The 144,179-nt window shown below is 40.4% G+C and overlaps 1 non-coding gene across 1 annotated transcript; it reads right to left on the minus strand.

The window, feature by feature from the left end:
• Positions 1-5,720: 5,720 nt before the first annotated feature.
• On the minus strand, positions 5,721-5,793 carry Trnak-cuu (transfer RNA lysine (anticodon CUU)). Its single transcript has one exon. It is a non-coding gene; the product is annotated as a tRNA-Lys (tRNA).
• Between the last annotated feature and the right edge of the window lie 138,386 nt (positions 5,794-144,179).

Below are 144,179 nucleotides of genomic sequence, written 5' to 3' on the forward strand. Positions count from 1 at the left end.
CTGATAAGTGATATATGTCTCAAATATATAAAGAACCCTTACAACTGAATTAAAAATAACCTAATTTTAAAATGGGCAAATAGTCATTTTTGCTAAAGTAAGTATCCAAATGGCAATAGGCTCCTGAAAAAATGCTCAACATCATTAGTCCACTGGGGAAATGCTAATGAAGATCAGAAACCTTTGCACCCACTTTAGCGGGTGTAATAAACAAGACAAATAATAACAAGGTGAGACACTCAAATGTTGCTGGCTGGAATTTAAACGGCACAGCTGTTTGGAAAGCAGTCGAGCAAATTCCGAAATGGTTAAATGTGATGTCACGTGATCTAGTGATGACACGGCACGTACCCCAGGAAAATAAAAACAGGTCTATGCACAATCTGCACCTGCATCTTCAGATTGATGGGACTCATCGTATCCAAAGGAAGTAACAGTCCAAATTATCCACCAGCCAGTTGACGGATGAGTACAATGTGGTCTGTCCTAGGTTGGAATATATGATGTATGGACACACACTACAACACACATGACTTTAAGAACATCCTACTGAGTGAGTGACAGGTCTGGAGGTTCATAAATCACACAATTCCATTTTCAGATGTCCAGACTACAGAGACACAAAAATTGTGCACTACAAATAAGAATGTCAAAATTAAGTGACCAAATTTTAAATACAAACTAATTAGAGCCAAAAACTCTAAATCACCTGTCACTGAATAATTCAGCCACTTATAATTCTCATTGATAAAAATCAATACTTCTCTCTCAAACTCACGACTCATGTCTTATGCTTGTATCACCATTCTCTTTGCAAGCATCAGTGGGATTTTATTTTATTATTTATTTATTTATTTAGGTTTTTCGAGACAGGGTTTCTCTGTGTAGCTTTGCGCCTTTCCTGGAACTCACGCTGTAGCCCAGGCTGGCCTGGAACTCACAGAGATCCACCTGGCTCTGCCTCCCGAGTACTGGGATTAAAGGCATGTGCTACCACTGCCCGGCTATCAGTGGGATTTTAATTCAACTTAATATCTTTGAACATTATCTTCTTCAAAAGGATTTTTTAAAAAGAACAGTATTTTATTTTATTTCTCTAGCTGAAATGAGAATAGCTTTAAAACAGGTTTGTTTCATACAGAAAGAATAGAGGCCGCCAGTGTGTTCCAAGTAGGAGTCAAGTCTCACATCTTTGGGGGAAAATATTTATTGAACATTTAGTGTTTTATTCAAAAGGAAATATGCATTCAAAAAACCCATCTACTCTATCATCCATGCATTCTCAAAGTCCCTTCTTACCTCATGGCATGGTTTTTATATGTCACTAGAGATGGTTTGACTTTGTGGATTCCATATATGACATGCCTAAGATATTCACCATGCTGACTGATCTGGGCTTTGGAAATTGAATAGCCAACTGAAACTGACAGGATACATATTTTTACAGAATTTTTTATCACACCAGGATGATAGATAAATAGCAAATAATTGCATAAATAAAGATAAAATCGCTATGTGTCATACTTTGTAGCAAAGGTAGTCAGTTTCTGATATAATTGTGTCTAGAATGTCTGAGCTTTTTCACTTCTCTCTGGAGACCCTCAAAGTTGCTTATGTGAGCTTGATGATCAGTCTTCATAGTTCGCTTGATTGGACTGAGAGGCTCCTAAGAGATTATGATAGCATACTTCCAGGTGTATCTGTTAGGCATTTCTGGAGATTATTGTCACGTGGGACAATTGATGGGGAAAGACCTGTCCTCATTGTAGATGGCACTGTCCAATAGGCTAAGACAGCACAGAGGCAGAATGAGGAAACCAGCCAACCTGGTTCTTTGTGAGCAGGCACATTACTGCCACTGGAATAGTCCATGGCACCAGAGTCCAGCTTCTTCATTCTTCCAACACAGACTCGGGCCAGAAGCTCTAGGAAGATTGGGACCTTCAGGTTCAGGCTGGTATTGTATCATTGGTCCTGGTCCTGAAGCTTCCTGCAACCTAGACTAAGAAACTAGAGAGTTTTCCAGTGCAGGTGTCCACTGTGGGGATGTCTAGCTTCTGATTGTGTAAGCCAGTCTAACACATACACACACACACACACACACACACACACACACACACACACACACACACACAACTTCTGCTTCTCTAGGGAACTGCCTAAGACAATGGGCTTTTGTACATGCAAGTGGACAACATACATTTGGTTTCTATTGCATGTTGTGGCTTTTATTTTGATATGCAAAAAGGGCAACCAGCCATGAAGAGAAATACAATCATAATTCATTTCCTTGATGTTGGCCAGAAAAAAAAAAAAGATATTGGAAGTGAAAAGGAACTGTCACGAAAACCTTTTCCTCTTTCCATGTCACACTGAGTACTGTTTCTTGGGAGACAAGCAGCAGTGATAAGGTTAAAAAGCATGAAGGGACAGAGGAACCTCAGGATTGTCATCAAAGACTAATTAAGCAGCACAGAAAATAAGATAGCCACGATTATCAAATTCGATTTTGTGATTCCACGCCTTTCAGTTCAGGAAGAATGACAGGTCTTAAGGCAGTGCACTGATTAAATGAAATAAACCATAGCTTTCAAATCTGAAAATCTTTGTCCATTTTGCTTGGGCCTCTCTGCTGATACATCCCTTTGCTCAAAGGTTGATAATTTATTGCCGTGTTTAATGGATTTATTGGGAAATCATAATGTTATTTTCCTCTAACCTTGAAAATTCCCGAGAAGAACACATTCTGGAAAGAGGGATCATTTATCAATGTAGATTGTTGTCATCTCTGAACTCCAGGGAAATTCACCAAATTGAGACGAGTTGATGCTTGACCCAGAATGAAATGTATTTGCTCGGGAGAAAAGAAGCTAGAGGGGGAGCGGCAACAGCTTAAAGAGACGGCATGAAGGGGTGACAAGAAGTCTGTGGAAGCTAGAGGTGCTGCTGGTGGTTGAAGCAAGAGGAGCCAGCGTCACATGTGAGAGCAGAGCCCATTCCTCTCTGCAGACCCGCTCCGGTGTGCCCACTGCCGAGGGCAGCTCTTCCCCATCTGTGTTCAGTGTGGCTTCTGTTTAGTTTATACTCTGGGAGACTGACCTTGTTCAGTAACATTGGAACATTCTCCTTCTCTTTCTGAATCCACAGATCCCCGCTACAGCCTACGCCTTGGCTGCAAAGGCACATATCTTCTGATAGAAAGAGCTGGCTGGCAAAAAACAAAAACAAAACAAAACAAAACAAAACCCAAGCAAACAAAAGAACAACAACAACAACAAAAACAAAAAACAACGCCCCCCCCCTCCCCCGCAGTTTTCCAGGCTTTAGTTTAATTTTACGTCTAATCAGACCCCCTTCTGGCTGCTTCTGGTTTCTTACTGATCTGAAAGTGACTGTGCCACAGGTTAAAGGTGGCCTGTAGGTTGGAAAACACTGGAGATATGGCTCACTGACAGAGAGCTTGCTGAGCATGCGCATAAGACACTGAGTTTGAGTTAGGTACTGAGGAAGGGAAGGGGACGAAGGGAGGGGAGGGGAGGCGGGAAGGAGAAGGAAGGAAGGAGGAAGGAGGAAGGAGGAAGGAAGGAAGGAAGGAAGGAAGGAAGGAAGGAAGGAAGGAAGGAAGGAAGGAAGGAAGGAAGGAAGGAAGGAAGGAAGGAAAGAAAATTGTTCCAGTGCTGAAGATTGGACCCAGGGCCTCCTGCATGCTGTACATACTAGGTGAGTGCAGTACCTCGCACTCACACCTCACACCCCCATTTTTCAGACCAGTACACAGAAACCAAACTATGGAGGACCAGCCCCACACACCAGCAGAAGGGATAAGATTGAATACACAGGGTGTGAGGGACTCACTTCGGGCTCTGCAATGTAGAACACAATTTTACTTCAAGCAATTATTTGCCGGGTGGCTCACACGTAGGATTCCAGTCCTTGGAGGCTGAGGTAGGAGTATTGCCCTAGGATTGAGACCAACCTGGGCTTCAGTATGGGACCCTCTCTCAAAAAAAACCAACTTAATTCATTTCCTGAGTTCATTAACTGATTGTGGTGGTAACAGGATATAGGACATGGGCCACACACAAGTAAAGAGTTCAGAACAGAGGTGATAGGAGTGCTTACCCATCAGAAGAAATGGTAATAAAAAACTAAGCTTGAATGAACAGTGAGGTTCCTTTTATTATAATTTTTATCGGACTGCGGAGCATGAGGGCAAACAAAGGTCTGTCTGTAGAAAAAACAGACAATCTCCCCCTTATGGTTATAGATACAAGGCCGAGTATGGATAGAGTTACGTTTGAACTGTTTGATGTCAGATTAGCTCCCACTGAATCAGAAATTCTGACAATGAAGGAAGTTTGCCTTTCTTACATCCTTTGAACAATAATATGTTTGAGCATATGCTTAATTATTCAAAAGTTTCATTTATCTTTTAATGCTATTTGTATTTTAGTATCCTTTAAAAAAGTATGGTTAATCTGGGAACCAGAGGCTGGATAGACCAGAAACCTAGAATAATAATTAAAAAAAACCAATAAAATGATTCCTAATGGCATTCTGCTATACTCATAGATATGTGCCTAACCCAATTGTCATCAGAGAGGCTTCATCCGGCAGCTGATGGGAGCAGATACCGAGGCCCACAGCCAAACATTAGGAGGAGAGAGAACCCAAATTGGAGATCTCCATTAGGGTCCTCCCCTTGGAGCATGTGGAACCCCACAGAAGAAGGGGAGAAATGATTGTAGGGCCAGAGGGGTCAGGGACACCAGGAGAACATGGGCCACAGAATCAACTAAGCAGGGCCTCACAGAGACTGAAGGGGCCATCACGGAGCCTGCATGGCTGTACTAGGTCCTCTGCATCTATGCTATGGTGGTGTAGCTTGGGGTTTTTGTGGGACTCCTAACAGTGGGAGGGGGTCTGCTCTTGGGTCCCTTTTCCTCCTGTTGGTGGCCTCGCCCAGCCCTAATATGAGGGCTTGTGGATATTCTTACTGTATCTTGTGCCTCTTTGTGTTGTATCCCTGGGAGGCCTGCTCTTTTCTGAAGGGAAGTGGAGGAGGAGTGGATCTGGGGCATGGGGACTGAAATGAATGGAGGGAGGGGAAACTGCTGTAGGTATGTATTATATGAGAGAATAATAATTAATAATAATAATAATGATAATATTAATAATAATAATAATAAAGAGTGGTGCTGTCATCAGCTTTCTGTTGTGATGACTAAATGCTAGAGACAATAAATTGAAAAGAGAGAAGGTTTATTTGGGCTCACCATTTTGAAAATTTCAGTCCATGATCAAGTGTTTCTCTTATTTTTGAGTGTGTATTGTATTTGTGAAACACACAGGACAGGGAGAGTGGACAAAGTTCTTCTCTCTGTGGTATCATGAAAATGAAAACAGTGCTAGTACAGGAGGGTTTGGTCCTGGAGCCCTGACCAGGGGTGGAGGACAGGAGGGGTTTGGTCCTGGAGCACTGACCAGGGGTGGAGGACAGGAGGGGTTGGTCCTGGAGCCCTAACCAGGGGTGGAGGACAGGAGGGGTTGGTCCTGGAGCCCTGACCAGGGGTGGAGTGTAGTGGGTAGCCATTCCAGCTTTGATCTGGAAGTTCCAACCCCCATTGAGACTTCGGCAACTGTCACGCCTACAAGGCGCAAGAGCTGGATCGGCAGCGCTCTCTCTGTTGTGGGACCTTAATAATTTCACCAATATCTGGCGCCCAACGTGGGGCACGAACCCACGACCCTGAGATTAAGAGTCTCATGCTCTACCGACTGAGCTAGCCGGGCTCTTATTAAGGCCATTCCACGTAGTTAAAAGGAGATTTATTTAATGGCGTAACTTACAAATTAAGGAATAGGTAGGTCGCGGAGTCTGGGGAAGGTGTATCACAGTCCAGCTGTGTTCTCTGGAGCTCTGTTCGGTTCACCTCCACTATCCAGGGTCCCGTGACAGTTGCCGAAGTCTCAATGGGGGTTGGAACTTCCAGATCAAAGCTGGAATGGCTACCCACTACAGTGGAGGACAGGAGGGGTTGGTCCTGGAGCCCTGACTGGGGGGGGGGGGAGGACAGGAGGGGTTTGGTCCTGGAGCCCTGACTAGGGGGGGAGGACAGGAGGGGTTGGTCCTGGAGCCCTGACCAGGGGTGGAGGACAGGAGGGGTTGGTCCTGGAGCCCTGACCAGGGGTGGAGGACAGGAAGGGTTTGGTCCTGGATCCCTGACCAAGGGTGGAGGACAGGAAGGGTTTGGTCCTGGAGCCCTGACCAGGGGTGGAGGACAGGAAGGGTTTGGTCCTGGATCCCTGACCAAGGGTGGAGAAGGAATGGGAAGAGGACAGACACACAGATGCTGGTACAAAAAAAAACTGGGTTCAGGTGGGCTGTGTGTACTTTGGTGATGGAGCCCTACCAACCACCAGAAGAATCTGAACACATCCCCCCTGCACCCCCACCCTGTGTTCATTATGTACAGCACCAGGGGAGTTCCGTATTTTTTAAAATTTCAAAATTAAAAAAATTTTGAATTTATTTAATTCATTATATTTACATATATAAAATAGTTTTTCCTTAAGTTTTGAAATTTAACTAAATCATAGACCTAAAAGTTTTAAGAATTTCAAGGAGGTACCTTATTAATGCTTGGTTTTGTTTATAAATTTACAGTCATTTAAGTATTTTAAATTACTCTGGTAGAGTTGACAAATTCTTGCTTTTTTTTAGATCAGTCCTAGGAAAAGTGCTTTCTAAGTACTTCAGTAACTATTAGTATATAATAAATTCAAGTAATAAAAGTAAAACTTAGACTTCAACACTTCTACTAAGTTGGACTTCAACAGAAAATGTTGAACATGTGTTGGTTGTTTTTGCTCTTTTGGGGGGCCTGCCACCCAGCTCCCAAATAAATCACACACAGGGAAGCTTATTCTTAATTATAAATGCCCGGCCTTAGCTTGTAGCCAGCTTTTTTAAACTTGTCCCATCTACCTTTTCCCTCTGGGCTTTTATCTTTTTCTATTTCTGTATATCTGTCTTTCTTTCTTACTCCGTTGTTGGTTGTGTAGCTGGATCCTTGCGTCCTCTTCCTTCTCTTGCTCCTTTTTTCTCCCAGATTTCTTCTATTTATCCTCTCTGCCTGCCAGCCCCACCTATCCTTTCTCCTGCCTTGTTATTGACCATTCAGCTCTTTATTAGACCATCAGGTGTTTTAGACAGGCACAGTAACACAGCTTCTCAGAGTTAAACAAATGCAACATAAACAGAAGTAACATACCTTAAAATAATATTCTACAACAAACATACACTAATTAGTCTCATCAATTTAATTTTGAATGAAACAGATGATAGATTTCAGTAATAGATAAAATTCTCTTAAATATAGTGATTAAGATATCTAAAAAAATATTAGCAGTTTGTATTTTATTTGCTTAACTGGAAGTAAACTGCTCATCAAGTTTAAGGTTGCCAATTCTCTTGGGAACAGCATCATCTCCCCAATTAAAAGATACTGCTTTGATAATTTCATTTATGGGTACTGTATTTATATAATTTCCACTCCTCTATCTTCCCATTCCAGTTCCTCTGATGCTCTCCCACACGATGTCCAACTGCCTCTCAAATTCAAGACCTTTTCTTTAATTATTGTTTCCTCTCTCTCGTGTGTGTCTTGTGTGTGTTTGTTGTGTGTGTGTGTTTGTGTGTGTGTGTGTGTGTGTGTTTGGTGTGTGTGTGTGTGTGATGCGCACATGCATATACTTGGTCCATTTAGTGTTGCTCAATGTACAGGGATTGGGTAATTTAGCAGGGTTATTTCATTCCAGAAGAAAACTGATTCTCCCTCTGTCAGCAGCCACTGATTGCCTGGAGTTCTCTCTTCATCTTGTGAAAATATCCCACTCACTCTGGCGTGTCAGCTGCTGTGGTGATAATGCAGATCTTGTTTCGGCAATTGCATTGTTGAGATTTCCTGGCTATAACTTCTCTGTCGTGTCTAGAATGCACTACCTTGCAGCAGGTGTCTTGGTCCTCTGGTTCCTACAACCTGTCTATCCCTCTTTTGTGGTGGTCCCTGAGCCTCAGGTGTAATGATGGTGTTGTAGGCATACTAATTGATATTGAGTAACCCGTGGCCACTTATTCTCTGCATTTTGACCAGTTGTGAGCTCATCCCAATTTTAGGGTTTGCATTCTAAGCATTTTTGAAGGTGAGACTCAGGTATATATTTGAAGGGTCACACTAAGGATGAATATTAATGGGGGGACCTCTGAACTTGAGAACTACAGAAATCTTTAAAAATGTTTTATGTATTTCCCTATCAATGGACCCCAGATTCAGGTTAGACATTTTCTAATGCAATTAGGAATAATTCCTTGTGTAATAATTCTTTATTACACAAAATTCCACATCTAATCCATCCCACTGGCTTCCATTAGCCTACTACTGTGGCATTATTTTAGTTGTTTCCATATTTTTCCTGTCAGAAGTAATATGTTTATAGTCGGTCTTCCATATTTTTGTTTTGTATGTACACACTCAAGCAATCACAGAAAACATTCTAAACAATCATCTGTACTGAACATATGCCGACGTTGTTCCCTAAACAGTTTAACAACTGTTTACAGAGCATTGAATTGTAATACCTACTATAAGTCACCTAGAGATGATTTAAAGTGTACAAGTGTGTGTGTGTGTGTGTGTGTGTGTGTGTGTGTGTGTGTGTGTGTGTGTAATGCAAACACTACACTTGAGCTCCTGCAGGTTTTTGTATTTGTTGGGGATAGGTTGGGTCTTGAACCCTTCTCTCACAGATGCTAAAAGACAACTGCAGTTATTTTAATGCCATTTGATTGACTCTTGTTTATCCCATCTCATGATGCTTTTCCTAACTGGTCTCTTGTAGAGTCAAGAGTCACAGAAGCTGGACTAGGAATCGGCACCATACAGACATTAAAATCAGGAACTTGTGCCTCAGCAGGTCACTCATCCCATCTAGCCCTTCTCCCTATTTTTATCACTTGTCCAGATCATGTTCTCCAGGGCATGCATTACTTTTGACTGCCATGTCTCATTTGTCCCCGATCTGAAGCGGTTCCTCAGATGTCCTTTGGAATTCACTGCAATGACATTTTTGAAGAAGACAGGCTACATCTCACGCAGAATATCGCATCCATGTTTGGGGCTGTCTGCTGTCTCTTTGTGGCTCTGACAGGGATAGTGCAGAAGGAATGATGCATCCTCCCAGGAGACACAGGCTGTGGGTAACCTGCTGATAGTAGGTCAGCTTGGATTACTTGGGTTAAGAGAACCACTGCCAAATTTCTTCACTACAAGGAATGTGGACCATTCCTTTGTAAGTGGCAGCGGCTGGTGGGGAAAGCTGGCTTAGGTCAGTCTTACCTAATATTTCAGTCATTGTTCTGTTGCTGTGAAGAGACACCATGACCACGGCAACTCTTATGAAAGAAACATTTCATGGGGGCTGGCTTACAGTTCATTGTTGTCATGGGTGGGGGAAGCATGGTGGCACGTGGGCAGACACGGTGCTGGAGAGGTAGCTGTGAGTTCTACATCTGGATCTGCAGGCAGCAGGTAGAGTGAGACACTGGGCCTGGCTTGAGCATTTGAAACCTCAAAGTCCACCCCCAGGGACACACCTCTTCCAACAAGGGCATCCCTACTCCACCAAGGACACGCCTTCGAAGAGTGCTGCTCCCTAATGACCACGCATTCAAATATATGCGCCCACGAGGGCCATTCCTCTTCAAACCACCATACCTAGCAATTCTATCCTGCATTTTTGGGAAAGAGCCTGCTGTTGCTTCTCCCCCCTCTTACTGCCTCTGCTGCTCCCACCCTCCATCTGTCCCTCCCTCTTTTTGTTTTCCAAATTCCCTCTTTCCTTGTAAGCCTAGCTGTTATTCTCAGCTCTGCTATTGGTATCTATCTCCACATTTATGTTGCCCCGGTTTCTAAATTTTCTTTTCAAGTTCTTTTAAAATGTGTTTTTATTGAAAATTCATATACTGTATTCTTACCACGATTTCCTATCTCCCATATCCTCCCAGATCCTTCCCACATCCCTACCCATCCAACTCCATGCCTTCTTTCTCTCTCTTTTCAGAAAACAAATAGGCAAATAAAATCAAACCCAATGAACCAGAATAGAAAAAAGTATGAGAAACACACACACACACACACACACACACACACACACACACACACACTCCCCATACAAACACCAAGTCAGAAATCATAATATACAGGCAAATGACCAGTAAGATTTAATAAAAAAAAAAGCCCAAATAAAACAATATGAGAAAAAAATCTACAAAAACAACATTGAGTTTGTTTTATATTGATTATCCACTGCTGGACATGGAGTCTGGCCTTAAGTGTGGTTTATATACCCAGCGAGACTCCACTGAAGAAACCTAACTTTTACTTTGCAAGTCATTGTTAATTGAAGATAGCTCCTTATTTAGGGTTCGGAGCTTGTGTCCACTTCCCCCTCAGTGCTGGGAGTCCCTCTGGCTTGAACCTGTACAGGCCCTGTGCATGCATCCCTCTGGGTTCCTATGTGTGTCAGTCAGTTCTTCTGTGTCTGGAAGACATTGTTTCCTTGGTGTCTTCCATCCTCTGGCTCTTACAATCGTTCTGCCTCCTCTTCCGGCATAGCTCCCTGTACCCTGAGGGGAGGGGTTTGATGAAGACATCCCATTAAGGACTGAGTGTTCCAAAGTCTCTCACTCTTCACACATTGTCCAGTTGTGGGTCTCTGTATCAGTTTCTGTCTAATGCAAGAGGTAGCTTCTCTGATGATGGCAGAGTGAGGCTCTGTACAGCAGTGCGTCTTTAGGAGTTGTTTTATTGTTATATTCCTTTAGTATTACAAGAGTATTTGGTTTTTCTCTAGACCCATATCCTATCTAGTCTCTGGTTCTTAGCCACCTGTGCACTGTCAGTCATGGGTTTCCTTATTGGTGGTTGTTTTGCTTTTTGGGGGGGCCACCACCCAGCTCCCAAATAAATCATCCATAAAGACTTATTCTTAAATATAAATGACTGACCTTAGCTTGGCTTGTTTCTTGACAGTTTTCCTTAAATTATCACATCTATCTTTGGCCTCAGGGCTTTTATCTTTCTCTATTCCTAAATACCTTTTCTTTCCTTACTCCATGTCTGGCTGTGTAGCTGGTTGGCTGGCCCCTGAAGTCCTTCTTCCTCTCTCATTCCTTGATCTTTCTTCTTTCTTCCTCTATTTATTCTCTCTGCCTGCCAGCCCCACCTATCCTTTCTCCTGCCTTGCTATTGGCTCTTCAGCTCTTTATCACACCATCAGGTATTTTAGACAGGCAAAGTAACACAGAGTCAAACAAATGCAACATAAAAGAATGCAACACATCTTTGCATCATTAAACAAATGTTCCACAGCATAAGCTGTGAGGTAACATATCTTAAAGCATAAGATGTAACACATCTTAAAATAATATTCTGCAACATTTCCTCTCATGGAGTAGGACTTAATCCAGTGAGGTAGTTAGTGGTTGGTTTCTTCCACAACGTTCATGCCACTATTACACCAGCATATCCTGCAGCAGGTCACTGTTGTAGACTGCAGGGTTGGTAGCTGGGTTGATCTTTCTCCTCTGGTAGTGTGCAGAGTACCTTTCAGTATCATGCATACTAGTCAGTAGGAGCGAAGGCTCTAATTAGGCATCAGTTCGATTTTTCCATGTTCAATGAGAGATGTAATTGTTGTCATGAGCAATAGAGCCTTGCCACAAGTTTGTGAAGAGCAACCAACAGCTTTGGCAATAGCCTGAGTTGTTTGGGATTTTCCGTGGGGCCTCTTTGGCCATCTGTTGTCCTAGTTTTTGTAACCTTGTATGAAAGGGTTGGGGAGGAGACCCAATTCCTATTACTTCCTATCTCTTCAATTCCCCAAACACAACTGTTAAAACTATAAATAGAGGGGATGCAACTCACTGAGAGTTCAGGAGGTTACTGAAAGGGGAATTGCATAGGATGGAAAAAAGTAGGTGAAGTTTCTCTTACATTTATAGCATTTATGAAAACTTTCTGAAGACATGAATGTGTCTGCTGTAGGCTTTATATGTTCCTTCTTGACTGCACTATGGAAAGCTCATTGACATATAAGGTCAAAACCATTAAATTTAGCAAAATTAATATTATTTTCTTAATATGGTTACATATCTAACTCCAGAAACTTTTGTAGTCCAGATGAATGTAAAACAGAGAAAAAAAATTGTTTTTGAGACAGGGTATCTATCACTTTGTAGTCCCAGGCTGCCCTTGAACTAATGGCACTCATCTTGCCTCTGCATTCCAAGTGCTGGGATTACAGGCAAGAGCTACCTTGCCTGGCTAGAAAAAACTCTTAATAGTGGCATATGTAGGTGAGAGGAAATGTTTCACTGTGACCTACAAGACATTGCTTCTAATTTTTCTCTGTAGAGTAGATGATAGAAAAAAAATCTACAGAGTTAAATACTAGTACTTCCTTTTGAATGTCCATTTCCATAACGTGTTAGATGATATGGTCAGGAAATGGGTGTGAGAAATACGAGACAATTTTCAGTGGTAGCTAAGGAGAGGTACATTTACAGAGATCCCTATTCTGCCAAATTTCTCTTACAATCAATATTTCATCCCAACAATAAGAGGAAAGGACAAGCTTGCATTCTCTCCACTTTGTCTCGGATTGTTTTCTGGCATTAGCAAATAGAGAGGGTAAATATGTATATACCATTAAACCATATATATAGCCGTTATCCCAGTACACCATACTGGCAAGTGGGAGTTGGGATATGAATGAATCATTGCACTGGTCACCTTGAAGAAACCTGGAGCAGTTGGCAGGTGTTCAAAAGCTGAGATTGAGTGAGTTAAGGGTAAAATCGATCCATCTTGCAGCTTTCTGCCTCCTTTTGTTGCAACCTTGAAGCCTGAACTCTCTTATTTTGACATTGAGGAGTTTCGAAAGTCCTGACAGAACGCCCAATAAAATTCATCAGGCAAGGTCAAGGAGCTCTCCTCCTCCCATGCAGACACAGACAGTTTGCTCAGGCACACAGAGTGCTGCTAAAAGCCAGGCAGGCTGCTCACTTCTTGAGCTCAGTTCTTTCATGTCCTCACAGTCCATTCAACTGTCTGAGCATCTGGCTCCGGCAGCAGAGATACTGTGGTCGCCCGAGGGTGAGATTTTGTTCTGTTCTCCTAGAATGGCCTTGCGCGGAGAAAATTACAAGTTGCAGAACTGAATCAGTTTTCCCATTGTGGGTTTTGTCAGACTGGGATTGGCTGAGGTGACACAAAACTCAAAGAAAGAGGGGACCGACCTCACAAAAGGAGATTGCCTCCATTACAGCAACGAGGGGCAGCAGTCTCTCTGGGAGAACGAAGACTATGCCCGGAGCCACAACGGGTGTGAGAGTTTTATAAGGCAGAAATGGGATTTTAGGGGGTGGGGGTGGAAATTTCCATCTTTAAATCTGTTTTCTGTGGTTTCAGGATAGTAAATGCTAGCAGATGTTCTTATCCATATGTTGGCTTCTTTGTCAGGAATGTCTCAACTCAACGGTCGTTCTTTGTTGTAAGTCGTTAAGCCTTCATTCCAAACCTTATGTGTTCCTAGATGCCACATCCCTGTGTCCATTCCTGTTGGCTCCCTCCAATGTCACCAATACAACCCAACCATCCATCACCTGGGCTCCACAAGACTAGGTAGCACCCTTCTGGCACTAGCCTCCTTTCTGACCTTTCTACTTTCAAGCTTTCTGATTCTTCTTCTGGTTCTCAACATACCTGGGGGGAGGGGTAACTGCCCTAAGCTGTGCGAATACTCCATGGCCCCTCTGTGTCTAACCCCGCTGTCATCTCTGGCTCCTAAAAAGTCCTCACTGATCTTCCCTTGACACCAATAACTTTTGTCTAGCTCATGGAACATCGAACTCATCCCTCTTCTTGCCGCTCTGGACATTATCGCAGGAGTTTAGAACTGAAAGAGCTGAACAGAGGGCTACTTTGTGCCAATCAATCCCTCTGCCTCATCAGCTTTCAGAAAACCTTAAAGAAATTTCATAGCACCTTGCCATCCTTCAGGATCAACTTGATTCTTTGTCTCCCATGGTACTCCAAAGCTGAAGAGGACTAGATCCCCCAGCCCCTGCTAGTAGGGGAGTTCGTGGTCTCCTCCAGAAGCAATGCTACTTCTATATCAATAAATCCAAACTAGTTTGAGATGAGGCTTAGAGAGTCAGGAAGGAGGCTAAAAAAAATGTGACAAGCCTCAGAAAATCCCTGGAGCGTCACTGGTGTGAATTCCAAGCTGAAAGACTGAAGAAGCTGGAGTCTGATGCTCATAGGGGATGGCGGCAGCAGCAGACACCACGGCTTAAGTAGAACGGAGCTCACACGTGCTAGGTTGGCTTTCTCTTCTGTTTATTATTCTGCTGGGTCCCTGGCTCGCCGAGGGTGCTGCCCGCAATCAAGAAACGTCTTTGCCTCTCAGTTGATCTTTCTTTCACAGGTCAATCTTCTCCTGCAATGTGCTCACTGATTCACCCAGATAACTGTTTTTTGCTAATTGAGACAGCTCTCTCTCTCTCTCTCTGGTCAAGTGGATAATTGACATTAACCCTAACAAATCGATCCCAATGTAAGTGTATTTTTTTTTCTAGACAGCTGAAAGCTCTGCCTTAAGCCTCAAATTTTGTTTTTGACTGTGAGAAGGGATAGAACATAGTTCTTAGGGACAGAGATACAGGTCTGCCTTTATTTATTATTTATTTATTTTGGTTTTTCGAGACAGGGTTTCTCTGTGTAGCTTTGTGCCTTTCCTGGAACTCACTTGGTAGCCTAGGCTGGCCTCGAACTCACAGAGATCCGCCTGGCTCTGCCTCCCGAGTGCTGGGATTAAAGGCGCGCGCCGCCGCCGCCGCCGCCGCCGCCGCCGCCGCCGCCACCACCACCACCTGGCACAGGTCTGCCTTTAAATACCATCACTTTGCAGCTTTTGTAACTGGGTGCATAACTTAACCTCTCTTATTGCAGTTTTCTCACTTGTGAAGTAGAGATGATAGGCTTATCCTACAGGATTATTGTGAGGACTAAGTAAATGACTTTGCTCATATATACCAGCATATATATAATATATATATATATATAATTATATATATATGTGTGTATGTATAATTTAGAACAATTTAAACCCCGGTGTATAGAAGAGGTATTATTATTGCTATTATTAATTCAACCACTTAATACAAATATTACTAATAATGATGCAAGCCTTTGAAGAACATTTTGAACATTGAATCTTCAGTTATTCAACTCAGTGTTACGGTTTGGATGATGTAAAATGTCTCTCACAAGCTCATATGATGGAATACTTGATGTCCAGTTGATGGGGTATGTGGTGATACTGTATTCCCGAATATATTGTGAACACTAATAAACTTATCTGAGGTCAGAGAACAGAACAGCCACTAGATATAGAGGCCAGAAAATGGTGGCACACACACCTTTAATCCTAGCATTCCAGAGGCAGAGATCCGTCTGGATCTCTGTGAATTCAAAGCCACACTGGAAACAGCCAGGCATGGTGACTCACGCCTTTAATCCCAGGGAGTGGTGGTAGAAAGCAGAAAGGTATATAAGGAATGAGGACCAGGGACTAGAGCTGGTTAAGCTTTCAGGCTTTTGAGCAGCAGTTCAGCTGAGATCCAATTGGATGAGAACACAGAGGCTGCCAGTCTGAGGAAACAGGATCAGCTGAGAAGCTGGCGAGGTGAGGTTAGCTGTGGCTTGTTCTATCTCTCTGATCTTTCAGCATTCACCCCAATACCTGGCTCCGGTTTTGTTTTTATTAATAAGACCTTTAGAGATTCATGCTAAAGGGGTGCTATTTGGGGGCAGTTATAGAACCTTTAAGCGGTGCGGGTCCAGCTGAAGACGTGGCTCTCTGGAGGAAAGGCTTTTAGGTTTACAGCCTGTTATAACCTGTTCCACCTGTGCTTTCTGGTCTGTGGCGATGAGGGCAAGCAGCCTCCAACGGCTGCTGTTGCTGCGTTGAATCTTAGCTTGCTGCCCTGCCATCCCTGCCACATTGGTTGGACTGTACCCTCAAACTGTTCACCAAGATAAGTCCCTTCTTATCAGATGTGTCATCACAGTGACAAGAAGAGCAAGTGACACAGAGACTTGAGGCCAAGAAGTGAGGTTGCTGCTGCTCCTGTGAAAATTCTGACAATGTTGTTAGTAGCCTTTGTGAGCCTGTTTACAGGAGGAATGTGGAGGAGTTGGGGGCTACAGGCTGGAGAAGCCCTGGGATGCTAGAAGTAGTACTTATACTTGGGACATTTTGGTGGGAGTTCATCAGACCAGAAGGCAATACAAATGCTGACAATAAAGGCGGTGCATATGAGGTTTCAGAAGGAAATAAGTACTCTGTCAGGAATCCAGCCAATTTAGTTTGTGTTGTATCCTGATAAAAATCTTTTTTTGTTTGTTTGGTTTTTTTTTTTTTTTTTGGTTTTTCGAGACGGGGTTTCTCTGCGCAGCTTTGTGCCTTTCCTGGATCTCGCTCTGTAGACCAGGCTGGCCTCGAACTCACAGAGATCCGGATGCCTCTGCCTCCCGAGTAAAATCTACTATCTAGAAAACTTGAGGGGGTTTGAATCCAAAAGTTAGGCACGAAGTTGTTTAGCCGAGGAAATTTCAAAGCAGCATAACATGTAGGCTGTGGCATAGTTATTGCTCCCTGCTCTTTGATTTGGAGAGAGAGAGAGAGAGAGAGAGAGAGAGAGAGAGAGAGAGAGAGAGAGAGAGAGAGAGAGAGAGAGAGAGAGAGAGAGAAACAGAGAGGGGGGAAGGGAGGGAGACAGAGGACAATGTGACAAATAGCAGTTTGGCAAGGAGATGAATGTACATGTGGGTAAAATTGTAAACAGAGAGAACTAATTTGGTTCAAAATATAATTATGAAAGAAATTGGAATCATTAAGAAGACACAAGCACTTGGGGTTAGGAAAATAGGGCAAGTTTCTCGAGGACAAGACCCCACCCATCAAAAGATTCAGAAGGTAACAATTCAGACCCATTTGGAAAAAAAAAAAAAAAGAGTTTCTGAACAGAGAGGACATCCTGATGTAGCAGGACCACCTAGGGCAGTTTTTTTCCCCCCCCCCTAAATTCAGCCAGGCATGAGTGCAGAGGATTGATTGTTCAGCTGTGGCTCAAGCGGGGCAGATTACATAAGGAACAGGCAGAACTTGGTATCATTGTCTGTGTACTCTTGGTTTGGATGTGAAAGTGTGGAAGTCTGGACCAAGGTTTCAGAGAGCCATGCATGGCCATGCAAAAAATGTAACAATGACCAAATCCCTGCCCAGACCTCATGAGGTGTGAGCTGTGAGGTTTCGCTAGAGACCCCAGGATATTGGCGATTTCGGAAACACGAAATGTTTGCCAGGGAACTCTGTGAGTACCAAGGGGAGTCAGTCCGATATGGAGACCATGATTACTGCAGACAGCACAGGTGGAGGCGGAGCCACTCAGATCTCTTGGGGTCCGGAGCTCTGGACTCATGAGCTCCAAGTTCTAGACATGGAACCATGGAACGTTGGGTTTGGTGTTTGCTCTGATGGGTTTTGGCTTCCTTTGGTCTACTTGCTATACCCTTTAGAATGGGAATATTTCATCTTTGTGCCGTTATATTGAAGGCATGAAATAGATTTTTGATTTTACAAGTGCTTATAATTAAGAGAGTGCCTTGAATATCAGAAGAGATTTTGGACTTCAGACTTGTGAATAAGAACAAAGATTTCTGGCCCGTGGCTTGGGGGTTTGGGTTCTGCAGTTCTGAGGCAAAGGCTGAGGGTTTACATTGTAAGTTCTCGGTATTGCTGATGTTCCTGGTCCAAGCATCACACTGTGAGAATCTATGTTATTAACCCAAGCGGTTCCAGGCTGTTTAAAATACTATATTCTTTGTCTTTTTATTGTTTGTCTGCCACTCGAAGCCAGTAACATGCACTTTGCTGTAAACATTATAATATACACAGGTCGGTTTAAAAAACACATGAAGTTGTGAGATTATGGATTTTATGGGAGCAAATTAGAAGATACTTTCAGGTGTTGCTTAGTGCTTGGGTGCTTTTAGTCTACTAATGCTATAAGGAGCTTGGACTATTTCCTTTAACATTGCATCTTTTTATTTGAGTGCAGGAAAAATATTAACTAGGCTGAATGAGTTTGAAATCCCCATCCTATGCCATCTTTCTTTCCTTTGTAAGGTTGAGGGCTCTATCCACATAAAAAACTATTCTACAGCACAGCAGAGAAGAGCCTGGCAGACCACACTGACTTGTATTTTAGCCTCCTCAATTCATCAGGGTAATACTCACGACCTGTTGGTCGGTAATGCATCTTCTTATTTATGTCAGTTTCAAGTCTAGTGATTTTATCAGTAGAGTGCTAAATTCATGTACGAGGCATGAAAATTCACAGGACTGAGTCTAGCAAGCTGTGGTTACAGAGTAGATTTTCGTTTACAGTGCTGCCCCTCCTTAGTCAACAGTATCCAGGACAGGTAAATCATACTTCTGGCCTCACCAGATTGGAGAGATTGCTTATTCTACCAAATTTTAGATAGCTGTGTTGGGCGGGTACACTTCTATAGAAAACATGAAGTGGGCTGACCTTAACTCACTCAGGTCTTCATTCTTCATACTTTGTAGTCTGCCTGTTTTGTAAGCCTTAATATTTAGTTTCTATTATGAATCTACATTTTCTTTCTATACTGATTAACACCCGAACACAGGCCCCTTTTAGGTGACTCAATGGCAGTCATATTCCAAGTCTGCTGTGTGTCCATCTTTAGACTGTATTGCAAGGTAGGGAAAATATTTGTTTAAACTCCTGAAGTTGGATTTTCTATTATTTCTAAGTCTATTTCTTATCACATCTCTTCATATAATCAGAATTCCAGAAGGTAGGAATATTCTGTCAGCTCTAGTCATTTGTAAGGATGACTAAAAAGTCTGGTAGGGAGAATGTGGCTCAGGAGAACACAAAGAATGACCTTGGACTTTTGTGATTGGAACAGAACAATGTCAACTACATTTACAGCAGATAAAACTAACTAATAGCACAGATAACTCAAGTAGGCTTGTCTGAGTATGACATATCACCCCACAGAATGCTATAACCTAATACATTCCAGACAGAGGGAGAAAGGACATTTTGTAAACAAGCATTAGCAATGATGATTCAGAATAGTCCATACAGATGATTTGCTTGTACTTAGTTATTGATCATCTCAAGGGTCAATAGGGTTATCAGAAACCCTCCAACTATCTACTCCATGGTTGTGTGGTAGTTTCAGCAGCTTCGGTGTTGCATTCTTTCTCATATGTCAGGACGAAAGGAAAAAGCAAATATTTCTATCGTGGATATTTTTTTCTGAGAGAAAGAAGCATTCCCCTAAGTGTTTCAGCCTGCTTGTATGTCTTATCAGAAAGGACTGACTCACATGATCTTTCAAAATCAGTCATTTGTTGAGAGGGAGAAAAATAATTATGACTTATTTTAGCCAATTAGGAGTCATTTGCTCGGGATCAGAGTGGTCCCCTCCCCCGCCCCCATCCTTCCCGACCATGGAATGGCTACTTTGATGATAGCTAATATAAACCAAGATTTGATGGAGAATGGAGAGTAGAAAAGTAGGAATGGATGATGGCTGCAAGGATAGCAATGGATAATGTCCACATGCCATCCAAATACCACTGGCCTTTTTGGTCTGTGATGTCCAGGGATATCTGGACCACTTAGGACAGTGGTTCTCAACCTTCCTGATGCTGTGACCCTTTAATACAGTTCCTCGTGTTGTGGTGATCCCAACCATAAAATTATCTTCATTGCTATTTCATAACTGTCATTTTGCTACTGTTATGAATCATAATGTAAATATTTTTTTGGATAAAGAGGGTTGCCAAAGGGCTTACAATCCATAGGTTGAGAAACACTGACTTAGGATCTTGTCAGCCTCAGACAGAACTTGGATGTTTTGGTAACATGACACATGGAAGCAAAAAATATATTTTTATTTGGGCAAGTTAATTAAATTGAAAAATTAATGTTCTCATATAGCTCCATAGAGAGTTTCAGAGTTAGAATGGCAGCCTGTGTTTAAAGAGTAGCAATTAAAATAATCCATACAGAAGATTTACTTTAGCTGTTCAATCACGTGAGGGTTTTAGAGCGTAATTCCAAATAACTCAGGCAAGTACATTAGTAAGACTATTTTAAAAAATGAGAGACTTTGAGGAAGGAATGAGAAGAAAACGGGATGATATTGCTTCCTAGCCAATCCAGGAACTGGTGTGGAAGTTAGGATCCCAGAGTAACTACGACAAATAACAAGTGTAGTTGCTTGTTATTTTTTTCCCCTCTTTGAGGGGCCCACCACCCAGCTCCCAAATAAATACATGGAGACTTATTCTTCCTTCTGAATGGCCACCCTTAGGTTGGCTTGTTTCTAGCCAGCTTTTCAACAAATTAAATTAGCCTGTTTTTCTTCTACCTTTTGTCCCCGGGCTTTTTACCTTTCTTTATTCTATATATCTTTCTTCCCTTCTTACTCTGTGGCTGGTTGTGTGGCTGGATGGTTGGCCCCTGGGATCCTCCTCTCCTCCTTTTCTTGCTCCTCTCTCTTCTCCTCCTCTTTTTCTCCTTCTATTTATTCTCTCTGCCTGGCAGTCCCACCTGTTTTTCTCTCTCCTGCCTACTAGCTATTGGCCTTTCAGCTCTTTATTAGACCAATCAGGTGTTTTAGGCAGGCACAATAACACAGCTTTACAGAGTTAAACAAATGCAACATAAAAGAATACAACACATTTTTGCCTCATTAAACAAATATTCCATAGCATTAACAAACGTAACACATTTTAAATTAATATTTCACAACAAACAGGTCTTGAGGAATTGCCTTCCTAGGCAACATTAGTCACTTTAAACTATTGGTCAGAGACAAAGTAAAAGGTTAATGAAGTAGAAAAGAGAGTTTGAAAAGAAAATAACAACTTAAGTAGAGACTTTTATTATGTAGCATTATAAACCAACAGATAAATGGTGTCAACCATTGGTGGACACATCTTGCTGTCCATACTTTAAAACTGAAATTTTTTTATCTACTTGAAATATAAAAGTAAAGATGAGCAGGAGAGCTAAATGTCAATGTATCTTTAAGAAGTATTGAAAACATTCAGCTCAAAGTCAAAGTAGTTAGGGGAAGGGACTGGAGAAAGAAGAGTAATGCAGAGTTTGAGATGAACGGCAGTGAAAGTGGACTGTGGTCATTGCTAGACTCATGCATTTTTTAAAAGACTGAAATAATCATCAATAGTAGAAGTATTACCTTCCGAGCTGCCACATAAATGTACTATTTACATGTATTACTTAGTGTGTGCACATGCGTGTACACAAGCATGCTTACCAATGTGTCCATCTGTGGATCAGAAGACAATGTGTGGGACTCCCATTCTTTCCTTTCACTGTGTGAGCTCTGGGGACTGAAGTCAGATCATCAGGCTTGTAAGTAAGTGCCTTTATCAACTGATCTATCTCACTGGCATCCAGGTAATTTTTTGTTTTAAAAATTCATTGAAAATGGGCCTGGTATGAAGGCACATGCCTTTAATACCAGCATGTAGGAGGCAGAGGGAGAACTCATAAAACTGTGAATTCAAGACCAGACTTGTCTACATAGCACATAATAGGCCAGACAAGACTACATAGTGAAGCTCTGTTTCAAAAATACTCATGAAAATGGAAATGTATAAATAGTAAAAAAATATGACTTATCATTGATAACATTTATATCATTTTTAGGACTAAAGTTTTGAGGATCTTTACATAAAAATATGTATAGTGCTGTGCTCATATCATAGCATTTATATCAGAAACAGCTGGAGCATGATGGATCTGAGTGGGATCTAGACCTGGATGATGAGATAACCAGAGCAGGGGATTTGGATGGGAACCAAGATGGAAGCATTGCTGAATTGATTCTGGCTGAGGCTTTCATCATTTATCTTGCATAATGGATACCCCCTAGTAGGCTGAGCAATAGCCCCCTAAATATTCCACTCCTAATCCCTGTAATCTGTAAATATGGTGCCACTTGCAAATGCAGTCCTTGTAGATATAATTGAGCAAGGCCAAGATTGTACTAGATTGGTGTGGACCCTAAATGTGATATGAATGTCATGTAACTAGTATCTGTCTAAGAAGAGAGAAATTTGGATAGAAAATACCCAAATACCTGGACAGTAAACATCGTACTTTAAACAACACACTTGTGAACAATCAAGGAGTGTATCTTAAGGGCAGTTGAAGAAGATGCTGAAAGAGAACTGAAAGAGAAGGAAAACAGCATGTATCAAGATTTGTGGACTGCAGCTAACACAGGAATGAACCAGTTTCTACCATCGGAGAGAAGGAAAAGTCTCACAATAATTGTCTAAATTATTCCCTGTTTAAAAGCCTAGGGAGGAAAAAGTAAAGAGAAGAATGGGAATAATGATGATAAATGAAGAAATTGGGGAAACCAGCAATGGAAAGGCAATGAAGAAAATCAATGAAACAGAAAGCTCTGTCTCTGAAATGATCAATAAGAGCCACAGCCCTCTAGGAAAGCCATCAGAGATGACCCAAGTTACCCAGCAGAAATGATACTGAAGAATCCACTGGAGACCATTCGGAAATGATGGTAAGGAAGTATTCCAAATGACTCTATGTGCATACATCTGACAGCTTAGATTAAATGCATCATTCCTTTAGAACCACAAACTAACCACAGCTCACCCCATAGGAAATAAATAATTTCAAATCCTCATGACTGCTAAATAAATCGAAATGTATAACTTTAAAACTTCTCCAGAAGAAATCTCCAAACCCAGAAAATTGTTAGTGAATTCTCCTGACCTTTCATAACACCACATCTACACCAGAGGGAGGGGATGTTCCCATCCATTTTTATGATGGGGAGGGTATTGCTATTCTGATACAAAAGAAGACAAAGGCAGCAGAAAAAAATTAAACCATGGATCATAGATGGGGTGGATGCTGGCGTGGGCCAACTCCTAACTCTAGTTCTGGGCCTGGGTAGTTGCAGGGTTGCTCAACTGGCAAGCTCTCCCCTGTCTTCACCACCAGGGTGAGCTCTCCAGCATTGCCCTTGCTAGTTCAACTTTTGCAGCAACAGCAAGGGGGAGGGCCAGTTCTCCTGTTTTCACATCCTCAGGGTTGGCTCTCCCACACCCACACCTTCAGGGCCAGCTCAGGTGTTCCTCAGGCAAGGTGTAGGGACCACTCTCCTGAGTGCTGCATCTGGTGAGGGGCAGGAACAGCTCTCCTGCTCTTATGACCTCAGAGCCAGCTCTCCCACCTGCCACAGGTGGCGAGGGATGGAGGGGGAGGAGGAGATCTCTCCTCCACCCGTGCTGTCCTATGGCAGATGAGGGGTGGGGCCAGGTATGTCTCCCATGCTCACATTCTTGGGGCCAACTCACTTGTGTCCCCCACCCCGTTCCATCCCACCCACCCTGTCAATAGGATCAGTTCTGCTGTGCTACCCAGACAAGGTGCGGGGTCTGCTTTCCCAAATGTTGTAGCTAGGAGAGGGTTAGCTCCCTTGCTAGCTGGAGGTGGTAGGGACAAGGGAGAGGACATCTTTCCTTTGCCCCCCCCCCCCACCACCACACCACAGATGAAGGAGGCGGTACCATCTATGTCTCTCTCAGGCCCTTAGGGCTGGCTCACCTGGGCCCCTGTCTACACGGTCAGTTCTACTGTGCTGCCCAGGTGAGGCGCCGGGCTTGTTCTCCCGAGTGCTGCAGTTGGTGAGGGTTTGGGTTAGGTCTTCCACCTGCTGCAGGTGCCAAGGGCTGAGGGGAGGAGGGTAAGTAGAATTCCTAAGCATATGAATTGCATTCTATGACCAAGTAAGGTTTACTCTAGTTTTCTGTTGTAACCAGAAGTCCAATGAATAATGGTGGTGGTGGTGATGATGATGATGATGATGATGATGATGATGATGTGTGTGTGTGGGTGGGTGGGTGGGTGTGGGTGTGAAGACTTGGGCATAGAATAATCCCAAAGTAAAACATGCAGTTATGGAAATGTTGACATTTATTTGTTTTCTTCCTTTAAGCATGGAATGTGCTCAACAGTGTGTAGACTTCTTCATACTCTCTACTTACTATATGAGCTTCATGAACTCAGAAGAATAATCTACAGCTTTGATTCTATTTTCTCTTCTTGACTATACAGTTTCATTTTCGACAAATTTGTAACAATCTGGGGTATGATTTTTCATGAAAAGAAATATAATTCCATGTTTAAAAGAATAATACCCCAACTCAGTGCATTGCTTTATTTATAATATGGCTACTTTAGCTTTTAATATTCAGTCCTTCACAAATTAACACACTTAGAAATGTAACTTTAGTTGAGTCACTGACTACTGAAATCAAGTGCCGATCATTTTCAAAGGGCCCTTTAATCATTTGTGACTCTTCCTTTGAAACATGAACATGAAAGGATATGAAATATATTTTATCCAATGTGAAATTAATAAGTCTGTAGGAAATTATTTTGCTATCTTACAGAGAGTCATATTGAGATCAAGAGCAGAATCTTGGTTGCCATGGGATATTTTTAATTCTTTTTTTTTTTTATTCAGAGTCTTGCAATGTAGCCCTCTCTGGCCTGGAACTTTCTATGTAAACCAGGTTGGCCTTAAAATTACAGTGGTCCTTCTTCCTCTGCCTCTCAAGTGATTGGACAGGAAATTTAATTTTTTTAATGTAGTTAGTATTCTGGAACTTCTCACATTCTTTATAGCAAAGCTATCTAGACCACCTCAATGATTAGGACCAGAGAGGAATATATAATATACAACTGATTATTACCAACTTCTGGCGGCAGGAAGTACAACCAAAAATAGAATAGCAACAACAACACAAATCATGGGGGAAGCAACAATGAAACACAATAAAAAATTAAACTTTTAAAGTTTAACTGATGAAAATTAACAGTTGATTAGAAATTGGCAAAATTCTGTTACATTAGACTGCACGATCACTTATCACTGTGATTAAAATGTCTATCTCTCTATAAAATAATATTGGCATAGAGGGTAGGGGATAGGGGATGAGAACATAAGGGAATGGGATGGTCGAGCTGGAACAGGGATGGAGTGGGAGAACAATGAAAGAGACATCTTGAGAGAGGGAGACATCATGGGGAGAGGGAGAAACCTGGTGATAGGGAAGTTCCCAGGAATCTCCAAGAATGACCCCAGCTTAGACTACTAGCAGTAGTGGAGAGAGTGCCTGATCTGGCCTACCCTGGTAATCAGATTGGTGAATACCCTGTCATCACAGAGCCTTCATCCAGTAACTGATGGAAGCAGATACAGAGATTCACAACCAAGCACCAGGCCAACCTCCAGGAGTCCAGTCAAAGAGTGGGAAGAGGGATTCTATGGGAAAGGGGCATCAAGATCATGATGGGGAAACCTACAGAGACAACCAAACCAGGCTGGGAACTCATGATCTTTAGACCAACAGTTGTGGAGTCTGCATGGGACTGAACTAGGCCCTCTGCATAAGTGAGACAGTTGTGTAGCTGGACCTGCTTAAGGGGCCCCTGGCAGTGGGATCTATCCCTGGTGCATGAGCTGGCTTTTTGGAGCCCATTACCTATGGTGGGACACCTTTCATAGCCTTAATGCAGTGGGGAGGGGCTTGGACCTGCCTCAGCTGCATGTACCAGGCTTTGCTGACTTGTCATGGGAGGCCTTACCTTTTCTGAGGAGGGGATTGGGGGGTGGGATGGGGGGTAAAACTGGAGGGGAGCAGGAGGAGGAATGAGAGGGGCATCTGTGGTTGGTATGCAAAATGAATAAATTTTTTTCTTAATAAAAAAGAAATAATATTGGCATTCACAGTCTTAGATCTTCTGATTTTTATTTTTTTTTTTGTTTTTTTTTTTAAATTTATTTTAATTTATTTTGCAATACAATTCAGTTCTACATATCGGTCACGGATTCCCTTGTTCTCCCCCCTCCCGTCCCCCTCACCTTCCCCCCAACGCCCCCCCCCCCCCCATTCCCTTCTCCTCCAGGGCAAAGCCTTCCCCACAGACTGAGGTCAACCTGGTAGACTCAGTCCAGGTAGGTCTAGTCCCCTCCTCCCAGGCCGAGCCAAACAATCCTGCATAGGCCCCAGGTTTCAAACAGCCAACTCATGCAATGAGCACAAGATCTGGTCCCACTGCCTGGATGCCTCCCAAACAGATCAAGCCAATCAACTGTCTCACCCATTCGGAGGGCCTGATCCAGTGTGGACCCCTCAGCCATTGGTTCATAGTTCATGTGTTTCCATTCATTTGGCTATTTGTCCCTGTGCTTTATCCAACCTTGGTCTCAACAATTCTCACTCATATAAACCCTCCTCATTCTCGTTAATTGGACTCCCAGAGATCCACCCAGGGCCTAGTCATGGATCTCTGCATCCAGATCCCTCAGTAGTTGGATGAGGTTTCTAGCACAATTAGGGTGTTTGGCCATCCCATCACCAGAGTAGGTCAGTTCGGGCTGTCTCTCGACCATTGCCGGCAGTCTGTTGTGTGGGTGGGTATCTTTGTGGATTTCTGTGGGCCTCTCTAGCACTTTGCTTCTTCCTGTTCTCATGTGGTCTTCATTTACCATGGTCTCCTATTCCTTGTTCTCCCTCTCTGTTGTTGATCCAGCTCAAATGGCCGAAAGACATTTAAGGAATTGCTCATCATCCCTAATCATCAGGGAAATGCAAATCAAAACAACTCTGAGATACCACCTTACGCCTGTCAGAATGGCTAAGATCAAAAACACTGAAGACACCTTATGCTGGAGAGGATGTGGAGCTAGGGGAACTCTCCTCCACTGCTGGTGGGAATGCAAGCTTGTACAACCACTTTGGAAATCAATATGGCGCTTTCTTAGAAAATTGGGAATCAATCTCCCCCAAGATCCAGCTATACCACTCTTGGGCATATACCCAAGAAATGCTCAACCACACCATAAGAGCACTTGTTCAGCTATGTTCATATCAGCATTGTTTGTAATAGCCAGAACATGGAAACAACCCAGATGCCCTTCAACTGAAGAATGGATAAACAAAATGTGGTACATATACACAATGGAATACTACTCAGCAGAAAAAAAACAATGGCATCATGAGGTTTGCAGACAAATGGATGGATCTAGAAAAAATCATCCTGAGTGAGGTAACCCAGACTCAGAAAGACAAACATGGTATGTACTCACTCATAGCAGGATACTAGACATGAAACAAGGATGAATTGTCTGCTACTCACATCACCAGGGAGGCTACCCGGAAAACAGGACCCCAAGAAAGACACAGGGATCGCCCAATGACAGAGAAATGGAATGAGATCTACATGAACAGCCTGGACATGAGTGGGGGTAATGAAAGGCGAGGGTCGAGGGAAAGAGAGCTTGGGGGGAGCGGGAGATCCCAGCTGATTTTTATTTTTATAACACTCTAGTGGTGAGCTCATGTATAACATGAGATATGGATTTGTTTCCCTTCACATTAAAACATCTGCTTATGTGGAGCTCATTAATTTACTCTCAACCAATGTATAAATTATTAAGCTAATCTTATTTGAAATGAGAATATGAACTGTCTCAGGAGCCAATATTTATTGGGTCATGTGAAGCCTTATATATTTCTTTGCTGTCTTGGAGAAAGGTGAACAGATAAATCATTTCAGAAATTTTAGGGTTAATTAGATTGTATTTGTTCCAATTAACCCTAAAATTTAGAGCAATGTTTGAACTTTAAGTCATTTCGTCATGCTTTCCACATGAAATAATGGTTTGACATTTTTTTCATTGTATTTATTTTGGTGTGTGTGTATTTGTGTATTGCATAAGCACAAATGTGCCATGGTGAGTGTGTGGGAAAGAAGATAAGGCAAAGTAGTTGATGGGGTAGCACAGACAAAGGCTAGGGGTAGGTTTGTTGATGGGGTAGCGCAGACAAAGGCTAGGTTAAAAGCTCTGTTTGTGGAGCTTCTGTTGGAGCCCACCTAGGCTTCCTGGTGGCTTTACCCAGAAGGTCTGCAAAAAGGGGATGATTAGACCACAGGCCTGAGTGCAGGTGTTTGGAAGGGTCTACCCTTGGCTGTATCTCACGAGGGGGAGGTCTTTGCTCCGCCCCTTGGCATTGTGACAAAAAGCCCTTCGGAATGAAGTTCTGGGCTGGGGGGTTGAGACCCAGGCCCTCGCAAGGCTATCTTGTGTTTTCTGTCTTTCTTCTCGTCGTCTAGATATCTCTTTCTAGCTCATATTTCTCATTTTTCCCTACTCAAGAGTACCCTGGGTCATAAAAGTGGTGGCTGGTCAGCCACAAGCTTCCCCTGGGCTTTCGTTTCTCCTCCTTGAGGTAGGAACGACATTTTCCTTGTGATACAGGGAGAGAACCTCTTCCAGTGGGATTTCATTTCTACTTTTATCACACGGAACTGCCAGAGTGATCTTCTTACACCTGTTGCTCACCCAAAAGCCTCTGGTTCAAAGACATTAGCTCACACAGCTGTGTTTTACTCCTTCAAGAGGCACTTTCCTCATGGAATCACCCAGAAGCGCTTCCAGTCTATGTTGCTTCCCCTTTTCCTTTTAGTGATGTTTCCTCCCCAGTTTACTGTGAAAAATTTCAGAGCTACAAAAGATGAAAGCCAACCCATGTTCCTTCCTTGAACCGTTCGATGTTAACGTTTTGTCGTGTTGTTCTATTGTTCTCATTCTCGATGTACATTTGTTTGTGTATCAGACACATTTCTTAAACCACCAAGGTGGCAGGAATTAGAAGCGCTCACCTCTCAGGAGGCCAGCAGGCATCTACAAAATGAGATCTTGGTCTTAAATAATCACACTGCGTTAGTGTGCCCAGCGCTCTTACTGTTGGTTCATAACATAAATACATAGTCCATATGGAAATCTCTCACATTGTTCCAGAAAAAGTCTCACAACTATTTAGGAAAATTATCATCATGTGAAACATGTTCCTACTGTGTCTGTTCAATCTCCCCTAATAGAACTTGTTTGTTTTCCTGCCCTTGACACTCGAGAACTGTAGGCTGAGTGTTTTATAGAACATCTCATTGCTCAGTATCTGACTTCCTGCTGCATCATGTTGGGGACCATACACCTATCTGTCTGTGTTATCTGTAGGGATCAGCTTTGTGACAAAGAGAAGTGTTGCTGGATCCCTTTGTAAAAGGGTAGAGGGGGGGTTTCCCTTGCAAAGAAAGAGTAAATTATGGGATGATACTTGGGTAGAATTAGTCTGTGCCTCAACAGCTCTCCATTATATGGACTTAGCATCTGTGTAGAACTCTTATCATTATGAAATACAATTTAAGGAGTTACAAAATGGTAATTTTTCTAGCTCAATTACTACAATATTTCTTCAGTAGTATTTTCTGAACAAAGCCTCCAATATTTTTCCTCTTTTTTCTTTATTTTTGTACAAATGTATGCATGCATGTATATATGTATGACTGTGATAACCATTTATTTTGATTAAATTATCTTTTTACTTAAAGGATATTGTCATTTTACTTAATATCTCAGGCTAGGAAATCTATTGTTTATTTTTTGAGGTAAGAATACATGATGCATTTTGATGAATACATAGCAAACGAGACCTCAGAGCAAAACACAGCTCTATTTGTTTCCTGACCTCTTCTTACAGCCCTGCCCCGCCACTCCCTTGACCACACCAGGTGACTCAGTCAGTGGACGTAGACTCATCTGACTTGTCGCCTAGGAAAATGGTTATTCTACTGTTGTTTAAAGTCTTCAGTGGGATTGCACACTGAGGCAAGTGGGAGAATAACTCACAGTTGTTAGGTTTTCATTGACTAATTGTTTTCTAGAGCTTGAACATAAAGACAGCTTGCCTTTCTTTCTTTCTCTCTTTCTTTCCCTTCCTTCCTTCCTTCCTTCCTTCCTTCCTTCCTTCCTTCCTTCCTTCCTCCCTCCCTCCCTCCCTCCCTCCCTCCCTCCCTCCCTCCCTCTCTCTCTCTCTCTCTCTCTCTCTCTCTCTCTCTCTCTCTCTCTCTCTTTCTTTCTTTCTTTCTTTCTTTCTTTCTTTCTTTCTTTCTGTTTTTTGTTTTTGTTTTTTGAGACAGGGTTTCTCTGTGTAGTTTTGGTGCCTGTCCGGGATCTCACTCTGTAGACCAGGCTGGCCTCAAACTCACAGAGATCACCTGCCTCTGCCTCCTGAGTGCTGGGATTAAAGGCGTGCACCACCACCGCCCAGCTCAGCTTGCTTTTCCTTTTTTTGGTTTTTCGAGACAGGGTTTCTCTGTGTAGCTTTGCGCCTTTCCTGGAACTCACTTGGTAGCCCAGGCTGGCCTCGAACTCACAGAGATCCGCCTGGCTCTGCCTCCCGAGTGCTGGGATTAAAGGCGTGCGCCACCACCGCCCGGCTCAGCTTGCTTTTCTTATCACACTGTTCATTAGGGATTTTTTTTTCTGATTACAAGGAAACATTCAGTTAATTTCAACCTGAATGTTATCAGATTTGGTAAGCCACTCTAAAGGCTTATAAGTGATTTTTGGATATTGCTATATTGGAACTCTGTTCTCTTATAACATGGGAGGCTACAGTAATTCTCTAAAGTGTGCTACGGAGCAACAAAAAGTGATTTCATTGCCTTTTTATTGAATCAGCAGTGCTGTGACAGAGGAGTCATCAAGTCTGAAAGAGGGGAGGGACAACCAACCGCTCCTCTGAAGGTATTGTAAACACTGCTGAGGGTAATACTAATACACATTCTGAAGTCCTTTAATGATAGGTTTATCCTTTAGCAATATTGCTTTCATATTGCCTATTGCCTAAATTGCTTTCTAAGTCTTGTGGGAACATAGAGCAGTGATAGGTTTGGAGTATGAGCAACAGAAAGATCAAAGGCAGCAGGTATCATTTCCCCTGTGAATGAACAAGAAGGAAAGTGTGCTCTCCTTAACTAATAAGGAGACAGCATGAGCGTGAGCCACTCAGGTTCTTTTAATCAGGTCTGAGTGACAGCCTTATCATAGATTCTAATTCAGGGTCTAAAGATGGCTGCTCTGTATACAGGCCTCATATCTGCACTCAGCCACTATGAACACTTCTTGAAGCTTGTATGTATCATTTGTGCTTATACCCACTGGGCATAATTTAGCCATATAGATAAATGTAGCTGAAAGGGGACTGGGATGTAAATTTCAGTGTGAGGAACTATATTCCTAGCTAACTATTAGTGTTTATATTATCGCAGTAGAGAAACATGAACATGAGGTACAATTAGGAAACTGTCATACTTTTGAAATAGTTTGCTCTAGGAGATTTGCTCATCAGTGTCAACAATATTTATCAGTATTGGCAATTACCAATAAGGTGGTTTTTTTTTTTTAACAGTTGACAAAATGATTCTTAAGAACTTAATCTATTTTCTGGATTGGCGCAATGAATTTTGTTAGTGACATTATTTTTAAAACATAAGGAAGTTGGTTTAAGAACAGGACACAGATCTGTATGTTGATGTTTCTTATCCAAGTTCTCCAGTGTTCTGGCACATAGAGGTACCACAGTCTTCACAGGCATCTAATGAAGGAAGTTAGGGGATCAAATTACAGTTTATTAACAAGCAGTATCAGTGCAGTACACTCACAAGACAGAATGAAGAACCTGCCGCAGGTCCAGCTGCTACACCTTGCTGCCTCCTCGTTCCCAAGGGAGATGGGGAGCCTAGATGGAGCTGCCAGCCACGCTTGTTCCCAGTTCGTCCACCTTCCAAAAGAGGGCACATCTCGTGGCCCACTCTTTTATTTGGGTCACATATCCTCTAATAAAACCTCTGCCCTCTGGGCCAACTGCTCCTTTCAATTGGCTGGCAGACCGATGACAGAATTCCCGTAACAGGCATCTTGTCATATTTCAATCAGTGAGAGAGAGCTTGGTAGGTGATTTTGCATATGCCTGTACAATGTCATCCTTTGGAACACTGAGTTGAGGTGGTCCCTAGAGTGAGTGCGAACTATGTGGGATTGTTTCAAAGGCTGGTATGGAAGAGGGTGTCTCTTGGCTCCATTTTGTCTACCTTCTTCCATTAATATGGGGCTTATTATTTTTGAAGGTATGTGTGTGTGTGTGTGTGTGTGTGTGTGTGTGTATGTATGCATGCCCATTCACATGTTTGTAGGCACATGTGTGCATGGGGGTGCACATGCATGTGTATGCACAAGTGGAGTCCAGGAGTTAACTTCAGGTGTCTTTCCTTGATTGCCCTCCACTTTATTTACTGAACAGGCTCTACTACTGAACCCAGAGTTCCCTATATTGTCTAATCTAGCTATCCAGCATGCTCGAAGGATCCCATGTCTCTGACCCCTAAGCACTGGGATTATAAGTAGACTGCTACATCCTCCCAACCCCTATGCTGGCTATGAAGTGGGCTTTGGGGATCTGAATTCCAGTCCTCATGCTTATATGGCAAGTTCTGTACCACTGAGTCATCTCCCCATCCTCCAACATGGAGCTTCTGTCTTCTGCCATCACGGTTCACATTCTAGCCAATAGGAAGAGGAGGAAAAGGGGGATCATCTTCTTGCTATGGGCTGATCTAGGAGTTGCTTAGGGATCATTTTTACATTGAACTGTCTTCTGCTGTCAGGTTTGTTTGCTGCTACTTTTCAAGATTATGAATAGAAGCATAATCTACCTATCATCTATCTATCGATCTATTATCTAGCTGTCTGTCTGTCTGTCTATCTATCTACCTACCTATCATCTCTGTCATTTATCTATGTCTTCAATGTCTTTTTAATTCACGTATTGTTTGTTGAAGACAAGAGATTGAAATACTTCCTTGGCCAAAACTGTTGTGTTGTTTAGTCTTATGTCAACTTGACACAAGCTAGAGTTATCTGAAAGGAGGGAACCTCAACTGAAAAAAAATACCTCCATAAGATCCGGCTGTAGGACATTTTCTTAATTAGTGATGATGTGGGAAGGCCAGCCCACTGTGTGTGGGGCCATCCCCGGGCTGGTGGTCCTGGGTTCCATAAGAAAGCAGATTGAGCAAGCCATTATGAGCAAGCCAGTAAGCAGCACCCCTCCACGACCTCTGTATCAGCTCCTGCCTCCAGGTTCCTGCCCTGTTTGAGTTCCTGTCTTGACGTCCTTCGATGATGGACTATAATGTGGAAGTGTAACCTGAATGAACCCTTTCCTTCTCAACTTGTGTTTTGTCATGGTGTTTCATCACAGCAGTAAAGCCTTCACGAAGAAAACTATTAACCACAAATAGTTTTCATACTGTTATAAGTATGTAATGTATTTCTCTAGCTGAGATTCAGGGGAGGATAAATAGTTATGCCACCATCTTTTCCTTTTTGTTTAACCCAATTTTGTGCATGGCATGAGGCAATGCTCTCAATACATACATTTTGCCCCAAGTGGCCAACTGTGAATCCCTGTTTATGAAATAAGCCTTCTCTTCTGCATTAATTTGCAGGGTCTTCTTCATTACGTAAGTACAGAAACCCAAACACAATGAATATTTCCAATCTATTCTTTTTATTTCTGATGCACAAAGTGCTTTGGTAGAAGTCCTTTGCCGTACTGTTGTTACAGTCTTGAGCCTCCAGATAGATGAGAACAATTTTCTTTTCTTTTTAAAAATGCGTTCAGATAGTGCTTCTCTGTGTGGATGGCCCGCAGGCGCTCCAAACTCAATGCATCCAAGAAAAACCATTTACTGTTATCCTATCACAGCTCGGCTCCTCCAGCGCACCCCATCACACTAATGGCCTGGCTTCCATCAGGCCCCTAGCTACAGACCTCAGCATCACTTCTGACTTGCCCCTGTGCACAACTGTTTCAGGATGCTTGCTAACCCAGGCTGCTGGATTTGCTTTTCTTCTCTGGTTCTTGTTGCCTCTTCTCTCAGGGTTGTGCTGTGGCGGGTGACAGCAGTGTGGAGTTCTTGCCTCCAGTGCCCCCTCTCGCCTGTCTCTATTCTGCACAGGTAGCAGTTATCTCTAAACCATGGGTCCACACTCACTGCCCCTGCTGCTTTTACTAATTCTGTGGCTGCCCGTGTTCTTCCGAAGAGTCCAGTCTCATTCATCACGTTCACAGCTGAATCCAAGATGGGTCTCCTAGCTTTCTCTCTTCTCTCCAGTCCCTTCTTTTCTCCCCTAACTGTAGAAACAGTTTCTGTCACCCATGTTCATGACACACCCATCCAAATTCTTTCATTTTTGCTAATTTTCCCATAAATCCCTTTTTCTTCCTGTTACCATGATGGACATTTCAGAGGCAGACCAAATATTCTTTACTCCGGAAGGCCTTCCTTACTCATTCAGTCAAACTTAATTGCCCTGTCCACTGTGCTGTTACTGGGTATATTTACATAGCCCAATCTGCTTCAAAATTACGTAACAGACAGGATGTCTGGTGACACAATACATTCTAAAGGAAGCCAAGCGACTATTTGTCTTTGTACACAGACTCACTTCATAGCAGATTTTTAAAAATTCTAGATGGTAACTTAAGCAATCATCTTGTCACGACAAAACTGTAAGGTGGGCTTACATGTACAGCATGGACACTACCTACCCTTCCCATCTGTTGCCAGTCACCATGGAGTGCCATCCTTGCAGAGAGGCCAGGAAGAACCTCATGAGAGAGCTTGAGATGCTACTTTCTTTCTTCCTGAGGTTTCATGGTGTGATTTTTTTTTTCTTCTGATGGATTGAGATGGCCATGATGTGGTTGGCGCCCTGCCACAAAACATATAAAGGACCCAAAGGGGTGGGGTTCATCACGAAGGGAGGTGAATATGATGTGTGACATAGACTCCTAACTATTGTCCCTATTTGTGAGAGTCACTTGTTTATGACAGAGCTCAAGTGTGGGATGGACACTTCTTAGGCATGGCATCTTGGCATCGTGGGCTTGTGTATGTCAATTAAAAGAGATGATGCCATCACACCTAGCCTGAAGTTATTAGCCAGGTGGTAGTGGTGCATGCCTTTAGCACCAGCACTTGGGAGCAGAGGTAGGTGGATCTCTGTGAGTTTGAGGCCCGCCTGGGCTACAGAGTGAGTTTCAGGAAAGGCACAAAGCTACACAGAGAAACCCTGTCTCGAAACACCCCCCCCCCAAAAAAAAAAGAAAGGAAGAAAAAAAGAAAAAAAGGAGATGATGCCTTTGGGAAGTTGAGTCTGTTGTGTTTCTGTGGCCTGTGTGACTCAGCATGGATGACTCAGCAGTTAAAAGCAAGGTCCGCTTTCAACAGTGACACCTGACAGCAGTAGCAAAAGAAGCAGGAGAAATTATAAAAGCTAGTTCACAGTGCCCTGAGGGTGTGTGTACTCATCTGCCCTGGATGTTGCTAGGATCACTTTCACAAATGGTCCTTCTGGAACAGACTCAACTCAGTTCCTCCTTCCTGAGACTCTTTCTGGGGACTGAGCTTAGATAGCCCCAGGACGGTGACACTGGGCTATTAAAAATGTGATGATGTTTGCCCTCCAGCCTGTTTGCAGGTTTCCCAGGTTAGCTGAAATTGTGCCTTCCTAGTGACATTTCCTAGTGACACTATAAACATGAACATCTGCATTGTGAGGGCCTTGGAGAATAATCTGTGTATTTCCTCAGTGCTGAGAACACTGAATTGAATGGAATTGCTTGTACTTCATGTTTATTTTAGTGTTTATAACTACAATCATGATGTGACATTTTAAAATGTTGTATTAATGTATTTTACATCTGCAAAGTAGCTCACGGAGGATATGGGGGGGGGATAGGGGCTGCAATAAAGCAATGCATCCTAGCTCTTTGAGATCTTATACCACAGTTGCCGCTATGTATTGCCATTAGTTTGAAAGCAAAACCATCAAACCATCTCATGACATTTATTTAAAACATTAGTTGTCTATTCAGGATATTCCTGGAAGAAATTTCCCCACAAAATCCACCCCCAAAACTCTCTGATTCTCAGGTTTTCCAAATGTTTGTAGCCTTACCCTCTGATACAGAACTTGGTTGCCCATCACTGCAATTTAAGAAGCCATTTTTCTTGTTTAGAGAAGAGGTTTCTAAGTGTACTCCACCGTTGGAACATGTTTGCGCTGACCTCTGGGATTAGAGCCCAGAAATGTGCTCTTCGGGATGCGTGCTGGCTCAGCGGTTTTCTCCCACCCGGTCAAAGAGGCCTTTGTTGTCTGTTCTACACGGTTCCTATTGTTAGTTCTCTTTCTCTATTATCTGTTCCCATGAAAGGAGGCCCAGTGGGTTGTTTGTGTCTTGCTTTTCATGCCCCATATAGACCACCTTCTGTAATTCCAGTGGGAATTGTATGCAACATACAGGAACTTTACTAAAATTTATGAGAATATTTATAAGGGCAAAACCTTCAAACACATTTGATTATGTTGAGATGTCAACACTTGTGTGTGTGTGTGTGTCTGATATATGAAGTATACGTGTGTTTGTCTGTTCGTGTGTATGCATGTGGGTATACCCAGTATCTACTTATTATGTACTGGTGTACTACTAAATGTTTTAACAGTAGTCTCTTTGTGAAGAAAAGAACCCTCTGGTGTTTAAACTTTTCTAATTTCTGTGGGATTAAATTCTTCCACCATGGACCATTTCAAGCTACTGTGTAATATTATTGAACACACAGATACAATCAAGGTAAATAATTCCAAGAACATAGACAATCATAAAAGATGATAAATTCTAGGAAATGATGTATTTTCAGTATTTATGACCTTTTCTAAAATTATATCTTTCAATTTTTAAAAATTAAAATATAATTACATCATTTGTCCCTTCTCTTTCCTCCCTCCAACCCTTCCCATGAATGCATATCCCTTCTGCTTCCTCCCCAAAATCCTGGCTTCTTCTTCTTTAGTTAGTTGTTGTTCCGTACACATACATACAAGTAACTAAATGTAGATGCCTAAATACATAAATAGCCCCTGCTTGATCTGTTTAGTGTTGCTTGTGTACATAGGATTTCAGGGTTGACTACTTAATGTTGGATAACCAATTAGGAGATTCATCCCTGGAGAGAACATCAACTCTCAGTGTTCTTAGTTGCCTGTAGTTCTTTGTCTGTAGGTGGGCCCTGTGAGATTTCTCTCTTCCATGTTAGCATGTCTATTGGTGTTGAACTTGGTCAGGTCTTAGTCAGCCATATTGTTGCAACATCCTGGGTGAAGCTTCCCTGCCTTTTCTAGGAGACACAATCTCACAGTAGCTTTAAAATTGGAATCCTCCCCTTCTCTCCCTGTTTCTTGTCTGTGGTCTATGGTCACTGCCCGATTCATAGTCCGTCAACTGCATGTGTCTGTGCCTGCCGGAAGGCTTTCTGATCTCTGAGTGTCCCTATGCATCTCAGTGTCTGTCCCTCATAGAGGGCTTTGCTCTGTATTTACTGAACAGCACAGAAAACACTGTCTCTAACAGTTTTTTCCAAGGGAAGAAACTTTACTGAATCCAACTGACTTAGAATTAGCAAATGTGACTAAAACCAGACAATGCTTCCAGCACTGATGGAAGGGATTTGTTTTATAAAGTTGCTTCCAACCTTGTTGGCTACCTTCAGCTAATGATTACCATAACACGCACATACGCACGCATGCACGCACGCACACACACACACACAAACACACACACACACACACACACACACACACACACACACTCACACTTTTCTGGGTCAGGGGCAAGGAGGAACATATAACTTAAGTGTAAAGCTATGCATTACTTTCAGCTGTAAAAGGGGATTACATGGAAAATCTGAGGCAAGAAAGTCTGGCTATTATATTGTTCTCTTAAAGGCAGATTTAACTTAAACTGGCTGAGTACACAGAAGGGCAGCCAGTTAAATTCATATTCTTAAATGATCTTAAGGTATAGCATTAACTTGGCTGTGAGGTCCAGTACAAGTTTGATCTTTTGGATGTCCAGAAATGTTTTCATGAAATTGTATCACATTTTCCTCTCCTTCCATTGTTACATGGGTTCTGGAGACCAAAGTCCGGTCTCCAGGTTTGCCCAACAAACACATTTACCCTGGTCATCCTACCTATCCCTAAATTAAATATTTTAACACAAATGCAAAATGACTCTTCTGGGACAGTTATCATAGTAGAGAGAGGAGTTTTCCAAGAAGCATGCACTCCATAAAAGTATGGTAGAAATCATCAGGTGTGTAATGAGAACCTGGTTTTATTTTTTATCTGAAAGTGTTGGTAAAATGTATGTTATTCAGTGACATCTTTAGTGAGATGTGTTCTGCCTTGAGAGGGAACCAATGTGAAGTTCTAGATCAAAGCTGAGGTGGGATTAAAAACTGAGACTATATGTAGGGCATAAGAGGTAGCTGAAAACAATACGCCTGCGGTGGTTTGAATGAAAATGCCCCCCATGGGCTTGTGTGTTTGAAAACTTGCCCAGTTAGTGGAACTGTTTGGGAAGGATTAGGAGGTGTGACCTTGTTGAGGAGGTGTGTCACTGGGGGTCTGAGGTTTCAAAAGCCCATGACAGGCCCAGTCTTGCTTTCTCTCTGCTTCTACTAGTAGGTCAGGTATAAGCCCTCAGCTGCTGCTTGAAGCCATGCCTGCCTGCCTGGCACCATGCTTTCTACCATGATGATCATGGACTAACTATCTGAAACTGTATGCAAACCTCCAATTAAATGTTTTCTTTTATAAGCTGCCTTGGTCGAGGTATCTCCTCACAGCAACAGAATAGTAACTAAGACAATAACTAAGAATTAATATGAAGTCCTGTTGGACAGAGTCCAGATTCATTTGGTTAAAAAAAATGAATTTATGCAGCATGGCCCATTGCTCCACTGTTCCATAGACCAGTTCTTAAAGTTTTGCTACAGACTCTACACTTACTATCTGTGTGACTTTGGGCTGGTTACATAACATCTCTGTGCTTCAGTTTTCTTGGCTGTAAAACAAGTGTTTTAGCACAGATGGTCCCTGGCTCACAACAGTTCAACTTAGGATTTTTTGACTTTGTGATAGTGCAAAAGTGACATGTCCTCAGTAGGACTTATCCTTTGCATTCTGGATTGTGAGTCTTTGCTGAGCTTGAGTTATGCACTATGACATAACTTTGTCATGCTCAGCAGTGGTAGTGACATCGAGGGCTAGAACCCAGTCAGCCAAATAATTACATGAAGAAAAAAAAATAAGCCAATATTCTGCTAAGCTATGATGTTTACTGGGTTATGTATTACATTAGTTTGTTTTCCATTATTCTAAAGACACCAGAGTTTGGGTAATTTGTAAAGGAAGAACATTTATTCATCTTACTGTTCTGGAGGTTGAAGTACATGGCATTGTCTTCTGCCAGGCTCCAGTGAGAGCCTCCTGGTGGACAGTGTCACAATTAGAAGAAGCACATGCAGAAGAGGTGACATGGTGAGACAGAAGCCAGGAAGATTCAGGGGCCAGTCTTGAATATTGTTCTTTTTATAACAACCTCCTCTTGTGGGACTAACTCACTCCCAACACCAATGTCAATCCCATCCAAGGGCAGCTCTTCTAGTAACCTAGTTATTTCCCAACAGACCTTAGCTCTTAAATATCCCTCTATCAATCACATTGTCATGATGGGGACTATGCTTCCAACATATGGATCTTTAGGGTACAAATGATATCCAAACCATAGCATGTATATTATATGTATTGTTGACATGATATTTTCAACTTATAATGGATTTGTCATATGTATCTTCACTGTAAGCCAAGGTGCTTCTGATATACATACTACATGTTCTAAAGATTAAATCCATTTATGTAAGACATTTATAATAATTCTTGGAATGCCATAAGCTTTAAGGTTGCTGTCATTTTAATCAAACTGATCACCTAGGAATGCAATTCATTAGAATATAAAGTATATGACTTGTATATTTCTGATGTCTGTTTGAATGGATCCTCTAAGGACCACCTTCTTTTCTGAGCTCTGGACCAACTTATACATAAGAAAGAACAATGAAACAGATGGAGAAAGCTGAGTATTCCCCTCAGGGCTGGTAAGGAGGCACAGCACAATGTGTTCAAGTCTGGACAATTGACCTACAAGTCCAGAAAGTTAAGGTTAGTTAGACCCACCCTTCTGTAGGCAGTCCTGGAAACCTAACAGATCCTCTTTAGGGATAAACCTTGTCCTCACGGGGTTCAGAACAGAGTAGAGCGTGTACCAGCTGAAGGATGGTTGACCTCAAGGGCCAGCGGAAAGGAAAAGGTGGGGCCTCCACACATACATTCTACTCTCTCATTTAGCAATCAAACCCATTTATTGTTTGTTGGTGGTTAAGTATGTCCAGGACAGAGAATCCAGAATTACCTCCCAGTGGAACTCCTTCCCCAAGGTGGATTACAGTAGACAGGAACAAAGGCTTTGTTTGTGTTATACTGTTTTTTTCTTTTATTGAAAATAGATTCTTTGCTCATACAATGTATAGTCCCCTCCCTATACTCCCAGATCCTCCCCACCTCCTCTCCCATCCAGACCCATCCCCTTTTTGTCTCTTATTAGAAAAGAACAGGCTTCTAAGAGATGACAACCAAACATGACAACATAAAATAGAATAAGATGAAGCAAAAACTATCATGTTAAAGTTGGACACGGACAACCCAACAGGAGGAAAAGAGTCCCAAGAGCTGGCACAAGAGTCAGAGACTTCCTTGGTCCAACAATGAGAAGTCTCATAAAAAAACTAAGCTAAAATTTATAATATATACACAGAGGACCTGGTATAGACCCACCTGGGCCCTGTGCTTGCCACTTCAGTCTCTGTGAGTTCATATGCTCCTTTCTTAGTTGATTCACAGAGACTTGTTCTCCTGGTGTTCTCCATCCCCTCTGGCTCCTATAATCTTTCTGACTCCACTTCTGTGGTATTCCCAGAGCTTTGAGGGGAGGGATTTAATGGAGACCTCTCATTTAGATTATCTTTCCATGTAACATCTCTCCATGGCTATGAGTCTCTGAATCTGTTCCTATCTGCTGCTGGAGGAAGCTTCTCTGATGATGACTGGATAAGGCACTGATCTATGAGTATACTAGAATATCATTGAGTCATTTTATTGACACTTTTTTTTAGACTAGTAGTGTTTGATTTTACCCCAGGTCTCTGGGCTGTCTGGTCTCTTGCTCTTGGCTACCCAAGCAGTGCCAGGTATGGGTTCCTTCTCAGGAAAAGGTCCTTAAGTCAAATCAGACATTGGTTGGCTACTCGTACAAGTTCTGTGCCACTGTGCCCCAGCACATCTTGCAGGCAGGACAGATTGTATGTCAAAGGTTTTGTGGCTGGGTTGGTGCCCACATTTCTCTTTTGATAGCTTGCAGAGTACCTTTCTGCACCAAAGAGACTAGATGTAAGAGTGAAGACTCCATTTAGACACCAGCTCCACTTCTCCATGTTCAATGAGTCATATGGGTATTGTCCTTAGCAATGGGGTCCTATTGTCAGTTTGCAGAATACAACCCTCTGTCTTAGCAATAGCCTGGATTGTTTGGTGATTTCAATGGATACCCCTTGGCCAAGAACTCAATTGAATGCAACCGAATTCTGTCACTGAAGCCTCACCTTGCAACAGCAAATGTCCAGTTGAGACTCTGTAGTCCTCATTACTAGGAGTCTTCACTAGGATCATGTTCATGATTCCAGGAAGTTTCTACTGCCCTAGGTTTACACATCAGCCCCCAAATGCCCCCCCAACTACAGCTGTCTCTCTCCACACTCCATTCACCCCATCTCCCCCACCACTGACCACACCATCCCATCTGCCCCCAGTCCACCTGTAAAATCTATTCCATTTCCCCCTCTCAAGAAGTCAAAAGGAAGAAGTGTTGTAGTGTTTTTAACACAAAGCGTTTACTTTGCTTACTCAGGCCACTAAGGTGCTGAGTTCAGCTGAAGATGAGGAGGTGTCTGGAAGTGCAGTAGCAGCAGGAAGACATGCCCTCAGTAAACAACCGACAGGTGTTAGGTTACCACTGCCCAGGGACTGTGTCCACCCAGCAATGCTGCAGCCCTGGGATCTGTCCAGAAGGACACTGCTCAGGGATCCCTGGCATCTGTCCAGCTACAGAGACACCGGTCAGGGCAGAGAGGCAAGAACAGAAACAGCCTAGCAGGGGTTGATCACAGCCAGCAGATGGTTACAGGGAAATCTGGTAGAGACTAGCAGCGGTTCTCAATCTGTGGGTCACTAGCCACAGAAAGGATCCCTTTCACAGGAGTCACCAGAAAATACAGATATTTACATTATGATTCATAACTAGCAATATTACAGTTACAAAGTAGCAGCAAAAATATTTTTATGGTTGGGGGGATGTCACCATAACATTGGAAACTGTGTTAAGGGGTGTCTCAGCATTAAGAAGGTTGAGAACCACTGTTTAGGGTTAGCCCTACTGCTATGTAAAGAAGAGTAGATGAGGGACAGGTAGATCTTTGGACAATCAAGGACACACACACACACACACACACACACACACACACACACACACACTTCATGCTACTCAGCTTCTGAGCTATTTGGACTATGCAGATTCACCTACCTTTCCACATGGTACAGTTTGAGAATTGCTGAGATACCATCTTTGTGGTAGCAAGCAGAAGGAAGTTGAAAATCAATATGCATTAATATGCATCTCGGCCCACACCAAACACTCAGGCATCATCCCCTGTAACCATTATATATGTTTAGACTGCCCCACAATCGTGTCAGAGTGTTACCAAAGTCCCGCCTGTTCTGCTGTCCTTCGGAAGACAGATCACAAAAACATTCAGACTGAGAGAGCAACTTAACACAAGGTGATCAGCCCTGACACTCTCCTGAGCATCAGTAAATGGGCAATTTCCACTCTTGGCTTCTCTTGAGGGCTTTGTCACTCAATCCATGCCATCTATTTTCTGTTATTAGTTTGTGCTATTACTTATTCTGTCTAATGCATTCATTGTTCTTAAGCACCAGCATTGTGTCTTAAGTTTGGCTTAAAGCCACATCATACGCGCTTACATGAAGATCCATCACTATATTGTTGCTCAACAAGGTTTTCTCCAGAGTGGGTCACCTTCAGGTTTGTTTAGAGCTAACAAGTTATTTCTGGATATGTTGAGAAAAAAATTAAAGAAATGGAAACTTTGGGTTGCATTCGCTCTCTAGAGAATTGTTAAGGCCAACAGATGGGCACCATTTGCTGTCAAGGTCTGGTATGAGAATCAGCTTTATGCTGGGGAGTCAAAGAGCTGTGTGGCCTGGCATGAGATCATGGTTCAAAGTAAACATATTTTGTAACCTGATAATGCTATGGCATCCAGGAAGCTGAACTCTAAGCAGAAGTAGAGCATCACTAGGCTATACCAACAGGGGAAGCATGTGGTTGGTGAGCTTCTTTAGGGGAGCATTGCATTTGAACAGAGGGGGTTTACATAACATACTTGTGCTAGGGAACTGAGATGTTCCAGGAGAACAGGTCTAAATAATGACATGTAATTGTTAAATTCCCTCTGGGAAAGGCATAGGAAACCAAAGGGATTTTGTTTTGCTGATGTGAGTTTGAACCATTTTGGGACTATGGTAAAAAGAGCAGGAACCGCTATTAGTCTTTCTTTCTCTCTCCTACAAGCACTTCCAAACTACAGCATCTCCTTCCCCCAGAGTATATAATAATATGAGATTATGTGGGACACCAATACCTTATAGCCTGTTTGGTATATAAACAGTGGCATGGATCAGTAAAATCATAAATTGTACCAATAAGGGAACAAGTGATCTGTATAGAGACTTTAATGTAAAAAATTGTTATCAAGTTGTTAACTAGGTAACAGAAAGGGTCCAGAGAGAGTTCTAAGGTATCTTGGATTTAGCAATTACAGAAGCAGCTAGGGGCAAAGGGAAGGAGGGAAGAGGTTGGACTTACTAAGACTCCATGACCTGGAAGATGCACCTAGAGGTCTGGAATTTATACTTCTGAAGAAGGGGTCTGCTTAGTTGGTCCTGGATTTCAGTTTAGAGGAGGACTCCTGTTACAGACTTGATATGTGTCCCCTGCCCCTGGTTCCTATGTTAAAAGCTGATATCTGATATGTGGGTATTAGGAAATGGGGTCTTTGGGAGTTAATCATCCTTTGAAAGCTCTTGGACCAGAGTCTCTGTAAAATAGGCTAGAGCGAGCTCCCTCACTCCTTCCCATGTGTGATGAGGTTACTGTGTATGAGCCAGATGTGTTTCCTAAAAAGACATTAAGTCTTCTAGGTCCTTGATCTTGGACTTCCCAGTTTTCAGACAGTTTCTGTTGCTTAGACCACTCCACCTATGGCAGCTCATTATAACATGAAGAGCAAACTAAGGCCTGAAGAGGGGCCACTGGCCTGGTTGGTGCTGTGGCTCCTGAAGATGGGAAGGGGTTCCATGAGACTATTCTTTTTCAAGGACTAGAAAAGCCTGTCAGGTGGATTCAGCTGCAGCTACAAGACAATACCACTGCTCCATGGTGAACAGGAGGGATCATCATTTACTAATGAGGGGAGCAATACTGTGACACACAGAACAAGCTCAGAACAGGACCTCAGTGTCTCAGACAAATAATTTACAGAATCTTTGACCACATCTGGGGGGGACAAAACCCTTAAACTATGACCTGCCTCTACCATCAGAAAAGATGAAGATCAACCCCTTAGGATAACGTGATAAACACAGCTCATCCCACAATTCTGCTTGCCTTATGTGGAGGTAAAGGGGAGTGTCAATCCCACAGATAGTAAACCTGAACATTCTTCACCTTGTTAATTAGGGACTGTTTGGTTGTTCTGTTATTTCAGATTTAAAAATCACCTCAATGCTTATGTCACTTTAAAGGTGATTGATAAATAATTGTATATTATCAATATAATTGTCAAATATATTATCAAAATAGTTGTATTGTATTACCAATGTAATACAATTCTAAATTTTTTCCTAAGAAATGTTTCCTCCAACTTAATCTGGCCCCAATTTTCAAATCAGTATAAACTCAATTTATTATTTTTTTATTTCAGAGAATTCTGATATTGTCAAATTCAGGATATCTGTGTAGTCAAGGCAAACATTAAAATTTTATTTCACTGAATCTTGCTTTTGTTCAACAAATTAAGTTAGATTTTTATCATTGTTGAATAATCTTTGTAAAAGGGATATTCTGACTTCTCACAAAGATATTCTAAATATTTACTTTTGCTGTGGGATATTGTTCTGTATGCAGTGAATATGTGTTGCTCTGATTGGTTGATAAATAAAATGCTGATTGACCAGTAGCCAGGCAGGAAGTATAGGTGGGATAAATAGATAAGGAGAATTCTGGGATGAGGAAGGACTGAGTCACCAGCCAGACACAGAGGAAGCAAGGCGACAAGGCAGAACTGAGAAAAGGTACCAAGCCACGTGGCTAAACATAGATAAGAATTATGGGTTAATTTAAGTGTAAGAGCTAGTTAGTAATAAGCCTGAGCTAACGGCCAAGCAGTTATAAATAATACTAAGGCTCTGAGTGATTATTTTATAAGTGGCTGTGGGTCGGTGGAGGCCAGGCAGAACCCAAGAAACATTTATCCTACATGCTTTCATTTAATAACTAGCCTGTATGTATTTGCTTTATATCAACTATGTAAAGAGTACTTTATCAGATTCTGGAGAAGAATAAATAAAGTGTGTTGAGGTAGACACAACTGGTTACAGACACACCCTCTGCTCTTTCCTGGCTGACAGAGTCTGGGTGTTTCCCCTATGTACACAGTGTTTTTTGAATGAGTATCCCCCAAAGCCTATATGCCAAATCCCTGGTTGAAACCACTTGGGGTGAAGCATAGCAGAAGGAAGTTTGGCCATTGGAGGTGTCTTTTGAAAGGAATGTTAGGACTCTGCCCTTTCCTCATGCTTTCTGTTTTTTTTTTTTTTTTTCAGGTGCCGCAAGGCATAGTAGAATATTACTTTAAGGTGTGTTACTTTTGTTTATGTTGCATTTGTTTAACTCTGTGAAGCTGTGTTACTGTGACTGTCTAAAACACCTGATGGTTTAATAAAGAACTGACCAATAGCAAGGCAGGAGAAAGGATAGGTGGGGCTGGCAGGCAGAGAGTATAAATAGAAGGAGAAATCTGGGAAGAGGGATCTAAGATTGAGCAGGCAGAGGAGGAGGACTCCATTGGCCAGCCAGCTACACAGCAAGCCATGGAATAAGAGTAAGATTTACAGAAGTTAGAGAACAGGAAAAGCCCAGAGGCAAAAGATGGACTGGATAATCTAAAGTTCAGAAAAGTTGGCAAGAAACTAAGCCAAGCTAAGGCTGGGCATTCATAAGTAAGAATAAGCCTCTGTGTGTGATTTATTTGGGAGCTGGATGGCAGCTCCCCCACCCAAAGAACAAAAAACCCCCAACAACAAGAAGGAGGATAGGCCTCCTCCTCCGTGTGCTCCTTCTGTGAAGCACTGTGTTACCACACACCCAAGGCAACAAGCACACAGCCACGGGCTGAAAAACTCACATTTCTTCCTTGAGGTCGATTCCACCAGTGTCACAAAGAAAAGCTGCCCAGTATAGCCAGGAAGTTATGTCTGGCTCAGGGACAAGTCGGGATTCGTTCATTACAGTTAAGGAAGCCCATTCTTCATTTTATACCCTTTCCATGATAAAATGGCTGCAGCACCAGAGTGTGCATTGGTGTTTATACATAGGACATTTTGGGGAATGGAGAGATGACTCAGTGGTTAAGAGCAATGGCTGATCTTATAGAATACCTTGGTTCGAATCCTAGCACCCAGATGATGGTTCATAACTCTCTGTAATTCCAGTTCTTGGGATCTGACACCCTTTTTCTGGCATGCATATAGTGCACCTATATATACACACTCATATACGTAAAAAGTAGTGAAAGATATGATATTAGAGCTATGGAGGCTATCTGAAAACCCAGATCTAGCTTGGTATGATGGTTTCAACCTGCAATTTCAGCACTAGGAAAGGTATTTTGAAGCCATCCTAAGCTACATTGTAAGATAATGGCTCAACAAAACTATGGGATGGGGAAGCAGGTTAGAGACTGACCACTGGCCTAGCATGTGCAAGGCCTATGATGTCACTCCAAGTACTGATAACAAATAGACAGACAGACAGAACACCTTCAGAAGCCACACTGCTGCAACAGGAGTCTGCTGTGGGATGTTCTGTATGTCAAATGTGTTGCTGATTAGTCAATAATTAAAACACTGATTGGCCATTGGCTAGGCAGGAAGTGTAGGCGGGACAAGGAGGAGAATAAAGCTGGGAAGTGGAAGGCTGAGTCAGAGAGACACTGCCAGCCGCCATGATGAGAAACAGCATGTGAAGATGCCGGTAAGCCACGAGCCATGTGGCAAGGTATAGATTAATGGAAATGGATTAATTTAAGCTGTAAGAACAGTTAGCAAGAAGCCTGCCACAGCCATACAGTTTGCAACCAATATAAGTCTCTGTGTTTACTTGGTTGGGTCTGAGAGGCTGTGGGACTGGCAGGTGAGAGAGATTTGTCCTGACTGTGGGCCAGGCAGGAAAACTCTAGCTACAAATGGCGTCCAACGTGGTGGCAAGAGTTTCCACCTAAAAACTGAGAAAAAAGATTCTAAAACGGATCTAAAAACAGCTTCCTAATTGTCTCTCTCAAATGAGCAACAGCTACTGGTTTGAGCTACTTGTGGGTTTCTGGTGTGTGCGCTCAACCTGCAGAATGGCAGGAATGAAGCCTCTGCAAGTGGCACATTAAGCTGCATGGTGGATTTAGCCTTTGCAGGTATAAAACAAAAAAAAAGAGGTTTCTGGACTACACGCTGCTTGGATAAAAGCATAGACCCCCGATAGCTCCCAGAGCTGGCGGTAAACCATGGCCATGTTGGGAAGCTGAGGTGGGTGGATCCAGCAGCCACAGCTGCTGCAGTTTAAGGCAATAGATTCACAATAAGACAGATTCAGATGTAATAGTTTACAATGTGTGTAAAAGATACGTAGGCTTGAAAGAGACAAAAAAGATGATATATACAGTTATAGAAACAAATATATAGTTTTAAAAAATAAAGTCTTTAAAGAGACAGTAAAGGTAGTATAAAAAATAAGCCACGTAAAAATGGATATTACACAGAGAATCTGCATTGTGTTGTCTTTGGGACTTTTAACTGCAGAAAAATATTTGATTGTAAAAGCTGTTGAGTTATGCCAATATGTATATTTTAAAGATATCTTGACTTCAAAATTTGGATGTAAAGATATGTTACTTTGGAAAGGAGACTCTGCTTTTGTTTCCACAGAAAGCCAGAGGCTATGGATTTGTTCCAGATTAAGACACATCAGGTTTGACCAGCCAAGACCCCCTGAAAGGTCTCCGATGACACCATGGCCCAGATGATCCAACATCCAGAATGGTTTGAAGGCAACTGGCTCAGACGATACACCCTCATGGACTATTCCATAATCCTAAAATTTTCTTTGTTTCCCCATAAGATACAGCGTCCCCCTCCAGCAGGAAGTAGTAAGAGAAGCTACGCCCAAATTCCCAAATTGTATGTAATTTTACTTTGTTAAGGTTAAAACCTTCCTTTGTTTTTAAAAAAAAAAAAAGGGGGGGGAAGTGCTGTGGGATGTTCTGTATGTCAAATGTGTTGTTGATTAGTCAATAATTAAAACACTGATTGGCCATTGGCTAGGCAGGAAGTGTAGGCGGGACAAGGAGGAGAATAAAGCTGGGAAGTGGAAGGCTGAGTCAGAGAGACACTGCCAGCCGCCATGATGAGAAACAGCATGTGAAGATGCCGGTAAGCCACGAGCCATGTGGCAAGGTATAGATTAATGGAAATGGATTAATTTAAGCTGTAAGAACAGTTAGCAAGAAGCCTGCCACAGCCATACAGTTTGCAACCAATATAAGTCTCTGTGTTTACTTGGTTGGGTCTGAGAGGCTGTGGGACTGGCAGGTGAGAGAGATTTGTCCTGACTGTGGGCCAGGCAGGAAAACTCTAGCTACAGGAGTCCAGACATACTTATCCACTGAGCCCGTTATCCTGGGAGAGCCCACATAAGGACTTTTTTTTTTTCTAAACCGACAAGACAGTATTCTTATTGCTTAACCTACTTTCTGTTGGGTTCAGTGCTTCATAATTGTATTATTTTCCTCACTGCTGTGCCAAAATACTGGGCGAAAATGAGTTAAGGAAAGAAGAGTTCATTTTGGTTCATACATTGAGGGTATAGTCCATCATGAAAAGGAAGTCACGGCAGCAGCAGCATGAGGCAGCTGGTCCCATGGTGTTCTCAGGCAGGAAGCAGAGAGAGCTGAATGTTGATGTTCAGCTCTTGTTCACCATAGAATGATATCAGCCCTTGGAATGGTGCCACCCACAGTTAGAAGGCGTTTTCCCATCTCAGCCTAATCTAGAAAGCTCTTCTCTGACATGGCCAGAGACTTGTCTTCTAGGTGATTCTAGACCCTGTACAGTTGGATGACGTTTACTTTCTGCTTGTCAAGATTTTGAAATCACAGTGTTTCCAGGGATTGTTCACATGTATTGTCCTTCTGTAGCCATCAGTGCCATGTGTGTGTACAGATTCAGTTACATAACATTTGAAACTATCTGCATCCATATTGAATATGCATACATTTTTCATTGTCGTTGTTGTCTAAATGGTAGAGGTAATATCTTTTTACATAGATTTTACATTGCATTCAGTATTGTAATTACCCTAGAGGTGACCAGGAGAATGGGAAGATGCATGTGAGATACAGACAGATGCTGTGCCATTTAATATGAGAGCTGAACACTAGGAAAATCTAGCGTTTGTTTGGATACTTGGAATCAATCCTCCGTGGGCAGCAGGGATGGCTGTGGAAAATTCCCCAAATATTGCTTGCACATAGGCACATTATTAGGAAGATTTATGACCATGTGTACTGAGTTTTTTTAATTATTAATTTCAACATAAGCAGTCTACTTCTAAGAATTGATCCCAAATAAATAATCCTTAATGTAGAAATTTTATTATGTATAAAGTTGTTTGTTGCAGATTTGCTTATAAATAATGAACAGTTTGAAGCCAGCTAATTATTTAACACTGAGGAAAGTGTGAATATATTTTGGTACATGCATACAATAGATGCAGACCAGAAAAATTATGCAACATAAAACTATGGCTGTATATGCTGTTTTAACATTAACAGTATCAAAATAAAAATTGTAATGCTTCATATTATTCTAGCTTTACTATGTAAGAAGCCTACAAAATGGAATCAAATAAATGAGAGCTTAGCAATGGCTTCCGTTGAATATAAATATTATTCTTCTATTGCTTTTTTATATTTTGTAGTTTTTTTTTTAACATTGAACTAGTATTGTCTTTGTAATCAGGGGAGAAATCAGAAATTCCAGGGAAAGCTTGGCAGATACTTTCCTGGTAAGATTCCACCCCCTCAAGTTCTTTAAAGGAGATTCAATTACTTTTATTTTTATTTAAAATAAGTCAAGTTGAAGCACAGAAAGGTTTTTCTGTTTTAGTTTAAGTTTCAAATGCACAATGGAAGACAAAGGAACTCTGTGCATTTTTTCTTTTTTTTTTTTTTTTTTTTGTTCTTTCCACAATTGCCATTGGGACAATGCATCTGTAACAGACAATTTTCTGTCCTTGAGAACACTAGGTACATCACATTAGAAATGGATTTCTGTCCAGTGTCTCAGAACATTCCCACTGTTCAGACAACAGTTGCATTGGCACAAAGCTTTCTTACATGTGTCTTCCTTTTAGAATTTTCTTATTTCTTGTAAAGCGTACATTTCTGCAGAAGACTAGGTATAGACAGAATGATTTCTCTCTCTGGGGTAGTAGGTGAGGGACTAGAGAAAGAATAACGTGAAAAAACATGAGTACAGGGTACTTGCTCACCTCATGCATTCTGGAGGTTGTTTGGTTGTTGTCTTGGTTCCTTTTCAGATGCAGTGACAGAACCCTATGACCAAGGTGACTTAGAAAGCATTTCATTTGGGGCTTATGGTTCCAGAAGGCTAGAGTCCACTACATCATGGCAGGAAGCATGGCAGCAGGCAGATAGACATGCTGCTGGAACAATAGCTAAGAGCTTACATCTTAATTCATAAACAAGAGGCAGAGAGAGCTAACTATGGAATGACGTGAGCTCTTTGAAACCTCAAAGCCCACCCCCAGTGACACACCTCCTACAAGGCCACAAGTCCTAATCCTTTCCAACTAGTCCTACTAACTGGGACCAATCATTCAAATATAAGAGTCTACAAAGGCCAGTCTCATTCAAACCACCATATTTCATTCACTGGTCCCCATAGCCTGTGGCCAGATCATAACGCAAAAGGCACTCAGGCCAACTTCAAAAGTCCCCATAATCTTTCCCAGACTCAACACAGTTTCAAAGACCAAAGTCTCTTCTGAGACAAAAGACAGTCTCTTAATTGTAACCCTGTGAAAAATCAAAAGGCAAATTAGATACTTATATAATGGCATGGAATATACATTACCATTTAAAAAGGGAGGAATGGGGGCATAGTGAGGAAATACTGGACCAAAGAGAGACCGGAACCCAGCAGGACAAACTTCAAAGCCTATATTCCTTGTCTGATGTCAAAGTGCTCAGAAGGCTCCATCCTTCCAACTTTGCTGTCTGCAACTCACTTCTCAACCCTGGGCTGGTTCCACTCCTTATATGCAGATCTCCCTGGCAGTCATCCCTCGCCTCTTGTACCTCCAAAATTCTGGGGTCTCCAATGTAATCCAGGCTTCACTTTCAGAGCTTTACACAATGGCCTCCAGGTCCCTACCTTGGCTTCCCTCAGTAACGAACTGTAATCTGAACATGTAAGCTCAATAATCTCTTTCTTCCCCCAACTTGCATTTGGTTCTGGTTTTATCCCAGCAATACAAAGCTAACAAGGACACTGTCTCATGGCAGTGGTGTGCACAGAGATAGCAGTAATGCGTGATGTTCACTATGATGCAGCTAGGGTTTCAGTGTGTTGTTGCCCAAGGAAGGGTTCACATGTTGATATTTAATCCCCACGGGACATTGTAACTTGGTGGGAACTCAGTGTGAGTGTTTAAAAGGGAAGCTTTTGGGTGTTGATCAGCATTTCATAAAGCCATTAGGGTGTAGCTCCATGACTGAATACTAGAGCCTCTCTAGGAAGAGGAAGAGCAGCCACAGGAGATTAATCCACAAGTACTTCCTGTCTTTTACCATGTGATACCCTTCACCACCTTGGGACACTGAAGACAAAACAAATGTGATCATTACGTTTGTTCCCTTGACTTTGGAACAGACCCAGGAACTTCCTTTTCTTCTAAGTTCAGCAGCCTCAAATGTTCCATTGTAGTAGCAGAAAGTAGACAAGCACATATTTCTAAAACGTTTACCATGCACGAGTCTTGTAGTACTATTCATTTAAACTTCACAATATTATTATCTTTACTTGTAAGACACAGCATCTGAGACCCATAAACAAAGTGATTTACCCACACTCACTCATCTGGTAAATGATCATGGGACCCAAATTCAGTCTGACATCAGAGTCTTCATGTTCATGACAATGGAACACAGGCACTTAAAAGTTGTTTAGAATTGCTTTGTCATCTCTAAAGTGCCCTTCCCTTAAATCAGTGGTTCTCAACCTTCTCAATGCTGTGCCTTTAATACAGTGCCTCATGTTGTGGTGACCCCAGCCATAAAATTATTTGTATTGCCTCCTGATAACTGTAATTTTGCTACTGTTATGAATTGTAATGCACATGTCTGATATGCAGATGGTCTTAGGCAGCCCCTGTGAAAGGGTCATTTGACTTCCCAAAGGGTTTGCAACCCACCGGTTGATAACCACTGCTGTACAGTAAGCTTTAAAATGTCATGTTTGGGGGCTTGCACATCTGATACTCTTGGTTGGCTGTCTATGAATCATGCTCCAAAGCTCTCCAGCACTTTCCTGCCTTGCTGGTGGCCACAGTAGAACTACCAAAGCAGGAACTTGCTTTCAAAGCCTCCACAGATTTAAGAGTCACTCATGGACTCGCGTCTGTCCAGAGGTGGGGAAGACCCCTGAATGACTCGTAGGAAGGCTAGCTCCTTCCTGATGACAAGACCAAGACAAGGTGGGAAGCTTCCTCCACTCTTCAGTTTGGCCCCTTCCCTCACTGTGGACATCTGCATGTAGACATGACATGTGGAGCTGCAATGGATGTAACTAATGCAGAAAGACTACAAGACTCTCAGAGGTTTTAACACGTTATTCACATAAAGTTGCCAAATCAGGATCAACATGTTTCTTGTTGAAGGAAGCGTTAAATAGTCCCAACCTTCTGCCCTGATAGCCACATTTCTATTAGCTGTAGCCAAATGCAGCCCACTTAACATAAAGCTGAACAATGTTACTGAAAACACCCAGATATACAATAAACTGTAATTCTGCCTTCTAAGAGAGATGTGAAAAAATTGCTACAGTCTGAGAGAATTCCCTGCGTACAAAAGGGTCTAAAAAAAAAAAAAAAAAAAAAAAAAACGAACAACAACTTTGTACAGAAAACTGAAGGAGTTATCCTGGACAGCATGATAGAGAGTAATTGTTATAATGTGTCATAAAGACGATCTCTCTAATGATGGAAAGCATGGCCATAATTCTTCTCACCCCCATTTAAACTTTACTGTTCAATGTAGCATTTTACTTCATCCGATTTAGGGGTGACACGTCCCTTGAATCATTGCTTGGCCATCTGCAATAGTTTCCTTGGCTTGCTGTAATGAATTACCATAAGCTGGGTAGATTACCATGTCAGAAATTTATACCTTCATAGTCTCATAGCTTGATGTCCTAAGTCAAACTACTGGCAAAGCCATGCTCTCTTTGAAGTCACTGGTGGAGACTTTGTTCCATGCCTTTTGCATAGCTTCTGGGATTGCCATCAATCCTTAGTAATCCTTTTGTTTATAGATACATCCTTCCAACCTCTGCCTAACTTTTTACATGACCTTCTCCCTGTGTATTTCTGTATATCTTATATATGTATACTATTCATAGTAGATTAAAGGGACACTGCTACTCCAGTATGGCCTCACTTTAGCTTAATTCCATACAGCCCAACCCTGTTTCAAAATGAAGTCATATTCTGAGGGACTGGGAAGAGCATCTGAGATTAGGAGTCAATAGCTTACTCGGAAAACTTCACATGTTGTTCAGGGAGAAGGACACCGGAAAACAAATCCATCAGAGGCTTGAGAAATGACACCAGAAAACAAATCCATCAGAGGCTTGAGAAATGACACCGGAAAACAAATCCATCAGAGGCTTGAGAAACGCTGCATGTTGGAACCCGAGACAACCACACTGAAGGATGAGACACCTGAAGAGCAAAGGCATACTGTTCCAGATGAATCCATCTCTAGAGCAGATGTGAGGCTCACGTGTAGGTCATTCTAGAAGATGTCCAGCCAGACAGAAAGATACTTTCTAAGTGAATTATGGGAAATGATAAGTTGTTGTTGTTTAGGGATGGATTGCTAATTAATCTTTCACAGGTTCAAATGCTGTCGTTTTAGGATTGGTTTCCTGGCAGTACCCGGACATTAGTCAAAGGCACGTTTAATTGAATGCACCTAAGGACTTTCCCTAACTGGATTATAAGTGATGTAGTTGGCTGCCGCCTAAGGCAGTGTTTGTTGTTTGAGATGCTGAATTAGAGCTCCCAACACCACTTCAAAATCAATGATTTTTAAGGGGAAAGTGTTAGATGGTAAGAGTTTTAGAAATGTAAAAGAAAAGTCATTGGTGATTTAATATCCTGTAACGCATTGTTATGCAAGAAATTGTGGAAAGACCAAAAATGACTCAACAACTTCTGAAATTCACATTATCTTTTGGCATTGTACAGATAGATGTCTTATTGTACAGATAGATTCTCTGTAAACTGAGACACAGACCAAGAGTTGGAAGGAGCCTTTGATTTAGAGCCTGTCACGGCTGTCTTGATTGTGTTGAACCCTCAGTGTCTTGGAGAAGACATTCTTGGGCTCTCTCCAAACTTCCCTCGAAGAATAAAATCCTATCACAACCTGGAGGCAGGAATATCAAATATTAAATCAAAGCCTTAAAAGTCTTTACTTCATCTATATTTTATTTAGATGTTAGAACCATGACTGACTGAATTCATCTTGATTGAATGCCTGGCACCGAGGAAGGGATTGTAGATCTATTGTCATAGGTGTTTGAGACAGTGACCATGTGGTTCAGATGAAAGATCTGGGGCGCACAATGGTTGAACTGCCAAGGCCACAAACCCATCTTTGTGCATTGATTTTTCTCACCTTCAAGGTGGACATCTAATTATGCAGTTAAGCAATAACAGTGTACTACATTTGTATAAGTTAACAACTAGTGACAGAATACACAGTCACCAGCACCATAATATTTTGTTTATTATTTGCTTGAAGAATGTTTCAGTGCAAAGAGATATCTGTGTGGATGATAGAGTCTAGTCTGGACTGTAGGAAAAGTTCTATCAATCTGAAGTGTTCTAAGAAGAATGAATAAGAACCAATGCAGTTAGTTATTCAGAGCTTTGATTGTCATTATAGAAATGGACACCGGGGAGTTTTCAAAAATATATTTCCTTCTCTTGATGAATAACTAGTCTTCATCAGTTATATATTTGCTTCAGCTCACTACTTTTATACGAAATCAGCTGTGTAACCAGTGTATAGCAGCGGGCAAGATTCTGGTCCCTTGGCCATTCTGTGTTACTCCAATCTGTGAAGGATTCTGACACCTCAGTCAGCCTCAGTGCTGGTATATTCTGCTTTCAGAAAATCATTTTATTTGGTGCAGAGTGAAGCTTCCATGAAAGTGACCAGTCAGTGTGCCAGAGAACAGGCAGGAACACTCTCTATCCATGGATACACCCGCCCTTCCCAACACACAAAGTGTACATTTGGGATGTTTGTGCTAAACCCTGCTTTATAGACCCTAGAGATGACTATATAGTAGTGTGTGAAGGCACACACCTACCACTGCCTGCTAAAATCTTTTGCCAAAGACCCTGGCAATTGGCATGTAGTAAAACTGACTCAGGACAGGCAATGAACAAACCAGAAAGATGTCCACACCCATTTGGTACTGCCATAACAGGTTAGCTGAGACTGAGTAATTTATAGAGGATAGAAATTTATTCTCCTGCAGTTTTGTAGGATGGGAAGCCCAAGATCAACATACTGTCATCTAGTGTAGACTTCCTGCTGTGTCATCCCATGGGGGAGGGACAGAGAGTAAACAGAGAGACAAGGAGAGGGAAAGGGGGGGTTGACCTGTTCTTTTCATGAAGAAACCACTCCCACAACAGGGACATTAGTCATTTCATAAAGGTGGAACCCTCGGGACTCAATAACCTTGTGAAATTTTCTCTCTTAATTACAATATGATACTGTTACCATGGCAAATGAATTTTTATGTGAAATTTGGAGAGGGGAAACATTCAACATCCAGAATGTATATGCGGAATATATGTGTATTTAATATGTATATATGTGATGAACAGATACAGTAACGAATTTGCAAGTTTATAACAACTTCATTCATGCCACTACCCCTTTATTGAGACTCTCCTTGCTTTCACTAATTTTGGAGCAATAGAATTTTCAGCACAATATCATACTCAGTGACATTGTCTTACTGTATAACTTGGGTTTCTGGTTACACCAGTATCATGTACATATCATAAATTATATGACAGCAGTGGGGAATATTTTATGTTCAAGAGAGTATACTTTAAAATAATAACAGACAGGGCTGGAGAGATGGCTCAGTGGTTAAGACTATTAACTGCTCTTCCGGAGGACCTGGGTTCAATTCCCTGCACCCACATGGCAGCTCACAACTGTAACTTCAGTTCCAGAGGACCAGACACCCATAGCAAAACATCAACACATATAAAATTAAAAAAAAAAAAAGATTAAAAAAACTGAAAAAAAAGTAGTAAGAGACATTCAATAGGGCAAGGTTGTGAATATGCTCCATTATCGTTATCTTTATTCTTCTCAACAAGTTTGATTGTTTTCCTCTTGCAACAGGACTTGTAGGGCAAACTATCTTTAATCCCTTAAGGAATCCTTCCTGTAGTAAGAACCCAGGAAATCTAAAGACTCCAGTGGTCTGAATTCTTCCTGGGTACCACCAGCCGGTCAGGCCCTCATTCCATGGAGTGTCAGGAGATCTGTTACTGACAGTCCTCCAATCCCTCCTTGTCTTCTATCAGACTGATCTGCCAGGCTCTTCAGCTGCACCAACATAACCGTATGCTCAGCTCTGGGAGGTCCTGCCACACACACCCTGGGGCATGGGTGAAAATACGGAAAACGGGTTCAGGGTCTTTATCCACTGGAGATTCCCTGATTTATGTGGTCATTTCCCTTATTAACATGCAAAAGGGGTTTAGCTTAATCAAAGAGATTCCTGGGGACCCAATTAATAAAGTGGTTAAATCTCATAGGATATTTATCAAGTCATAGTTCCATAAATAATTCCTGGCACCACTAGAAAAATGGTACTGTTCACTTGCTGTTTACTTCTGACTGTACACAGGCCACCAAATGGATATTTTAAGAGGTTCCTCTTAGTGTCCTTTAATCTTTACCCACAAAATATGACTAAAATATGACTTAATGGCACATTTAATGCACGCTTGTATCTCTATTGAGTCTTTACATTGTTGGCATTATTCTTAAATTTCTAAGATGCATGTTTAAATGAATTATTGAAATTACAGAGCTTGATAAACTTCAATATGTGCAATTTCTGTATTCCATTTGATAATTGTTTGCTTGCTTGTTATTTCTAAATGATTCATTATACACATTACTGGAGCCAATTCTTTCAATTCCTATTATGCATTGAGTTATTTATCTCCAAAATTCCTGCTTTGAAACCCTAACCTGCTGTACCATGGGATATGACCTTTGGAGGTGGGACCATTGCAGATGTAACTAAGATGATGCCCTATTGGAGTTGGTGGGTCTGTAATTAAGGACGAGTTGTGTTCTTGCAAAGGGGGAAAATTTGGAGAAAACCACATGCACAAAGAAAACACCAAGTGCCAATGAAGGCAGAGGTGAGGGTGATCTTCTCCAAATGAAAAATGCCACATATGGCCAGCAAACCACCAGAGGTCAGAGCACTGGCCCCTTGCTCCACCTGGCTTCCAGTCTTGAGGACCTTGAGACAATATTTCTGTTGTTTAAGCCACTTAACAAGGTACAGTGCTATGACAGCTTTGGAAAACTGATACAATCACTTAAAATTACTTAAGCAAAGGGGGACAGATTCATTTTGTTAAAATGTAGGTCTCTATAGTTTATCTTTGTTTCATCTGAGACATTTGATTACAGAGCCATTTTCTAACTGCTGTGGGTTTTAGGAGATTAAAGCCAAATGTGGCATATATCCCCCAAAGGACTGGGTACTAAGAATTGATGAGTCTTTTCTTTCTTTCTTTTTTTTTTTGTCTTTTTTTTTTTTTTTCACAGTTGAGGACCAAACCCAGGGCCTTGTGCTTGCTAGGCAAGCACTCTACCACTGAGCTCAATCCCCAACCCTGTATTGATGACTCTTAAGGTTAAGTGTTTAAAGAATTATTTTAAATTTTATGTGAAACAAAAAATTCTAGTATTATCTTTTTTTTGGAAGTGTATATGAAGCCTAGGTCTTTGAAATTCCTGGTATTTTCTCCACAATTATTCTGGGAAAAACAGAAAAGTTGGTTGCTAACATGTCTTTATCTTTCTTCCTGGAAATCTAGCTCTTCAGTTCTTTCTTGTTATCTGTATGAATGCTTCTGTAGACTCTAAAGTTTAAGAGGGTAAAGAATTTGTACTTGAGAATGCTTCTGTAGACTCTAAAGTTTAAGAGGGCAAAGAATTTGTACTTGAGATGTATTTGTGGTATGTGTAGTCACTGGTATCTGGTGCTTCAAGATCAAACGGAACACCATAAACAATCTTTTCAAAGTTCTCTGAGAACACTTTGTTTCCCAGGTGTTGTGGCTGTTACACATAGCTCTCAAGGGTTGCTAAGATTTTAATTGTTGAGAAGATAGATAAAGTTGGTCTTTCCAGTTATACTTTGCAAAAATGTGGAAAGCTATGCAAATGAGAAGACTTTGGTATTTCTGACAATGTTTTGTCTGCAACGGAAATAGATCACACTTTTTTTAACTGATGCATATTTAAGACCTCCGAGGCCATTACTAAAATTAAACACATTTCCATTTGTGAGTTTTGAATTCTGAGTTCTTGTTAGAGTTTGTGATAGTATTAATTATACATATGATAGTTGACTTTCAGTTCGCCTTATGAGGAGAATGAAACACTCAAAATTTTACAAATAATAGATGTTCCTGCTTATATACACTGCTTATAAATTTTAAGTCTTTATTGTCTGGATAGGTTTAACAGAAGAGAACAACTAATGCTGCATATAAATGACTTAACAGTTTGAGATGCTGGAGATTTACATATATTTAAATCAGGAATTGAAAGCGTTGTCTTTGTCCATTGTCCTGCTATTCCTTAAGCATCACACACCCACTGAATATTTGCTTATCTTCTAGGTACAACCTGTATTGTAAGATGCTCCGGGGAGAAGCAGGTCACAAAACAGAATATGGTACGTTGTTGTTCTCCGGGAATTTATTGGGAGTCTCAAGTGGAAACATATGGAGAGACCCAGGCTGTGATTTGAATTTGAGATGCCCTTCCACCTTGTGTCAAAGGCTTGGTTGACACTGTGATTGGATGATGATGGCACTAGCTTGATTAGCTTTCTTTTTAAAAAACTGTTTAAAAAATAGCTTACTTACTTATGTATTTTTTAAGGTATAAGCGCTCCATCTGCATACCAGAAGAGGGCATCAAAACCCACTGTAGATGGTTGTGGGTGCTGGGAATTGAACTTAGGACCTCTAGAAGAGCAATCACAGCTCTAAACCACCAAGCCATCTCTCCAGCCCTTGATCGGCTTGCTTAATAGCTGTATCTCACTATACCATTCAGGCGAATGTGAAGGGCATCTGGGGATTATAAGGGTTGGGGACAGTATACATCCCGTTAATTTCTTAAATTGTGTTGGAATGTTTGATGTTTGGAATTTCTCTTTGACTTGCAGACTGGAGCTAAGTACATGTCTAACCACATGTTTCTTAAATATATTTGTCTTTTTTTTTTTTTTTTTGAGGCAGGGTTTCTCTGTGTAGCTTTGCGCCTTTCCTGGGTCTTGCTCTGTAGACCAGGGTGGTGACCTTGAACTCACAGAGATCCACCTGCCTCTGCCTCCCACAGGTGAACTTGTTGTTTTAACTGAAACGTTTTTACAAGATCAGAGTATTTACCTCAATCTGAAATGTTTTACAAAATCAGAGTATTAAAGATCACCCAGTAGCTTTTAAAGTGTTGCTTTGTGTCACAGCATGGCACCAGCCTTGTGGACAGTGATCTTGTCATCTCCAGAAAGCTTGCTGGAAGTGGAGAGTTGTATAATGTGAATGTTTCAAATGCTTAGAGAAGAAAGGGCCCTGTAAATACATGTAACAAGCTGTAACATATGTGAAATTTTCTTTGCCTTCATGCTGCATCTGGACCACTTTTAGTATGAATATACTCATTGTAAGACCATGGACTGTTTTCTGTACCATGGCCTGATTTTAAGGGACTCTCATTGTTTTTGAAGTTTATATTTGTGCTAAAGTGACAGTGTATGGATAATTGATTTGGCTATAAACCATACATCAAAGTAAATCCAAGTGTAATAAGTTTTATATTATGACTGAAAATATTTAAGTTGCTAAGACATTTCTTATTTTTAACACATGAAATGCAGTATAGCACCCCTCTCTGTCTCTGCAAAAATTATTATTATTATTATTATTATTATTATTAAATCATATGCCTGCCCACCTGCTACAGGTCACATATGGGGATAAGAGGACAATTTATAGGAGTCAGTTCTCTCCTTGTATCATACGGGTCTTGGGAACTGAACTCAAGTTCTCTGGATTGGTAGCAGACTCCTTTGCCTGCTGAGTCCTCTCGTTGGCCTTCACTCAAGAGCTTGAAAAGCAAAGACTCATGGTGGCTTTCCCCTATGCAAACATAGCTGATGTTAAGGGCAACTTAGGGCACGGACCTACACTGTCTGGCTTTGTGTGTTATCTTGACACAAGCTAGACTCCTTAGAGGAAGGAGCCTCAGTTGAGGAAATGCCTTGATGAGATCCAGCTGTAAGGCATTTTCTCATTTAGTGATCAATGGGGGAGGGCCGGGCCCATGGTGGGTGGTGCCATCCCTGGGCTGCTGGTCCTGGGTTCTATAAGAAGGTGGGTTGAGCCCTTTCTGAAGGAGTGATGGGGAGGGGGGTAGATGGAAGTCAGGGGAGGGAAACTGTGGTCTGTACGTAAAATAAATGAAAAAAAGTTAATAAAATGAAGTAAAATAAAATAAAATAAAGAAGGTCTGAGCAAGCCATGAGAAACAGGCCAGTAGCAGCACCCTGCCATGGCCTCTGCATCAGCTCCTGTCTCCTGGTTCCTGCCCTCTTTGAGTTCCTGTCCTGACTTCCTTCAGTGAGGAAGAACAATGCTGAAGTGTAAGCCAAATAAACTCTTTCCTCCCCAACTTGCTTTTTGGTCTTAGTGTTTCATCACAGCAATAGAAACCCTAACTAAGACAGAATCACTTAGGCCAAGATTCCATCTCTTGATCTTTGGCCAACTTTAGGAGGTAAAGTCCTACACATCTGTTCAAACCAATTAGATTCAAAGCAAATTAGAAAAACATGGTGTAGAAAATTGTGTAACTTGCTGTGTTCAGTTGATATCCTTGGGGGGGGGTCTCTTCTTTTCTGAAGGGAAATGGAGGAGTGGATCTGGAGGAGAGAGGTGGTGAGGGAGGGGACTGGGAGGAGAGGAGGGGAAACTGTGGTTGGGATGTAAAGTGTGAGAGAAGAATAAAAAAATACACGAATGCTCTGTTTTCTAACTTGGTACCTTTTTCTGGTGTTTATAAGCAAAACAGTCAAGCTGTATTTCTCCAGACAAGTTCAGATGAGATAATGCCCACATCAAATGCTAATTACCCTGAAGCACAGGTTCATACAGTACTTAATGTATAGAATCTGAATCTGAAACATGAAAATAAGAAATGAAACCCTTTTCTTCCCCCCAAAAAATATAAACAAACACACCCATCTCAGTAGTGGTATGAGAACTGGCTTCATCCTTAATAAATAGTAAAAATACATGTATACCAAAGAATTATTTTGACATTTTTGTCATATGATCTATTATCAACAGGTTTTGATTTACATACCTGCTTCATATACACATAAATTCAAGGTCACATAAAAAAATTATCAGGCAAAGTGGTGGCAAGTAGAATAAACTTAAGAAGTCCTGGTCTAGACTACTGAGGTCTGCCCCATCATCCTTTTCCTATCACTCTCTTACCCATCTTCATGCTGTGTATGCTGTGACCAGGTTGGATTATCTATAAATCCATGCTTTGTAATTTCTGTTCCTCTGCATTTATTCACGGCATAGTCTCCAAGAGACACCCTTTCCATTTCATGCTTGCCATTCCAGTATTTCTTCAGCCCCTATTCATACTCTTAATGACCAGCTGAAAAATTCTCCTACCAGCTCGTCTAAAACAATTGCATCTCTTGTGGGTACTGTGTGAGTCACATTTCTTAGCAGCAAGTAACTGAACTCATGCTAAGTAGAAAGGAATTTGGTAAAGGATATTAAAGGAGAACCTGGGTGGAGGGCATCCTAGATGATTAAATACCAAAGTTATGTGACAAGAATAGCACCCACCTGTGTTATGATTATGGTCACTGCTACCTGGATGATGCTGTCAATTACATAGCCCAGTATGCTTCACCCTAGTCAAATGTATACCACAGGTCAGAAATCTAGCAGCAAAAGTCTGAGTGCAATGCACATACATGTACACACTTGTACATACTCATTTTGTTTGTTTTCTGTTTTGGAGAAAAACACTTTGCAAAGTGAGAAATTATCAACAAGAAAAACAATGATGTTGTGTGGTTATAGTCATTTAAATAAGTATTACCACTTATAGTTTTTATTATAGTAATTTCAAATATACACAGAGAACAGGGTAACCTACAGCCCCATCCCAGACATTCTCACCTTGCCCATCTGTAACATTCTAATTCAATGTCTTTCTTGTTTAGCTCATGGTTGTTACCATCTACTTCTACACAGACACTCCTCACCCAACCTCCTGGTTATTCTGAAGAGAATCCTAGACATTGGGGAATTTCATCTGTGACTGATTCTATTTGTGTCTCTAAAAGACAACAAATTTCTTAAACATACGACCTTTATCCTCTCTATAAAAAACTTAAAAATCTACCGGGTGGTGGTGGCATATGCCTTTAATCCCAGCACTTGGGAGGCAGAGACAGGTGGATCTCTGTGAGTTCAAGGCCAGCCTGGTCTACAGAGCGAGATCCAGGGCAGGCACCAAACTACACAGAGAAACCCTGTCTCAAAAAACAAAAACAAACAAACAAACAAAAAACTTAAAAATCTGACAGCAATTCCTTAATATCAATTAATATCTAACCTGTGCCTTAGTTTCTTCATTTGTCTCCATGACAATTTTCAATCTTGATTCATTTGAATCAGCTTCCAAGCAAGTTTCTCCTCTTAGACCTTTGTTTTTTTACATGCTGCTTGCTTCTTCTAATCTATAGATTTTCTATATCTCCTTTTCTGTTTGCAATGTATTTGTTGAAGAAACCATGCCATTTATCTTGTAGAGTTTCCTGAATTTTGGATTGTTCTAAGTGCCACTTTGTGGTATATTTTAACATGGACTTTTACTGAAAAGTGGTAAATAGGTCTAGAGGCCTTGGATTGTTTGGTTTAGCATCCTTCATTAACTCTTGGAAGTCTCATTATTTTGTCCTGAGCATGTATGTGCAGTTATGAAAATTAACTTTATTGGGCTAGAGTAATGTGCCATTAAATAATACATCCTTTATAAGGAAAAAAATCTAACATTTGTTTAAACTGTTAAAGGTTTTGTTAGTAGGGCACACTGCTTAGAGAAAAACTTTGTAGGTATCAACTCATATTTCCTCTCAGAACTCTTTTTTTTTAAATGAGCATTTGAACATTTCTCTTGAACTCTTTTTTTTCCCACCAGAGAATTTTTTTACTACTAATTTTTTATTCTTACTGATCCTTATGGATAGGCTGGCACTTTAAAAAGTGACTAGAATATAGTAGTACTCACAGACTAAAAACAAGAGAGTTGAAAGAGCAAATAATATTCACACATCTAGGAGCCCAGTGGACTGGCATGTTGATTTATGCTTTAGAATAGAACTGTGGTTCTCAATCTGTGGGTCATGATCCCTTCAGGGGTCACATATCAGATATCCTGTGTATCAGATATTTACATTATGATTCATTACAGTAGCAAAATTATGGTTATGAAGTAGCGATGAAATAATTTTATGGTTGGGGGTCACCACAATGTGAGGAACTGTATTAAAGGGTCACAGCATTGGGAAGGCTGAGGACCACTGCCTTAGAAGAAGTTAATTCAAAATCTTTCTCTTCATATCAACTAAAGTTATATATAAAGTTATAATAACCAACAGTATTAGCCCAGTGACAACCTGAAGACATTAACTTAATGAAAACCAAATGTATACAGAACTTATTTTATTTTATTTTATTAAGAATTTATTTTAAATGTAACTAATTCTAAACTCATGGGGTCCAGCTATTTGGGCATATCCAAGTCCCTGGCCATGCCATCGCCAATAAGGTGCTATGCACTTAGACACACAACACTATTTCTTCCAGTTCCTTGTACAAGAACATTGGGCTCCACTCTCATATTTCCAAAAAGCCTTAGTTTTTAGTCTAGGTTTATGGGATATAGTAGAAAAGAAAGTTGACATCATGGACACCTCACAAGGACTATTGAGTCTTTCTTTCTACAGAGGATGAAGGTCTGTTACTTCCACAATGTTTTTGCCACTATCGCACTAATGTATTATACAGACAGGTGTCTATTCACCTGTTTGTTTCTTAAAGAGAAAGAGAAAGAAGGCATGGCGTTAGATAAGGGAAGGGAAAATATGATCAGAATATCTTGTATGAGGAAAAATTCTCATTAAAAATCTACAGAAAAAAAGAAGGAAGCAAAGGAAATTTTTAAGGCAATATCAGGAGTTTGACTTGATTATTATCTACAGTAATCAGACAGTAGAGACAGGATGTGGAGGAATGGCCTCTGGATATCATTATTTGACACAGAGATTTGCATGAACAACTTGGAACTTCCTGGAGCAACTGGTTCCCATCAGCAAGCGCTAGGCGAGCTGACCCAAGCACATGTGGACTCCCAAAAGTGAAAGCCTTGGGCTTTCACTCCCGTGCATTCTTCCCTCCATCCGCAGGACGAAAGTCTCAGATCACAATCATAAGACTCTCTTGTAGCTAGAGTTTTCCTGCCTGGCCCACAGTCAGGACAAATCTTTGTCACCTGCCAGTCCCACAACCGCTCAGACCCGACCAAGTAAACACAGAGACTTATATTGGTTACAAACTGTATGGCCGTGGCAGGCTTCTTACTAACTGTTCTTACAGATTAAATTAATCCATTTCCATTAATCTATACCTTGCCACATGGCTTGTGGCTTACCGGCATCTTCACATGCTGTTTCTCATCATGGTGGCTGGCAGTGTCTCTCTGACTCAGCCTTCCACTTCCCAGCTTTATTCTCCTCCTTGTCCCGCCTACACTTCCTGCCTAGCCAATGGCCAATCAGTGTTTTATTTATTGACTAATTAGCAACACATTTGCCATACAGAACATCCCACAGCACTCTCTTCTCGGTATTGCTTTATTTTAAGTCCTCATCCTGGAACAGAACTTCCCGGGGGAGAGCTTGCAGTGTCTCTGTGGACCTGACCCTCCAGCTGTGAGTGAGCACCCTTGCCCTCTTTAAAACTCAACCTGGAGTTGCACAGATGTGGGGAGCCTACTCCTTTTAATTTTCAGCATACATTGCTGGGCACATCCGCCAACAGCCCCAGGAGAACACTAGCTCACAAGCTGAACTATTAGACTAGATTAGGAAAGAGTTCAGACAAAATAGGCAGTGGTGCAGTGTACCTGTCCTGGTTTGAACAATGGGAACACGGGAGTCAGGAATTTAAAAGAGGTATCACAGAGATCGGTGAGGTGATAAGTAAGGGGTTGTGTGTGTTTCTCAATGCTACTTTAAAAGTGACCACACACTTAGTGAACGTACTTACATTACAACATGGAAGCCAGAAGTGAGATGTGAATCTTTCAGCACAAAAACCAAGGCAGCAGTAGCAAGTTCCTTCTGGGGTCTTTTGAGAGAAGCTCCCTTGCCTTTCCCAGGATCTGGTGGCTCCTGACAGACATGGCATGTCACTCATTTCGTCAAAGCCAGTAGTCTTAAGTTTCCTCCACTCTGACCTCATCCTTCCTTCCTAGAAGACCCTGGTGATGGCTTTGAGTTGTTGGATAATCCAAGATACTATCCCCAAGTTGAGATCCCTATATTAATCACATCCACAAGGATCCTTCTCCATGGTGTATTGGATCCCCTAAAGGATATGTAAAAATACTCAGTTACAGGGATATGCTTACAAACACAGTACTAAAACAACCGAGCTTTCACATTCTCACACAAATTATTTATTATCTCATGTGGAAAACTTACCAGACCATAAAGGAAGCCTCAATAAATCCCAAGGAACCAATGATATGTGGATTGTGTTCTGTGACCATAATCCACTCATGCTATACATTTTTAAAAGTTTATGACACCCTAACAGCTGTGTTTTATGCAAAAAAATCCCTCAGTTTAAAAAAGTGATCATAAAGGGAATTGTTGAATTAGAGGATTTACAGATCCTCACATGGCATTCAATAGAAATGTAAAATGAATCCATCAGGAAGCAGAGGACTTGAAAAGGAATAACGTACACATCAAGTTCAAGGAGCTGACGATGCAATGGAGCAAACCCAAAGAAACAATGTGAGGAAAACAAGAAATGAGACATTAATAATAACGAAAGAGAAATCAATAAAATATGGAAGTAAAACTGTAAAACCACAAGAAACTCTGTCTCTAACAAAATGTGGCAAGCAAAAGAGAAAAAGTCTTCTGAGAAAAACCACACTGTGAAAAAGAAAATAAAAACTGTAGATAAAATAGGTTGTAAGCAAAAATGTCACAAATATATATACATACATGTACACATGCATATGTATATGCATAAATACAGGTATTATGCATACAATGCTTGCATACATGCATGGATACACATATTCGGGAACCTTTATGAAGCTATAAAATATTTAGAAATATGTAAGTGCTCAAACTGAAGAATTGACTTCACATTTCCACATAGACCCCACGTGCCACTAGACTTTTGCAGTATCTAGTCTTTCATAGGAAATTTCTACTAACTTTCCAGGAAAAAATAATCACCATTTTTTTTCTCAGAAAAGGAGAATACTTATAATTCAAACAATTGATGAGATGAATGCACTCTTGGTTCTGATGTCAGATATAGACAATAGAAGAAATTTATAATCCAATTTTGCGTGTAAACACACATGCTAATATTAGGTGAAATACTAGCTAATTGAACGTTTGGTTACTAAAGAATAACTCATTTTAGATTAAATTTATGCATGGGCACATTGAAGTTTCAGTGTAATGGAGTTTATCAATAGAATTCACCTTAAGAATAGAAAAATATAATAATTTCAATTGATGCACAGAAAGCATTCAATAAATTTAAATGTGGAGTCCATACATGGATGAATGAACATATTCTAATGCATGTATTCAAACAATGCTAACACAGCACATTCTTAGGAGTCTAAGACAAGCTTAGAATTTTGTTAATGATTTGGTTTCTTCATTTAATTCACTATATTTTTATTGAAGTTATTCTCCCATCTGCAGAACTCCATTAAATAAGACAGCAAGAACTCTGCTGAAATATAAAATGACTGGGCAGAAAATGGCCAAAGGAGAAGATGGACTGTAGCCTAAGGCAGAATGGAAGGAGAACCATAGAAATCAATGCAAAGCTGTTTTTAAGCCAAGACATTGACTTTTAGTTGCATGAAATTTCACTTCCTAAATAACTGAGTTCTCATAATTAAAAATATTATTAATTCTTTGAGAATTTCAAATAAAGTATTTTGATCATAATCACCGCAACTCATCTGTTTACTCATCCAGAGCCACCCAAACCTCCCTAACCTTCCAACTTCTTGTCCTCTTTTTTATTATTCAATGACCTATCAATTCTAGTTTGTGATGTCCATATACTTCTGGAGTGTAGCCAGAAGCCACAGAATTAATGAGAATTGATTCTTCCTCCTCTAGCAGCCATCAACTGTCAGTAGCTCTTCAACTTAGGGTGGAGACTTGGGAACTCCTCCTCACCCCATATAAAATGGTGGTTGGCTTGAGCTTGTGCAGGTCTTGTGCAGGCAACCACACAGCTACTGTGAGTCCATGAGTGTAGTAGTTCTGTCATGTCCAGAAGACACTACTTTGTCCCTGTCTCTCCCTGACCTCTGTCTCTTACATATTTCTGTCACCCCTTCTGCAATGGTCCCTGAGCCTTGTGGGAGAGGGGTATGAGATAGACATGTAGTTGTGGCTGAGCACTCTGCTGATAGTTATCCTCTGCACTGTGATCAGTTGTGAGTTGCTGCATTCACCATTGTTGACTGCACAAAGAAACCTCTCTGATAAGGTTTCAGAGCTGCACTAATCTATAAGCATAGAGATGTGTATTTACAGGGGACTTTGTTAGCATGTCAATTTGTCAAAATTATAGTAGTAGGTTCACCCCTAGGACCTGTGAGCTACTCAACTATGGGATTTGGGCTGGATTTATACTACCAAGCATGTGTTTTCTGCTGTGGAACAGGCCTTAAATCTAATTAGAAAGTGGTTGGTTACTCCCATAACATTTGTGCCACTATAGAACTCATGTACATATCTTGCCACATCAGGCTGGATAAGGCCATTAATGACTCCCTGCTGTTCCCCTAGCAGCCTGGATAGCACCTTCCAGTACCATGAAAGCTAACCAGTGGATAAGAAGTTTCGTAGGCAGTACTGATTTGATTTATTCATGTCCTATGATCACTGTGTATGTTGTCTTCAGCAATAGCGTCTTACCATTCAGTTCTGGTAGGTAGCCAGGAGCAATAGCGATAAGATGTCTTGTTTTTGGAGATAATGGACACTAACAACTCAAGGGGAGTTATTTTACACCCAGCACTGAGCTTTTTATTTGGCAAACTATGGTTATTGAGATAAACATTATCCTCTCTGTAGGAAAACTGTGACACACATACACACACACACACCCTCACAGTCCAAACACAACTAAAGGCCAGCTGTATTTAGCCCTTACACTAGTTTGTTTCTCAATGTTTCCTTGGATTATATTTAACATTAAATCTTCCAGTAAACACCCTTTGTTCTTAAACATTTGACCGGGGAAACTTTTAAAGCAACTTGATATGGTGGTGTACTTTCTGGCTCCAACTGATGATTAAAGCCAGATTTTTTTAAGTGAGGTTTTCAGACACTCCATCCCATACTAAGAGACTCTTTCTTTGTAGGTCTTTTGATATAAAAGGTGCATTCTCCTTCAGTTTCATAACAAATCTTTCCCTCAGGTACTAGGAATCTATCTATCTATCTATCTATCTATCTATATATATATATATATATATAAAATTTTGTATCCTAGTGTGTTATTGAACCCAGCATAATGCTGCACCCCCCCAACAGGTTCTCTGTTTCATGCATGACCCACTGGAACTCTTTACATATAATCTGACCTGATGAACTCTGGAGTAGAGGTGGGGTTCACAACCCTTTGACTTTTCTCAAACAGCTGGCCACCCTTCCTCTAGTTCTTGATTTTTTTCATGAATGAGTCAAATTTCAGTCTCCTAGAATCTTCCACCCTCTGTGTTCAAATATTTAGCTTGCCAAGTGGTACCATTGACTCCTGACTAGTTTTCCATTATTGAACACTCATTAGCAGAATAATTCTAAAAATGCTAAAGATTTATCTTGTAAACTTCTCATTGAGAGAAACATACAACCAATCCACTTTTTCTACTTGAATTATGTATCAGGATTGCTAAGTAGTTAATGAAGGTAAGCTTTTTTATATGAAAATATTACAGGTTATAAAAATGAGGGGGAGATATTAAAATATAGATAGTATCACTCTATTAACCCTTAATGATATAGTTAAGAAATTGTGGTTTTTTATAGTTGTTACCATCATAAAAAGAGAAAGCTCTGGACATCATGTGTATCAGTACATGACCATTTTTAAAGTGTTCTTTCTCATAGTTTTATATTGAATCAGTTCTGTCTGCCCTAGATTCAATTACTAGCTTACAGGAAATGTAGAGAACAGAAGAACATATTAAATGACACCAGGAAGTGGTCATTAAAACACAGGTCTCTGGACAACAAATCATCAACTACTTTGTAAGCAAAACTACAAAGGAGGATTTTAGGAATGGGAAACATTTAAGACCTGAGAAACACAAAATCAATTGCAAGGTGTAATTCTTGTTTGAAAGCAAATTAAACATGTCAAATGTCATGTAGATAATCACTGTCATTTGAACACTGACTGTTTAATAACCTCCAAGAATTATTGTTAATATTCTACATGTGATAATGAATATGCCCATGTCAGAAGAAAGTACAATTAGACTTAAAGATGTACAATGAAACACTCATGGATAAAATGACAAATTGGTATCGAAGTCTGAGGTGTGATACAAAGCAATGCTGAAGAATTTGAAGCCAAGCAGTTTCTTCCAGAGAGTGGTGTTTAAATTACTCTGTTGCAATAAAGAAACAAACAGACAGAGAAACATGCCAATGTAGGTAGGGTTTTCTGTCCCGCCAGTCAGCTCCCAAATAACCACACAGAGACTTATGATTAATTGTAAATTCTCAGCCAATAGCTTAGGCTTGTTACCAACTAGCTCTTACAACTTAAATTAACCCATATCTCTTATCTACATTCTACCACCTGGTGGTACCGTTTTTCAACACAGCATGTTCAACTCCTGCTTCCTCTTTGTCTGGCTGAAGACCCCAACTTTTTTCTTCCCAGCATCCTTTCAGTCTGCCTCTCCTGCCTAACCTCTTTCTGCCTAGCTATTGGCCAGTTGGTTCTTTATTAAACCAATGAGAATAATACATATTCAGTGTTCAAGAGGATTATGCCACAGCAGCCCAATTTCAATGGATTGTGAGGACCATAGAGAGGGTTGGTCAGAAGAAACCACTGGACTCAATGGATTACTTAAAAAACAAAATACTAGGGTGGTGGTGGCACATGCCTTTAATTCCAGCACTCGGGAGGCAGAGGCAGTTGGAACTCTGTGAGTTCAAGGCCAGCCTGGTCTACAAAGCAAGTTCCGGGACAGGCGCCAAAACTACACAGAGAAACGCTGTCTTGAAAAACAAACAAACAAACAAACAAACAAACAAAACAAAAAAAAAAAACCCAAGACAAAAAAACCCCCCAAACAAACAAAAACAAAATAGGGGACATGAAGTTGGGAGGGAGTGTTTGGGGTGGGGGAATCCAGGGTTGTATTGGGAGGGGGATGGGATAGATATGATCATTTTCAGCCTTATCATATATGAAGTTCTTAAATAATATATTTAAAAAATAATTATACACAAAAGTCAGGAAGGTAAGATAAGGCCCAAACTGGAAGGGTCTGGGAGAACAGCCTAAGCAATCTGAACAGAGATCACTATTTCAATAGTTAGTGCACTCAGATGTTCTGTTTCAAAACTCTGTGATAAAATCCAGTGCTAATTTAGTGCCTAATTATGATGATTTGTCAAAATATTTGAAACTCCCTTTTAGGGAAGATGAATTTTGAAATTGTTAGACCTATGGAGGATGAATAATAACATTAGCTTTTTAATCATTATTGAATCTTTTTTCCAGCATGATTTTTAGAAGTTTATTTTCTGTTTTTGTGATGATGGGGAGTAGACTCCAACTTTTGTGTATGCTAAGCGAGCATTCTACCACTTGAACTACACATCCCAGGGGCCACCCTCTCATTTGGATTACATAAATGAATTTCCAGTCTCATAGCCTTAGGGAATCAGAACTAAAAGACAACACATGTGTTTTGTGACCTGCCTGGAAGGCTGTCCTTTTCTCTAGTGTTACTGACTACAAAATAAGATGTAAAATCTCTTTGAAGTTTCCCTTCACATTTGAGTGTGTTAGAGTCTATGACTTTATATATATATATCACTTCTAGAACAATTTTGATCTAGCACAGTGCTGGGCTGTGATCTGTTTTGCAATAGTGTAGGTTTTGTGAATAACTGCCTGTGCAGTGATTAATAAGAAGCAGAATAAAATTCACAGAACAGGAAAAATTGTTTCGAAAGTCAGTTCTCTCATTTGCAGGTGTTTTCTGTTGCAATTTGGGGCGGGGACGTACAAAACAAGTAATCTGCAGGCTTTCTGTGTGATTGCACCTTTCCTGCCTGAAGAGTAACGATTTTGCAAAGACACTTTCAGTGCAGCCGAGATCTGACCGCCTCATCCCATAAGCACTGTTCCATTACATTTACCGTGAACTCTGGTTTCCTAAGTGGAGGGACACTAAGTGTAAAGTGCCATAGGGTTTGCATTAATTACAAACTTAATAATTTCCTTTCAAGCCTCGGATTTTTAAATTTTATTAGCATATCTTAATAGTCCCAAACAAGGGGTTTTATTATGTCTTTTCTATATATGTACACAATGGTGTTTGATCAAATCCACTCCTTTGTTTAGGTTTCAGATTTGATAGAAATCCATCAAATTTTACAAGTCATGTATGCTGCCAGGGAAATTAAGATACCCTTTTGGGCATCTGCACTGGCTGGTTTTGTATGTCAATTTGACACAAGCTAGAGCCATCAGGGAGAAAGGAGCCTCAGTTGAGGAAATGCCTCCATGAGATCCTGCTGGAAGGCATTTTCTCAATTAGTGATCAATGCGGGAGGGCCCAGGGCATGGTGGGTGGTGGCTGTCTCTGGTCTGATGGTCCTGAGTGCTGTAAGAAAGCAGGCGGAGCAAGCCAGTAAGCAGCTCCCTTCCATGGCCTCCACACCAGCTCCTGATTCCAGGATCCTGACCTGTTTGCGTTCCTGTCCTGACTTCCTTCAGTGGTCAACAGCAATGTGGAAGTGTAAGTCAAATAAACTCTTTCCTTCCCAACTTCCTCACATTGTTTCAGTACAGCAAGAGAAACCCTAACTAAGATAGTATCTAGTCTCATTAGTAGAACAAGTTAGAAATGGACTCAAAAGGAAGCTCATGGACATTTTTCTTAACATTTAAGGGAAAAAAATGCAGTACAGGTTAAGGGAAAGCCCCAGCAGCCTACAGGAAAGATGGAGAAAAAGTCATGACTTCTAAGTTAGGTATAGAATAGAAATAGAACACCAGGAAAGGAAAATAGCACTACCAAAAATTGGGAAGGGCGGACATTCTAGTTTTTCCAATTATGTCTTTGGGTGAAATGGAGAGGGGGCTGATTTTTACCTCTCTCCTCTGTCTGGTGGCCTGCTTATTCTCTATGTTATGACACAGGGCTAGTGCGTTGGATTAGGCCCAATTTCACTTGCTTAAAGGTAGGTTCTGTTCAAGGGGTCATTTCAATATTCTGTGGACCTAGAGCTTAGATGGCGAAGTGTGTGGTAGGAGAAGTAGATGGTGTGGCCACATGGCCACGGTTGCTGTCTAAGGATACCTGGCCTCAGGGTGACATTATGTGAAATTGGTGATTTTCTATCATCCCTGAGCTCCCTCCTATTGGTGAAATTATTAAGGCCACTCCACGTAGTTAAAAGGGAGGTTTATTTAGTGGCGTAACTTACAAACGAAGGGATATGTAGGTTGCAGGGTCTGGGAAAGACGTAGCGCAGTCCAGCGATGTTCTCTGGAGAACTCTGCTCCATCTACCTCCAGCGTCCAGGGTCCAGGAACCAAGAGCAGTGGCGCATCAAGATCTCTGGTCTTCAGGGTCCTTTCTTGGCCCTGCCTTGTAGGTGTGAAAGTTACCAAAGCCTCAATGGGGGTTGGAACTTCCAGATCAAAGCTGGAATGGCTACCCACTACATCTCCCCCTTTTGTCTAAATAAGAAGGTTCTAACCTAATACAGGACTATATACAAAGGAATGGTTATCAAATATTGTCCAGGAATAATGAGAGATAATGACCTAGATAAGATGGAACTACAACCAATGCAAACAATATCAAGCAAGAAACACATACTAAAATCCAGAGAAGTCTAGAGCGTAGGTAAATGGCAGGTTACAAAGATCATTCCAAAAGGTGTCATATATATATATATAGTTGTAACTATAACTGTTAGTCTTCAATCCCATCAAAGACCCGAGAAGAAACATTAGGTGACTGTCCAGGCTGCCAGCTGTCTTGGTCTACTCTTGCAAGACTCCCGAAAGTTGCTTGCATCCTTCTCCCATTTCTCATGTAATATTATATCCTTCTGAGGTCTTTGATATAGTTGAAGCTAGATACAATTTTCATTAGTTATGATAAAAGATAAGTTAGATATGAAACCTTAGACTCACAAATATAAAATAGATAGGGTATCTCCTTTAATTTTGCCAAATAAACTAGTTATTATAAATAAACTAGATATTATAGCTATAATTCTTGCTTGTTAATTGTTTTGTTACCTGTAATTTTACTATGTAAAAGTTAAAACCTTCCTTTTTAAAAAGAAAGAAAAGGGGAAGTGCTGTGGGATGTTCTATATGGCAAATGTGTTAATAAATAAAACACTGATTGGCTAGTAGCCAGACAGGAAGTATAGGTGGGACTAACAGAGAGGAGAATTGAGGGAACAGGAAGGGAAGGGAGAGACTACCTGAAGCCACCACCAGAACAAGGAAGATGTAAGGTACCAGTAAGCCACGATCCATGTGGCAAAGTATAGATTAACAGAAATGGGCTAAATATAAGAGTAAGAGCTAGACAATGATAGGCCTGAGCTAATGGCCAAGCAGTTTAAATAATATAAGTGTCTGTATGTTTATTTTATAAGTGGGCTAAGGGACTGCCAGGGCTTGGCGGGACCCAGAGAGAAAACTCCAGCTACACCCTCCAGTGCTGACTGGGAAGTGTAGGGCAGAAATGGCAAAGTTGTCCCTGGAACCTGTCCTCCATCAGGCGGTGCACTTCTCTTTCCAAAAGCTGTCTGTAGTCCTAGGCATTGAAACCAGGGCCTTCCGTGTGCCCAGTGAGCCCTCTACCTCTGAAACATCTTGTAAAGTTTTTTAATTGAAGACATTGTTGGACTAAGAGGCCCACTCTGTGCTGTCATTCGTGGTTTCTCTGCCTCAGTTTAACCTGCCTAGCTGGGATTATAGACTTGCAATAATAGGCCCACCTCATTTAGATATTGCAGGTATCCTTGTTAAACTTCGTAAGTGAAGATATTTTTTTGCAAGGTATGGAATTTGGGTTTGATATGTTTTGTCTTGTTTTTCATTTCTCAGGTGAACAATACAGTAAATATATATAATTATATAATATTAACCAACATTCCTGAATATACTAAGAGAAATAAACTCCCCAGGACCAATGTTTATTTGTGTGACTGGAGCCTAAAAAGCCAGTTTAGTTTGAGAAGGGAAAAAAGGCCAGGTTCAATTTTACTGCTTTCATGACAGAAAAAATATTTCTTTTGGGTTGAGGAGAAATGCGCATGAAAAGCTTTTTTTCTTTTGTGTGTTCTCAGCGGGAGCTGAGTACTAGGTAGCCGTTTCTTGCTTACGGATCTTCAGAGGCAAGCTGAGAAAAGGAGCAGTTAAGAGCAAAGAGCACAAAAACATCAACGGAGAAGCGTACTGGGAAGCAGGCTCTGGGAAGTGCATGGAGTCTGGGATCAGGCCACCTGGCTTTGAACCAGTTCCCAGGGATGTGGGCTTTGATGAGTTATTCCTCTCTCTCAGTCTCAGGGTATTCCACTGATACATTTGGAATGACGGAGTTTTGGCTATTCTCTTGGGGTTCTCATGAGAGCTGAACTAAAGCATGGGATAGGAACTCAGTGAAGGTACCCGTTGAGACAGGTATCAGTGGTATTGTTGTTTTCTTTCAAAGTTGTGATGTTTTCTTTGTATTTTGTAGACAGTTACTACTATTTAAACTTAACTTATTAGTTCAATTGTTTTAATGAAGGTAAGTGGAAATAAAGTTTATTAGTCTGGATCAAATCAGGAGAAAGACATAACAAAGTAATTAGAAAAAGAAAGTTTAAAAAAATGATAGGACTGTACAAATGGCTCAGTGGTTAAGAGCACTGGCTGCTCCTGAGGACTTGGGTGTGGTTCCCAGCACATTCATGGGTCTCACAACTGTAACTCTAGTTCCAAGGGGTTGGATGCCCTTTTCTGGCCTCTGTGAGTGCTGCATGCACATGGTACACAGACATACATGTAGGCAAAAAACACATCAACACATGAGTATGATGGTTAATCTTCTTTTTCCACTTCACTAGGTTGAGAATTACCCAGGAGACACGCCTCTGAGTGGGTCTATGAGAATATTTTTTAAAGAATTTTAAATTGATGGATGGAAGGAAGACTCACCTTAAACATGGGCTGTGTGTCCATACTGAAGACAAGGAGAGAGATGGGCAGATAAACACCAGCATGCTTCTCTCTGCTTCCTGACTACAGACACAATGTGACCAGCCACCTCAGGCTTCTGTGTGCCACTGCTGTGCCTTTCTGTCATTGTGGACTGGACAGCATCTTAAACAGAAAATCAAAATAAATCCTCCCCAATGTGACTCCCTCCCTTCTGTTCCCTCTGAGACAGGATCTGACTGCTGTAGGAAACCTGGTTTTGAATTTGCAGTCTTCCTGCCTCAGCCTTCTTTGTCTTGCATGACCTTGCTTGTTTTCCCTTCTGGACTCTTTTCTCTTGGAGCACCTTCCTAAGAGTCAGTATTCTTCAGAGTTCCAGAATGAATTTGGAATGATTCACGGCTCTTTCTCATTCATTATATTCTTCCAGGGTGGCAGGATAATCCGGCACCAAAAAGCATAGAACTGCAAGTTCATGAAATACTGAATATTATCTCTCACCTCCTATTGATGGTGTTGGGCACCTTAATGTCTGCAGTCTAGGTTTTCTTATCTGTCTTGAAAATAAGATAATAATGAGTTCAAGAGACTAATGGAAACAAAGCAGTTTTAAGTATGTAGTTGTGCAGAATAGGAAGCCAGCCTAGAGAAACAGCAAAAATGGCTGACTTGCTGACTTGGCGCAGACACTGGTCTTTAATGTGGCCTCATCTTGAGAAGATCCTGTCCTGTTATGCCCCTTTCTGATCCTGGGCCCAGTCACATGGTAGACCTACAACTTTCTAACTCTCACAGTTCTGAGTCAAACAGGGACAAAATGTCTCCTGGCACCTCTGGCTTATCTGGAATTCCGTGAACTTTAAGCACACCTCATTTTAAAAATGGACCATAACAATACATTTCTTACACTCATAAAATAAAATGGGCTGTCCTTCTCAACTCCCAGGATGACTGTGATGTTGAAATGAAATATTACACAAGTCTTTATTACAGCGATTGGCGCACAGAGTGTTCTATAAACAGTACTTATGACTTTTCATTTCCTCACCTTCAAATATCTGACTACAGGTCTCTGTATTCGGCTAATACAGTTCCCTCCACACCTCTGAGTGTCAGTTCATTTCAGTGGTTTCCCAAAATGCCGATTTGTGGCTTTTATGTTTTCATTCTATGATGGGATTAATGCTCGGGAAGGAGGGGGAAGTGAAGCAGATTGAGGCACTAGCTGAGTTGCTGTAAGACAGCAAATTAATTTATCCAACTTAACAAATTGCCTTTTATATTAAGTATCACCTTTTAAGTTTTGGTGTTGAAATATTCTCATGTAAAAGTAAAGTGTTTTTAGGAGTAGATGACTTAAAGAAACATAGCCTGACTTAGCCAAAAGAAAAGTTTTCAGTTTTAAATTCATTCCTTGAATTTGTCTGGAAATCTTGTTGACATGTGAAGCCTGAAAGGTTGGGAATTGTAGATATTTTGGACAGCTTTGCTTAAATAAACCATGAGCACCTACACTTGCTGCTGTGAAAAGCATCTGTTGTCTTATTCTCCGACACACACAAAACTCGAGTCTTTCCCATTTCTATGCTAAGAAGATGTAGCTGTCCATGCCACTTGAGTTATTTTCAAGGCTCCCCAGATGCTATTAGCCTCATGTTCAACAGATTGCTAAACCTTCCAGTGCTACCCTTTTAGGGTATTTCAATTATTGCCACTGTAATACATACATGTATCATATTATATTTATAGTATAGCATTATATATATATATATATATATATATATATATAAAACAATTATTGTAGATGTTTATTGTTAAACTCTCCCCACCTCAGCTGGCCCCATCATAAACTGCCCTAACAATCTTTTACTTCTTTGCCTGAGATCCTTCATTATCTTCTTATCTTCTTGCTTGTTTTGGATGTCAGGTTTCCCAGCACAGCCTGAAAGTCTCTGCCTTTCCTCACCTGGGTCCCTCACACCCACCATAATCAATCATCAGCATTGATATTATCTTAGAGTCTGTACCACCAGCATACCCTGCTGCTTAGAATCCCTACATTCTTCATTTAGAAAACCCCAATCAGTCCTTCAATATCCAATTAAAATCTTCCTCCTCCTAAAGCCCTCGCAGAAATGCCTCAGTTTTGAAGTGGCTTTGTCCCCATGCCATTGCTGTGACACTCAACCATTCTGTGATGCGACTTGCTAGGCACCCAGCTAGGTTTCTGCCTCCAACTCCATGTCTAGTGCATAATACAATCTCTGATAAGTTTAGATGCTACCTGCCTAAACGATTGTTGGCTTAATGTTATTGCATTAAATATACTCTTAGATCACACTTCTGTTCCAGAAAACCCTACAAATTAAATAGTTAAAAATAAATGATAGGAGGCCATAGTAATTACATTTACTTGGTAAACGTTCTGTTTATGTAGGAAATGTAAATAAGTATGCAAGTTGTATTTTGTGTCTTGGCACACTTTATAGCATTTGCTTTCATTATTGAATGAAAATGTGTAGCAGAAGGTGTGCCAGAGGCTAGGTGGAGGAAGTAGGATCTCTACTATTTAGTGTGGCTACATATCCTTTGAGCAGAATTCGCTTTTGACATGGGAAAGATTTCCAGTTCTTTTAAGAGACATAAGGGTATCTCTTATATGTAGTAATAGTAAAAGATAGGTGTACAATCACACGTTGCTTAAAAGCAAGGATATAATGTGAGAAATGTGTCAGTAGGGCATTCCATAATTATGTGAACATTGTGAAGAATTAAAAAAAATCCAGATGGTGTAGGCTACTACACACTTAGGCCATGCAGTTCATATACAGTATATTACACAGCCTATTGCTGTAGCTCCTCCATGGACAAAACACTCGGAGATTACATGAAGAATGAGTGAAAATGATGAAATCATGAGATGAGGTAAACCTAAACTTCATGTGGTTGTTGCCAGCACAGCAGCAAGCTTTTTACTCAAATAAATAGAAGTATTATCTAAGATAAAAACATAACATAGTAAATCATAGAACAGCAGCAGCATGGTTTCTCATTCTTAAGGACTGCACAAAAATGTATTGTCTAGTTTAATGTAGCTGGCAGCCCAGTTTGTGTATGCCAGTATAATCACTGATCTGGTCATGTTCTCTGCCCTGGGGTTGCAATAACTATGACTTCACTGGGCAGTAAGGAATGGAGATGTCATTGTTCAGCTACAAATGCAGTAAAATCAGCAGGTCAAGGAGGAAGGGAAGTCAGCCTACAATTCCCAGCACCCACATGTCAACTTACAACTCTCTGTAACTCCCGGTCCAGGGGAAGCAACGGGGTTCTAATGGTGCATCTTTTTGAGATACGATCCCCTAAAACAATTATCTTGCATTTTTTAAAGAATATTTCTTGTAAATAATATCTGAAGACCTAGAGTGGACCCACACTGAAACCCACTTCTGTTCTGGTAATAGTGTCTTTCACTCCAGACATGTTGTCTTGTCTAGAGGGTTGTTGAAGAGGGAAGAGGTATCCTTAACATCCTGTTACAGAGTTTGGTGAAAAGCTTACCTAATTGTCTAATATGTAAAAGGAAAAAACTGTTTTGCAAAGGATAATGTCATGCATGTTTTTGATGGTAAGAAAGTGCTTTGATGCTGTCTCAGTTATAGTGAGGTAAGAAAGGTCTGGGGTAAACTCTAATTCCATGTTACCTTTATATTTCTTTGCACGTTCAGTGTTTAGTGCATTGGAGTGGCAAGATGACTGCTGATAGTCTAAGCACATTGTAACACTGTCATTTCAAGTGGAATGGGATCAAAAGGTACACCAATTGGTTATTCAATACCAAATGGTCAGCCTTAGAAACATACAAGTGAGTAGAACTGTACAGACATAGCAGGTAGTTCTTATTTTTATTTAGGAATATGTGTGTATGTATGCATGCATCTATCTGTTTGTCTGTCTGTCTATCTCATCTATCTATCTATCTATCTATCTATCTATCTATCTATCTATCTATCTATCTATCTATGAATCTGTCTATCTATGAATCTACCTATCTCTCTCTCTATCTATCATCTATCTATAGGTATGTGTGAATTTATAACTGTGTGTGTGTGTGTGTGTGTGTGTGTGTGTGTGTGTAATTAATGGAAGAAGTGGCCATGAATTTGAGGAGTCACGGTGGCCAAGTGGCCATGAATTTGAAAGACAGCAAGGAGCAACATAGAACAGGGTGTTTGGGAGTGGGTGGGAGGGGGGGAATGAGGTAATTATAATATTAAAAAAAATAAAAGAAATGTAAAAAAAGTAACACTAAATCATGACTGGTGAGGCTAATCAGGATTCAGGCACTGGGATTGGGCACACAACCAAAGTGGCCTTCTGTTAGCAAGAAGAAAGGCAGAGACTGGGTGAGGGATTGGTGACTAACGTCTGCTAATTGAGATTCTTCCCTGCTAACTAGTATGTGAAATGAAGTGTGAGAGCGGTTCTGCCCTGGAGTTCTCTATCTATGACGTCTGGGCCCTGGGGAACCCCCTTGCTTCTCCCTTTCTCCTTCCTACTCTTCTTAATTAACCTTCACTCCGCTTCTCATGACATCTCTCCATCACCACCCAGTGGATCTGGGCAAGCCCTACTACGAAACTAGCTACTGCTTCACAGCAAGCTAATGACATGAGCTTACCAATATTTATAGTCTTCTTCCAACAGTTTCAAATTTGACCAATAGCTTGGAGTTTATAGAAAATTAATAACTCTGGGTTGTAATAAACCCAATTAAAGTCATGAAAGCAAGTTTTGAACAGTATTATAAAAGTATCTCTAATTTACAAATTCAACTGATGAAAACAGTCATTTCACATCTTCATCTGGAAAAAAGAAAAGAACTAACCCCCAAAACATTTCATCCTGCTCTTAGAGGTTGACAATAAGGAAATGTCCACCTTTATTTCTAAAATAGGAGCAAGTCAACACAGTCATACTGTGTGGAGAGAGAACATGTATTGCCTTCAGACTTCCTTTAATAATATCAACTGCCATTCACCTTATACACTCTGTCTCGATTGGAAACATCTCAATGTCTACACATAGTTTTTCAAAAGACATAGAGCTCAAAGGAGATAATTTATCCTCCTACAACAGGAAACTTAAAAAACAGTGGAGAAATCCATCAGAGGGAAAGACAAGTTTCTCAAACACTGAACATGGAGAATCTCCAGCACTTTGCAGGGAGCCAGAGCCAGACTGTAACCAGAGAGGAAGTCATCTGGAAAATGGCGTTCTTCACACACTGGCTGTAAGTCATTCTCTCAGGTAAGAGTATCGGGTTCAGCAGCCCTTGCTCAGTTCTCCTTTCTGCGACTTTAAGAAGAGTCCTGTAATAGAATCAGACCATTATTCCCTGGTTTCCCAGCAGTTGCTCACACACCGCTAAAGTCATCTTTTCCCCAAAGTCTTGCTGACCATGTTTTATACAGTGTCTTGTTATATGACAGAGTAGATCAACAGAAGCCACTGCAGGGCGGCGAAATATGAAATATGAAATATGAGAGCGGAGTTGTGAACATTCAAATGTAGGCCATTTAACAGCTGGACAGGGACAGCACGGGCTCCGGAGGAGGTTGGGAAATGGCAAGGGAAAAAGAGAACTCAATACAAACACTCAAGTGCAGATGCAGCATCGGAGATGTGCATAAAGTAGAGGGCTTGAAAAGCCAGTAGCAACAGAGGAGATAGCAACCGTGCCAGCTGGGGAATTACGGATCCCAGTTCTGGCTTCACCAACTGCTTGCATAATGTAGAAAAACAATCACTTTACTCTTAAAATATAGCTTTGCTGTAATATCATCCATTCCCCCCCAACGTTCAACTATTTACAGTATAATTAAAGTTGTAGTATATTAATTGAATTGCACAGAACTACCACCATATAATTTTTGGTGTCTCATCCCTCTGATAGGAAACTCATTCCTTATCTCTTTAGCCTCTGAAATAGGAACATACTGTTTCTATAGATTTCTCTATTCTGGACAGTTCTTTAAAAATGGGTCTGTACGTGAAATGGGTTTTTTTATGCCTGCTTCCTTCACTGCTACAACGGTTTTTAAATCTCATTCATGCTGTGGTATGTATGGATATTTTATTTTTTTTATATTACCAAATAATATTCCATAGTATTTGGAATAAATATTTTTAAATTTTTTATTTAAAATAAATATTTTATTTCTCAGTGTGTTGGTTGGTAGTGTGCATAATGCTGCTATCAGGATGCTTGTAGAAGGATTTATAAACAAATTAATTACTTTATCTTCATCCACAAAAACACCTGAGTTTATGCTCTATGTTGTCAAATTTGATGATAGTTACCATTTATATTTCTTATTAATTTATGACATAGGTGTTATATGTATCTTTTCCATCTGATATTTCTGATAACACAATTAGCAAAAGCATATTTTGGTTCTGGATTTCAATTGGCAAATAGATAATTACTTTTAAAATATTATTTGATAGATCCTTTAATTTTCTTTTGTCACCCATCCATCCATTCATCTATCCATCCAGTAGTTACCAAATACTTATGGGTGTTAGTCCTATGATGTTTCCCAAGGATAATTAATTGTGAGCAAGTTAGAACCAGTACATAAAAGATTTGCATCAGAGGGGTAGAGAGAGGCCATGAATGCACGCATTTGTTAGAAAGAAAGAACTACTTTCAGGGAGATGCAGAGAGTGGTCTCAGTGATTGCCAAAATTCTAACTGCACACAATTGCTTCACAACAAATGATGCTCTTTTGTCCATCTCAACAGATTCTTGTTAGTATTTCAATGATAGTATAAGAAAAACTAAGGGAATGTATTCAAGTTTGGAAAATTTAGAGAATTCAAATAGGAGGCATTTGCTGTCCAGATAAAGTTTCTGTCAATCTTGTGGTACATAGATTAAAAAATGTCAAGGAGATCCAGAGTCTTGGCAGTAGCTGGTTACAGAAGCTTCAGACCTGTCACTTGTGGCCTAGAGGGGGCTATGTGATCACACTCGGGTACAGCACATACCACTCACAGTGCTGCCCAGTGTGCTAGGATGTCACAAAGGAAGTGAGATGATGGCTGAGCCTGGAGGAGACATGGGCTTAACTAAGAAGAGGGAGAGTATCTCTGTTAGAGAGATGACCTGGGCACATGATTCTGCGGAAACCTAATCTGGGTTGTATGATATGTGTTACTGAGGAAGTTTCTACAGCATGCTTCAGGAAGTCAGAGGTCATTGTCAAGAAAGCCACTTCCCTAGTGTGACTTGTGATTTCCTGACCTATAAAAATAGTCTTGTTAAGTATACAACCACTCTCAGGATGTGACATAGGTAAGACAGGGAAGCAACATGTATTTTATCAAAAGATGTAGAGGAAGAATCCAAAAAACCTCGATGATGGCTTCCACGTGGAGCTGTGGTCTTTCCACTTCAGTTTTGCCCATTCCCACCACCAAGTACACTCATGTTGACTTATTGGTACCTACTTATAAAACTTTTTCTCTTTTATGAAAACACCAACCCACAAACTTCATTTTTACCCACTCTTTATTTCTACCAAATGTCATTCAATGAATACATGAAAGATACTAGAGAAATCTTAATTCATTAAATAGGGACTCCCAGAAGTTCTTTCTAACATACACACTAATCTGTAGCCAACTCACCCACTGTTGTCTCCTTGAATTACAATAAAAAACTCTTTCTCGTCTCTAAGGCACATCCTCTGTTCTCTACATCTTCTGTAGGCTGGATGATTGCCTCCTGTCTTCCTGGTATCCATTTATTCTGCTATGGATCTTTGACTTCTGAAATCAGGTTGGATTTAGCCAATGGCAGTCACCATGCTTTGGTTAGAGAGCAGGAGAAGGATGATGCCGTGATATTTACTCCTCCATCATTTTTTTTCTCAGTCAGGTAGGGAGGGGCCATGTTCTTACATGAGGACTTGAGAAGTTGGCTGCTGTAGCTGTGGATCTCAAAGGGTCTTGGAAACCATTCCCTTCTGCTGTGGGATGGTCTGTATGGCAAATGTGTTGCTGATTAGTCAATAAGTAAAACACTGATTGGCCATTGGCTAGGCAGGAAGTGTAGGCGGGACAAGGAGGAGAATAAAGCTGGGAAGTGGAAGGCTGAGTCAGAGAGACACTGCCAGCCGCCATGATGAGAAACAACATGTGAAGATGCCGGTAAGCCATGAGCCACGTGGCAAGGTATAGATTAATGGAAATGGATTAATTTAAGCTGTAAGAACAGTTAGCAAGAAGCCTGCCATGGCCATACAGTTTGTAAGTAATATAAGTCTCTGTGTTTACTTGGTCGGGTCTGAGTGGCTGTGGGACTGGCAGGTGAGAGAGTTTGTCCTGACTGTGGGCCAGGCAGAAAAACTCCAGCTACAAATGGCGTCCAACGTGGTGGCAAGAGTTTCCACCTAAAAACTGAGAAAAAAAGATTCTAAAATGGAGCAAAAAACAGTTCCTAATTGTCTCTCTCAAATGAGTGGCAGCTGCTGGTTTGAGCTACTTGTGGGTTCCTAGTGTGTGTGCTCGATCTGCAGTATGGCGGGAATGAGGCCTCTGCAAGTGGCACATTAAGCTGCATGGTGGATTTAGCCTTTGCTGGTACAAAACAAAAAAAAAGAGGTTTCTGGGCTACACGCTGCTTGGATAAAAGCATAGACCCACGATAGCTCCCAGAGCTGGTGGTAAACATAGCCATGTTGGGAAGCTGAGGTGGGTGGAGCCAGCAGCCACAGCTGCTGCAGTTTAAAGCAATAGATTCACAATAAGACAGATTCAGGTGTAATAATTTACAATGTGTATAAAAATGTACGTAGACTTGAAAGAGAAAGAAAAAGGAATATATACAGTTATATAAAGAAATAAATAGTTTTTAAAAATAAAATCTTTAAAGAGACAGTAAAGGTAGTATAAAAAATAAGCCATGTAAAGATGAATATTACACAGAGAATCTGGATTGTGTTGTCTTTGGGATTTTTAACTGCAGAAAAACATTTGATTGTAAAAGCTGTTGAGTTATGCCAAAATGTATATTTTAAAGATACCTTGACTTCAAAATTTGGATATAAGGATATGTTGCTTTGGAAAGGAGACTCTGCTTTTGTTTCTACAGAAAGCCAGAGGCTATGGATTTGTTCCAGATTAAGATACATCAGGTTTGACCAGCCAAGACCCCCTGAAAGGTCTCTGATGACACCATGGCCCAGATGATCCAACATCCAGAATGGTTTGAAGACAACTGGCTCGGAAGATACACCCTCATGGACTATTCCATAATCCAAAAATTTTCTTTGTATCCCCATAAGACACAGCGCCCCCCTCCAGCAGGAAGTAGTAAGAGAAGCTATGCCCAAATTCCCAAATTATATGTAATTTTACTTTGTTAAGGTTAAAACCTTCCTTTTTGAAAAAACAAAAGGGAAGTGCTGTGGGATGTTCTGTATGGCAAATGTGTTGCTAATTAGTCAATAAATAAAACACTGATTGGCCATTGGCTAGGCAGGAAGTGTAGGCGGGACAAGGAGGAGAATAAAGCTGGGAAGTGGAAGGCTGAGTCAGAGAGACACTGCCAGCCGCCATGATGAGAAACAGCATGTGAAGATGCCGGTAAGCCATGAGCCACGTGGCAAGGTATAGATTAATGGAAATGGATTAATTTAAGCTGTAAGAACAGTTAGCAAGAAGCCTGCCATGGCCATACAGTTTGTAAGTAATATAAGTCTCTGTGTTTACTTGGTCGGGTCTGAGTGGCTGTGGGACTGGCAGGTGAGAGAGATTTGTCCTGACTGTGGGCAGGCAGGAAAACTCCAGCTACACCCTTCCTCATCAGCCCACTGGTTGCTGATCTCAAGAGAAGTTTCCCATCTTTGGTCTTGTTTTACTTGAAACAGGGTTTTACTATGTAGCCTGGACTGACTTCAAATTCCTAACGATCTCCCTCCTGAGGGCTGGGATGACATGTGCGAGCACCATATCTATTTCCTTTCTCTTAACCATGTCTGTGATTTTGTAAACAGATTGTCCGTTGACTCATATCAGTTACAGTTTTTTTTTGAGTTGATGTTTTTTGACCAGACCTTGATGATATATTTCCCCCTACTTTTCATCAATGACTCTGTCAAAAAAATTGTCCAAAACTTAGCAATAAGGCCAAAGGTAAACAGAATTTTTCTTTATTGTTGTATGGGGCTATTATATTATTTGCCTACATAAGGATTGTCAGAGGAGATGTACTTTGCTCAACTCACAGTTACTGATAAAAATCTAAGGCTTAGTGAAATTGTATGGTAGTTTAAGCGTTTTAGTGATGAATACCTTCCATCAAGGATTTTTCCACTGAAAAATAACTCCAAAGGTTTGTTTTGTGATTTGAAGAGTGTAAATTTAATACTAGCATATCAACCCTATCTTTATATTCACTTATTAAATTACTGTAAGTAAATCAGCTATTGTGAACATTTTCCTGTCTATGTCATTAATTAATGAATTAAATAATACCTTCTGATGCATGTTCATTTAACATTTGCCCAAGAACCATGGTCTTTACCTCTTTGAATATTCAGCTTAATATCTTTTAAAATTATCTTTCTTATTTCATTCCCATAGCTTCAATGTTTCCTTATTTATTGGTATCTTTTCATATTTATTTGAGCATAAAGATCTCACATATTTTAAAAAAATTACCCCCAAGCCACAATAAAGCTCAAGTCTCTTTTGTTTCCATTTATACATTAAACTTACAGGAAGAGTAACCTGGGTATAGACACACTGTAAATTTCCTACTGTCATCTTTCTTGCTTCCTTGATGCCAAAGAAACTGCTTATGTGGAAAGAATAAGGCCTCCCATATTCAGTTTAATAAAAACCTTAAGTAACCTTAAGTTCTGAACCATTTTGCTTAACCTCAGCATTGGCCTCTGCTGACTCTTTTCTTACAATGTTCTTTTTCTTCTAACTCTCTTGGCATCCCACATTCTCGATTTTCTTCCTATGACGGTGAACGTTTTGGCTGTCTTTAAAGACGTTGGACTGAAAGTGGGTTCTCACGCGAACCCTTTCCCCCTTTCTTATTCTCCACACACTCTTCTTCTGATTGTGTTCTTTTGCATGACTTCAGTTACCACTTAGTTCTGTGGAACATGCCAGGTCTACTTCCAAAGCACCAGAGATGCATATCCAACTGCTGTTGGATATCTTGGATGTTCAACCACAGTTCGGACACCAGGCAGCTATGGAAGAACCAGGCTCTTCAACACTTGTGGAATTTGCTTTCTTGATTAGGTAGCACCATTGTTAGTGGTTTGCTAAAGCCAAAGCCTGTTATTCTTGGATTCTACTACCTCATCTCTTATATTCAATTGAACCCTAACTTTGGCAATTCTAACTTACTTTGTTTCTCACATCACTTCTTGTCTGTACCCTAACTCTTACTTTTTGGGTTGTATCTCAATTAATTTGCCCTCTCATTAGTCTACTTGCCTTTACTTTCCTACTTTTCTAAAATAAAAACCTAGTTATCTCACTTTATACCTATTAGTCCCTTTGATTTTCTTTGTCTAAGTTTTGAATCCATAACACGGTAGATGAAGCCCTTTATCTACCAACCTTCCCTTCAGCTGTAGCTGCATCTCTTGATAACTCAATCACTAGTACTCTTTACTCCCATGATAATTGTTGGAGGATAGAGATGAAGTTAGATCCAAATGTTGGTCTTCTTAGAAATAGACTTGCTATATGTTCCTTGCTTTGTGCAAGGCTAACAACCAAAGAGGAAAAAGTGATAAATAAAATTACTGAAAAATCAGTTGATAATCTGAAGTTACATAGTAATAGTTTATGTGGGATGAGGGGGTCCCTTGCAGCATACTTAGTGGCCTGCATGTCTTGCTGCAAGGGACCCCCTCATCCCACAGCTTTTCATGGGGACCAATCTGTATATGTGTGCGTGAGTGTGTGCACACATGTGTATAAGAGCATTTCTGTGAGTGTGGGTGTTGATGTCAAAGGGCGACTTGGGGTGTCATTTCTTTAGATCTTTCTTTGTTTTTAGATGGTTTTTTAACAAGGGATCTGCCTGTCTCTGCTTCCTGAGTTCTGGCATGACAAGTACATGTCAGTCTGTAGACTGGGAATAGAACTCAGATTCTTAAGCTAACACATGAAGCACATGATTGATAAGCCATCTCCCCAGTCCTTGGGACCATTTTTCAGGACTGCTTATGCAGTTGATAACCTTGAAAGATGTTGTAATGTCTATTCTTAGCCCAGACAAACAAGTTTTCTCTTATATATAAACTGGAGGGTTGTCTGGTCTGTGTGCCAGCTGGGATGCAAATCCTCAATATATGTATCACCCATCTTAACCCCTCCACATTCCCCTATAGAGGATCTACTGCAAATTTGCTGATGCTTCTGCTGCTCACTGTACTATGAGTCATAAACCTTTTGTTTCTGGCTCAAGAGTTTTCTCTTTGGATGGTTTTCAGGGAAAAACAACAGAGAAATTTATTAGCTTGTAACTCAAATGAAGACCTCATAGTTTTATGTTTCTGAAGTACTTTTTATGCTTCCAAATAACTGTAAGAAATGTTGATAAAAATGCCACTTTCCCCTGGACAGGAAATTAAAATAATGGTGTCTGGTAGCATTACTTTGAAATTCACTTTGGTGGAATTTCATAACAGTGGTGGGTCAGCATCCAGGGTCAATATTTCTTCTTCATAAATCTTCACATTTCTAACATAGGGTCTTGTTATAGATGCAAAGTCATTCTATCATCAGCTGCCTCCAAAGCTTACTGAGTGATTAATTTGTTTCCTTTATTCAAAAATACATGAACACATTTATTACATTGTTGCAAATACAGCAAGCATGTATGGAATTGTCTCCTTTTGGTTAGAGCATCTGAAGAATGGCTGGACATTGGTCTGTGTGATAAGATCTAACCATACCTATCTTTCCACTAATCCATTTTGAAAACAATAAGCTCAGTGATTCCCAAGCTCTATTCTCATTGGTGTAGAGAAATTGAAAACAAGATACTTGTGTAACATATAATTAATACTAGAGAACCATGAAAACATTTTAAATAAAATAATATAATAATTTTGAGAAAATGAAAATATAAACAAAGTGCCCAGTGTATATAAATGGCCACACAAATCTATACATAAATACTATCATTTTACTATCCAGAAAACATTTCTATTAAGAGGTTATTACATTTGGCACATATCCCCTTAGACTAATATTCCCTACACATGTACAATATACATATATATATATATATTATGTGTATACATACATACATATATATTAGAATATACGCTGTGCAGTATGCTCATTAGTACTTTGTCTCCCATAAGCCATTCTCTATGATAATTTATAGATATTATAAATAAAGCTAATTACCAAGGATTCTAAATTGACTCACACTTTATTGTTGAAAGAATCAGGAAAGAGAATCCATAATTTGCTTAACAAACCATCTGTGTTTCTCTGGATCTTCATAATATAAAAGGAATATTCATGTTCACTCACAATCACCGAATATAAACCCAGGCAAACTCTTCTATTTTATCTCTGTTGTGAGACTCAAATGACAGATTCACGAGGAATCAATTTCATTTAGTGCCAGCAATTTGGTTTCTTAAACTTCAATCTGATTTTAAAATGTGGGCAAATCTTCATGTATTGCACTTATGTTTGTAATTCCTAAGTTTTATGATAAGCAACTCATGTAAATTGAAATGTAAACTTGAATGAATGAGGATGGTAGTAAGACCAAGTTTATTTGCATAGGAAAATTTCTCCTTTGCTGGTTAACCATTGAGGAACATGATTGCCAATGGAGAGACAGTTGCTGTCTTCCTCATGAAAGTACAACTCCAGGTGAATCCGAGACCTTCAAAATATTAGTTCTCGTGGGCATAGAAGAGGAAAGGCCAGAGTCTCTGTTGTTTTGGAAGTCTCTGGGACCTCTTTAACCAGGTGCCTTTAAGGAAGCAACCAACTCCTGACATTGGGCTATTTGGTTCAGCCTTATTCATTCATGCAGGCTATCACCCTCCTAACTCTTGGTTTACAAAGTTGTAAGTTTATATATGACATTTTTCTGCACCCCTCCTTTTGATTTTATCTCACCTTTCCTTCCTAGCACCTCCATTTTCAAGGATAGTTAAAAGAATCCTGTACAATAAAACAACCTCTGGAGGCATCACGATCCATGACTTCAAGCTCTACTATAGAGCTACAGTAATAAAAACAGCTTGGTACTGTCATAAAAAACGGACATGTGGACCAATGGAATTGAATTGAAGTCCCTGACATTAATCTGCACACCTATGAACACCTAATTTTTGACAAAGAAGCCAAAACTATACAATGGAAAAAAGAAAGCATCTTCAACAAATAGTGCTGGCATAACTGGATGTCAACATGTAGAAGATTGCAAATAGATCCATATCTGTCACTGTGTACAAATCTTAAGTCCAAGTGTATCAAAGACCTCCACATAAATCTAGTTACCCTGAACCTGATAGAAGAGAAAGTAGGAAGTAGTCTTGAACACATTGGCACCGGAGACCACATCCTAAATATAACACCAGTAGCACAGACACTGAGAGCAACAATTAATAAATGGAACCTCTTGAAACTGAGAAGCTTTTGTAGGGCAAAGGACACGGTCAATAAGACAAAATGACAGCCTCCAGAATGGGAAAAGATCTTCACCAACCCCACATCTGACAGAGGGCTGATATCCAGAATAAATAAAGAACTCAAGAAACTAGACATCAAAATACCTAACAGTCCAATTTAAAAAATGGGCTATAGAGCTAAATAGAGAAATTCTCAACAGAAGCAGCTCGAATATCTGAAAGACATTTATGGAATTGCCCCATTCCTACTTAATTACTTCCCACCATGGTTTTCCCACTCAGTGCCCATGGACAGTCCCTTCTCTGCTAAGTGTTGGTGGTGTTGGCCAATGAGATGTAAACACAAGGTTGCTGGATAAGGCTTCCCAGAAGTCCCTGGTATGAAGAGTCAGGTCTGGCTAGATGTTCCTTCATGTGTCCCTCACCTTCTGGAGTCCCGTTCTCCTGTCTGTGTACTGCAAGCGGAGAGAGAGTTTTAGAAATCATGAAATGGCAGGACTGAGGACAGGAAGGTCTACATGGCGGGGATACCAGAGCTGACATAAACCTGTATAAAAAGACACCATTCCTATTATAGTTAATCATATTTTCTTACTTACTCCTAAACTCATAAATGATAGACAGAGCAAGAAGTATAGAGTGCTCTTTCTAAATGCATATAACATTTCTGTTGAGGCCTTTAAATTATGAGAAACGTTTGGCTTAGAGCTTGCTTTTGACTTTTTTTTTTAATTAATGTACTCTTACACAAACATTTCTGTTAATCCCCCAGGATAATACCAGAAAACAAGGTTGAATGTCTGCAGCATCAATGACTTCAAATCCTTTTAAATGAGGGACTCTGTCCTCTTTGAATTTCTTGCTGTGCATTTTTCTCTCTTTATTTCTCCTCTCCTATCTCAAGAATCTCAGATGTTTTTTTCCCTCTCTCTGCCCATAGTCTTATTTCTTCAATTTCTAACCTAGAAAAAGACTATGCTTATTGAAGTCACTGAACACACACACACACACACACACACACACACACACACACACACACACTCTCACACTCATACTCACAAACACACTTATCCTCACACACACTCACACACAAACTATACACTCTCTCACACATATATATGTGTATATAGTTTCTTAATATAATTGAAAAGGATGAGTAAAATATTTTGAATTATAGGTTTTAATCCTACGTTGTTCCAAAATTGCCATGCTTTATAATTTTCTATCAGAAAAACAGGTTCTTCACTAGTATTTCAGGTTGCCTCTGTGAACTCCCATTCCTTCCTCTTCCCTCCCCTCTTTTTCTCTTTCCTTGGTGAAGCTCAAAGAAAAAATATGGTATCTCTCTCTCTTTTTTTTTTTTTTTTTTGGTTTTTCGAGACAGGGTTTTTCTGTGTAGTTTTGCGCCTTTCCTGGAACTCACTCTGTAGTCCAGGCTGGCCTTGAACTCACAGAGATCCTCCTGCCTCTGCCTCCCGAGTGCTGGGATTAAGGGCGTGCGCCACCACCGCGTGGCAAAATATGGTATCTCTTGATCTGGCAATAGCCAAGGGCATTATAATTCATTTTCTTGAATTAAAAACAGAAAAATAGACACAGCTCTTTCTTCTGTGGAATGTAGTAGAAACTTGCTTCTTTCCACTCAGTGATTCCGTGACTTGGACTTGTTATTACTTCATTCATTCAACATACTCATTCAGAAACTTTCATTTGAAAGGAACTATGGGCTTCATTATTGTTCCCTAAGAAGGCAAACAGTACACAAGCAATTCTGATTATTTTTGTCAGAATCACCAGCCCTAGGAACGAAATGTATCTTCTGCTGCCAGGTGAGGTGTGGCCTCACCAGAACCAAAGAGATAATGAACAGAGTGTGAGTTGAGGGGTTAGCCGTGTTTTCCTCGATGGTACTCAGGATTCGGCTCACCTGGGGCTTTCCTGAAAGTATAAGATCCTTCTGTTTAGCTAAGCTTCTTTCAGTTTGTTTTCGCAGTAGACAACTGTAAGAAGTCTTCACAGATTGAGACAAAGCTGGGTCGGTTAGGGTCACAGCAGACTATGTTTAAAAGGAGTCTGTGGTGGTGGAAGACAGTCAGGAGGTGTGCATAGCCCCTGAGGTCTTGAAGAAAAGAAGTGAGGAGGAAGCTTCTTTGAGATAAAGATCTCATTGTGTAGGTCTTTGTGTATGCTCACTCAGGTTATAGCTGCCATATTTGGGTATTTCAGGAGAATTTCAAAGAAACACAACATGGTGAGTGGTGGAGTTCCTGAGATCATTCATTCTTTCTATGCCGGTGGGTAGTAGTTCTAGACTCTCTTCTAAGTTCTTGGTTTCAAAATTTCTTTTTTTTTTTTTTTTTTTTTATTAAATTTTATTGCCTATAGATCTACTGCCAGAGGAGCCAATGCTCTCTTCAGGCTTCCATGGACACACACAGGGCACACACAAAGAAAACAGATCTTAAACTCAATAGTCAAGAAGTAAACAATCTGATGAGAAGATGAACAAAGGACATGAAGATGTGTTTTACTGAAGAAGACACAAAGATGAAAAATATGCCCACAAAAATATAGCAAGTATGATTACCTACCAGAGAAATCCAATCAAACCTCAGTAAAAAATCATATTATACAAAGCAGATTGAGATACTCAAAACCTTCTGTAGTACCTAGATATTAAGATATGTTTGGTTATTCAAGTTTTTCCAATTGTATATGGATCTGTCCCTTTGGTTTTATTTCCACGGTCAGCAAACACTTATGAGCACATTCGATTTCTTAGACTCTTTTGCAAGGTAGACATTTTTCTTGTTCTTCGTGACCTATTTCATCTTTGAGTTTACTCAGACTAACCCTCCCTGTCTATTGTCTTGTTTTCAGTGGAGTCTACCTACTTTCAACATGACTTTCAGCCAGTAAGGAACCACAAGGAGATGGGCAGACGTCAAGGTTTCAAAATTTCAAAGACAGTGACTTGTTCAAGTTCAGGTTCAACGTAGAGCTGCAATACTTTGAAATACAGAGCCTGGAGAGATGACTCGGCAGTTAAGATTGCTTGTTGCTCATTCCTGTATCCAGGTTAGGTGGCTCACAACCCCTTTTAACTCCACCTGCAGAGGGTCTAGTGCCCTCTTCTGGCTTTCTCAGATGTCTGTATACATGTGGAACACACTCCTGTGGATAGACACACATAACAGATAAACACACATAAACACAAATAAAAATAAATGCTTAAAAAGAAAAATAATAGTTGCATTCCATGGGTATAGAACACAAAATAATTGTGAATATACTTCAATAGGTGTATATTTATGTATGGATTACCAAAAATATTTCTCTTAGCAAACTTTTATCTTTTTGTGTGATGCCAAAATAACTGGACAGATTGATGAACAATAGCAAAAATAGCTTACACAGTGAAAGAAAGTTAAAAAATACAGTGAACCATTTTTGTGAACAGTTGTGTTGGAATTTTGATGGGATTGCATTGAATGTGTGGACTGTGTTTGGTATAATGACTATTTTTATAATATTCATTCTACCAATCCATGAACCTGGGAGATCTTTCTTTCTTCTGATATTTTCCTCAATTTCTTTCTTCAGTATTTTATTTTACAGCTCCTTACTACCTTGCCTAGGTTTATTCCAAGGTATCATTTTTTGAGGCTATTGTGAATGAGATTGTTTCCCTGATTTCTTTCTCAGTCTGTTGTTGGTATGTTAGAAGGTTACTGACTTTTTGCATGCTAATTTTTTATATGTCCAATTTTCTGTAAGCATTTATTAGCCATGTAAGTTTTCTGGTGGAGTCTTTATGATCTTCAATGTGTAGACTCACAACTTGCAAATCAGGATACCTCTTCCTTTCTTATTTGTATCCATTTTATCTCCTCTTGCCTTATTGCACTAGCTTAGATGTCAAGTCTCCTTTTTAAAGTAGATCTCATTTCTTCACTGTGTTTCCCCAGGATCAAAAACATAGGGACTAGCAGCAATAGTTTGGGACAAATTATTATTTCCTAACTAGTCAAAACTGAATAGTGAAAAAGTTTTTATTACAAGTGCAGCTCAGTTTTGGCAAAGCTAGACACAGGTTGTAATCATTCATGTATCTGGAAGCATATGTTTGTTCTTCAAGTTATTGTTTTCATATCTCTTAAATGGGCTCCAGCCAGGGAAAGAAACCTACTGCTCAATTACTTTGGAAAAGTCCTGTGTTTAGATGGCTTGGGTATTGACTTCCATGAACCACATAATACAGTCTTAAATGGTAGAGAATTCCTTTGCACAATTAACTTGAGGTTCTCTGGCAAGATAATCAGTATAATTTTCTATAACAATAGGTGCCTCTAACTGAGTATTGCTACTGCATCTGTAGGGGTCCTTTCTACTATATATAAACAATCATGCAAATGAAAGTACTAGTTTCATTTAATCTAGCTCCGTAGAGTCCCATTAAGCACATTGTCAAAGAGATAAAAGATGCTTCTTTTATGAGGGCTTAGAGACTGAACTTAAATGTTGATTTTTTTTTTAAATATACTCGTTTTGGTTTCTAAAAACAAAAGACTTAAAAATATTTCCAGATATATTTACTCATTCACTCACTATATTTTAGACAGTCTCATGTAGTCCAGCACAGCCTCAAACTCATAAAATTCCTGCTTTTGCCTCTTTGAGTTATGAGGTTATAGGTGCACAGCACCTCATCTAGCTGCTTTACAATTTTAATTGGTTTTATTATTTGCACATATGTTACTATTTAATTTTAAAAATTAACTACAAAAGACTGACATTTTTGTCTATATGCATAGAGGGACAAAGTGTATTTCTTAGAATTTGCCAAGTAGCTGTCTGTAAATATTTTTATCTTTCTTTAAGTGAAAAGCAATTATAAAACTGATTAAAGATAAGAGAAACTCCTAGGAATACAAATTTATAAAAACTAGGCTGGTTTTGAGGTTTCTTGGGAATTGTTAGAAACCTTGATCTAAAATAGGATCTCAGGATTGGATAAAATGTGTATAAAATTAGACAGAGTAAAAATATCATAAATCATTCAGAATATTCTATCTTCTATACTCATTTTCATGTATGAAATTTTTAAAAATCAAATGAGCATATAAATAAGAGCTTTAGTTATCATTTTGTGAAGGGCTGCAACCTCAATAGAAAGATCATAAGGAAACAGTAAAATCTAGTTTAAAATGTCAGAATGTTTAGGAAGGGTTTATTCTCTGTCTTGGGGAAAAGATATTTCAAGATCTGGGTAGAAACTTTTGTTGCCAAAAAAATAAGTACAGTTTGAAATGTTCTGATGTGGTGTTGACAGGTCTCAGGAGCCAACTTAAAAAGAGCTCCCTCTGGCCAAGCTATGACGATCTGAGCATCAGAGAGAAAGTCAAAATTGCATTTGATTAAAACAGCAGAGCCTAGAAGAAGCCATTATTTGTAAAAGAAAATGGGGCTTGTTTTCATTCTCATAAATGACAGTATATGCAGTCTAACTTCTTCAGTGAAAAATGATGTTCCCAAGTTTCAATTTTCAATTCTCTCTCTCTCTCTCTCTCTCTCTCTCTCTCTCTCTCTCTCTCTCTCTCTCTCTCTCTCTCTCTCTCTCACACACACACACACACACACACACACACACTTCAGAAGCACTTCTATCTGAATGTTTCCAAGAGAAGCAGAGGACATTTTATGCCTCTCTTTTCATTCTCTTATTTTTAGAAAATGATGGTTTAAAACTTCTAATTTAAGGAAAACTTGTAGTTCATCAATTAGTCCTCAAATTATTTGACCAAATTACCTTTATGTACTTCATCAGAATTTAACATATAAAGAGTATTTTTGATAGTGCCTTACCTGTGCTAAAATATGGTGTTTTATGCTTTTGTTTGAGCATATTGACAAGATTAGCGTACTAATATCACTCACAGAACCCTGTGACATATTATAAGGTGGTCTTCCAGCTTGTAACAAAATACTGATTTAAACTCAGTATGTGCTTAATGTACTCTGCCAAAATATTTAAGACAAACAGACTAACAAATTAACAACAAAACAACAAACCTCAGACCAAAACAAACAAACAAACAAACAACAATAACAACAATAACAACAACAACAACAACAAAACAGAAATAAAATAAATCAAGCCACAAACCTCCAAGCCTCAAACTGCAAACCAGTAGAATGAAGGAATACTTTAGCTCCAAGAATGTTCCTCGTGTACACATTTGGTCTGACTAGCTAAGGGCTTAACTACTGAGGCACATCTCTAGACCATCTTTGTTTACATGCGCAGGGAAGTAAAATAAAATGCCGTTAGCCCTGATTATATTTCCCCTGTGTGCTGGGCTTATTGTATTTTGTCTCTTTTTTCTAGCCATGCCTAGGGTGAATGGCAGTGGTTTTAACAAAAGCCTGGCCCACTCTGGCTTCCTGCCCTTCTCCCATAGAGATCATGTACCTCTTCTTGCAACCTCTTTTCCTAAAGCTAAAGCGTGGCTTTCAGTACTCAGAGCACTTTGTTCTTTCTCATTTTCATTTTCATAAATAGAAAGGTATCAAGAGGGAGTGAGAAAGTCACGTTCTCAGGCAGCAGATGAATGCTTTTTTTTTTTTTTTTTTTTGGAAATGAGAAGAAATGAAAACTGTTCTGGAGCCATGTCTTTCTGGAGAACTTCTCACTCCTTGAAGTTCATGCTGCTCGTAGACCACCATGCCTCCCTAGCAGAGTATGGGTGTTGTTTTTTTTTTTTAAACTTTGAAACAGCAGAATTCAGAAAGATAAATTTTGTCTCTAGTGTCTCATTTGCAGTTTATATTTCGTAGGAATTGACCACAAGGTACTGTATCTCCACAGTGTTGATTCATGTATCAAAAAAAGAGGAAAGTGTACAGTATAAGTCTTGTAGGTGAAATTTTCCTCAAATATTTATGACATTCTTATTTATGCAAAGTTAGGGTGAAAGTGATTTCAAAGATGCCAATCAGTTCTGTAATTTAATTTTCCAAGGGACTAGTTTACTTTAAATCCATGACTTATGTAGGGATTTTTGAATTACCATTTGAGAAATAATTTTTACATTTATTTTTAGAAGGCAGAAGTAATAAGAACTCAAAGGGCATCATGGATTAATATCATTGCAGGTTGGTGAAGAGACGCAGTATACATATTAATATTTACAGTGTATGACCTTTTAGGATCCAATGGGATTTACTGGTTTGGTGTAAGAGCTTTGGATTGGGGGCTATGTCTTTAATCACACAGAAATAAGTATTGGCTAACAAGCAGAAAGGACATTTATCAGCAACTTGTGAAGATTTAACAATTTGAAGGTTGGGAAAACCATGTCTTGAAACAGAAAGAGATGTATGAGACAAGAAAGCAGAAACAGAATGAAATATCTCAAGGGAGGAATGATCAGATGAAAGCGAGACTCCTGAATGAATGGAGAGTGGTTTTTTTTTTTAAAGAGTCATAGCTTTTCCTCCAACTCTGGTAATTATGACCCCCTGCAATGTCAGCTGAGTGTAATGAAGTCTGGTCTTTGCACTCCTATAAATGCTAACTGTTTATCTATCTATCTATCTATCTATCTATCTATCTATCTATCTATCTATCTATCTATCCATCCATCCATCCATCCATCCATCCATCCATCCATCCATCCATCCATCCATCCATCCATCTATCTATCTATCTATCTATCTATCTATCTATCTATCTATCTATCTATCTATCTATCTCTATATCTATCTCTCTATCTCTATCTATCTATCTACCTACCTATCTACTTATGTATTTGTTTACTTATTCATTCCTTTTTCCAGTGCTGGGTGTTGAGCCTGGGACTTTGTGTATGCTCTGAAGATACTCTGACATTGAACTATACCCATAGTCTATTTTGACACTCTATTATGACTATTATCAGTGAATGAGATGTGACTCCTCAAGAGGAAATTGGGGAGCTTTAGGAACAGCCTTTTCAATATAGGATGTGGCAAAATTAGGTATCACATGTAGATACAGGAGCTAGATCACTACCTCTCACCTGTTGCTATTCAAAAGGGATTAAGGTAAGGCTGGAACTATAAACCTATTAGAAGAAAGTGCAGAGCAGATGCTTCATACCTTGGAATGGGCAAAAATGGACTAAAAGATTACATTAAACAACAAAGTTTCTGCACAGCAAAGGAAACTATCAACAGCGTGAAGAAGAACTTAAAGGATAGGGGAAATCTTTACAAATTATAGATCTAGCAAGAGGCTAATGTTGACAATATGAAATGATAAAGAGAATATAAAAGTGAACTCCAAAGCACAATTGCATAACAAACAACAAACACAAATCCATTGAAAGATAGGCAACATATATGTGAAGATATTTCTTACAAGACACTCAGGTGACCTAGAAAGGTAGGAAAAACTCCCCAGTGTCACTAATCTGAGAAAAGCAAATCAAACCCACAATGCCATCCCACCACACTTGAATGAAAAGAGCTTTTATTGAAAATGCAGAAGACAAATGCTGAAAAGGAAACCCTTGAACACTGTGATTATAGAAAACATTTTTGAATTTCCTCAAAAAAAATTGGAGCCATTATATGACCTAGCAACTCCACTTCTGAGTAAACAGCATCAAGAGGAAATGAAATCAGTCTGCTGAAGTGATGTCTGCATGTCCATGTTCAGTGCAGTACTATTGACAGTAGTCAAGAATTGGAAACTACCTAACTGTCCATCAGCTGATGAACTGATAAAGAAAATGTGGCCGGGCGGTGGTGGCGCACGCCTTTAATCCCAGCACTTGGGAGGCAGAGCCAGGTGGATCTCTGTGAGTTCGAGGCCAGCCTGGGCTACCAAGCGAGTCCCAGGAAAGGCGCAAAGCTACACAGAGAAACCCTGTCTCGAAAAACGGAAAAAAAAAAAAAAAAAAGAAAATGTGGCTTATATATCCACAGTAGAATATTGTTGGTGCCATTGGTCCATGAGCAAGAGGAAGCTGCAGGCCACGTGGGCGGCACTCACGTTGACCCCCTCAGCAGTGAACAAGATAAAACAGCTTACTTAGCTGTGGGGCAGCGGGGAGCAGACTCTTTGACTCTGGGGCAGGAGGGGTGGGAATTTTAAAAGAGACAGGGAAATATGGGAAGTGCACCACTGTAGCCACAGAGGCTGAGGTGGAGGGCATCTGGGTCTTTAAAGTTTGTCCCATGTTGGGCACCAGATAATGGGATAAATCCACGGAGTCTACTTAATGATCAAAGGAATTTATTTGGGGGTAAACTCACAACCACAGGAGATTTATCATAGGGTCCAGGAAAGCTGAACTATGTGCCACGCTGAATGGCTTGGTCCAAGATCTCAGCATACAGGACCACAAGGTAGCCAAGAAGAAGAGGTGTATCTGCATCCCAGGTCTTAAGGGTCCCCAGTATGTCTAGCTTAAATACAATTATTGTGTGTAAGTTAAAACATCATATAGACGTACTAAGTGAGCCCTTAACCCTAACTCTAACCCATAATCATATAGATATGCCACTTACAGTTTTGAGATTTTTATCTATCAGTTAAAATGAATGTTATTTTAAAGATGGATTTTTATTCAAGAAATGGACAGTGGATGTTGAAACTCAAAAATTAACAATAGGACTGTTGAGATTGCTCAGAAAGTAGAGAAACTACTAAATATGCCTGATGATGTGAGGTTGACCTCTGGATCCTCAAGATGGCAGAAGAGAACCAACTCTCCAGAGAGGTGTCCTCTGACCTAACACACATATCCTTGCATGTGCACACTAGCATGTACCCCCCTCCCCTACACTAAATGTTAGCTTGGCTTGTTGATTGCAGAATGGTCACTGGCAAAGTATTCAACCTTCCTAGCTCAAGTTTTCTTATTATAATATGATGATCCTATTTCATTGAATTATTTTGAGTGCTGAATTAGTAGTGGAAAATTCCAGGTACATAAGATTGTTCAATAAATATTGGTTATCACCATCATCAATTTACAACTTCCACAGGTCTTTGATATACAATTGCTTCTTTAAATTATTATGATATCCTAGAAGATAACTGTAATCATTTTTTGACTGTCTGTGTTTTATGTGTGAAAACGTACTGTTCAGAGAAGTTACCCAAATCCTTGAGCCTGATGGCCTTCTGATTCCTTCACCTCCATTCTCTCTGTAGAGCAGACTGCCACTGTAGTGGTTCTGAGAAGCAGACAAGGGATGAGACTGAGAATTTTCTTTCTGATAAGCAGATAGATCTAAGCTAAACCCAGAGAAGACTTCTTCATCAACAAGGTTGTGAACATTTGTAAATGCAAATGTCCTGTGTCCTGAAGAACACATAAGAATGATCAACCTTCCAGTCCAGTTCTGTGACTTAGTGTTTTGTTGCAATGATTTCCAAGTTCCTAAACTGACATTTTTAGGGTATAACATTGGCATTGTTAATCTATTAAGCGTCCAGAAAAACAACCTGCCACACGCCCAGGAATTTTCCAAAGCAATTCACTGCTGAGTGTGTGGGTAGACCTGCATTTGTCTTTTCCCTAGGCTGACACCCAGACACCTACACATGAGAGTGGCCCAGGCTGACTGGTAACAACCAAGGTGTTCTGATTTGATAGTTTTACTAACTTCTGTGAGGAGACATCCCTGCCATGGTGAACAGCCACCCAGTATAAGAATATGTTTGCAGAAACCAGGAGGAAGCTAGCATTGTTTGTCTTCTTATCTGTAGAGGGAAGTTTCTCTGTGTCCCACCTGGCCCCACAGTTAGGAGGAATCTCTCCTACCTGATGTCCCGCAGCCACTTATAAAATAATTACACAGAGGCTTATATTAATTACAAGCTGTATGGCCTATGGCTTGAGCTTCTTGCTACCTAGCTCTTGCATCTTAAATTAACCCATTCCTATTAATCTATATGTTGCCACATAGTCGTGGCTTTACCGGTCTGCTGGCATCTTGTTGCTCCTTCGGTGGTGAGCTGGTGTCTCTCCCGACTCCCCCTTCTTCTCTCTGTATCTCTGCTTGGATTTCCCACCTGGCTATAAGATTTCTTGCCATAGGCCAAAACAATTTTATTTATTATCCAGTGGGAGCCACATGTATTCACAGAATAGAGAAAGACATCCTACAGCACTTATCTATGAAGCACATGTTTCTTTACTGCTCTCTCTGCTACCAAGAAACAGATGTCTGCTTGTTGCCGACATTGTTCTCCAACTGTGGGGCAAAAACAGGCAAGAGAAGAGCCAGGGAGTTGAGAATGCACATTGAATTTATTTTGTGACTTATTGACTGGTGTCTTGCCCAGCCTTCTGATTTTTATATATCCTTCTTAAAGTATCTGAAGTGAAATGCTGGCGATGACTCACATGACTAATCATCCGTTGAGACCTCAGGGCGGCCTGCGTCTCCAGCCTCCTCTCCTGTACTCACTTTCTGATGCCTTGAATATGAGTCATTAGCGTCTATGTCTGTGTCAGCTGCAAGACTGTGGACTCCAGAGAAGCTAGAAATCGGATCTGCTTTGTTTGTATTCTTCAGTGTTTCTCAAAGTGAATTCTGTGACCAACAGCACTGGCATCACCAGGGAGTCTTCCAGGCATGAAGCAGAATATAGGGTTCTGCTTCGTTCTCAACTCACTGAATGGACTATGCGTCTCAAGAAGACCCTCCCCTCTCACCATGCAGGATGTATGCGTGTGTAACAAGTGACTCTGCACTCCACAGCAACAGGTTCAATAAAGCATAAAAATGAACGTGAGATAGGTAATCATTATTTAGGGAACACTCTTCACTGGCCCTTCTTCCTGTCTGTCCCTGCACACTCTATAGGAGCTTTGGAATCTTAGAAGTCATGGAGACTCTAGAGGTGTATGAAGTTGATAGTTTCAGTATCTACTGAAAAATTGTAATAAGAGATTGTTGGTGAGGAGGAAGGAGGTCACCTCACATTACCTTCAGGTTCTTTATGGTTATCATAAGCTTCATAATCCTGAAGCCAGGTCCTTACACCTCACCATCTCCACCTCATCTAGTTCATTCACTTTTAACACCACCACATTAGCCATGGAAATTGGAAGAAAAACACTCAAATTTCAGCAATGTACACACACACACACACACACACACACACACACACACACACACACACACACACACACACCCCATGCACACCATAAAAACCATCCCATCTGAAATATAAAATGTGATGTTAAACACCCTTCCCTAAACTCATGAATTGTGATATTACAAAGGAACAATCAGTAGCTACTAATGTGATACATGTACAATAAAGTCACTGGCATTTATATTGCTTTACTTTTTGTTGTTTGAGAATTTTGCACATGGGCATAATATGTTTTAAGCAACCATTCTCTCATCCCTCCCCTTTTAATTCCCTTCCTCCCGCCACTCTTCTCGTCTGACTTCATGTCCTTCAAAGAGAAAAGCCACTGAGTCCCCTTAGTGCTCCCTGAATGTTCATGGGTGTAGGACCACCTACTGGAGTATGGATAACTCTCAGGGGCCAAATCCCTGATGAAAACTGACTTTCCCTCCCCCAGCAACCATTGGTTAATTATATTACATTCATTGATTTTATTTTTGTGGGTGCACACATACATGACATCACATGCTGTGGTATACATATGATGGCCAGAGGGCAACTTGAGGGAGTCTCACTTTCTCCTTCCACTATATGGGTTCCAGAAATCGAACTCTGGTCATCAGACTTGAGCCAATTTCCAATTTTTAATTCAGTAATAGGGCTGACTTTTAGAGTAAGAATTTGTGAAAGGCTCTTCCTCCTCTTGGACCAGCAGGCTGTATCGTTAGCTACAGAGTTCATGCTGTTGGGCTTATGATTGCTAAAACTCAACATTCGTGTTCAAGAAGTCCTTTCGATTGGTTTTTGTGCAGCATTTATGGATTGCATGCTCTTAGGCAGCCAGTGTGGTGGGCATGCCACTAATTGGTCAGGGGAACTCATTCTCTGGTAGGAAAAACAAGGGGGCAGTCCATAGCATTTAAATTGAATATAAAATATAAAATGTTATTGAAAATTTGAAAACAATTTTTCAGTGGTGCTTGGAAAATTACGTAAAAATAAGTGAATATAATCTTATTGCTAAGTTCAAGAGCACTAACATGGTTATAAACCTGGTATGGCTCTGCTGGGGTACAAGAACAGATCAATAGTCTGGAGGAGCCAAATAGTGAGCCCAAGTTGGATTCATGTGTATAAGAACCAGCAGTGAATTTACTGTGGAGTAAAGAAAACTTGGGCTCTTCACTTGGTTGGTGAACACCTCTCCCAGGCTCCCCCCATTGTTATGCATTTTGTGGACTTTTGCAAGAGTAAGCTATGTTTGATGCAATCATCTAAGACCATTAGCTCTGATGACTCTGATTCCACCCACTGTGGCCCACTTATCTTCTGGTATTGGAGCACTCATGAACATATTCAGAGTCCAACTAAGAGAAAGTTGAACTCTGGGGATGTGCCATTTTCACTGAAATTTGGGAAAACATTCAAAGAGTTTAAAGGTATAATTTAGAGAGGAAAAAATTCTAAAAGGTAACGAGTCATATGTCAGAATATTCCAGCAACTGATAATTAGAAGCTCAAAGAGAAATGAGACTTCTCTGTTGTAATTATCACTCTAAGCTGTCTGGATAATGGTAATTGTGGGTAGGAATGTGGGGGATTAGGGAATCCTCAGGCCCTGATTGGAGTGTAGCTAGAGTGTATTTGGTTTGGAGATCGTGATATTTAATAAAAGTAAGTGGATTTCTTCCATGTAGCCCAAGAAAAATGCTCTTGATTACACAAGCCACTGAAATTCTCACATCCAAAAATAGGAATTGTGCCATTGTTTCTGGTAATGATGAAGTGAGGCAAACTGCTTATCTGTCATTAGGAGAGACACAGATTCAATGGAATAGGACTCAATTTCAAAGCAGAGCTACACTCACGGAAGAGTGGGTGTATGGGGTGGTGGTGGGGACAACCCAGGGCTAAAAGGAGCCAATAAGAAACAGAACATTTGTATAAACATGCAAACTGAAGTAAAGATTGAGTGCAAATAAATGTAGGTATTTGCTGACAAACAACTTACATATTGATGCAGGAACCCAAGAATACTATGAAAGAATTAATGAACCAATCTTCACTATGGTACTACCGTCTGCCTGAAGCAGTTCTGATTCTTAGCCAGACACCTTTCTTACTAAGAGTTGATAAGGCTGGGTCTAGTTTGGGTGTGTTTTCACATCTAGACTTCATCAATGGATGGAGAAGAGACAAAATTCTCACTAGGAAAGGACTTTCCATAGCACAGCAACTACATATAGCAATAATTTCCCAGTTCTTTCTTTGTAAAGTTTACCATTGTTTCTCTAGGTGACTGGAATTTGGGGATGAAGACTACCCCATCTTTTAAAGACCAGTTTAGATGTTACATATGGGAACTGCTAAATACAGGGTCTATAATGCTGTTGAAACCTAGAAACCTCAAGTGCCATGATGCCCTCATTTAGAGCAGGAGTGACTGAGAGAATGAGAAGGGAGCAAACAACTTAAGAAATAGTTTGTTTTGTTTGTTTGTTTGTTTTGGTTTTGGTTTTTTGAGACACAGTTTCCTCTGTGTAGCTTTGGAGGCTGTCCTGGAACTCTCTCTGTAGACCAGGCTGGCCTCGAACTCACAGAGATCTACTTGCCTCTGCCTCCCAAATGCTGGGATTGAAGGCATGCACCGCCACCACCCAGCTCAAGTTATTTTCTTTCTTTAAAACATTTTTTTATGTGCATTGGTGTTTTGTCTGCATATATATCTATCTGTATGAAGATGTCAAATCCACTAGGATGTGAGTTACAGACAGTTGTGAGCTACTATGTGGTTTCTATGAACTGATCCTGGGTCCTTTGAAAGAGCAGCCAGTGCTCTTCACCACTGAGCCATCTCTCCAGCCCCCGAGTTAATTTCATACAGCAATAAAAAGAGGGCCACTAGCCGATCAGGAATGAAGGGTACAGGACAGAGACAGAGGGATGGCCCTATGCTAATGAACAACAAATGAGGGAGGATCTTCATGTTCAGGGCTAATGTTCATCAGAAAGCATTAACTGCAAAAGAGCCTCTGAATCACTAAAGGAACAAGACAGTTTGGCGTGCAGATGTTAGTTACCCTCTGTCCTTAATTCTTCTTGGCTTGGAACGATGGAAACATGAAACAAACAGCTATAGTGGCAAAAATAGACCTTGAGCATGAGTCTAGCTGCACAGACTGTATTTCTTGCTGAATGTTCAAACTGTCACCAGTGATGAGCCTCTAGGTATGGATTCATTCTAGGTCTTAGGGTTTCTACTGCTGCAACGGAACACGATGATCAAAAAGCAAGTTAGGGAGAAAAGGGTTTATTTGGCTTACACTTCCATATTCCTGTTCATCATCGAAGGAAGTCCAGACAGGAACTCACATAGGGCTAACCTGGAGGCAGGAGCTGATACAGAGGCCATGGAGAGGTGCTTCTTACTGGCTTGTTTCTCCTGGTTTTCTCAGCCTGCTCTTATAGAACTTAGGACCACCAGCCCAGGGGTGGCCCCACCCACAATGGACTGGGCCCTCTTTCATCAATCACTAATTAAGAAAATGCTTTACAGCCAGATCTTAGGGAGGCATTTTCTCCGTTGAGGTTCCATCCTTTCAGACAACTCTAGTTTGTGTGTCAAGTTGATATAAAATTAGCCAGCACAGTGGTCAACCAGACATATAATACCTGGCTGATTACATTAAGTCCTTCCACTCTAGGAAGGGAAATGTCATAACCTGATGGGATTGATGTGTATTCTGGGTGTGTATATATTGCATTGCTTGCCCACAATACCTCAGCCAACACCAATATTATCTTTAAGCTTTTAGCTCCATTATTGCTGCTTTAAGCCACTAGTTTTATAACATGTTGTTATAAAGTAACAGAGAAGAAGAAACATATAATTTGGTCTGTAGACTTGAACTGCTGCTGTAAGAAGAGTTGTACAACACGTGGACCAGATGGTGTGTAGAAGCTTAGCTAATTAATCAATTAATGAATTACTTGATTCATTACTTGACAATGAATGAATATGTTTGTGTGCTGTTTGTATATGTGCACATGTGGGTAAAGTTGCGTGCACCTGGATACACATGCTCTCAGAGGCCAGAGAACAGCAGATAGTCTGCTGTATAGCTCTCTGCCTTATTCCTTTGAGGCATAACTTACCAAACCTGAAGCAAGCATGCTGGGAGCCCGCCCCAGTGACCCTCCTGTCTCTGATCCCACAGTGTGGTGGGTTACTGGCATACAAAGCCATACTTAACTTTTTAATGTGCTGGGATTTGAACTTAGGTTCTAACGCAGCAAAAAGAGTTCCTACTCACCGGGTCATGTCTCTAGCCCTGTTTAATATAAATTTAAAAGTTCTTGAAGACCAGGTTAGCAGAAGTTAAGAGTCTAAAGTAGGATATTGATGAGGGATTAAGAAAGATTAAGGAAAGCATGACTGGAAGCTGGAAGAAAAGATTCCTACTACATCGTATGAGAAATTTAAGCAACACTGTTTCATATTGCAATATGGAAAATAGAAAATGGATCCAATGAATCTATCAATTGAACTTAGGATGTTTCCAGGGACAATGCTTTTGCCTTGTTGCCTACTACCAAACACAAGTGGATGAAAAGAGACACTTTCAATTTTGAGCATGGTTTAGAAGAAACACATAGGATGAAGACTTTTCTGGATTTGATATAAACATTTTTTTTATTGCAAGCCTCTCTACCCGACAAACAACCATCAAAATTAGAAAAGTTATAGAGCAAATATCAAATCCAAAGCAGTGACGGATAAATAGTATGGTCTGAAGAAAACTGAAAGGGTGTGGTCTATGGTGTTTTCTCAACATAAATAAGATGTATATTCTAACTGAAATATTTTGAATTTTATTATAGATTTTAGTGAAAGACAGGAGACAGACAGGTAAGCGGATATCTACAATTCAGTATGACAGGGATAAGTGTGGAATTCTATGGTAGTGTTTAATAGAGACACTGGCCTTCCTTGGGAAGGAGGAAGACGCTAAGATAAGGCTTTCCAAGGAGTATGCATCAACCAAGCAAACCTTGGGCAATTCACAGCAGTTGTGGATCAGGTAGATGTGAGCTGAGGGAGGAAATGATTTTAAGTGCTAAGAGCAGAGGATGTTAGGGAAGCTCTCAGCAAAGTCTCCTAAGAAGTTATGAAACACCCTGGGCATGACTTTTAGTGGTTTCCCCCTTTGTAGGACCAAATGGTATTAACAGGCTATAGAGATTCTATTTTAAGAGTTTTTTTTTAAATAATAGAATGAAAGAAACAAATGAAGTGGCGAGACTATTAGAGAGAACTTTCATGTACTTAACTAAAAATAATCAGACTCATGGCCAATCCAGTTTCATTTGTTTGCCTCCTCTATTGTATTACTTTAAAGCAAATTATAGGAATAGATGATTGTAGTGATATTGTGTTTCCTAATACATTGTGCACTTTAATAAACTTATCTGGGGTCAGAGAACAGAATAGCCACTAGAAAGACATAGAGGCCAGAAAATGGTGGCACATACACCTTTAATCCTAGCATTCTGGAGTCAGAGATCCATGCGGAGCTCTGTGAGTTCAAGGCCACACTGGAAACAGCCAGGTATGGTGACGCATGCCTTTAATCCTAGGAAGTGATGGCAGAAAGCAGAAAGGTATTTAAGGTGTGAAAACCAGGAACTAGAGCTGGTTAAGCTTTCAGGCTTTTGAGCAGCAGTTCAGCTGAGATCCATTTGGATGAGGACACAGAGGCTTCCAGTTTGAGGAAACAGAATCGTCTGAGAAGTTGGCAAGGTGAGGTTTGCTTTGGCGTGTTCTATCTTTCAGTGTTCACCCCAATACCTGGCTCTGGGGTTGTTTTTATTAATAAGACCTTAATAATTTATTATTAAGAGGACTTTTTAAGATTTAAGACCTTTTAAGATTTGTGTTACAGATGATTTTTAAAATTGATGTATTTTTTGCTATTTTATTTTAGGGATTATAATATAAGATTTATCCCTTTCCATTTTCTCCCTACAAACCTTCCCATATTTCCCTCTCGACTCTCCCTCAAATTCATACCTTTTTTCATGAATTGTTATTGCATGCCCACATGTATATGTATATACATATACATACCTAAATATAACTTGCTCAGTTCACACAGTGTTACTTGTATGCACATTTCCAGGGTTAACCATTGGTACTGGACAACCAGTGGACATGCTCTTCCCTGGGGAAACATCTCTTCTGCCTTCAGCTTTCCTCGGGTGCCTATAGAGCTTTGTGTTGGGTTGAGACCTTGTGGTTTCTTATCCATTCAATTTGGTATGTTCATTGGTGTCATCCTCGTTTAGCTCATGCTTGGGCAGTCATGTTGGTGAGACTTTATGGGTGTAGTTTCGATATTACTAGGATACACAGTCTCACAGCAAATTCCCTGGTCCTCTGGCTCTTACAGTCTTTCTGCCTCCTCTTCTGGAATGTTTCCTGAATTTAAGTTGTGGGAGTTTGGAGAAGTATCCATTGGAATTGGGCTCCAAATCTCTGTGTTTTGATTGGTTGTGGTCTTCTGTAGTGGTCTCTGTCAAAGAGAAGTTTTGTTGATGAGGGGTAAAGATTACATTTATCTGTGTATACAGACTTACAGATTGTTGTTAGGGATTATACTAGTGTAGTAAATTAGAGGTTGTAGATTCTCCTTAAGTAACAATGACTTCACTAGCCATGGGTGGCTCTCTAGGTTTCCTGTACCAGGCATGGGTTCCTTTGTTGAGTGGGTTCTAGGCCCCCTAGGGAGCTATTAGTAACTGCCAATTTATGTATACTACTACGGCAGCCTTGGGGTATCATCACATACTGGATATTGGTATAATTTGTACACGTCATAGCTGGGCAAGACTGTAGAGAGCCGTGCATGGCCGTGCCTCAAAGATGGCGCCGGGTCCAGCTTCCGCCTTCCTGATGGCAGGTGTTCTCTGGGATAAACAACTCCTTATTTGGCTTGGGCGTGGAATCTGGCTTGCTTGCGTATGTCTGACCTTATCGGCATTGTCCACATGGCACTACGGGGTTGGTTGCCCAGTGGCTATAAAGGGCGTGGGTTGGCTTTCCCCAGAGTCGGAAGATGGCTTTCCCCGGGGTCAGAAGATTGTTCAAGGTTCCTGAATAAACTGCTTGGAGAAGAGCCTGGTGTGTCTTCCTTGCTGGTCGAGGCGGACGCGACACAAGACTGCTGTTAACTTTTCTTCTTTGAACTCTTGCATGGTGCCTTCTGGTTTTAAAAGTTTTTTAATCACAAAATTAGATAAAAACAATTAAATAGAAACAAATAAAATGGAGGGAATATTATAATAAACTTTCATATACTTGACTTCAGAATAGTAAAGCTCATGGCCAGTCTTGTTTCATTTGCTTGCCTCCTCCCATTAATTAAAATAAATTATAGTCATTAATGATTTTTTAAAAGATTCATCTTTTAATTTTATGAATCTTTAAAACTTAATAAAGTTTTGTATTTTAAAATATCTTTCTTCTACACCAAATCTTTCCAGATCCTTTCTCCCTCTACCCACCAACTTCATGTTCTTTCTCTCTCTTAAAAACAAAAGAAAAAAGCACACACACACACACACACACACACACACACCCCTCAAAATGTGGAATACAATGTATATTAACTGACTACTTCTAAGTATTAAGATTTTTAAAAAAATTTATATGTATGGGTTTGTACCTGAAGATATGTATATGCACCACATGTGTAGGAGCCTGCAGAAGCCAGAAAAGTATGTAGAATACCTTGGAACTGGCATTTTCGGCAGTTGTGAGACACAGTATTAATGCTGGGAATCAAACCTAGATCCTCTTCAAGAGCAGTAAGTGCTCTTAACTGCTGGGCCATCTCTCCAGCCTCATAATTTTAAAATTTAATTAAAATATAATTATATAATTTCTCTCCTCCAATCTTTCCCATCTTCAATATCCCCCAAAATTCACAGCCTTCTGTTCCTTAACCATTGATATATATATATATAGTATGTAACAATATATGTTACATGTAAACAAATACATGTAAATAAATTGACATATAAATACAACCGGCTGAGTCTGTTTAGTTTTGCCTGCATGTATATGGTTTCTAGGCCTAGCCCATAATTTTTATTTGTAGGTTCATTAGTGATATACCCATTAGGGAGAGAATGGTTATAGTTGCACATGTGGGTCTTTATCCCAAAGATCTAAATGGACAAATGTCTCAATTTTGGTACTTGTTTTTGAAGCCGCTACTGTAGTTTGCTGGATTCCTTTTGGGGAACTAGATGGCCTGGAATAATTTTGTTCATGGTAGTGTAGAGAGAGTTAAGCTTTAGTTTCTGAGGACTTCGGCTCAAAGTTTCTCTTCCTCCTCTTCCTCCTCCTCCTCCTCCTTATCCTCTTCCTTCTTGTCCTGAGTTCTCTTCCTTATCCTTATCCTTGTAGTCCTCCTCGTCATCATCCTCTTCCTCTTGTTCTCCCTCTTCTTCTTCCTCTTCCTCCTCCTCTTTCTCCTTCTCTTCTTGACTATGGTTGCTTCCTTTTAAGTGGGTATTTATTAGTGAATAAATGATAAATCTGTTTTCATTGCTACAAGAAGGCTCAAAGTGTAAAGAACACAAGTTACCATGGCTCTTGATTTTTATTACTAAGAAAAGTAACATGGAATATCAAGACATCGCCATTAAGTCCACAAAGACTAGCAACTCCAGGTAGTCTATCTATGCTCTGCCCTCAGTATTAAATATTTCTTCTTCTTCAGGTTCCATCTCTGAGTTTACCTGGGAAGATGAGGCTCTTCTACCATTAGGCAAAGGGGCAAAATTCAGTATAGTTAATAGCCAGAATTATGAATAACAAGAAACTAAGAGAAAAGATACATCAAATTTGCTGGATTGTAGGTTAAGTAGAACTTCTCTTGCTTAATCATATTTTTAAATTGCTCTAAATTGAACATATATAACTTATATATAATAAAATCTTATACATATGTATATATTTATACATATATAAATGGAATGGAGAAGGATGGTGCAGACTTTTTACTTCAATGCTACTTAGGTAAGTGTAAGAGTCAGAGAGCATCACTGCTCTAAATAGCACTGAATATTGGAGTAGCAGCAGTAAGAGGTGAGGTGTAGATGTAACCAACCGTCTTATTAAATAAGAAACACAGAACCAATGCAAAGAAGAAAGCCAAGAGATCAGAACTAAGAGCCTTACCCGTCTGCTGCAGCTAGCCTCTTCAGCCAAGAGACCTACTTCTTGTGTTTTTGTCTTTATATAGACTTTCTGTTCTACCTTCTCATTGGTTGTAAACCCAACCACACGATTGCCTCGTCACTGCCTGTCTGTCCAGACCTCCGGGTCTTCTATGGTTGGTATTGAGATTGAAGGCGTGTGTCTCCATGCTGGCTGTATCCTTGAACACACAGAGATCTACCGAGCTCTGCCTACCAAGTGCTGGGATTAAAGGCGTGCACCACCACCTCCCAGCTTTTGCTGTGGCTCTAATAGCTCTGACCCCTGGGCAACTTTATTTATTAACATACAAATCACATTTTAGTACAAATAAAATATCACTATAGTGAGTCCTTTGGCTAGCAGGCTAACTGGGGAGTGGGTCAGGTGTCTGCATCGGAGCAAAATGCTTATTGATCCCATATGTTCTCCTGTCTGTGCAAGAAACATGGCCTGGTTCAATTAAGTTATTCACAGCTCTTAATGCTTTGGTGTTAGTCACTCTCCCATTGAAACAAGGTTCCATTTGGTCTTTCCAAAGTCTAGAGCCTACTTGACCAAGAATAATAAGAGACACAGTTTGATTCAACTTTAAATAAATCATTTTCTCAGCTAGGTAGGAATTTGTGTGCTAGTCTCCTGGCTCTTAGCATCAATCCTTTATTAAAATCTTAAAATGATCTTTTATCATTCCCTAGGGAAATAAACCATAGCTCTTGAGCTGTTTTCCTTCAGGCTAAGCCAGAAAGAGCAGTAGGATACTTAATAACAGATTGTTCTGAAGCTCAGCATCCCAACAGGCCTTGTAAGGAAGCTCTCTGCTTCCCTATGTGAACACATGGGCAGACAGATGTGGAACAAGATATTTCATTCTCAGAATCGTTTTCTCTGGCATTAACAGAATTGGGGATTTGGTTTCTGCTATCTGTTTTTTTCGCAATAATATTTTCTCCTATATAATACATAATATCTAACACCTATTTCTAAGGTTCCTCATCCAGCAAAGCTAGGGGGAAAGTACTAGAATGTGTAGAAAGTGGCTGTCAAGGCAGTAGACACATTTTCTTCTCATGTCTCTAATTTGTCAACTCTCTTCTCCTATTCCTCAAGAAACACAGCAGTAGAGTCAACTGTCCATACAGGTGAATCTGCTGAGTATCTAGTCCTGGGGCAAGCATTTAGTCACATTTTAATTTATCCAGTTATAACTGGAAGTGAAGTATTCCAGAACTGATTGCAGCCTATAACTTGCTGAGTTCTGGCACTGATGATTGATTCACTATTCTATCAGTTACTTAATTAGAATGAATTATTCATAGTATTTCTTGATGAATGACCTAATTATTATGCTAATCATAATGAGATAAGTCTTCAATGTTTTCTAAAGCACATTCTGCCTAATGGGTTACTAAATATGTGTGTAATTATGATCTTAGAAAAATGTGGAAGGGGCTTTGACAGACATTTTTATTTATACTTAGACATTGAAAAACATCAAGTATGAGAAGATGCTTTGAGCTTACTTATTTTCTTCAATGTCCTTTTATTTTGCTAATATAAAATTGTGAACCAAAGTAATAAATAAAATGGCAACTGACTTAGTAAAAATAAGGAGTGAAACAGATTTTCATATCCTGCCTCTCTTTTGAGGTGTTTTGGCTGTGACATGCAATTTTTCCTTTAGGAAGGCAAAGGGGTGAAATGATGGGTATTTGATGTTACGTCGTTATCCTTAATTATTCATGGGAGGAGAAACTGTGTTGGGGGCAGATGATCTGTCTATGCCAGGAACATCTCTTCTTTGCTTCCCTACTTTGTTTAAAGTCTCTGACCCAAATTATACTTGGATGTATTTGTCTTACTTCATGGTATATTTAATGTGTAAAGTTTTAGGGATTTTAATTATTCTCAGTAATAATAACTACATTAATCATCAACTCTGAAGGATAGCAAAAACTTGAACATCAGAAACAAGATCAAGGAACTAGGAAGTGAAATTTAGATAGTGTTAGACCAAACAATTACAATTAAATCATGGGCTTGTCTCTACAATAAAGAGCATGTTAGAATTGAAATATATATTGTGCTCAGTTATGTGGAAGTTTAGTCATGATACATTTTTTTTGAAACTTAAATGCAGTAACTTATGGCTTTTCACAAATGATTAAGGTAATTCTTTAGAAATAAGACTGGCCCCATTTTGCTCATAACTGATTCATCTTTGTGCCCACAGATACAGATGATAAAAATGAACATTTTTATAAGTAAAATGGATTTTGATTTACCCCACACCCCAAATAACCTTTAAACCATTGATTTTCATGTCAATATCTGGAGCCCAATCATAGTGTCATTCCCAGGCCACCAATTGGCAGACATTCTGGGACTTTGGAGCATTATGGGTTGTTCTCTTCTTCTTCATAGTCATTTTGAGACATCTGTGACCCAGGTGTGATAGGAAGCAGATGTCATACTATCTGATTAAAAAGTTTCCTTTTTTTCTGTATCTGCTGAGATTGTACACATATAGAAAGATATATATATATATATATATATATATATATATATATATATATATATATATATCACATATATAAAACCCAGGATTGAATGTAGTATGTACACATAACCACAGACTGAACCCAGGACTTTACCCATGCTGAGCAAGTACTCTATCACTGCAACCTCAAAACTACTGTCACCCTGGCCCTTGTTGTTGTTGTTAGAGATAAGAACTCACTAGGTAGTCTTGGACGGCCTGGAGTTCACTATACGTGACAAAATCCTGCCTTAGCCTCTTGAGTGCTGGGATTACAGCCATGTACACCATGATCAGCTCAGAATACATGGAGCATGAATCTTAAAAGGTCTTATTAATAAAAACAAACCTGGAGCTGGGTATTGGGGTGAAAGCTGGAAGATCAGAGAAGCAGAACAAGCCACAGCTTCCTCACCTTGCCAATTCCTCAGCTGATCCTGTTTCCTCAGACTGGAAGCCTCTGTGTCCTCATCCAAATGGATCTCAGCTGAACTGCTGCTCAAAAGCCTGAAAGCTTAACCAGCTCTAGTTCCTGGTTTTCACACCTTAAATACCTTCCTGTGTTCTGCCATCACTTCCTGGGATTAAAGGCGTGAGTCACCATGCCTGGCTGTTTCCAGTGTGGCTCTGAACTCACAGAGATCCGGATGGATCTCTGCCTTTGGAATGCTAGGATTAAAGGTGTGTGCCACTATTTTCTGGCCTCTATATCTAGTGGCTGTTCTGTTCTCTGACCCCAGGAAAGTTTATTAGGGTGCACAATATTTTGGGGGACACAATATCACCACAAATACATCTTATGCTTCTTTGCTTTTGCTTTTCTTTGGGTACAGGAGCCTTCCTAGACGCTTGGTGGGTGTTCTATTTCTGGGCTGCATCCTTAAATCTTGACTCCCTGTGAAAGGACTCAGTACCCTCTGCTCAGTGATAGTCTCAGGTTGCATGATGGGAGGAGTCATAGGAAATATTTGTCAGAAGAAAACTTCTCATTAATTAGCCTTTATTTTAAAATTTGCAATATAGTGAGTTCTAAGTAGAGAACAAATTTCCACTGATAGCTTCTGGTGGGCCATTTTGAGCTCTCCCTCTGGCCCTGGTTGCCTTTTTCCTTTGTAGTCCATAAAGAATAAGGACTATAATGACAATTCCTTCCAAGATTTCCCTTTATGGCACAGACTTGACTTTGGCTCTGCTTGGAGCAAGTGACATGATGTAGATATGCATCTTCCTCGGCAACTGGACTTTCTTTAGTTTCTTGCTTCTACTTGGTTATGGTAGAAGGATGGAGTGGGAAAGGCAGTTGTAGCTTTCATTAATTGCCCAGCTGTGATGGCTTTTTTAAGGCTTCTTTTTTTTTTCTCTTAATGCTAGCCTAAACTCAATATCTTTCTTTATTCATTTGGTCACCAAATACTGACTCTTCACAGGGTGCATGTGATTTTTTAGAAAGACTTTAGGATGACACTGCCCTGCTTATATATCTACTCTCCATAGTGTGTATGGAGGGACCAAAGATTGGGGCTGAATTCATGGCCATCTTGGTGTTTGATGAGAGAATGAGATATCATCTCCAGGTACTGCTACTGTTTATTTACTTTCATGTCACCAGGCATGGTGACACTTCTAAGGTAGTAGAGAGAAAGAGATATCAGGAAAGCAATATCTTAGGTTGTAAACCACCAGTTCAGAGACATGAGGGAAAGAAATAGAAGATTCTGGCTTCCCAGTTTGGCCACACACACACACACACACACACACACACACACACACACACACACACACACACACACTTTACTTTCTTCTCAGCAGGGTTACTTGAACAGATGTGCCTATTTCAACAGTAATGGACCAGGTTCTGATTATCTCAGAACAATGTGGGACAGAGATGAGAGTCACTTAGATTTCCCCTCTCTCTTGCAGTAATCAATCATCCACCCCCCAATCCAGTTAGAGAGTTTTGGGACGTTGGGATTTTCCTGCCTCTGTGTCTTGTGTATGTTTGGCCCAGAAACCCATACCCTCCTCCTCTTACCTCTGCATTCTTCTAGGACTAGGTTAAGGAATGCTGCAGCCTGTACTGCTTCACCATCTGTTCTGGAGCTGGGAGACTGTCACTGTGCTTTCTGTTTTGGAAAATGCTGACCTGGCTCAGTGGTAAAGTTATGCTCTGGGACAGTTAGACCCAGAGGAGGACTTCCTGGGTCTGCCACCTTCCCAATGTTCATTGTTCTGCTGGGATTTGATGGGGGGCTGGTCTTATGGTTAACTCTTGCCAAATAGAATATTAAAAGGAAAGGATATTTTCATGCTGCATTAGGAAGTGGGATATGTTGGTACTTTTACTTGAGAGAGGATCCAAAGCGTTTTGTGTTGTCCATGGCTCCCACCACATTTTGATGAAAAAAAAAAAAAGGCTGACACTTCAAAGACTTTTGCTATTCTTAGAAGTTGAACCCAGTAATTCTTTGGCCTGACTCAAATATATACAGTAAGCTACCGTGTATTATAATATCAATTATATAAGTAAATATTACAGTAATCAGCCATTAAACTACATGAAAATATCTGTCCGAAGGTTGTTATTCTGCTTTGTTTCATCTAGGCATGAGGAATATAAAATATTGGCCAGAATGACCATGGGCAGTTGTCAAATGAATTCAATACATTATCTTAGAGGGTAGTAGATCTTGAGGTATGTATGGAAGGGTAAATAGCATGTGCAATATGTTTGCTTCACTTGCCCTAATCACTCTTAGTCGCAAATATTGGGGCCTTCTCTTTCATGTCACTACCATTCTTCAAGTGTGGCAAACTACACTCCATGTTTAGAAGGGTTTCTAGTTGTAAGAGGGTGTGTCCATTCATACATTCAGAGAAACTGAGGCAGTTCAGAATAGTGTTAATAAAGTCTCAATGACATACAGATACTATAATGGGTAGCTTAACACAATAACTAATTGACTATGGTTATCAGTGAAAAACCTCATCAGATGTCAAAAGAATAGCTAATATGGTTCTTCAATAGAGATGACATTAGAATATTCTCCTAATTGTACTGATTTAATAATACATCAAGGCTTACTGAGAATTTGATATGTGTTTTCTGGGCTTAAGGAATATTATAATAAAGAAGATAAAGTTATCTCATTATTAAAGAGTAGGCTAAAATGAGTAAGGAGTTAAGTTATAATAACATTTGAAGGATAATAAAATAATAAAATATGATTGGTGGTGGAGAAGTGACTGGGATGGATTTTAGCTTAAATAATTAAGAAAAATTCATGTTGTAAAAATGACGTTTAAGGTGGTACCAGAATTTCAGCTGGAAGCAGACTGCTCCAGGCAGATGGAGGAATGAGAGACTAAAGTCATAGTCAGTTGAGGAGAGAAACATGGTCACTGAACAAGGTGATGAAAATGGAAAGTGGCATGAACTATGTGTCAAGTAGGCTGGAGATGGCTCTGCCAGTGCCTGTGGACACAGACAAGGAGCTTGGTAAAGAGGCTATGAGAAACACCCCCCACCCCAGAACATCGGTCTTATCATCTACCCTTTAAAAACATGCTTAAAATATGATCCTTGTTTTTTTCAGAAATGCACCCTCCCCTAGAACATCAGTCTTATCATCTACTCTTTGAAAATACACTTAAAATATGATCCTTGTTTTTTTCACTGTAACACCAACACTTCCTTCCTCAAAGACCCATCTCAAGAAATTACTATTCTTTCTGCTGGTCATTTCTAGAAATAGGAAAATGATGAGATCAAAACAAACAAACAAATAAAAACCACTTAGGATGCTGACGGAGGTGTACAGACTAGATTGTGAGTGGAGAAACTGAGATCTCATCTAGAGACTGTTATGGCCAAAGGAGAACATGAGTGGGGCTGAGGTGGCGGTCACAGTGCTGACAAACGTACACAGCTAAGGGACATTCTGAGCGGTCAGTCCACATAACTCCTACTGCATTGGATATGAGAAAAGAAAGTAAAGAAAGACATGAAGGGAGGAGGAAGGGAGGGTGACTTGGAGGTTGTAGAACAAGTAGAGGAATGAAGGGACCAGACCGAGGTAAGAAAGACTGGAGTAAGTGAAGAATTCCAAGTGTGATATGTGATGTGTATTAAATAACCAAATGAGGGTGTCAGATAAGTTATGGCTACATAAATCTGGACTCACTGAGTTGAAACCCCCCTTATACATATCCTATTTAAATCAATGTGAATGAATTACATGGTCTAAGAGGATACAGTAGACAAGTTGCAGAAGCCTGGCACCAAACCCTAAGAAGCATGAAAGATGAGGGGAATCTAAAAGAATTTGAAGAGAAGAAACAGAAAGAAAAATCCCAGGAAGAGAGATAAATCTGAAGAATTCTGACTTGGGTGTCAAAGAGGAAAGAATTTTAAGAAGGCAGTAGTTGGCCATGCAAAACTTCTGAGAAGTTATATAAATAAAGGCCCCAAAGTAGCTCTTGGCCTTGGCAAGATGAAAAACAGTATTTACCTTGACCAAAGGGAGTAGAGGAAACGATGCTCATTGAGAAAGAGAGGTTAGTTCTATAGAGAAATCTTAGGAGATGGCTTCTGTAAAAGGCATGCCAGTTTAAAGGAAGAGTTCTGTCTGTGTTTTGTTTTTTTTTTTTTTTTTTTTTTTTGGTTTTTCGAGACAGGGTTTCTCTGTGTAGCTTTGCGCCTTTCCTGGAACTCACTTGGTAGTCCAGGCTGGCCTCAAACTCACAGAGATCCGCCTGGCTCTGCCTCCCGAGTGCTGGGATTAAAGGCGTGCGCCACCACCGCCCGGCTGTGTTTTGTTTTAAAGCCAGGGAATACCAGAACAAGCTGGCACTGATCCAAGAGAAAGGCAAGTAATCATTTTGTTTTCTCTCTGTCTGTCTGTGTGTCTCCCTCTCTCAGAGGGTCATCCTAGAGTAGAGGATGGGAAGATTGTAAGAGCCAGAGGCTATGGAAGAGTGCTGCAGCATAATGCCTTCTGGACCTGTCAGGGCTGTTCTACCCAGGAACTTGTGACGGCTCTGGCTTCTTGAACAGGGGAGGTGGGTGTTGGCCATTTTCTGATGGGAAGAAATAAACGGAAGAGTCAGTTCAATTTCTGACTGTGATCATTGGTGGAAAGAGTGGAAATGAGAACAGAGGAGGCCTGGGAAGGTACACAGTGGAGTCTAATCTTGTCAAAGCAAGGGGGAACATGCTGTGGAAAAGTAGGGTGGGGTCTGGGGGTGGGGAAAGCACAGTGTGTTTCAAGAAGAGGGCTCTAAGTGAAATTAAATGTGCCTAAAGTTTTTGACATACAAGAGAGAACACACAAAAGTATTCAGCAGTATGAGCAAAGTTGGAGGAACTAATGCTTGGCTGGAGGCAGGAACTTTGGATGGAAGCTGTAGAGACTGAAGTTATCATGGTGTGGATTGAAATAGGAGTGGAAATTGGAAAACCAGCCATGTGGAAAATTATTAGAAGATTTTTTTTTTATCAACTAAAGAGGGAAAAGACAATTAGCTAGAAGATGTGAAATCAGAGGTACCTTTGTAAGAGAAGGCAGATAAGAAAGTACTGTTAAATGCTGTTAGAAAATGAAACACCAAAGGAAAAAGTTTGACGACAAAGAGGGTGGACTAACACATTCACCTAAGAGCTCTGGGGTATATAGTATTTTGGCTGTTACTAGAGAGAATGACATTTTCCTTACTGCGACAGATACTACTAATATTATTGATGATGGTAATGATGACAGCTAGCATTTACTGAAGTCACTGTGTGCCAAGCCTCTCAAATGGCTTATCCTATTTAACCTCCTCACTGGATCCCTACCATCCATCAACATAACACCCTCCATTGATTTCCCTGCTGTGCCTGAATAATAGTCCTACTTCTAATTAATCCTGGGCTCTTGTTCTCCTTTCCTTATTATTCCCCGTGGAGATATGAGAAAAGCGGGATAGATGAATTCAAGTGGGAGAGTTTCGAGCAACAGAACTCACTCCAGAATTCCCACTGAGAAGTCTTACACAGCTCCTAAACTGAGTACATAAATAGAAAAGGGAATTGTATAATGAGGCCCCCAAAGAATGCCTTGCTATTGTGTTAAAGGTTCAGGTCTGGCTTGATTGTAATCGAAGTGACCTCAAGCAGTGGAACATTCCACGGTTCCATGTCCTTGACTAGTCCTCCAGTTCTGGAAGGAAAAAAATGAATGCTTACAGACTTTAGGAAACAAAGAATATATGAGATTCAATTGGTAAACTCAGAGACTCGTAACTGGTCATAGTGCAGGAAATAAGTGACCAGTGGAGTGCTCACATCTATATCACGCTCTTTCCCAATGTTTATGGAATATAATGGAAGAGGGAATGGGGAACTATTAGAAACTTAAGAACAGGGAGGGGTGCTACAAACAGTATCTTCTGGACACAGCAGGGCTATTGTATGTATGAACTCACAATAACTGTGGTTGCTTGAATAAGGCTTAACCAGTCAGCATTCCAGCATGGAGGCTGAAGGGGCTCGTAGCTGATGAGTTATGGGCAGGTGATGCCTTATGTGGCATGAGGGGTCACTTTTCTTTAGGGGTCTGACCTGTGGTCAGTTGCTCATGTTTCAAGGGATAGTCATATACTCAGACACATATAGGCCGTACTAACTGAACTCAATGAGTTATTCAAAAGATAAAATAAGGTTTGGAATTGGGAGAGGGATGTGGTAGAGAGGGGTGTAGGAGAAGTAGGAGGGGTGTGAGGGATGGATAGTATCAAAATACACCGTATGGAACTATGAAATTCTCAAATAATAAAAATTTTAAGAGATAAAAGATTGTAATAATTTCAGTTCCAGTTGAGACCTTTCGTTTAAGAAGCTTGATATTATATGCGATTTATAGATTTTTTTTTGCAGTTTTCATATATCTGTATCTATATCTATCCTTCTAAACCACAAGAGACAGCACCACACTGTTTAATCTCTGCTTCCTGGTAAGAGTTAGCTGACGGCTCAAGGCTGGACTCTTGTCCCAGGGGCTTCATTGATGTCAATGCTCCAGGTTCCAAGTCTCACCTGTTCTTACAGCTAACTGTTGATATCTATGCAGCAGTAGGAAGGCTCTGGTCACCTTAAAAAGCAAAACAGTTAGAAAAGAATGTTAGCCTTGGTTCTGAATAAGTTGTTTATATTTTCAGTGCTGAAGTAGAAAGAGCTTTGGTGTTAGATGTGAGATATTCCCAAGTGGTAAACCTTTGACCTTTGTTATTCTCAATTTTAATGTCTTTGTGTCAGGGATAAAATATTTGCTTTCTATTATATTGCTTTTTACTCAAGAATTATATAATGAGTAGTTACTTTTTCTCTGCACTATTTTAAATGTTGGGATATATTGCAGAATAAAGTAGACAAAATATCCTATCCTCATTAGATTAGTTACTTTCCCTTGTTTGTCTAAAAAAATACCTGACAGAGACACTTCAGGGAAGAAAAGCTTGGTTTTAATTCACCGTTTAATAAGGGTACAGACCATCATGTTGGGAAGGGCACAGGAACAAGAACGTGAGGTGCCTGATCACAGCACATTTGCAATCAGAGAGCAGAAAGCAAGGAGCAAGGACCAGTTTATAAAACTCCAAGGCTCACCCATAGTGACCCTACTCCCTACTGTGAGGCTCCACCATTTAAGGTTCCACAGCCTTCCAAAACAGTTCCAGCCACTGGGACTAAGTATTCAAATACAAGATCCTATGGGGAAGGTTTCATATTCAAATCCTAACACTCGCAGATCTCATTCTCTAGCTGAGCAGATACAGACAGTAAGTGCCAGTTCTGATAGTTTTAAATCAGATGTAGAAAGGATACTAAGTGTGATTACATGGCACTAACCTGATAGGCATCGGGGAGTTAAATGAACAGGGTTGAGTGACGAATGTTATCTGAATGGTAAAATAACACTGGCTTTATAAGGGATCAGGACAACGTGTTCCATACAGAAGGAGTAGCAAGTATAGGGACACTGGAGTGTGAAGGAGCTTGGATTGCTTCAAGAATAGAAAGAACCCTGATGCTAGGGAAAGACAGAGGCCAGATCACAGAGTATATATGAAACACAAGGAAGATTTGGATATGAGGAATGTAATGGGAATAGCTAGAGCCTTTAGAGACATGTTGATTTGCTTATGAAAAGGCTAATTTTGTAGAAAAACAATCAGGAGGTAGAAGCTGACTATATTCCAAGTAAGAGATGGTTCTCCTATGACTAGACACATTGGAGATGGATATGAGGTTAGTTACTTTTTGTTGTTGTCGTTTGACATTGTAATTTAATTATAATATTTACAATATTTCTCCCTTCCCTTCTTTTCCCCTAAAGCCTCCTATATATCCTTCCCAGAGCTCCTTCAAATTCATGGCCTCCTTTTTTCATTAATTATTGAATTTCATTAGTTATGACAAGTATATATGTATTTGTATGTACATGTTTATTCCTAAATATAACCTGTTGACTCCATATAAGGTTACTTGTATGTATGCTCTCAGGGCTGACTATTTGGCACTGGGCAAACAATTGGTGTGCTCTTCTCTGAGGAGGACCACCTCTCTTGTTCCCAGCTTATTCAGTTGCCTGCAGTTCTTTGCATAGGACTGAAGCCTGTGGACTTCTCCCCATCCAATTTGGCATCTTCATTGGGGTCATCTCCTTTGGCTCATGTTTGGACATTCATGTTGGTGAGACATGGGTATAGCTTCTGATGTTACTAGGAGGCACACAGCAAAGTTCCTGATCCCCTGGCTCTTACAGGTTTTCCTTGCTTTCTTCTACAATGTTTCCTGAATCTTAGGTGCAGGGTTGTTTTGTAGATTGTCTTTGTTAGGGTTTCTATTGCTTTGAAGAGACATCATGACCATGGCAACTCTTATAAAGGAAATAATTAATTGAGACTGGCTTACAGTTCAGAGGTTTAGTCTATTATCATCATGACAGAAGCAGGGCAGCATGCAGGCAGACATGGTGCTAGAGAGGTAGCTGAGATTCCTATATATATGCAGGCAGCAAGAAGAGTGACAATGGGCCTGGCTTGAGCATTTGAAACCTCAAAGGCCACCTCATTAACACCCTTCCTCCAACATGGCCACACCCACTCCAACAAGGCCACACCTCCTAATACCACTCCCTGAGCATTCAAATATATGAGCCTATGGAGGCCAATTTTATTTAACCCACCACATAGATGTATCCCTTGAGACTGGGCTCCACATTCTGTATTTTGATTGTGATTTTCTGTAGTGCTCTTTGTCCATTGTAAAGAGAAGTTTCCTTGAGGCAGGGTGAAGACTATACTTATTTTTGGTTACCCTTTTTCCCCTGTGATACAGCACCATGACCAAAAATAACTTGGGGAAGAAAAAGTTTATTCTAGTCCATGGTTCCAAAGGAAGAATCCATAATGGTAGGAGGAGCAGGTGGCCAGAGCAGAAAGCTGACAGATCACTTCTCTAACCTCACACAGAATGCAGAGAGCTAACTAGAAGTGGGGTGAGGCTATAAACCCTCAAAGCCAGTCCCCAGTGACATACTTCCTCCAGCAAGACTCCTGCTCCTAAAGGTTCCACAACCTCCCCAAAGAGTGACATCAACAGGGGACCCAGTGTTTAAATATGTGAGCTTGTGGGGGACATTTCCAACTCAAACCACTGCAGATATCAACGGGTTAGGGGTTCTGGAGGTAGACAAATCAAGACTGGCTGAGGGGTTAGATATGACAGCAGTAAGAAAGGAGGGAATTTTGAATAGATCCTTGGCTCTCAGTTTGACAAGAAGATTCAATCAGTAGGGAAGCGCTTGGGGAGGAAAAGAGATAAAGAGTTCCATTTGAGCTATGTCAAGTTTTACTTGGGTCAAAGCAGGCATTTCAAATAAATGTTTAGGGATGGGAAGCCAAAAAGAGCATATAAGCAGCAGCTGGAGCTCTTGGCTATAGATATAAATTTGGAAATATTTGCTGATATTTAGAACCATGCAACTGTAAAAGATGATTCAGGCAAAAATAATGCATAGAAAATAGGAGAGAATACAGGGCCATATTCAGTGGACTCCAGCATTTAAACAACACATTGAAAAGAGCCATTCTGGTGAAGCGCTGGAAAAAGTGTTGTTAGGAGCAGGCAAAACACACAGGAAATGTGATATGTTTAGGGAGGGGTTACATTGCTGCTGCTGAGAAGTAAGAATGAGAATGGAGGCACAGACTTTAGATTTTACAGAGTGACACAAAACAAGGCAACTTCCAAGCACACTGTTGTCTGAGGACAAAAGCAAGGTTGAAATGTTCTGGGAATTAGAAACCACACAAGTGTCTGAGATACCTTCGGTATTTAATGTATGGTAGCTATTACACATAGATTCTAATTTAGTGGCAGATTTTGTGGGTTTCCTGTGTCAGCTAGTTTTCTGGCCTCCTTCTCTAATGTAACTCTTTTTCTAGGCCAGTTCTTTGCCTCCCCTCAATGCATATGCCCTTGTCCTGTCCCTGGAGATAAGTCTTTGTCACTCCTGGTGTTCCTTCATCTCTTGGCAATGACTGCTTTGGGTATGGGCGAGGGGCACCATGCAGTGGGATCTTTGAAAGCATACAGAGAGGGTTTCTTTGTTAACAAAAGGATATTCCTAGAATAACAAAAGGGAACAGAAGCACTGTTCTCTTTCACTGCCTGTTAATATGTCTGTTGGGAAACCTGTAATTGCTGAGCATATTTATCTGTATATGATTGAGGGGAACTAACATTGACAGGCTGTGGTTGATAAAATTCAAATATGGAAAACCTTCTCTATAGACCAAGATCTCTGTCTTACTGGAATATGAAGACATAAATTTCAAGCCAGTGTATGTCAGGCCCTCCGTTTTGATATTATGACAAACTATGAAGTGCCAGGCATTGTTCTGAGGCTTTATGTTTTGTGGCTGAGTAGACTGAGACCCAATAATCTTATGCATTTCTGTAAGGATTTACAGCTAATGGGGGAGTTTTCAAAACCAAACATTTTACTATGATGCTAACAATTTTCCTTAGGTTATATTATGTATGATGTTTCTATGATGGTTGTATATTTATTTTAATTACAAATTTAAGATAATGGTTTTATGACGATGACTGATTTGGAGCTGAACTTCCTTTTGTCTACTCCTTGGCCTGGAATATTGAAGTGATATGTGCGAGTAGTTCTTAGTGTGCATGTTGAGTGACAATGTCCTTGCCTAAAAATACCAGAATCTAGGCTTGTGCACACTATCTTGGTTCAAATAACACTCAAATTGTGTATGATGTCAATGCTAACATGTGTATGAAGCTACAATGATTACAAATCCAATATTTAACATCTGATCTACCTTGTATGCAGTGCTTAAGGACATTGCTTCACCAAATTCACAGCGAATTTTTTGTTTGTTGTTTGTTTGTTTGTTTTGAGGCAGAGTCTCTCTTTGCAGCCCTGGTTTGCCAGAAACTCACTCTGTAGACGAGGCTGGCCTAGAACTCACAGAGATCTGCTTTCCTCTGCCTCACAAGTGCTGGGATTAAAATCTTGGGTGACCATGACTAGGTCTCCACACTGAATTAAGATCTATGTCTTAGTTAGGGGTTCTATTGTTGTGATAAAACAACAAAAGGTAAGTTGGAGAGGATAGGATTTGTTTGGCTCATGCTTCCACATCACAGTTCATTGTCAAAGGAAGTCAGGACAGGAACTCAAGCGGGGCAGAAACTTGAAGGCAGGAACTGATGCAAAGGCCATGGAGGGGTGCTGCTTACTGGCTTGTTCCTAATGTCTTGTTCAGTCTGCTTTCTTATAGAACCTACCATCACCAGCCTAGGGATGACACCACTCATATTGGGCTGGGCCCTTCCCCATCAATCACTAATTAAGAAAATGCCTTACAGGCATACCTACAACACAATGTTATGGAGACATTTTTCTTTTTTTCTTTATTAAGAAATTTTCTACTCACTCCTCATGATATCCACAGACCCCCCTCCTCCCTCATCCCACCCTCCATCCCTCTTTCCCAAGCCACCCCGCATCCCCACGTCCCCCAAATCGAAGTCTCCCATGGGGAGTCAGCAGAGTCCAGCATACTGAGCCTAGGCAGGTCCAAGCCCCTTCCCACTGCACCAAGGCTGTGCAAGGTGTCACACCACAGGCACCGGATTCCCAGAAGCCTGCCCGTGCACCAGGGACAGATCCCGATCCCCCTGGGAGGCACTTTTCTTAATCAAGATTCCCTCCTCTCAGATGATTTTAGCTTGTGTCAAGTTGATATAAAACTATCAAGCACAATCTATAAGATACTACCATTTTCTGAATTTTACAGTTGAGGTTAAACCATGGAGTATTGTGTTTTACTTCAAATAACTAGTTTGCTATGTATTGCTCAACTCATTCAAAAGATCATGAGATCATGCTAATATATTCATTTTATTTTTTTTTATATATTTTATCTTAAAGAAACTTTGGCATCAACCTGGAAACTACCTAGCCCATGAAGATGGGCATGCTTTCTATAAAAGAGTATATATAGAGACATGAAGTAGACAAGAGATATCATAGTTTTTCTATGTATTTGGGGATTACACTTATATTTTTCTCTTTAATATTTTACTGTAAATAAAAGAAAAACTTACGTCATTTAAAAAGATAAGATTTTGAGTGTTAGGTGCTAGATAAATTTATAAGGGTAATTCAGCACCACTTTAGCTCAAATCCCTCAGCTAATGGTCCAGTTAACGCTTCTTTTATGTTTCCCGTTGGACATTCACTGTGGCTCTAGGTAAGGAGATACTCATGCATGTAAGAGTTTCATGAATTTTGAGCACTTCTTTTTGTCTCAATATAAAGAGTAAGTAAACAGATGTTTCCTGCTGTGATATTGTGCTTTATACAGACTTTTGTTTTTGTTTATTTCATGACTCATAGCTATCTCTAAGGCAGGACATCAAAACTTATGATTTCTCTTCATCAAGGTGAGTCAGAAAAGCTGTATAATCATATTCTGCCATTTGTAGGTCATAGGGAACTTCTGGAACATGCTCTCCTTATTACAGAGGGGTCCTGCTTTATATTCAGGAAGGAATGATGGAAAAATCTGAACCAGACCATCCTGAATAATCCTTACCTTGCCTGTTGCAATTATGTGTATGAAGGGAAGCTTCCATGTAAGTCCTAAATGACTGAATTCAGGGAGCTCAGGGAAAGCTGAATGCATGGGAATTCCTGGAGTGGGGTGCCCTTGGAGAGGGTATAAGAGCTCTGTGCCTCCTCTGCCACACCTCACCCCGTGTATCTTTTTTTTTAAATCTTCTGTAGTATATTTTACAATGAACCAGTAGATAGTGGACCAGGAGACAAATAAACATTTCCTTAAATTCAATGACTGACTCAATCAAATTAATCAAGCTCAAGGATGGGACTCTAGAGACCTATGGCTTATATAAGGTGAGTCTAAGTCCAGCTAAAACAAGTCAAGGTTTGCAACTGGCCTCCAAGGTGATAAGCATAGTCATGAAAATTGTACCTCCTCCCTGCGGAATCTAGTACTAGCCAGGTAACAGCGTCAGAACTGAACTAGAGGGCATCCAGCCAGTACCGACAGCAGAATTAACAGCCTTCTTGGTGGTGCATAGGTCAATCCCACCATCTTTTAGGATCACAGAGATCTTCTGTGATGGTAGTGGTGTAAGAGGAGAGGACAAAGAGGCAGCTTGCTGTTCTCTTGCATGTGGTCTTTCCTCCCTGTTCTTAAACATTTTCCCGATGACAGCAGAAACCAATTGCTCCGCTAGCAATTTATCTAGTGTTGGATTGATTGGCACATCAAACAGGTGAAGTTATGAATTCCTATTTCATCATGTTGGAGTACTTTGTTTATTAACTCCAGCTAGTGCCGCATATCAGCTGGAGAACACTGGATAATCGCTTAGGAAACAGCCCCAGTCACCTCTTAGGTTTCTGCTTGATCAGTGTTTGCAGAGCAAACAGAAACTTGATAAGACCCAGAGAGATTGCAAAACGAATTTCCTGTATGTGTTGCCAACAAATTCTTTGTTTCCTGGCAGCCTAGTCATATTTTCTAGGTTTCCACACCTTTCAAGATCTGCATTCTGCCTTTTCATACAAAGCTTTGAATGATATTTACAGAATGATATGAGTAATATTGTAAAACACAGGAGACTGGGTTGAAATTGAAAAGCCTTTGCAAAGAGCTACTAATCCTTGTGATAAGAGCTGAGACAATATTGTTAAATTCCAGTGATTAATTGTGCTATGGGAAGGCACTAAAATTCTGTGATGTGTCCTGAATTATGAGCATGCGGTGGATGTTTAATAAACTACACTGTCATTCACTGACATCTACCTTCTCATGTCACTCTACTTTATTAAACATTAAAACACATAAATATTGCTAAATTTATGCTTCCTAACACATTGCTCATTTTTCTTTACCAATATATTGCTAACTTTGCTTACAGCACTAATTATTTTTCTTCTGTTTTTGAGCTTGTAGTACAAATCAAAATGGCCCCCTGAGCCACATAGTGAGGAATGCTTCCCTTTCTGCCTCTGCACAACTTTGTGATGAGATTGTTCTCAAGGTGAAGTGGTCAACAGGGAACCTGAAAGTCGGCTTTGTCTGATGCACCTGATTGGCTAAGCTCCCTGAAAGGTACTACTGTCATGTTTCCTTATGAGGAGATGGAGACCCAGAGAAGTTAGTGAACTTCAACAAGACCTAGGCAGCTGTTGGAGGGACCCAACACAATTAGTCTGACTCTAGTCCCAGAGCCGCTACAGAGTAGCTGTTCCTTTCTTAGACATTTATTAAAGAAACAGTTCTAGAATTAATTAATGGGCTACAAAGTATTTAGTTCCTAAGATTGTTTTAAATTTATTTACAAACATGTGTCAAGCTTCACTCATATCACTTTATAGAGAAACTTGTTTTACATTTTATATTAATTAAATTGGTGGGTTTTCCCGACTGCTTCATATATTTGTACAATGCATTCTGATTAATCTTACATCCAACCCACCACTGTTTTTCTCTCACCCCTGTCACCCTATAATCAATCCCCTTACAGGTAGGTCCCTTTGGCATGTTAATAACTCTGTTTTGTGGCCCGCTGATTTTAACTAGGGCCATCTGGGTAAGCATGGGTGTGGGACTATCCAGTGAAACCTGGTGTCCTCACTAGGGGGTAAACATCTAAAGATGATGAATCACTAGTTAATAGTTCAGCAAAGAGAAGTAGGGCCACAGGAGTCTCTCCAGCATCCATGCTCGGCTGTTGACAGGCTCAGTGCAGTCAACTGAATCTGTTGTGAGTTTACGGTTGCAATGGCTGTGTCATGCTCAGAAGTAGTATTTGGCAGCCCATCTTCGAGCTCCTACATTCTTTCCACCCTGTCTTGCATTATATTATCTAAGCCTTAGAAGTGGGTGGTATTAATATTCCATTTAGGGCTGAGCACTCAACTATCCTTATTTTCAGCAATTTGAGCATCCAAGAGGCCCTGCATTCACTATCGTTCATTGCAATAAGACAATTTTATACTAAGACTGAGAGTAGCTTTTGGCAATGGGTATACACATAGATGTTTAGAAGGCAATTTAATGCCAAGTCAATTTAGCTAAACAACAGTAATAAATTAATTCCTGGTCATATGATCTCCCTAGCCACTTTAAAAATTTTAATGGCATTAAAAAGTATTTTAATTTTGTATATATGTATATGACTGTGTGAGAGAATATACACATGAATGCAGGTACCAGTGAAATCCAGAATCTCAGTTCCCCTGAAACTGGAGTTAGTCAGCTGCCTGACACTGGTACTGGGAATTGAATTCTGGTCTTCTGCAAAACCAATACACACTCCTAACTGAGCCATTTCTCCACACCCTAAGCCATGGGGTTTTGCCTGGGTTTACAGTACCAGCATGAATTCCTTCCTGTAAGAGCAGGCTTCAGATCTAATTAGAGGACAGTTGGTTACCTCTGTAACAATTGTGCCACTATTACACAAGTGGGCACATCTTGTCTGATGGGTTGGCATTGTAGGTCATAAGCTTTACAACTGGATAAGATTGCTGATGCCTTTTATTCCCCAGAAGCCTACATAGTACCATCTGGCTTTATGAAAGCTAGTCAGCAGGAAGGAAACTCCTAGCTTCCAACTCATCTCCAACTTGATTTCTCTGTATCTTACAACCAAGGGTTGTAGTATCTTCAGCAATAGTTTCTTATTGTCTCTTTCTGATTGGCAAACAAGAGGAGTGGCAAGAGTCTGTATTATTTTGGAGGCTCCTTTATCAATTAATGTCACAGACAAAACTTTTGATCAATTTGAAAGTAAAATGTAGTATTTCATTATACTTTATTTTTGTTTCTTCTGATTGCACTGTTTTCAACTTCAGTATGGGCTCTAGTTTAGTTGTGTTTGGATCCATAATTATAGGATGGTTGCGAGAATAAAATGAGTCAGTATGTGCAAGTCACATAGAATAGTCCTTGTGTGTAGTGTTGAAAGGCAAATAAGGTGCATTAAAACTGGAAGTGTTCATCTGAGCAGTGATTGTGAATTAGGTTGTTTGGAGCCTACTAACGGGGCATGCAGTGCATCCTCTTACAAGAAGAGCATGCAGTAAGACAGAAAATATGTGAATGGTTTGGGTGGAGAGTTGACCTTATTTGGCTCATTCGAGCACAAGGTCCTCAGTGAGGAATCAGCTGATGTTTCTGCTTGCTTAGGATTCTTGCTAGTGGAGCTGAAGTTCAGTTTGCTCATATTAGAAGCCAGGGCAGTTGAGTTGGCTTGATCTGATTTCTTCCCAAGTAATTAAGTGGAAAGTCTTAGGCAGATGCCAGATACATAATTATTTATTTATTTAGGTTATTTGTTTATCAGGTTTGTTGGCCATTTGTATTTTTCTTTTGAAAATATCTTGTTCGAGTGCTTATTTCAAGGATTTTATTGATGAAAAAAATCTCTGCACCATTCTTTTAAGATAATACTGCAATATTTTCTGTTTATTGAGGAAATAAAAGAGACTGGACATTGATTGAATCAGAGTCAGCCTTTGAAGCTCTAAAAATCTATAGAGTGCATCTAAGAAATACAACACTCGGCTCCTCAACAATGGTTCTTCTTGCTTCAGCAATCACTGTGAAGACCAGAGCTCATACTGTCTTTGTAATTTAAAGAAAGATAATAGAAAAGTCAAGTTTTGGTGCTAAGAAATACAATAAATATATTTCATCATAGAGTTCATAGGACTGTGCAACCATTTATTTGAATTATAGAATCAATAATGAATTTGACATTATGTGAGAAAAACAGGAAAATTCTATAGCTGGTTAATGGTTTGCAGGAGTGGGATGCACTTAGTATATAATTAATAGAGACAAGCCATTACAGAGAACAAAAATAAAATTAAATCAAATAAGCATACTTGTCAAGTGCTGGGGAGAAGTAGAATAAAGTGTGAGTCATTTATATTTGGATGAAAATAGTACCCTTTGATAATTGCACTGTGAAGCTTTATTCCCAGCATGTTGAAGTGCTAAGCATCTTCATGAAGTTAAAGAATATTAGTTGAGACTTTAAAGCAATCAGTAGAATTAATGGGAGCCTAGAGACAAAATATTTAAAGCAGAAAAGAGGGAAAGATTGTAGGTCTACAAAATGCACACAAAAACTAGCCGGCTCATCAAATTCTTGTTCTTCCTGGATGTGTGATGCACAAACAAACACACTGGGCTCACAGTGAGTAAAGAAACCCAAGGACTGGAATGCATTCATTAACCTAGGATATTAGCAGTGTTACCAATGTAATGGTGGATGCTGGTGTGTGTGCACTGGCTATTCAATTAATTGCACATCTCTTCCAATAACCCACTGGGAAAGGAGGGTTATAATTCTCACAGCAGCTTGCAGACAGTGGGAGGCCTAGCTGATATTCAAAGCCTTATATCTTTCCAAAGCCCTGGTTATCACCCACTTACAGATGCTGTCACAGCCTCTCCTAACCCCATTGCTGTTTGCCATTGCCCACTTCTGTCTCATTCATTCATTCCATCTCAAAATAACTCTGGATCTTTAATGCATGCCATGTCCTGTATCACAAGCCATTAATCTAACTGGAAATTTGATGCATATATTTCTTCCACTCATGGAACCTATAGTTCATCCAAAGAGACTGAAAAGATAGGAATAATGATAAATAGCATTTAGTAATTACCTAGGAAATTCCAGATCCATTTCTAGGCACTTTATGAACAGTCTGTATGAGTTTCATAACATTTCATTATGACGTTATCTTCTCTGCTTTGTGTATGAAGAAACTAGAGTTTGACTTGATTTGGTCATTTGCTCAAATGCTAATCTGCTATGATGTTTCTGGTTCGGAATTCCAGCCTTGGCCTGCAGGAGTCGGCTGACTAGTTACCAATCCACTGCCTTATCATTGTTCTCCCAACTTCTTCAGTGGTTTTTTTTTTTTTTTCCAACAGGAGCATTCATAATTCTGGTGCAGTTTGGGCACTTTTATGTTCTCACTTTGCTTCTGGGTTACTCCTCTGGCCAGGGTTCTACCAATATCAAGCCATTTCTGAACAACATCTATGAATGAGTTAATACTGTCTTTAGCAGCCCCTACCCTTCCCTCCAGCATCTCCAGCATGAAATGTTCTCAAGTACAGATGAAAACATGCAGACACAGATGCACAGGGGCACACACACACACACACACACACACACACACACACACACACACACAGAGTCATGCCCACACACTTTGGCCATAGAGACATGCATTAGGCCAACGTTCAGTGCATTGAACAGTTTCAGGAAAACCCAGAGGGTAGCAGCATCTTGCCTTTCATGGCATGTGTATTAGAATCCAATGCAATTTCTCCTCCCACCGCCCTATCCACAACAGTTTCTAAATCAGTCTTTTAAGATACCTCAAAATCGTCGGTGGTATGACATGAGTAAGATATACCTTTCCAAATCATCTCAATCACTCTTGTAAATGTGTCATAAGCATATGTCATCTTTGGCAAAGTGACAATTGTCTCCTCTACTGTACACTATCTGCTTAGACTTGTGGGAGTATCTGCCTAAGGCAATCACAGGCTACAGGAAGCAGCTCTCCCCTATGCCGTGAGCTCTCTGAAGAGCATTACAGCATCCCCACATATAGTGTCATGATTAAACAGTTAATTACTGTGTAATGAATGTGTCCTCATCAGACCCATTCTTGGGATCCCTGCTCTCAAAGGCACAGTGTTTGGAGGTAGAACCTTCAGAAAGTGAAGTGGGGACCTCATGAACTGGATTTGTATCCTTAAAAGAAACATGGGATATATCACCCCATCTCTGTCTCTCTTTCTCTTTCTCCCCCTTTCCTTCTTTCTCTATATTGGTCATGTGGTCACACAGAAACTTACTGTCTTCAAGCCAAAGTAGACCCCAGATCTACAGGTAGGTTGTGCTTGTGCTTCCTAGCTTCCAGAACTGTGGGAAACCTATTTATTATTTATCCCACTCAGGTCTATGGTATTTTTATTATATCATGTAGAACAGTTTTACTGCTCATTGTTTTGCTTGGCCTATTTGTCAATCCTTCTCCCAATTTTTCTGGTTGCCTTTTTTTTTTTTTTTTTTTTTTTTTTTGGTCAACTCGACAGAAACTAGAGTTATCTAAGAAGAGGGAGCCACAGCTGAGGCAAGCCTATGGGAAGTTTTCTAAATTAGTGAGTGATGTGGGAGGGCCCAGGCCATTGTGGATGGTACTACCCCTGGGACGAGGACTCTGAATGGTAGGGCGAGCAAACCCTGGAAAGCAAGCCAGTTAGCATCGCTCCTCTGTGGCCTATGCTCTAGTTCCTATTTCCGGACTCTACTTAGGTTCCTGTCCTAACTTCCTTCAGTGATGGACTGTGATGTGGAATTGTAAGCAGAAATGAATTGTCTTCTCCCCAAGTTGTGAGAAGTGTATTTTATTACACATGGCATTTTATCACAGCAGAGCAAAGCCTACCTAAGACAGAAATTTTAATTTCAGTGTTCAAATAGATAGGACCAGCCAAAGACTTCTGCAAACTCTGAGGATCAGCATATGCACCAGATATCATGCTTTCTCTCACATAGATGTGATTTAAACTCTTTAGACTAAAACCTATACTTCTACAAACTGAACTCAGTCACCTTACATACTTCCATGTGTAGGAAAAGAGCTTGCTTTGCCCCATCTGTCCTCTGGCTGCTTGCTCCTTCCATGAAAGTATTTTCCTTCTTTGAGAGTAACTTCCCTCTTAGCAAACTCCAACATAGCTCTCTGTTTTTGTAACTCAAACCAATCAGGCTTTGGCCTCATGCACTCTGGGATAAAATCGTCTACTCATCCCTAATTTCCATGGTCAGTTACTGGCACTTCAGCAGTATTTTTGGCATGTGCTCATTCCTCTTTGAAACAGTTTTTCAAATTGGCTTCAAGCACATAGTCCCCAATTTTCATCTTACACAAACGGTTCCTTGTTAAATATTTTTTTAAAAAGTTTCTCTTCCTCTAATGAACACATCCATGTTAGAATTCTGGAGATCCCATATTCTGAACCACTTCTCACTCTGTCTATACTCTCTCCATTAGTGATCTGCATTTTCATGTCTTTTAAGTTTAAAGCATATGCCATACATTGCCATCTTAAACGGCTCTGCTGAACTACAGCTCCAGAATCGTATCTTAATCTACATTTGTTTGCCCAGTAAGACTATCAACCAATAATCTTGCAATGCAAGTAAAATGCAATAAGAGGGCGCAACCGAATGCATGTGAAGTTTAAGAACAGGGAGAGACACTTGTGATTAAAGGTTCAAGTGGTGATGGCATAGAAGACGTGGAGGAGAATGAGGCTAGGTCAACCAGAACTAAGAATGAGCGAAGGAGCCATGTGAAACCCCACTATTTGGTCAGCTAATTAAAACTAGAGTTTTATTTTTAAAAGAAGTTGGAATAGGGGTACCCCACATGGGAGAATAATGTGTCCAGATGATGTAGTTATTAAATGAAAATCTCAGTGCCAGCGGATGTAGCACGAATCTTAACATGTCTTATTAATAAAATCAAACCTGAAGCCAGGTATTGGGGTGAATGCTGGAAGATCAGAGAAGCAGAACAAGCCACATCCACCTCACCTTGCCAGTTCCTCAGCTGATCCTGTTTCCTCAGACTGGAAGCCTGAGTCCTCATCCAGAATGGATCTCAGCTGAACTGTTTGCTCAAAAGCCTAAAAGTTTAACTAGCCAAATGCTTCTAGTTTCTGGTCTTCATGCCTTATATATCTTTCTGCTTTCTGCCATCACTCCCTGGGATTAAAGGCTCACTTTCTGGGATTAAAGGCGTGTGTCACCATGCTTGGCTGTATCCTTGTGGCCTTGAACTCACAGAGATCCAGATAAATTTCTGCCTCTGGAATGGAGGATTAAAGGCATGTGCTACCACTGCCTAACCTCTATGCTTAATATTGTGGCTCTTCTGTCTCTGACCCCAGATTAGTTTATTAGAGTGCACAATATTTTGGGGAACACAATACCACCACATTTCCCCTTTTTTGTCTAAAATTAAAAAAAGCTTATAACTAATACAAGAAAAACTATCCAATAAGTATATACAATATATACAGTCAAGAGTTACATTAATTATGTCTAGTCCATTAACATTTGACAGATTCAGACAAAAACTTCATTAATATATAACAATTCCAGTCCAGTAACATTTGATAAACTCAGACAAAAAAAGTTCCATTACTTATTCTATTTAAAACAAGTAGTTCCTTTAAAAAAGTAGATTCAACAATTGACCTTTTTATCTTATCATATTCATATTCTCTCTTTTTTCTTTTCATAAAAGTTTCAATAATCTACGTTTTGTCATTTTTATATCTTCTCCTTTTTCTTTTCAGTGTAGAGTCAGTGATCTACCCATTTATCTTATTATTTCTTTATCTTTTTTTCTCCTCAGAGTAGAGTCAATGATCTACCTCATATCTATTTTCTCTTTTTTTGGGGGGAACACAATACCACCACAAGGGATGAGATATCTTCTTCTGAATTATTGTTCAGAGAGGCCCCAGAAGCACCAAAACAGGCTATTGCTCTTGCTTCTAGCTACCCACCATGATTGGATGGTAAGACCCTGTTGCTAAAGAGATCACACACATTGATAACAGGACTAGAAAAGTCAGTCTTGGACTGACAAGGAGTCTCTCTCCCTGTTGTTTAGCTTTCATAGTGTTTGAAGGTTTTGTGTGGGGTGCTGGAGGATAAAAGACATCAGTGGTCTTAACCAGTACCGGACCTTGCATACTACAATATCTCTATATAAAGCAAGATATGCCTACTGGTACAACAGGGGCAGGGCTGTTTATAGCTGTAACTAACTCTTCTGATTGGATCTGAAGCCTTCTCCACAGGACAGACTATCGTGCCTGGTACTGTAAACATAGTCAAAACCCATTGCTGGGAAAGTCAGAGGCCTAGGGGTAGAATCTAATTAAGTTGATCTGCTGAATGATCATGTTGTCAAACTGTCTTCTAAATATTTATGTTCATACCTATAGATCTGTGCTGTTCTTAACCTTGAACAGAGAAGGATTTTACTTTCTTTCAGTGAGTGGTGGTTAATGTAGAGACTCATAGTTATTCAAAATGACTGAGTGTACAGTCATAGGTGAGACCTATATTAGCCCCACCACTCCAGGGCTAAGAGAACATTTTGGAAAAAAGAGGTGGAAATAAGGTAATCGGATGTTAGGTGCTGTCCTGTGGACATGATGTTGTTGTTGTACACATGAACTCACAGAAGCTGTGGTTACCTACACAAGATCAAGCTAGTGAAAAATTCTAGTGTAGAGTGGAGGGAGAGAGATCTTGGGAAGAGGAGCAGGCTGGCAAGTAGACTAACGTCTAGAGAATGTACTCCCTTTAGTACATACGATGCTTTCTGGATACAGAAGGGCGGAGGCACATGTGGACTTACAGTGATTATGAAACCAGGCATGAGATCTGAGCAAGTGCCATCCAGACAAAAATCTCAACACAGAGGGGGAAAAGTAGATATGAATTCTCACACTGGCTGAGAAACTATTGGCATTTGGTAGCTCCTGTCAGAAGGAGAGTCAGTGTTCTTTAATGATGTAACCCCTGGCAGGCTGACTGTACACAGATCCCACTCCAAAGACTAGTTTGTTAACACATACTAGACTTCATAGGTACACGTATGGAAGAAGGGGGGTGAGGAGGAGAAGGCAAAGAAGAAGAAAAAAAGAAAAGAAGGAGGAGGAGGAGGAGGAGGAGAAAAAGGAGAAGAAGAAAGAGGAGGAGGAAGAAGAGGAGGAGGAGAAATCTCAAAGTTGGGTGGAAAGGGACGGGAAAGTAGATATAAATGAGAAGAGTTGGGAGGGAGGAGAATTTGCTCAAAATATATTGCATGAAAATCTCAAATAATTAATAAAAATATGTTAAAAATAAAAATAAGCAGGTGGAATTTTACAAGAATGTATAGTTGTAAAACAGAGCGGTGGGCTAAGTTTCCCCTATATTTTGGCCACTTATCTCATTTACAAATGGTGAAATTGGGAGTAAGTCATGGTTTATACTTTGCCATCTATGTGAGAAAGAGTATTTTCCATACCTGTTTACCAAAGTACAGTAAACCCAAAGGTATAGTGTATGAGGTGTAGAACTGGTAAATTCACCAATTCTAAAGTGCTATGTCAATTATTATTTTTTAAATTAAATTTGAGTTTTTTTGAGAGTTTCATGCATGAGTGCTGTGTTTGTACCATTTCCATTCCTCTAGAAAGGCTTAAGAACCAGAGAACCAGTACACCTGCTGCTAGATAGTGTCTTCCTGACGTGACAGGGATGCTGTGCCCACAGAACCTCAAGAATATGGTTTCCTCAGCAAGACTCACATAATGACCATGCCAGCTGACATAACCTTGTAGGTATCGCCAATGAATGTCTCTATGTTCTCACCAGTTTGCATCACTCCCACCTGCCAAATCTCTTAGTGCATTAATTACCTGCCTAGTTCCTTGTTTCATCTTCTCCGATACAACTTTTCTGGTCTGAGTCCTAAACCTCGGGAAATTTGTTCTAGGTGATTTAGCGGACAATGTTTTTTGGTAGGTGCCACCAATTGGTAAATGTGTCGTCCTTTCCAAGCCAAGTCTGTGAACCTTTTCTTGACTCATGTAGAGGCAATGAGGATTTATTGGCAAACCAGAGAGTAGAGAGACTGGAAAATCACATGACCTCTGATTCTATCCAGAATCCCATGTCACAAAATGTCTTTGAATGTATTCATCATTTAGGAGAGATTTGCTGCACACCCATGGGATACTGTAGACAAAGAGGGTCGTGATTATTTCTTAACCCCCTTATGTTTCCTAGTACATGCTATCTACAGTGAATGCTCACACAGCACTTATTAATAAGCCACATTGACAGAGAAATATAAAATTCTGTCCTACAATGACATCTGCTGTCACTAGTAGTGACACATGCATGTGCAGTTAGTGGAATCTATAGCTGAAATCTGGAAGCTGTTTTTTAAACAGATATTCTGAGTCAGAACTGACATGAGACATTGCCCCTTAGCTTAGTTTTGATTTGATTGGCATAGATGAAATGTTTTCAGAGCTCCACCTATAAAAGTGAAAAGTATATTGGATGCTTAAGGAACTTTAAGAATTCTAGAAAAGTCCTCTTCAGCTGGGTCCCCAAAATACCCCCCTTTGCTTTCTGTTCCTTGAAATTCTATAAATGGGAGACACAACTTTTTAAATGCTTAGCTTCTCCCCATGCGTATCAAATAACAAATTTGAATTCATTCGGGAAACAATTAGAAAAAATACCATGCTTGGGTTCTAACCACAGAACACCAGCTTCTCTTTGCCTGGGTCGGAAATCAGGTATTAGTAACTGTAAAAATATTCTCCAGTGATTGTTATTCAGGTAATGCTGATAAAACTGGTGAGAGTGACAGAGTCTTTGGGCTAACAGTCCTGGCATAAAGTTTTGTACAGGGAAGGGGTTTATTTGGCTTGTGATACTAGTGGTTCCCTGGCCGCCTTCCAGCTTGGCGATGACACCACATGGTGGTTATCTCATGCAACAATGGCCCAGGTGATGCAGCTCCATGGCAAAGGAGGGGGCAAGGGACTTACTGTTTCACAATCACTACTCACGGGAACTAGTCCACTCATGAGAGATATAACCACTCTGTGATGCTAGTATCACTGCCTTCTCAAGGGTGTTCATGAACCAACCACCACCTGCTAGGCCCCTCCTCTTAAAGCCTGCACCACCACGTTCCAGCAATACTTTATGAGAACTAAGTTTCTAGGTGATGAGTTTGCTGTGGGCGAGGGACCACTGAAATCATGTCTAGACCACAGAAGACACCATACTGTGTTCACCTGGATCCGAGATGACCAAGTGGGCATTTTGTGTTTGCTTTCTTTTAAATCGAACATCTTCCTGAATGGCATGCCAATGAAGGGGTGGAGGAAAGTGAGTCACTCAGCACCAAGAAGAGCTCAGTGGGACACCCTGGGGATTCTAGCAGCAGGCACTTTCCGGTCTACACTATTGAAAGGTCGAATTGCGTTGATCTTAATGGCAAGCTGAGGCGATAAGTACCACTCCCCATGCCCTCTGCCTTTCCTTTCTGCCAGCCATCCTAAGAAGCCATCCTTATGTGGATCAGGGGCACTGGGAAATGGTGCACTCACTGATCTGCAGGCAGTGATGGAACTTTGGAAGAATACTTCCGCTACAGTTGTTACTGCTTTAAAAACCCATCAGGGAGATGCGTGGTCTCCCTTTTGATTTGAAGTTCCAGATTAATGGGCCTGAAAATTGGATTAGCTCAGTGGCTGCTCAGAGAGCCATGGTAGAATGGAAACAAGTCAGGAGACTTTAATATGTGGCTAGCTGCTGCAGCAGCCTTTTAGCTTGGTGTTTGCAGCATTAAAGGGAGTTTGAAATATTAGCACAACAGGAGCAAATTAAAGATGGAGTCCTAGTTCAGGCATTAAAAGTATCTTACATGTCAAAATGTCGTGAAAGAAGCAACTGAATGGGTTTGTGTTTTTCCTCCCAGCAGCAAAGTCTTTGCTTGTCTTTGCTCAGGTGCTTCTGTGGTTTTTTTTTCAAACCAAAGAGTCTGGTTTACAAGGAATACTCAACCTCTGTGTTAGCTTTTCATTGCTATGACCCATCTCCTCCAGCTCAGCTTCACTTTTCACAATGCCCCCCCCCCCCCATCTCACAACAGTCTACTCAACTATGATTCCATTGGTAGATGAGGTCAAGGCCCTCATAATTTAGTCACTTCCCCCAAAATCCCCTCTGAACTTTGCACTGAGGACAAAATATTTAATGCATGAGCCTTGTGGGGGCAAATCTTGTATCTAAACGATAGCATTATCTTTCAGAATGAGAATTCCAAATACGTTTCTCTAGAACTAAAGCGGAAGAATATGATTGGACTGCCTCCCTAGCACTGCCTGGCCTGGGCTGTCCTTGAGCTGGATTTTCTATGAAGCTGATGATCTTGCAGAATCATGAACGAGGACCAGCCCCACTGAAGAGGGAGGGGATCAAAAGCTAGTCCCAACTTCTAATAGGGTTTTGTGAGACTAAGGAAGCAAAATCTAGTATGTATGAGTTTGTTGGTTACCTCCCTTGTTGCAGTGACCAAATACCTTACCGTTTGAGGGGATACATTCCATTATGGCAGGGACGGCATGTCAGGCAGACAAGGAGGTAGCTGGTCACATTGCATGTGAAGTCAGGAAGTAGAGAGATATAAATGCTTATGCTCAGCTTTCTTTTTTCTTCTTATGTACACTAGAACTCAATTCACAGGGTTTTCTTCCCTGAATTAACATAATCTAGACATGCCCCCCCCCATTTGTACCCTAGATAATTCTAGAGTTGGTCAGATTGGCCATCCATATAAACCATTATAGTGAACAAACATAGATCTACTAATCAAAACTTGAAGGAGATTAATGAATTGGATTAGGACAGAGTCTATTCTTTTGGTCCACACATGTAAAAGAATTACTCATTCTTCACTAAGAAGGAACTTATAGGCGTTATCAGAATAACAAGTTAGATTTATATATCGTTATTATAGTTGATTTTTTTTTTTGTCTTTAACACACGAGCCTTGTCGTTGAGCCTTTTGTAAAGCATGTAACACATAGAAGCAAACTGATGATCAGGGTCAATGCATTAAAGCTGAAACGTAGGACCTTGAGAGATGGTTCAATTGGGAAAGTACCTGTCACTCAAGCAGCAGCATGAGGATCTGAATTTGCAACTAGCATCCAGGTAAAAGCTTGGCATGATGGATTATGTCTGTAACTCTAGTGCTGTGGGGACAGAGACAGGAAGACTCCCAGAGCTTGCTAGCCAGGCACTCTGGCCAGTTGGTGAGCTCCAGATCAGTGAGAGATTTGTTTCTAAGAGGATTGTAGAGTATGATAGAGGAAGTCACTAGAGGCTGATCTCTGGCATCCACACACATAAGTAATGTGTATACACACACACACAGACACACAAATATACACACAGACATACAGATACACACAGACACATGCATGCACACACATTCATATATGCACATGCACAAGTAAAAACTGAGAAAAATCCTGCCTCAAGAAAAAATAAAGTTGAAATTTAAGGAAGGTACAAGATTTTATGTGGTAGAGGTGGGATAATTTTTTTTCCTAAGAAATTAATAACAGATCCAGAATCATGTATTTATTCATTAGCGCAATATTCAATATGCAAAATATTGTCAAACTATTTTCTGTTTTCTTCAGCTCTTTTTGTTACTCCATTTACAGTTCCACAATGAATAGATATTATAGGATCACAGTATTCCAGAAACTTCTTAGAAGCCATAGTTAAATTTTAAACTAAGTCACTCATCCTCATATGCAGATGGCAACTAGCCTTATTCAACTTTAGCACTTTTGCTGACTGTTGGTATTGGACTCTCTGCAGGTAGAGCAGAACAGTAAGTGATGCTTAGTACTTTAATTAGGCTTTCTTTATGAGTGACCCTATCCCAAGTCTCTTTATGACGTACTAGAAAGCAGAGTCCCAAGAAACTACATAGCTTGTTTGCCTGCTAGCTAAACACTCTATGAAAATGATCATTTTCCTATTTCCTTGCTTCTTCTAGATTATACTTTGTCTAGCTCTGATTTTTTTTAACCTCTTTGTGTTTTGCTGTCTTATTGAATGTCTTCTGGGGTAAATCATATTAAATCTTTTGTGGAAGTGATAAGGTATAAAACAAACAATATTGGCTGTTTCAGTGTATCTTGTCTCCTGCTTTAGTTGTTAT

The sequence above is a fragment of the Peromyscus californicus genome, unplaced genomic scaffold (genome assembly GCF_007827085.1).
Source record: "Peromyscus californicus insignis strain IS unplaced genomic scaffold, ASM782708v3 Scaffold_13__1_contigs__length_99412109, whole genome shotgun sequence".
NCBI lineage: Eukaryota > Metazoa > Chordata > Mammalia > Rodentia > Cricetidae > Peromyscus > Peromyscus californicus.